The sequence below is a fragment of the Monodon monoceros genome, unplaced genomic scaffold (genome assembly GCF_005190385.1).
Source record: "Monodon monoceros isolate NGI ecotype Baffin Bay Population unplaced genomic scaffold, NGI_Narwhal_1 Super_Scaffold_17, whole genome shotgun sequence".
NCBI lineage: Eukaryota > Metazoa > Chordata > Mammalia > Artiodactyla > Monodontidae > Monodon > Monodon monoceros.
In genome coordinates, this window is record NW_021703773.1 from 6150985 (window position 1) to 6295163 (window position 144179).

Below are 144179 nucleotides of genomic sequence, written 5' to 3' on the forward strand. Positions count from 1 at the left end.
ACTATATACCAAATAGCAGGTTACAAATGCGCTCAGAAAATGCTGACCCGACGCGGTTCTAGGGCCTCCCGTGCAGGATTGGCACGTGATTTGCGGCGCTGCGGGAGTTCTGTCGCTGACCTCATTAGCGGCGCGTTTCCTGGCTTGTTAGCATCATATTTGTGTAATTTACAGCACCTTCGTTTTTATGGAATGTGTTTCTCGTAGAGTGTAATGGCAGCAATATATTTAACCGATCGTCTTGAGGAATGCTTTTGCTGGAGGCGGCCTGCAGATATAAAGGGGCATTTTCTTCTCTCCTGCGTGGGCCTTTTCTTAAATTTTCTTTTTGTATCGCTTGGCTGCCACGTGTATGTGTGTGTGTGTGTGTGTGTGTGTGTGTTTTCCTGTGCGTGCATATGTACGCACGTATAAATATAGGTGTGCAAACGCCTGGAAGACATTAAAGGGGGCCCGCAGGTGTGATTCTTTCTTGAAGGATTAACTTGGCTCCCTGGCTGTCTTCAAGGTCGCCGGACTGAGTAGACATTGAAGGGAGGCTTAGACGCCCTGCTATGAGAAGACGAATCTGCAAAATGGAATAGAGGGCCCAGGCAGATTAGCTACTGGGGAACGATTGTTTTCATTTTTTAAATTTATTTATTTTTTGGCTGTGCCACATGGCATGTGGGATCTTAGTTCCCCGACCAGGGCTCGAACCCACATGCCCCCTGCACTGGAAGCGCAGAGTCTTAACCACTTGGACCGACAGGGGAGTCCCCAGGGAATGATTTTTTTTTAGGATGGTATAAAGATGCTAACCTAGGGTGAGTTTTCAAGTCTTCATGACCTCCTGGAGGCTTTTGTATAAAACAACAGGATGGAAAAATGCAAAGTATATGTCATTCAGGGGCAGGTCCTCTCCCAAACGAATTCTTACCTTAGGAAAAATTAAAGCATGTGGGCAGAGATGTGTACCTTCTTTTCCTCCCTGACCTGTGTCAGAAGAGAGAAATGGCTGGGACCAAATGTTTGAACACCAAATGTGTCAACTTGGAGGTCGCTCAGGGGAGCCTGGGACCAGGAGCCAGGAGAAGTTACCCCAGTGTCTAACCCCGCTGCTAACCATGACCTCAGGCAAATTGCTTTCCCAACTTAGGTCACAGCCTCCTCTACAAATCAAAGAGATTGGACTGGATCGTCTCTCTCTAGAGTTCGATGTTTCTAGGTTCCCCATCACTTGTCTAGTCTGTTCCTAAAGGCAGATAAAGCCAAGGCTGGGGTTCTCATCAACCAAATCATCCCAACTATGTTCTTGAGGGTTACCTGCAGTGACCCAGAAAAGGGAAACACAGCTCGCCAGGAACTGTCAATGTGTCCCACTTACATCTTCTGACAGGGGGCAGACAGGGTGAATAGACTAACAATTCAGAAACCAAGGACATGGTAGGGAGAGTTTGAGAGCTTTAGTAAAAACTGGCGCCAGAGGGTGTCGAGCTGCATATTTCCTTCCCATAATCACTTCTTGGCCTCAAAGAGAAACTGACCTCAGGGGCAAGATAAATAGGTAGGCCCTGGACTTTGTCAACCCATGATAGAACCATAAGAAATGAAGTCTATTAATATGACCTGAGGCCCAGGGACAAAGTTTATCCAACTGGTCAGTCAGGTTAGGGTCCTTGGTATTTCCTCCCTCACTCCATTGGCTGTACCTCTTCTCACTGACTTGTGAGGATTTGGGTTCTTGATTTTGCTTAATAGATATGTCCCTAAAATACTGGAGTGGCTAGAGTCTGCAGTAATAATAACTCAAAATGTTAAAGGTATTTAGAGGCAACATTTCCATGTAAGTTTCTATTCAAAATTTGAATACACCAGACTTACCGGCTATTTGCAGGTACCTAGAGGTGAATCTTTTGGTAAAGAAAAATAATTCTTTTGTAAAATCTGATTTGAACTTAACTGAATCCTGAAACAGTCATTGAACACCCGTTAAGGACCGAGGATTCAAACAAACATTGTATAACCATCCTGCCTTCAAGGGGCTTTTATTCTAACTTTCTAATAGGGATTTGCCTATCTTTTGTATATGCATACTAATACATATAAAATGTAGACACTTTCAACATCCAGCATCCATTAATTAGGGTGGCTTCAAAACTCTGAAAAATTTAGATCATTATTATAAATGTTTCTTCAAAAACTCTTATTAGTCGCATTTGACGGATTTGGTGACCGGCTTGTCTGATGTGATGATAAAAAGGGATTGTGAACCTGGACTCAGATTAGTGGAACACCTGTGTGGTCACATCAAATCTTTCCCTTCTGTTAAAATAGAAGCCACATTTTTGTCCTTTTCTCTGCCTTCAGTTCTGCCATGTTCTCCAGCTCATCCCATCATTTCTCACTTTCTTGTGATGTAGAACCATGACTTACATTCATGCTTTCCTTTACCTTCAGCATTTACGCATGTCCAAATCTCTTCCATCTTAAAAAATGCTGCTTCTGCCATCATCTCTAGATTGGCTACCTCATTCTTTCTCTTTCTAGCCACAACTTTCTGAACGTCCATGGTATGTATAGTCATCACTTCCGTTGCCTTTCAGTCCAGTTGGGTATGGTTTCTGCTCTCCTCCATGCCCTTGAAGCTCCTTCCCAAGGTCACCATTGAGCTCCAAGACACTCAGTCAAACAAATGCTTACCTTGAGTGCTTCCCCCCACCCACCCCAGCATTGCCCACACTCCCTCTGGAACATCACAATCTCCTGGGGGCTGCTCACCTTTCTGGTTGCTTTATCACCTTGGGTTTTGGTACCTGACCCTCCTGTTGGGGTCCTTAGAGTTTTGACCAAGTCTCTGCTTTCTCACCCTGTTTTCTCTCTTTGCCACAGCTTCAATAGACTTTTATATTCTGAGGACTCTCCAGCTCTTCTGAGACTCTATGCAACTTTCTACCAGACAGCTCCACTCGGCTACACGGCTGTAACAAACAGAATACACGGTCCAGTGGCTCAAGTAAGATCGAAATTTATTTCTCTTTCACATCATAGTCCAGAGTTTGCGGCCATTCCAGGGAGGGCAGGGGGTTCCATGATGTTGACTTAGTTGTCTTTCTATCCTGGGACTTCACCGTAGAGGGTAACTGTCCTCTTCCACAGGGTGACAATGTCTCCAAAGCACTGTGACCCAGCAGGCAGGAAGGAGAAAGAGGAAGCAGAGGGCAACCAAATTCCTTTTCAGAAAGTGAGACAGTGGTTGTACACGGCACTGACACACCCAACCCACGTGGCCATGCCTCGTTGCAAGCTAAGCTAAGGAATGTGGTTCTCCATCCACCCACCATAGAATGATAAGAAATGAAGCAAATCAATTCACGTGACCTGAGACACAAGGACCAAGTTTATCCAAGTGACTGGTCAGATCAAGCTTCTTTGCACCTTCACCTCCCTCACCCCCAACCACCCGAGTGACTATTGGGAGGACAGTTAGCAACGTCTGCCACAGGGACCTCAAAGCTAACATCTCCAGAAGTCACCTTGTCACCTTCCCCTCACACCTGCTCCTCCTGCAATTTCCTCTCTCGGAAAGTATCATGGTCCAACCCAGTTGCTCCAACCAGAAACCAGGAATCATTCTTGAGTTCCCTCTTTTCTTGTTGCCACACATCTAATCTTTAACTCTAGTCCTTTCTGTCTCTTAAATATTTTAGATCCAGACACTTCTGTTTATCCCATTGCCACCAGCTTAGTGCAACATACCATGATCTCTTTCTTGGACCATTGTGATAGGCTCTTAACTGGTCTTCAGATCTATTTCCCATTCCATGTCAACATTACATATGAAAATGGAAATGTGATAATATTACTCCCGCTGAAAATCCTTCAGTAGCTTTTCATGAACCCTAATTTGTAATGTGCTGTGAGAGATCAAGCATGATGGACCTCTGCCAGTGTCACCAGGCTGATCTCATGCTTCTCTGGTCTTGGTTCTCTCCAGTTCTGATATAGGGATTTATTTCAGCTCCTGAAATCAGCTATGCTATCCCTTGATTCTGGTCTTTCTAACGTACTACTCTCTTTGTTGGAGCACTCCTCCTGCTTCCTTCCATGCTTGGAGCTCAGTTTGGGGATGATTTCCTCAGTGGGGCCTTCCTCCTTTCTGCTCGGGCCCTCTCCTTGTTCTGGGGTCCTATGGCACCTTGTAATTCTTCTTTCCTAACACTAACCAAACCAATAATTAAATGGCTAGTGTCTGGGTTTGTGATTATGTTGTAAGCTCCAAGAAGGCTGGGCTACCTTTATTGGATGAGTAAAACTAATGAAAGTATTCGTCAAAAACATGCTATCTTCAAATATTTCCTTCACCCACTACTCCTCTATGCAAAGCCTTTGTGTGAGGCTGTCCTGCGCATTGCCTATTGCAATAATGGCAACAGCAGCTTCTGCCTATGAAAATTATTAGCAATGTAAAGTGAAGGAAACAAATTGCAATAAATATAAATGATACCAAATATTTAATTATAATAGTATTAGCTTACATTTAGATACTATTTTATAATTTTGATCCTTTTGTTTATGTAACTTCATTTGAACCTTGCAAGATCCTGTTAGAGATGTCAGGTAAATTGTCCCCTCTTTACAGGTGTGCAAATTGAGATTCTGTGAAGTTAAATGATTTAACTAGGGTCTTCCATTTAGAAAATAAAGGGGGCAGAGCTTGAGTCCAGATCCCTGACTGCAGAGCCGGGGGCCCTGTCTGCTGTATCAGGCTGTGATGGAGATCATGAAACATAAATATGCATATCTCTAATTTCTTTGTCTGCATAAGCAGGCATTTGGAAATTGTTTGTTGAACAGATAGATGCATGAGTAGATATACCAGTAGGTCTGGCAATGTGGCTAAGATTTAACACCAACATATAGGTCAAACATTATGGGGTAATAAATAGGAACAGTAGAACATGTTATGCTGTACAGGAGAAAAGTGGAGTCTGACTGAGAGACTAGATAATTGCTTTTAAGTGAATTCAACGATCACTTTGAATAACTATGTGGGTGTGGGAGGTCTGTATGTACTCCTCACGAATCTTAAACCAACTAATGACAGGCTTGAAAAAGGAAATTTTATTGTAGCTCAGAATTTGATTGAAGTGCAAGATATAAAATGTATGAATAATACCCAGCTTGACTCTCTCCTCGGTACAATAGGGACAGAGGGCTGTTGGCTCTGTCATTGGCTTGAGGGAGCTTTAAATATTCCTCTGTCCAGGTTCCATTCTCTCCCCCACCCCTCTGAGCCATCTAAATGTATTCTTGGATTGATAAATCATAATGGAAAAGAATATAAAAAAAGAATTGTATATGTATGTATAATTGAGTCACTTTGCTGTACGCCAGGGACTCACACAACATTGTAAATCAACTATACTTCAATTTAAAAAAATGTATTCTTGGGGGCTTCCCTGGTGGCGCAGTGGTTGAGAGTCTGCCTGCTGATGCAGGGGACATGGGTTCGTGCCCAGGAGGATCCCACATGCCACGGAGCGGCTGGGCCCGTGAGCCATGGCCGCTGAGCCTACGCGTCCGGAGCCTGTGCTCCGCAACGGGAGAGGCCACAACAGTGAGAGGCCCGCGTACCGCAAAAAAAAAAAAAAAAAAAAGTATTCTTGGACCAAGTGGGTACCAGGTAGCTATTTACAGAACCTGTGCTCTAGGAGAACGGCTGATGTGTCTTTCTCTGGCATTTTGGGATGGACAGCAGCTCCATTAGGGGGAGGCGCTTTTCCCAAGGGAAGACCTTAACTCTTGGCTAGTAAGAACTATCTTCAAGACCTATAATTCTGATGATTCCATAAGGGGAAGCATTTGCCTGATCTGAGGGTCTTGTATTATCTTTTGATTAGTTTTAGGGTTATCTCTAGGTATGTAAAACACCTAGGATAGTTCTTGGACATAATAGGTACTCAATAATTGGTGGTTGTTGTAGAGATAAAGCAGCCAACTGCAAAGAAAGTAAAGAGACATGATGTTAAAACCCAGTGATGACACTTATTAGGTGGCAAAATAACTTTCTGATGGTGAGCAAGTTATTGAAACTTTCTGAGCTTAAGTTTCTCCTCTGTAAAAAGAATAGTAGCTACTATGAGCCAGGTATTTCTTATCATTATGACAACTTTGAATGCTCAGTTTATGGGTAAATTAACTGAGGCTCGTAGACATTAGGCAATTTGCACTGGGATGTGGTCATTTAGCCTGTGTCAAAGTGAACATTCAGACCCAGGCCTGTCTAACACCTGATTATTTTTCCACTTCGTAACACTGCTCATGTAAAATAGACATGCCAAAACCAGGAATCCTTGTAAAATTAGAGCCAGTGCATGGCATAAATTTGATACTCAAAATAGTGTCTATTATTATTAATTACACCTCAGGTGATCAGAATAACCCTATAATATGTTCACATTAATCAGAGTTGGAAGAGCTCTGACGTGTACTAACCATTAAGAGCCCTGGTTGAAATTCCCTGTTTGGCAGATGGTGGATGCCCAATAAGTGCTTGTTGACATATTAAAGATCCAGTAATGTCTGCATTTATAGTTGAATTCTGTTCCTTCCTCATCCCCACCACAAACACTCCTGTTTCACCTTTGAAAGTTTGGGGAAGTTCTGTGAAATGCAGTAGGACAAGGAACTATGAGGGTAGCTTTATTGAAACAGCTGGCTTTTTTCTCCTCTCAAAATACATTGGGAGAGTTCTACCTCTGGTATGGCCAAGTAGGCTTCTATCAGACTAACCTTCTACAAACAGACAATAGCCATAAACCCTGGACGAAAAACAAAACAAAACAAAATGACAACAACAACAAAACCAGCCTCCTGAAGGTACAATTGACACTTGGAAGGAGGGAATGGTATGGGATAAGCCTCCCACTTATTATGGCCGTTGGTTGTAGTCAGCGTCACGTGGGGCAACTAAAGCACCTACAGAAAACCTGAAGTCTTTATGGCCTAAAGAACTAGATGACAGAGTTTTGGGCAACCACAGCTGCTAAATATAAACTCCACTCAGAACTCTGGGTCAAGCATGCATGGGGTAGAATCCAAGCAGCTCAGCTAAAAATAGCAGAACTGAACTGAGATTTGAGCTGCCACCCAAGAGAGAGAATTGGCCATTTGAGTCCAACCAATTTTATTGCCTTAATTGTTATTATAACAGCAACAATAATAGCAATTTACCACTCTTCAGTAGAACGTAACAAAATTCAGAGTACCCACAGCAAGACATTCACAATATCCAGGATATAATCTGAAACTACTCAGCACAGAAAGAGCTATAAAAATGTGGCCGATTTTCAAGAGAAAAATGCCATCAATGAAGACAGACATCTACTTGACCCAAATGTTGGAATTAGTAGATAAGGATTTTAAAGTAGTTACTATAACTATACTCATTACCTGAGAGAAAATATGCTTGAAATAAAAGAAAAAATATTAAATATCAGTGGAAAAATTTAGAAAAAAAATTTAGAAAATTAAAAAAAAATAAAAAATTTAAAAATAAAAAAATATAGAAGTAAAAAGTAAAATATCTGAAGTCAAATTCACAGAATAGACTTAAAAACAGAATGAAGATAGAGAGAGAGTCAGTGAATTTGAAGACAGATCAATATAAATTATTCAATCTTAAGAACAGAGAGGAAAAAACAAACCAAAAGAGTGGAACTTCAGGTACCTGTGTTTTTTTCTGTTTGTGGTACGCGGGCCTCTCACTGTTGTGGCCTCTCCCGTTGCGGAGCACAGGCTCCAGATGCGCAGGCTCAGCAGCCATGGCTCACGGGCCCAGCCGCTCCGCGGCATGTGGGATCCTCCCGGACGGGGGCACGAACCCGTGTCCCCTGCATTGACAGGAGGACTCTCAGCCACTGCGCCACCAGGGAAGCCCTCTAACTTATTTTTGATTAGAGTTTCAAAAGAGAAGAGAGAACAGTGCAGAAGAAATATCTGAAGCAATAATGAGCAAATATATTCCAAATTCAATGAAAGACACATTGATACATTCAAGAATCTCAGCAAACCCCAAACAGGATAAATACGAAGAAAACCATGCCTTGGCCCATCATAGTCAAATTATGAAAAACCAAAGGATTAAGAGAAAATCTTGAAAGCAGATAGAGAAAGAGGACTCATTATATACAGGGAGACAGTGACTTGGTGAAGGCAAGAAAATAATGGAAGGTCATCTTTAGAGTGGTTCAAAAACCCAACAAAATCCTGTCCACCCAAATTTATATTCAGTGGCAATACCTTCCAAGAATGAAAGCAAAACAAAGGCATTTTTAGCTAAATGAGAATTAGGTGAGTTCGTCACCTGCCGACCCACACTATACCAAATGCTTAAGGAAGTTCTTTAGATTGAAAGGAAATAATACCAGATGGAAAAGTGAATCTTCAGGAAGGAATGAAGGGCATAAAATGGTAAATAGCTGTCCAGCTAGGGCCAAGGAGTTGCATCTGGAGTGCATCTCTGATTGGTTCTCATCCATTCGATGTGTGCAGAAGCCCTACAATGTGCTTCCAGAGCTGGCCCATAAGAAAACCTCCCATGGATAAACCTTCATGTTTTTTCCCTTTCGGACCTGACGCAGAAGAGTACAGGGAGTTAGAAGCCGTGTATTGAAGGTGGTGGAGCCACAAGATGGAAGGATGCTGGGCCCCTCAATCACTGCTTGGAGGAGCAGGACCCCACACAATAGGGAGGCCATTCTAGACCTAGTCTAAGTGTTGGGGCTATCATACATTTTGGGGTTTATTTTTACAGCATTACCTTAATTCATTTAGAAAGCTCAAGTTACACAAAGCGTCTCATCTATGTTACCTGTCATATGGTAGTGTTAAATAAATAAATGTGCCCTCCTGCTTGACAAAAATATTTTTATCAGGTTGGATGAGACGAGTCAACATCATTCTTGCTGATGCTGTATTTTTGTCACCTATTCATGTGACTCTCCTTTTCTAAAGAAACCAAGCTGTTAGTAATATTAACCTCCCCCTCTGTAGTCACTGAGGAATAAGGAAGTTCTAAGCAGTAATGGGAAAGCATCTGGCTAAGGGCAGTGCAGAAATATTAGATGATAACTGGATAGGTAGGTGAAACTAAATTAAACTCAAAGCCAAATCTTCCTTTAAAGCAGCAAATGTTCTTGGGCCGTGATCAGACAAAGTGCCCAGCATGTTTGTGGAGCTGCTCTTTTCCCTGAGAAGTCTTCCAGGTAAGTGTCCTCATCACTGTCTATGAGAGAGGTCTGTCAGTCGTTTGACAAGGAAGGATGGTCTTTGGCCTTTGGCCGTGATGTCAGTGCAGGCTTAGAACTGGGGGTGGAGGACCACATGGCACAGTCTCAAAACCCAAACCCAGCAATCCCTTTGGTGTGGGGACTCGGGCCAGGAAGAAACAGCGGCCTCTGCAGCCCATCCAGGCCGAGGCTCAAGTGTGGTGTGTGGATGGGATGTTTCCACACTCACCGCTGTCTTTCTGGATGCTGGCGTGACCCTGGCCAGCCCCCCATTGACCCTCTCTGCCCTGGACATACCAGAGTAGGTTCTACGGTCCCTGGAACTAGGCCTGCTCCTACCCCAGCATACAAGGTGCTCAGGGCCAGGCCTTTGAGAACTTGGAATCCAACTTGGCAGAAGCCAGATGACGGCCAGGCTCTGAGTGGATCCTGGAGCGGGCGCAGGTTGCGAAGAGGAACAGAGAAGTGGAGATCTCTCTGGTACACGAAGACCCAGGTGCTAGGCATGAGAGATAGAAGGGGAAGGAGGAATGGACCGCTGAGGATGGTGCAGGGGACGAATCTATCTGGGGTGAAGGGTGGGAATGAGGAACATGGGGCCCGTGATGGCCAAAGCGCGGGGAGCCAGTCCGGAGGGCCTGGCAGAGAAGTTCCACATCAGACAAGGGATGGAGATGCCTCCCACGCCCGGCCCGGGAAGAGCACCTCTGAGCTTCTTTCCCAGCTGGACCAACTCCCACCTCGCAAGGGACGCTGGGGGTGGATCCCTGCTGAGTGGTCCCTGGCTCCAGCCCCCCTTCCTGGAGCCTGGTCCAGCAGGTCAACACCTCCCAAGGATGGCCAGTGTAGCCTGGCCTTCTAGTCAGCTCGGCACACTTTCCTCCAGCTTCACTCAGCTCATCTTCCCCTTCAGTTCAGCTCAGCCGGTCTCACAGTCCCTCCTCTGCTTACAGGCCAGCATAGACCATCTCCCCAGGCAGGAAGGAGGTTAGGGTTCAGGGGCAGAGAGCCCCTGTTTCCCAGCAGAGCACTGCCTCTCCTGCTTCCAGTCCTCGGAATAGAGCCTGTCCAGCCTCCCCCATCTCTCCCATTATTGGACCAGCCCATCACACACCCGGTAACCGTCTCCCGTTCCAATGGTCCCATTAGTTCAGTCCTGACCAAGAGAACTCAGAGCTTCATCCATGCCTCCTTGTTCCAGCTCACTTCTGCTCCACCACCTTGCTTTTGTTACCCAAAGCCTTTCTCTCTCTCTCTCTCTATTTCCCCTTACAAATGGCTTTGCAGCAGCCCTGGGAGTGCACGGCAGCACCGATAACGTCTCCACGTTCCTTGTTAGCTGCACTGTGAGCAGGAAAGCGACTCGGCTTGACAACGTAATTTACATCGCTGTATAAGACTGTCTGTGGAAGCCAAGCTAATTTGTGCCAGATTAGGCTCTTTGTCTCAGCCACTGTCCAGCCGCACAATCTATCAGAGGGCTGTTTTCAAATATCGCTCTTCAAGCGTGCCCTTGAGAGGCAGAAATTGATTGGGATCTTAGAGAGCAAAATTACAGCAATAACTTAAAAGAAACAATAATTACTGAATCATACCAGTGTCAGCACTCTGCAAAACACGAAATAGCCATCAAACCCCAATCCAATATATTCCGAAGCGAATTTATTGAATGGAAAAAGCAGTTGAGTGAGGGGTTCTCGGCGCCCCCTCCCCTTCCCCTGTACATATGGTTATCTCAAAACCGCAAGTGAACGAGTCGATAACTCTTGTCATTGACTGCTCCATTTTCTCCGAGTCAGGGGCGATCCATTAGCTGCCTCCGCTGCACCCTCTCCCTCGCCTCCTCTCTCCTTTTCCATCGCCTCTATTCATTTGCTGGTCTCTGCTCTCCAAGCAAACAAACATGTATAACTAATCATTTGTTAAAATGCAGAGGGCCCCTCATAAATCTCCACAGCCGAAATACTTTAATGGGTAATTAATTGATCCTGTTGCAGAGGAGTAATAAGATAATAAATTAGACGATATTTCACTCAGTCGTGTCAGGCTCCTAGCTAATGGCACTGTAGGGCTCAGCAGAAGGATAATATATGAGCCAGAAATTAACTGCTAAGAGCTTTCTGCAGAGAAATCGGCTGACAAGTGAGTCATGCCGGACGGGGGTGGTGGCGAGCTCGGTGAAAGTGAACCTGGGCTTGGGGGGCGGGGAAAGGGGCGGGGTTATGTTCCAGACCCAAGAGAGCCTGACGTGTAGTGCTGTGAGCGTGCCCACTGACCTATGACCCTTTCTTGGCACTCCTGGTGGGCTCCTAGGAAGTTGTCAACTCATGTACTTGTGAGCTCTTAAATAGTTTTCGCCCATGACTCACTGGACTCGTGGAGTTTTCATGGGTTTTGCCCACTCTTGACCAGTATGGCCACAGAACACCCATAGCCACCGGCTCCATCATCTGCTGCGTAAGCAAGCGTGCAGGTACAGAACGAACCTTTGTGGGAAAGAGACCCACGCTCTGTCACAAGCAAGGGTTTCACAAAAATTAGGAAGGAAAAAGAGTAGTGAGAGAAGGTGTGCATTCCATGTTTTAATGGGTAGGAAATACTTCTTCCAGGGTGCGATGGAGAACAGCTCTTGGTTTTATTAAGGAAGTCAGGGAGGGTGATGACAATTAATAGCTAAGATAAGAACTTAGACTTGGAAGGTTGGGTGGGCCTTTGCTGGAGGACATGGGAAGTCAGTTTCCCCATATAGGAAGGGCATGGAGTAGGAGTGGGTGGTTGGAGGGGAACTCAGTATATAGTGAAGCACTGGGGCTATAAGGTCATTTGAACTACTCGCCTGCTCTTTACTAGCTGTGTGACCTTGTCTAGGTTACTTCACTACTCTGAGCTTTGGTTTGCTCACCAGTAAAACAGTGGTAGGATGAATAAGTGAAGTATGCACGAGAAGCTTCTAGTTCTGTATCTCAACCCCAGGAGGTGCTGCCTTAATGTTGGTTATGATATGGTGGGCAGCGGGGAAGGTTACTATTGACAAGTGAAGCAGATGGCAGCCAAGGAAATGAGAGGAGTTGGCAGTGGGAGACGGTGGGCTGCTCCTCTGAGTCCAGAATAAGGACCATATTACCCCCACCCTAAGGAGGGCCCAAACTGGTGTGTGCTCACTTTCTGCCAGACCACTCCTGATTGCTATGGGAAATGTGGGTGGGTCCATGTGGGTGAGTCATGGTGAATATGGCAGTGTGGGTTGAAGGCATAACAGAGCTTGATTATTTAAATGAGAAAATGCAGGCAAAACACACAGCCAGTGCTGGTCATCGTGATCAGTGGTGGTGTTATTGAGTCCAAGCTTGTACTGCTCACTGCACGACAGGACAATAAATGGAGAGATGAGTCGTTAGGGCAAGGAATAGTGGCTTTATTTCAGAAAGCAAGCTGACCAAGAAGATGGTGGACTAGTGTCCCAAAGAACCATCCTACTTGAGTTAGAATTCAGGCTTCTTTTATGCAAAAAGGGAAGGAGGTGTGGTTGTCTGTTGCAGACTTCTTGGTGTCAGAATCCTTTGTTCTTGCAGCTGTCCCAGTAGGTTGGGTCACTGAAGTTCCTGTAAACCTCCAACAAGACAAATGTTATTCTCCGTTCTGCAACTTTTTATCTCTCTATGAATGGAAAAGTGTTATATCTTTAAAGGTCAGAGCCTTGAGAATGGGCTATCTTGTATATTTCAGGTTATTAGCAACATTCTTGTAGCATAAAGCAATAGAACACACAGGTTAAAGTAAAAGAAACAGATCCAGTATGGAGTCAGATTTGTTCTTCCCTATTACAGCTGTGGTATTTGTATCCCTTGCCTGGGTCTCCCTGCACTGCATCTTCCTGGATGGTGACCAGCATGGGGAAGTGCTCAGAAGACAAGGCCTTGCATGGTCCCTGATGGGCTCAGGGCAGCTGGAACCACCTTGGGCAGCCCCAGTGCTGTTCACCTTTGGAGGGAGGCATTGGGCCTCTCCCAGGACCTAGAGCTTGGAGGGACACAGGCAGAACAGGTTCAGCTGGAAACTGCACTCTGTGTAAAAGCAGGCGTTTCCCCAAGTAGAAATGGCAGACTAAGTCAGCTCACATGGCGAGAGTCCATTAACTGACATTTATTTTAAAAATAAACATGTGCTCATTCATCCTCTGTTCCTTTATGTGGAATGGCTTCCTGGCTTCGGGCAGCCTGTGCTCCACCCAGTTCCCTACCAAGGCCTAGTTCTTTGTACCTTTGACCTCAAGAGCTGGAAGAGAAGTTGATGTCACCTGGTCCACCCTCTGTTCCAGATTACTCATGCTCGGTCTGGGATTGCACGGGCCCAGGGAATGGCTGAACTTATTTCTGGGCTCAGTGGGACAGCATTTTAGATCCTTGGTGACCTTTATATGACCCTTAAGCCTTCTCTTTTTTTCAGGCCAAACTTGCCCAGTTCTGTGGACCATTATGTGTGTGCCATTTCCCCTTGTTTTTATTGAGAAGTAGAGCAAGTAAAAAAAGAAGTACCCTGCACATACATTCAGCTTGATTAATAATTATCAAGCGAACACCCACAGATGGCTGAAACTTGGGTTACTGTCCCTGGTGCTACCACCTTAATCAGAACTCGCTCTCCCTCTGGAGTAACTACCCTGACTTCTGTGAAAACCATCTCCTCCCTTTTCGTCATAGAATTATAATTTATTCATTTATTGATTCCCAAACCCTAGGGTTTAGTTTTGCCAACTTGAAATCTTGACATGGAGGAAATCAGACTGTATGTACTCTTTTTCGCCTTCATTATGTTGATGAGTCTCACCCATGTGAATCTTGTTGCCATAGCTTGTTCATTTTTCTTGATATGTAGGCTGTATACATTTTATTTCTATCTATGGATATAATTTTATTGATCTACAATCATTTACTGATGATGCCAGTATATGGATATACTGTAATTTACTTGTTTGTTCTGTCAAGGACAGACTTTTGAGTTGTTTCTGGTTTGGGGCCATGACAAACAGGGCAGCAATGGGCATTTATCTCAGGACAGACGAGTATGTGTGTCACTGACCTAGAAGTGAAATGCTGCATCACAGGGTGGGCACATCTCCAACATTACCCAACTCGTGTCCACAATGATCGTCTTAGGTCACAACACAATCAAGAGGTGCGCTTGTTCCTGTGGGGGACTCAAAGGTGAGTTGCAGGCATCCCTCTTCCAGAAATTCTTTCTGCCCAGCTCAGCCACTTTGGGGTCGGCCCCACATAGAACTGTCCTTGCCCTAGAACACACCCTCCTGGGACCACCTGGATCTGACGACCATTGGGTGGGGACCAAAGGTGTGGCCAGGCTGATGGGCTCCACAGCCCTGTGTTAGAGGCTGGTCCCTCATAAACTCCTGCCACACCAGGCTCCAGCTCAGAGCAGCTTCCGGAGCACCCCGTCTGTGAGTGTGCCTACAGCTCTTCCTCCTTGCCAGCATTTCCTATCGGCAGACTTAAAATTTTGCCAATCTGGTCGCTTAAGGATCTTTCGTTGTGCTTGTGGCGTGCGTTTCCTCTGTTAAAATTTCAGAAATCAGATTTATTGAGGTGTAATCTACACCCAATAAAGTTCCTCCCTGTGAAGTGTACAGTTGGATGACTGTTGACAACTGTATACCGTCATGTATTCACAATCAAGACGTAGAGCGTTTCCACCGCTCCAAAGGCCCCTCTGTGGTCAGTTCTTCACCCCATCACCCACCCCATCGCTCATCTATTTCTGTCATTATAGGTTTGCCTTTTCCAGATATTCAGTACATGGAATCTTCCGGAAAAGACTCTTTTTGTGTCTGGCTTCTTCTACTTAGCAGAATGCTTTTGAGATGCGTCGTGCTGTTGGATGTATCAGTAGTTTGTTCCTTTTTACTACTGCATAGTATTCTGTTGTATGAATATATCCCAATTGATCCATTCTCCTGTTGAAGGGCATTTGGAATGTGTCTGGTTTTGGGCGATTACAAATAAAGCTCTTGAGATGTATTAGTACAAGTCTTTTTGTGGATGTAGGCTTTTATTTCTCTTGGACAAATATGTAGGAGTGGCACTGCCGGGTCATAGGGTAGGTGTAATTTTGACTTTAGAAGAAACCACCGAGGAGTTTTGCAAAGTGGTTTTTCCATTATACACTTTACATACCAGGGGTCTGTGAGAGTTCCGGTTGCTTCCCACCCTCGCCAACACTTGGTATATTCTGTCCTTGTAATCTGAGCTATTCTAGTGTGTGTGATGATATTGTATTTTAATTTATATTTCCATGGCGGCCAATGGTGTTGAGCATCTTTTAACATGCTTATTGGTCATTTCTATGTTGACTTTGGTAAAGCTTCTGTTTAAATCTTTTACCCATTACAAAATTTAGTTGTTTTCTTACAATGGAGTTGTTAAGTGTTGTTTGTATATTCCAGACAGATTCTTAACAGATATGTGTTTTGCAAATACTTTCTCCCAGTCCATGGCTAATATTTTATTTTCTTAAGAGTATCTTTTGGAGAGAAGCTTTTCATTTTGATGAAGTCCAATTAATCAATTTTTTAATAGTTTGAGCTTTCTGTACCCTATCTAAAATATTTTTTTGCCTACCCGAAATCACAAAGATTTTTCTTATGTTTTCTTCTCAAGGTTTTATAGTTTTATCTTCTCATTGTGCATTAGTTTGTATTTTGCTGATTTCTAGTGAGAATAAGCACTTTTTCATAAGTTTGTTTGCCATATGACTTTCCTATTTTGTGAATAACCTTTTGCCTATTTTTCTATAAAGTCGTCTTTATCTTATTGATCTGTAGGAATTTTTATATATTCTGAAGAGTGTCTTTTGTTAGGTTTATTCATTATTTATATCTCCCGCCACTCTGTGACCTGCCTTTTCAGTATCTTTATGGTGTCATTTGATGAATAGGAGTCCTTAATATTAAGGGATTTGAATTTATATTTTATTTCCTTTATGATTAGTGCTTTATGGCTCCCACTTAAGAAATTCTTTTCTACTCTGAGGTCACATTTTATTCTATATCAGAAGTTCTGAACTTTCTCAGTTCATGGTTCATTTTAATGTCTCAGTTATTTTTTCATGGTATGCTTAAGTCAAAAGAATACCCAACACTTCCGTTTATTAGGCTGGGCTGGGCTCAAAATCCAAACTGTTTCACCCAGAGCAGGCAAGAGTTGAAATCTTGGCTCATTCTTTCAGCCTGACAGCTATTGTTTCCCATTGGTTTTCTTAGAATTGCTCCCATACATGTGCCATTTGAGGGTTGGTCAAGGACTTGGGTGGAATTATATGTAGATTTGGAGGATCTCCTTATACCTTACTTTTTCTTTTTTAAGATTTCTCCTCTTACTATTCAGCTCCTCTGAAAGTCCATTTCCTGACTCCTGAAGCCAGTAAGTCAGAAGCTTTCTGTTTGACATCTAGATGTCTCATGCGTTGTGGAAATAGAGTATCCCTGGGCAAAAACAGACCCAAGGGAGTTCCCTTCCTTCAAGATTTGACTCTTTTGGGGCTTCCCTGGTGGCGCAGTGGTTAAGAATCCACCTGCCAATGCAGGGGACACGGTTTTGAGCCCTGGTCTGGGAAGATCCCACATGCCGCAGGACAACTAAGCCCGTGTGCCACAACTACTGAGCCTGTGCTCTAGAGCTCGCGAGCCACAATTACTGAAGCCTGCGTGCCACAACTACTGAAGCCTGTGCACCTAGAGCCTGTGCTGCGCAAGAAGAGAAGCCACTGCAATGAGAAGCCCGCACACCACAACAAAGAGTAGCCACCACTCGCCGCAAATAGAGAAAAACCCACACACAGCAACGAAGACCCAACGCAGCCAAAAATACATGAAGTAAAATAAATTTATTAAAAAAAAAGATTTGACTCTTTTAAGCAGACTCACAGATTTAGAGAAAAAACTAGTGGTTACCAGTGGAGGCGGGGAGGGGCAAGATTGGAGTGGGGGAGTGGGAGGTACAAACTATTGGGTATAAGATAGGCTCAACGATGTACTGTACAACATGCGGAATAGAGCTAATATTTTGTAATAACTGTAAATGGAAAGTAACTTAAAAAAATCATATATATATACAAGAAATTTGACTATCAGCTTCTAATTGTTTTGGGTTGCCCTCTAGTACCCTCAAGTAGTTGGTTTAAAAAATATTGTATAAATACTATCTGTGAGAGTGTTAGTCCAATACAAATGGCTGCCTAATCTCAGAGTGGTTTTTACGATAGATTTTTGTATGTTTATCATGTAGAGAGGGATTAAAATTTTTTTAAATTAATTCTAAGAATTCACCTGTAGATTCTTCTAGATTTTTTATGTACACAATTATTAGCTGCATATAGTGACACTACAGTTTCTTCTTTTCCATTCAACATCCCTTTTATTTCCATGTTTTGCCTTACTGTATTGGCTGGCACCTCTAGTACAATGTTGAAAAAAAATGGTTATGGAAGAGTCCTTTATTTGGTTCATATCTCAAAGGGAAAGTTTTCAAAGTCCAACCCTTAAGTACTATATTATATTATTTATATTTCTAAATAGATAAACTCTTTAAATAAATTACTTCTATTCCTTATGAATGGACATTAAATTTTATCAAGTACTTTTTTCTCTGTCTATTGAGATGTTTGAATGCTGTTTTCTTTAATATGTTAATGTGTTGAATTACACTAATTGGTTTTCTAACATTTAATCAACTTTGCGTCCTTGGAATAAATCCAGTTTGGTAAGATTTATTATCCTTTTTAATATATTGCTTGATTCATTATACCTTTGTTTAGAATGTTTGTATTCTAAACAAAATTTGTTTAGCATTTTGTTTAGAATGTTTGCATCTATGTGCATGAATGCAATAGAAGGATAATTTTTCTTGTGTGCTGTCTTGCTGAGTTTGATATAAAGGTTATGCTAGCTTCATATAATGAGTTAGGAAGAGGTTGTGTATGATTGGAATTATTTTTTCCTTGACTAATTGGTTAAACCTGCTGATGAGACCTTCTGGGTTTTTACGCTACTTTGTAGAAAGATTTTTGATTTCTGCTTAAATTTATTTAATCGTCAGAACCTACAGGTTTTCTATTTTTCTTGCATCCATTTTAGTAAGCTTTATTTGTACTGGTTATTAAGCTGCTGCCTTTTCTTTCCAAGACACCCTTGTAGTTTCTGCTCTGTGATGCCAGTGCTAGGACTTGATTCTGCAAACGACCTTCCCCCTTTGTCATCTGGGTTCCTGTTAAGTTCTGCAGTAGGGAATTCTGGAAGGAGATTGAGATACAGGAGGATAGAAGGGACCTCCACTTTCTTATTTACTTCTGTACTACAAGCAGAGCTCAGAAAGAGCATCTTACCTTGAAGGCAGCCTCACTTTGACCCTGCAGAGGTACCACCAGCAGCTGAGCAAGGTCAGCAGCCAACCTCTCCTGAGGTCTAAGTCCCAGATGTCTGAGTTCCTCTTACGAATGCAGGAGGAACCAGCAGCATCCAAGTACGCCCTCTGCTCAGTAGCATGAGCCCCAGCTTCTTGCGGGTCCTACTTTAAGCTTCTAGTTCTGAAAACCTCAGCCTCTTTCCTCTTCTCCAGCCTTAGCTGTGTTAGCTGCTTCTTTCAGTTATTATCAATGTTTTCTTTTTTCCTTTATCGCCCTCCAGTACTTGCACGATCAATTAATTTCTTTCTGTTGATATATATACTGTAGGCTATTTTCCTGACTGGACACTGGCTGGTATGATATTTGGTAATGGAAGTGGTCACAGGACGCTTAAAAATGTCTGGGCCTGGTTTGTTTTTTTCCTAGCCTTGAACACAATGCTGAAGTCCTTGCCAATGGCAAATGGGTTACTACTCATCCATAGCATGCAGTGGTAATATGATAAAATTGTCACCTATGGCTGGTTGTGATGAAGCACTTACTGCACAAGTGCCTTGGGGATTAAGTAGCTACTAGGCTTGATTAATATGGTGATAATGGTAACTACAAGAACTCGGATGTGGAATAGCTGCTTCCAAGAGCACTGGAGAACTCACACATAGCTCAAATGTTCAGAAAACCATCATGCTTTTACAAACACCCTAGAAGAATCTCTTACTGTGTACAGGGTGAATCTTGATGAAAATTAGACTTGGAATTTAGTGTGTGGGCTGTAGAATTATAATGTAAGATGAAGTCGTGGATCCACCAAGTTTCTACCTGGGTTGACTTGTTTGAAACTGAGATTTGAATTTCCAAGTCTCTTTAAGCCTCCCTTGTTACAGGAAGCAGCCTGCTCTTCTAGGGCCAACAAGATCAGCTTTCTCTTTATTTCTAAGACTGGGTCATAACCTCACCTAGAGTGGGTGCCTTGCAAAAGCTGCTTATTCTTCTCAAGTCTCCCAGCCCCCATCTCTGTTGTCTCTGTCTGACCTGAAAAAAAATAATTCGTACTCCAAAATAAATGCAAGGTGTTGCTAATTTACATCAGCATAAATCTGGGTGGAACATGTATGAGATGGACAAGGAGAATGGAATATAAAACTGGATCAAATCAAATTCATTATATAGGTGCACTTACCAGAGATGATGGATCTAATGTTAGAAGTGGCTCTGAAAATCAGTTTACTTGATTGGTGGCTGAAATTTTGAATGGCCTATATTCAGAGATGTTGAAGCATCATGTGGAAGATTGACTCTAAATATTTGATGAGATAGGAATATGGGAATGGATTTATCAGATGTGAACTGCAGACCCTTCCTCCCCACTCCCACTCTGTCCCGCAAGAGACCCTAGACGTTGCCTTTATTTCTTCCCTTTATTAAGGAGAGAAGTTGGGAAACGTATTAGTGGTTTGAGCACCAACATATCTGAAAAGTATTATGATGGCTTCTTCTATACACATGAGGAGATGCAGCTACTAGATGTGCTGTCTGGTTTCCATGGAGATCCTGGAAAACGAGTGGCCAAGGAGTAGCTTTTAACTGCTAGAGACAAGGTAGACACAACTACTGTAAAGGGCAGGAGGGACAAAGGGGTAAACAGAATGACCTTCTGGGCTCTTTGGCCGTGTCTAATTGATCACTGTCTTCTTAGGAATGAAGTAGATGGGAAGCCTACTAAAATACTACTTTCTCAATGTAAAAAAAACGCTCTAGATCTGATGTCCAGGAACTTAATTTGACTGGACACAGTGGACAGTCTTAGTGTCTTACCTAGTGTTGAGGCCTAAGCCAGATCACAGAGCCTGAGCCCCTTGGTTGATGGGGAGGCTGGCCCCCTTGAAGATGTGCAACCTGGCTGCACACATACTCAGCTATGTGCAACCCTGCTGCAACCACGTTCTGTAAATATTCCTCCAAGCCTTCCCCAAAGGGGCCTTTGGCCACTTACTAAGCTTACTGTGCACTGCAGGGAAAGAAAGTCTTCAGACATTTCAGGGACTTACTAGAAACTGAATTGACTCTGAATTCACACTAGTAACTGGGTCCCCAAATGCTACTGTGATCCATTTGTCAAAGTGGGAACTCCTGCTGATCAGGTGATAAAGGAAGTTTTGGCATAAATCCATCTTACAGAGGGCTCAGAGGGCCCATGGACCCTCTGTAGTTTTCCTCTCTGTTCCTGAATATATACATGGAAGAGACATACTCAGGAATTTGGCTGAAATCCCGCATTGGCTCCCCGACCCTTGGAATGAGGGTTATTGTTTGCTGACTCTTTCCCAGTGGTTTAGTCTTGTCTCCCCAAATGAATTGTAACCTCTGAATATAGTAAATCTCACTTGGTTGGCTCTGTACCCCCAAATACTTGGGAGAGTGCTCTAGTATCAGGTACTCAATATGAACGCATTGATGGTAGTTTTGTGAAATCCAGTCAACATCTTGAAGTATTTAGGAGGTATATGGTTAACTTGTGGGGTGGACAGAAGAGAATATTCTAGAAAGAGGGGGAAATATTAGCTTTAGGAAAGGAAGGTAAGAGTTTTTGTTCTGATATTTGCTCTTCTAGGGTCTGAGTCAGGTTCAAAAAAACCATTTGTAGACACCTGCTCTCATACGAGACATGCTGTTTGTGTTTACAGTTTAAAATCTCATTTAATCTTTATGACATCACTGTGAAGTGGATTTTATTATCTCCCGTTTTTAGAGTTGAGGAAACTGAGGCGCAGGAAGGTTAAGTAGCTGGTTCTGGGTCACTCCGGAAGTGGCAGGACAGGGGTCCAAACCCAGGTTTTCTGACTCGAAATATTAGGTGTTTTCCATTGTAAACCAGTTGTTTCTTTGGAGGCAATTTTGTCTTATTTTTCTTACACTACAGAATATCACCTTTCTTGGGAAAAGTAAATACTTCTTGTCTCCTCAGCAATAGTAATTTCAACACCTACCTGGACCTGGGGGGATGGGAAGGAGGAAGAAGCAACTACTGTTACTTTACACCCTGGGCCAAGTATTGACCTGAGACCATTCCCTTTATACTGTAAAGCCCACAAAGATAAGTAAGGAATGTTTAAGCAGGACTTATGAAAGGACTGAGTATAATAAAAGGGAGATAAATGTAGAAATGGATGGGAAATTTGGTAATCTGCCTTGCAAGAAGTGGTTTGCCATTTGTTGCTTCAGGCTTTGCTCTTAGAATTTTTCCTTCATGCTTTTTGGCCTTTCTTCATGAGATGCTGGCAGCCCGCTCTCATCACCTGGGAAGTTCATTCAAAAACGTACCGCCCTGCCCCCACCCTGCCATAGGCCACCTCCAAGATGCAAAGCCAAGAAAACAATCAGGGACTTTTGGGTTCAGAAGGGCCTATGGAAGCCCAGAAGACCTGTGTCCCAGCTGCTGTTTCCTGACTGAAGTCTTCCCTATTCCTGGATGATCTCTTGGGGGTGTGACCTTGAAGGCCCCATTCAGAAAAGCTATCTCAATATGACATGAGAAGTCCCACAACTCATGTGAAATCTACATGCACTCTGCAAAGGATGCAGCTTTTTTTTTTTTGGTACTTTGCCGCACTCTTCGTCCTGGTATTGTGTAAGGGGAACTCTGTCATTTCTTAGGATCAAGAGCATTGAAACGGCATAGTTTGACCAGATTCTTCTAGAGCATAAACTATTTCCTAAGACAGCTTGGGAGCTGTATTGACTTTTCAGGCGCATTAGCAATCCATTTCTGGCTTTGAAGCTTTAATATAATAGATTCAAAGTTAGGCTACTCTTTGACTTTATAGCACATCAGTGGAACTCAGTGATGACCTTCCTTCAATGCCCCCTGCAGCCGCAAGGAACAGGCAAGGGAATGGGAAAAAGAAAAATATGGAAAATGGACTGTGAGAAAGATGAAGGGAAAAAAAGAGAGAAATAATAGGAATAAATAAATGACTAGCACTTAGTATAGCACAGGGATGTGTTCTTATTCTGGTTCTTACTCTGACAAGCTCAGTAAAGACAGAATTACAAGGGATGTGAAAAGCACTGCAATAGGAAAAACAGAAAGTGAGGGGTGGGGCAGTGGCTGGTGGGTAAGGAAGATTTTTCTCGAAGTTTCATGTCAGTTGGGTCTCAAAGAACGGGAGAGTCATGTAAAAAGGGCAGAAGAGCCTCCAGGCAGGTGCAAAGGTGTAAAAGTGCAAAGGCATGAGATCCTCATTTAATCTGGGATCCACATGTGGGTGACCTCCCATGTCCATGTCCATGTATGGTAGCATCCTGCACTTCGGCAGAGACCATTGGTGGCCCACCCAAGCATCTATTTTCCACTTACTCCTTAATAAGGGGTTCTCATGTTGAACCAGACACATTTTTGTCTCTCCTGCAGTGATGTGTGGGCTTGTGACTAAGTGTTAGTCAGTGGGATGTAAGCAGAGGTATTTGTGAGACTTCTGAGAAGGCATCTTGAAAAGAGCTGACTCACTTGGAGGGTCCCCTTTTTGTTCTTCTGCCTTTCCTCCTTCTGGCCTGTAACACAGATGTGATGGCTAGAACCCCAAAGCCATCTGAGACCCTGGGTTGGCCTTGAGGATGGAAGTCATTAGCTAGGATAGTGAAGCAGAAAGATTGAAACTTCTGTTTTGCTGAACATGGTATGCATTGAGCCAGAGCTGAATTTCTTGGGATAACAGGGCTTTAAAAGGCTGTTTGAGACAGAGAAACAGAAAGCCCTTAGAAAACAGTTTGGGACCATCCACTGTTACTCCAGAATTCCCCTAGGAGGTCTCATGAAGTGGCTAACAGAATAAAATACTCAAGAAAACCAGATCTTTCCCTGGGAGTATGGAGTAGGTAGAGAAGATTGTACAGTGAAGAAAAAGAAGTTAAGGAAACTAAGCCAAAAAGCAAGTTCCTATAAAACACAGAGCTGAGATTTGAACACAGGTTTGACTCCAAAACCCATGCTTTCCATAGAAGATACTGGAGGAAGCCCACATTGCTTTGGAGGATGGGTGAGAACTAGGATATCACAGTCACATCAGTGTCTCAAGTCTTCCTAAATGGCATCAGAGGGACCTGGCTAAATTTCAGAAACTGATTAATCTCTGGGAATTGCAAGCTCATTGCATGGGTCTATCCTGCATGGCTTTTGTTTGTGTGTTTTAGTGGTAGGATTTCACACTGGTCGTGTTCAAATAGCTCTTCCCTCAACCTCCCAATGAAGTTCTTTGGCCTTGATAGATTGACCCCTAAGTAATCTGGTGGAATCACAGAAGTCCTAAGAGTTTGCCTCGAAGCTTCCAAAAGCAGTAAAAGAGTGTCTTGTTAGAACTGTTAGGAACTGATGTGTGGGCATGTGCTCATACGTGTGAGTGTGTATCAGTGTGTGATATCTATATGAGAGAGAAAGGAGCAAAGGGATTTAAAGGTCTACTATGAAAATGGGAAGCCCTGGTCTGTAGTTTACTTCTTTAGGGGCAGGATTTGCTGGCTGCCACCCCAGCTTGCTAATGTCAGGTCCCACCAGCCCTGTGACTTCTCTGCCTTGGAGGAGAGCCTTGCCAGCACTCTGTCCTCATTATCTTCCTGGTTCAAGGAAAAGACCAAGGAATCAGATCTGGAAGGCTATCCAAGAGCTACTGGCAACTCACTTTGCATTCATTCTTTCATTATTCCTGCTTCCATTCTCAGGGTGCTAGTGTTTAAATGTCCCCTTCTCAGGGAAACTTTCTTTGTCCGCCCTGAGATTTCCACCCTGACCTCCTGACACTGCTAACACCCTTCTGTCTATATTCTTCTCTGTAGCATGTGTCAACGTTTGGCATAAGCATATGGGACGTACTTACTTTATTGTCAAGATTCCCTTAACTCAAATGTTCCTACAGCTGAGGAAAATGCCTGTCACATAGTAGGCACTCAATAAACATTTGTGGAATGAATAAATGGATGAATGAATGAACATCCCAATAGATAGTTCTCAGATATCTATTGGCAGAGGTATTGGTTAATTGCTATTTTATCAGGAACCTCTTTATGAGGTTTCAGAAGAGAAAAGAACTTGTGAATTCTACAAGAACATCAATGAGCATGTTGGAGAGTGAGAAGAGCCTGGAATCAGTGTCAAGAGACTTAGGTTTGTGTTCTGATCATGTAGAGAACTAGTTGAGGACCTTGAGTGCCTAATTTAATTCAGTGTTCCCTTGGCATTCACAGATTTATTGTTCATGGGCAATCTTGAAGGTCGATGGTGTGTGGTCATTTGAAATTTTTGTTGAAGGATGAACCTAAGTTTTCCTGAGTCTTGGACACACATTTCTGAATGAGGGCTGTTAGGCTAAAAGCTAACAGGAACCAAATAGAACAGGTTTAAATATAAAAGTGGTTTAAGGAGAAAAGGGGTGTGTGACAGGTTACAACTGGATCTCAGGAAGACTAGTGAACCAAGGACAGAAAAGTTTTCCAGGTTCTCAAACAAAATCTGTTCCATGAGAATTAAGAATTGATCCCATGCTATCCTTTCTTCAGTGCAGGTTGACTGAGTGCATTTTATGAGTTCAGTGCTCCCCAAGAGGTAGTGAGTTATAAAAGGAAACATCAGACTCTGTCTTTGCTCTCAAGGAGTTCTCTGGCTAGTTAAGAGACAAGACTTCCCCTCACACTGAACACCAAGAACATGTGGCAGACGGAGTTCATTGGTTCTGGAACTATTTCACATGACTGAGAGATCCCTGTGTCCTGGGATAAACTCAAGAAGGCTTCATATAGGGGAAAATTCTTTATTTCTTTTTTTCTTCCAGGAAGTGTAGAGTTTACATCATAGATAGAAGGAAAGATGAGGAGGACAGAATGAACAAAGTCTTGGAGACATAAATTATCTGGTAGTGGCAGTAAAGAATAGAAGGAGGGCAATGAGGAATTCTCACTAGAGGAAAATTCCCACTTTGGGCAGGAGTGAGAGAGAGGTTGTAGCCAGCTGAGGAAGGGCTTAAAAATGCCAGGCTGATCAGTTTACTCTTAATGGAGCAATACAGAGCCACTGTAGATCCTTTAAAATTTTTTTAAACTTTTAATGAAGTATTTCATTTATATAAACACACACACATGGTATAAAGGTGCTATATTATATAAGGTATAAAGAATGACACAAAATCTGTGTACCCTTTATTCCACTTAAGAATTAGAACACAACCAATACCCTTGATCCCTTCTGTGTTCTCTTTCCCTGTAGTTACCTTTGGTATTCCCCAAGAGTGATCATTATTTGGAATTTTGTATTAATTATTCTCCTTGCCTTTGGGTTTAATTTTATTGCATATATATTAAGCTTCATCTGATTTTTAACTTATCTAAACTTCTACTTTGTCATTTTGTGCTATTAATCTCGCTTTTTCTATGTTCCTCCCCCACTGCCTCTTTATTCCTTGCCTTCTTTTGGATTGTTTGTTCTTAACTTTGTTTTCCCTCTGCTAGTTTTGGAAATTACTCACTCTATATTCATTTAAAGGTTAGCCTTTAAATTTTATTTTGTGCACTTAACAATCAAAAATATATTAGCATCTTAACCCCACTTCCCTCAAGAATGAGAATCTTGGAATGTTTTATCTCTCATCAACCCCACCCTCTCCAGAATTGCCCACATATTTTAGTTCTTGTCTTTAAGCACAAAAAATGATTACTTTTATTTTATTTGTATAGCTTTATATACATGCTATCATTTTCATTACTCACAATTCCTTTTTGCATTGCAGGCTTTCCCCCTAGGATTATTTTACTTCTTAAAGTAAGTCCTTTAGTGAGGATATCTTGGCAGTAAAAATACTTCTTCTTCTTCTTTTTTTTTTTATCTGAAAGCAACTTGAGATACAAATTTTCTGGATACTCTGTCCCAGGTTAACAGTTATTTTCTCCCGGCATAGTGAAGATATTATTCCATTATATGCTGACCTCCATCGTCACAAGTGAGGAGTCTGCTGCTGGTCTAATTCTTTCTTTCTCTCTCTTTCTTTCTTCTTTCTTTATGTATGTATTTCCATTTTTGGCGATTAGTCTTTTCTTTTGGATATTTAAAAAGATGTTTTCATTGTCTTTGCTGTTCTGCAGTTTCACTACAAGATGTATAGGCATGCATTTTATTTTATTTATACAGCTTTGTAAAGTTGTACTTCCATTAGGTATAGATTTATATCTTTCACAAATTCTGGAAAATTCGTAGTCATTATCTCTTTGAATATTGTCTCTCTTCCATTTTCTGTTTCTATAACGTTAATTACACATGCTCTGTGCCTTCTAATTTCATCCTTCATGTTTCTTGACCTCTCTTTCATTCATATTTTCCATCTCCTATCTCTCTATGCTAGGTTCTGCATAATTCATCAGCTCTCTTTCATTTCATTAATTTATTCTTCAGAGGTGCCTAATATGATGTTAAAACTTTCCTTTGAGCTTTTAGTTTCAGTGATTGCATTTTTAATTTTAATGAAAAAATTCTCCTTGTTAGTTTTGATTCTACTCTTTCACTTTGTTCATTTTCCCAATTGTCTCTCTTTTCTTCAAAAATTGCATCATTAGTTATATTACATTTACTCCCTGATAACTCAGTAATCAAACTCGTTGGGGGGCATACATTCGTTATCTGTCATTTCTGCTGATGCTGCCTTATGGCAGCTCGTTTCTCCTTGTGTTTGATAACTTTTGACTTGAGCTCTTGTTTACTTGGACGTAATCTGTGGGGTCCAGATTGAGGAATTTTATTGCAGACTGTGTGTATTTGCTTCTGTTTGGATTGAGGGCACTACCAAACTAGGATCACTTTAGCCCAGTTTCTCAGCTTGAGGTCCCCTTACACGTGGGTAGTATGAATTCAACTCCTGACTTCCAGTGACAGCAGATCTAGGTTATGAATTCTAAAGGAAGAGTCATTTTTATATATGAAATATATATAAAGCCGCCACAGAGGTAGATTTCCTTTGCTAAGAAAGCTGTATTTTTCTTTAGTTTTCCCTTTAAATGAGGATGTAGCTTTACACGGAGTTTAGCTGCTCAACCTTGCAGGAGGCCAAGGCCTGGCCTCCCATTTCCCATCCACATCAAGGCCACATGAGTCTCTAAAACTCTAGGTTTTGGCATTTGCCCTCAGGACATCACTTACCCCTCTCCTCTCAGCTTATTCTGTGTTTGTTTCTGTAAGTAATGTATGTGGTCCTTGGAGACTTCCCTGTCTTGAAAACACATAAATACATTTAAAAGTGTGTTTGCCGTAATTTGTCCAGTACCTAAGCGTTAGGGTCAGAAGATGTTTTTAGAAAGCTTAGTCTGCCGTGTTGCCAGAAGCAAAAGTGCCATCGTAGACTCTTATGAAGGGAATTTAAAAAAAAGTCCTGGACTAGAAGTCGGAAGACATCTTAGTTTAGTTTCCTGAATTCAGACCCTAGGAAGCAATGAGGGAGTGGGGAAAATGTGCCAGCAATGGGAGAAAACCCAACGAAGAGACATGAATCAATGGGTTACTGCTGTGGGCAACTGGCTTGCAATCCTGCCGAGACCCTCTGTGCATCCACGCAGAATGCACCTCGGAATTATCTTCCTAAGGGATGAGAAAGTATAATAGTTATTCACAATTCACATCCCCCATCGGTGAGGGTTGCTCTTGAGGGTGTTAAATGCCCAGCATTTCTGTCCTTTGCAAACAGCTAAGCAAGCTCCCAGGGCACTAGAGAAAGCACTCAGGCAGCGAAGCAGAGAGATGTGGGCTCAGGTGGGAAGCTATCAGTGCTCCTGGAAACTGTCCCCTGAGGTTGCAGGTCAACTCAGAAGAGGGGTAAGGAAATATGGGACAGGTCATCAACAGTGTCTGCTACGGAAGACTAGAATTCAAGGACCTAATTTCTGGACCTAATTACATGTCTTCTGCAAAACACTGCAAAAATGACAAGAACTATGGTGTTTAAGGAAGATTAATACAAGAACAATACAGAACAGGGGTTGGCAAACTGCAGCCTGTGAGCCAAATCCAGTCTGCCACCTGTCTTGTAAATAAAGTTTTATTAGAACACAGCCATGCCCATCATTTGTATTTGTCTGTGACTGATTTTGTACAACAGCATAGTTGAGTAATTGCATCAGAGACTCTATGGCCCACCAAGCCTAAAATATTTGCTATTTTGCCCTTTACAGAAGAGATTTGTTGACCCCTGACTTAGAAGGATTAACTAGGGAGGACTCCATAGTTGGGGGAGGCAATCTGGGAACTACCGTAGATTTCCAAACCTGAGATGTGAAGAGTCTTGACTAATGTCTATACCTAGTACCTAATCTACACTTACATTTTGAATGGAGAGCTCTCTGAATTTGGAGAACTACAGTGAAGGAATTTTACAAACGACTGCAGAGTCTTGAGTCTGGGAGACCCTGAGTGTGGTGGGATCATCATTAAACATGAGGAAGCTAAGACATTTTTGATAAGGTCAGGGAGACAGTGAGGGGAGGGGATGGCAATGAGTTTGTTTCAGTGAGAAATCTCAAGGGCAATTGAAATGTTTAGTTTCTGAGTCAAAATATAGCACTGAGGTGAAAGTTGGAACTGAGAAGTAATGACTGGGTTGCTCTTGGAACTATGGACAGTTCACTAGAGAGCTGGGGGGTAACACAGGTCAACCTGTGTCAGGGATTCTACCCTCAAACCCTATTGCTTCCCACTGTCTGTTTTTGGGGGGATCCAGATATGGTGAGTCTCCAGAGAGGAAGCTGTTCAGTTTTAGCTACTTCATGGTGTAATAGCAACAAGATCTGGGACTCTCACATAAACTTGTTTTTTCCCAAGCTTCTGGGGCTTGAGAACTCTCCATACCACACAAGAATAGACAGGCAAAGGGAGGTACCCCCGATGCTGCCTTTGGTGTCTGAGGCCCATCCTAACCCAGCCTGCTCCTCCTGTTCTTTAGGAGATGCTGTAGTGATGGATCACTTCCGGGCCAAGGTACCTGGCAGAAAGGCCCAAAGGATGTAGAAAATGTGGCCAGCTCTCAGAGTTTCTGGTCCGTCTTTATCAGTCACCGTCGAGAAGGTGGGTTCACTTTCTGACCCAGGGCTTTGAAAAATCAGGGCATCTTATTAGCATGACTAGTAAGTGGTGGGGTGTGGAAGGGACTTGAGAATGTGCCAACATTTCAAAATTTACAAATAGTTGTAAAGTGTAATTAAACAAAACAGTAGGCTTTGGGGGCTTTGCCTGATGTTTTTTAGATAGGAGATATTTTATAAAGAAAGGACAGTAGACTATGGGAGAAGACCTGGATTTGAGTCCCAACTTTGTAATCTGCAACCTTAAGAAAGTGACTGTATCTGTTTGTTGCCAGTCTCCTTCTCTGTTAGGTTGTCAATGAAAAGTAAGATGACACAAGTGAGAGGGCTTTGAAAATATAAAGTACCGTTCAAATTGTTGAAAGGATGGCGAGTTGGAGTAATCATTAATTGCTCTTCGAGCTTAGAACTGTGTGAGGCATTGGTCTGTTTCTTTCCATCTACATCCTCGTCCAATTATTTATTGGACATAAATAATTTTCATATAATGCAGACATGAATAAATGCTAAGCAGAGGTGAACGCAGACGGAGTGGTGGTCGGCGCTGATGGTGGAAATCTAGACTTCAGATCTAGGGGCTGCAGGGGGAGGCCCAGGCTCCTCCTGGGGTGAGCGCCGGAAAGGGACCATCCCATCCAAGCATCCCTCTCTGCTTGCCCTTGGCTTCTCCTCACTCGCCCCTCCCCTTCCCACGGAAGTGGCCTGGGACGAAACATCAGCCTAGGCAACACCAGAAGAGCTTTGCAGACGAGATTAAAAGCAAATCAAAGAAGAAAAATTGTGGCTCGGTTTATGTCTTCCTAATTAAAACCCCGCCAGTCTCCCTTCTTTTTCTTTCTAGCTAATGTTACACTAACGAGCTGAGTTTAGTGGCATTTATGTAGATAAAAGTCCCAATGATTGATCTCAATGGCTTGTTAAAATTAGTTTCAGTCCACCATATTGATTTAATTCCATTGCTTGAAAGTGCTAATTAATAATGATAATAAAAGTGTCCTGGCCCATTACTATCAGTGAGCAGCCTGTGCGGGAGGTAGAGTGGGAGGGGAAGAGCTGCTGTTTTTAGTGTCACTCACTCTGTTGAAGGGTGGCCTTTGAAAGCTGGCAGAGGGGACAGGAGGCTGGGGATGGGGGCAGAAGGGGGTGTTTCTGCCTCTTTCTGGTAGATTCATCCTGGTGGTGCTAGAGGATGCTCAGAGGGGTGAGAGGTTGGTGGATGCATGTGTCCTGGGGGAGCCATGCATCCAGCATTTTCTCTAAGGCTCTTGGTTCCCTCTAGAGCTGGGGGGTGGGCGTGGGGTCATGGTTAGCTGCTTGCCTTGTGGTTCCTGAAGGAGGTCAAGGGTTTAAACTTTAGACTGTTCCAGAGGGTGATGAAGCTGGAGGGGACAGGGTCAGGGGTTTGCCATTTAGATAATGATGAGCAGCTTCCGGGAATCTGAGCTCTGAACCTCAGCCACCCGGACCCCATGCTGCAGGGGGGCCACGACGGGAGGGAGGGATTCGGGGCAAAGAGGTCATTGGATGGCGAGTCTGATGGATGGGGAGGGAAGGAGGAACTCAGAGCGCAAAGAGGGAAAGGGTCCAGGGAAGTTGAGTTAAGAAGGGAGAGTTAGAGGTCTCTCCTAAATTAATGAATTAATTTGGCTTTAAAGAAGTCTCCTTGCCTTTGATAAAGCCCTATGGCCCTGGGAAGGATTCTGCTGGCCCCTCTGGGGAGTAAGGTGTAGGGCTGAGGGAAGGGGGGGGTGCCGGCAAAGAAAACAGTGGCTGGAGGGATGAACAGCAGTTCCAGGACAGCAGCCAGGGCTTCCCAGGGCTGGTGGGAAGAACTGGGAGATGGAGGAAGGGCTCCTGCATGTGGCCAGCCTTCCCCACAACCCAAACCTTCTCAGTTCACTGCAGACCGCCTACCACCTCAACCTCTCTGCCCTCTGCCCCCAACAAAGACTGCATCATGTAGAAGTCCAAGTTCCATGAATTGTATGCGGTTTGCATGTGGGAGCGGTTGGAGACCTGTAACTCTTCCTCTGCTGAACTCTATGACCATGAATGGTTCATGGTCCGCACGTTGAGAGCCAAGAAGGGAGTGAAAAGAGCTTTTAGGTCCCTGGGGATGTGGTGGAGAAAGTAGAACGAGAGAGATACAGGTTGAGGATTTGCAGCCTCCAGAAGTGAGGGGTCAGGGACCCACGGAAACAGGCCATAGAGCCCACACGAGGGCCCAGCAACCAGAAGACCAAGAGAGGACTTTAACTAAGTCAGGTTTTGGATCAGCCAGTAGCTGCGCCTTCTCTGGGCTGGACTACTGGGCAGGAATAAATCTGTTTAAAGCAGAAGCCTGTAAGAGATGCAGCTGTGGGCACTGGCACTTCTGAGCATCATTGTCTTGGATGTGATATCCAAAGATCCATCTGACATATGTTTGTTCCTGGAGATGCTTTTTATCAAAAAACTTCATGAAGCACGCTCCCCACTCCCAGAAAGATGAATTGAAAACTCACACTAGAGTGCAAACTCTCTTTGATTTGGTCTATGGTTAAGTCAATTATAGGCAATGATTACACGGTGCAGTTCTGATATTAATTACAATCCATCCTCATTAAGGAATTAACCAAACCGTGTGTGGCTGGGGATGCAGAGGAGGGGGTAGTTTTTATTATGATTTACCCTCTAGTTTTCTTTTTCCAGGTTACCCTATTTTTTTTCTCCTCCTGTGCTTTGTGCTGTACTTGTCCCCCGGTGGTTTGGGTTGCGCTACCATGTGTCTTATATTAAGGTCCTTATCACTAAGCAGAGAAGGTCCTCTGTGTCTGTTTATGCAATTCCTACAGGTTCACTTAAGAATCTTTCTCAACGATACCCCTTAGGAAGGGTGCTTCCTCCAATAGGATCGGCCAAATGCCAACTACTGGCTTTACTTTATATGGGATTTCTATTTGAACGATCCTACTTTCTGTTTCTCACTGCCTATTCCTTGCTTTCTGCTCCCGTATTCAGCAGAGTGCCCTGCACTGTGATAGGGTGAAGGGGTTTGAGCTCGACTCGTTTTGGGGGAAGAGTAAGTTCCAGATTGCATCCAAGCTTAGAATAGATTGCCTTTGGAGAAAATATGGGGATCCATATGCTTCTTTGTAACACTGTCAGGCACCCTCCCTGTTTCATCTCAGGGTGATTACTGTTAACTATTTCATACGCATGTTTGGATGGGGTAACAATGCAGTTGGCTGAAATGGGGATCCTGGTAGGGATCTTCAAAGTAATCCATCCATTTCTCTGTTTTTAGGTAGAAGGCATTGTTTATGTTTTCTAGGGTCTGGAAATCCCATGGAATGTTGGAGAACGTAATCGTAATGCATTCTGTCATCCTTTGGTACCTTCTATGGTTCCTTTCCACTTTGCTGTTTCATTTTTTTCCCTTTTCCTCTTATGTTTTTCACTTTTGCCGTCTTCTTCTGCAATCCTAGCTTACTCATTCTAGCTGAGGCTACGTGAGAACGGTCAGGGTTTCCATATGGAGGACCACGGGAGGAAGAGCAAGCAGTAGGGCCAGAGGGGGCTTTCATCAGGAGGATGAAATGCACGCTGCGGTGGGGAAAGTGTTTTCTTGTAGAGGCTTTAGGAATGGCAGCCCCACTTGTCCCTCTTGGCATGGCTTGGGCAGCAGCTGGGGACGAAGCGATTTCTAGCTGTAATTTTGGAATAGACAGTCATGGGTTGTCCAGTGAGATGGATGGAGCACACAGCAAGGTGTTGCATCTCAGCGTTCAGTTTGGAAGTCTGCTGGCCTCCAGCCTGGAAGTTAAGACTCTCTGATCATACTCAGTTGAGGACATGGTGGACAGTGTCAGGTCCTGGGGGTGGAGGGCTGGGAGGGTACCAGGGAATTCCCATGGGGTTCAGGGACCATTCTATCCTCAGTGGATAAATGCATGTTCATGGCGCAGAGGCCAGTGGGAGGGTGGGAGGGCAGAGGGAGTTTCTGCAACAGCCAGAGAGAGAGAGAGGGAATGATTTAAAAATCTCATCCAATTTGGTTCATGAACGTGAAAATTGAATTTGTCATCAGATCCATGGAGTAAATCCTGGGTGGAAAACTGGAAGCAGAGAAGGACGTCAGGAACTTGATTAGTATGGAAGTGGAGGAGACGTAAGGAGCCGGGGATGGGTACGGCTTTAGGAAAGATAGTCCAAGACCCTGTGTCCAGAGCCCAAAGGGTGGGGTTTGGGGGATGGCTGCACAGTGAGGTCAGCATGAGTTGATGGCTTAGGGGTAAGTATCAACGGGCTAGGGTCCCTGACAGTTGAAGCCTATGGGCCTCTGAAGTGAATCAGGCTGGAGTCCCAGTGTAGGATGAGCGTAGACGTCACTGCAGCTCAGGCGCTGTGAGCACAGGGCTCAGGAGGTTGCTGGGTATGGTTGGATGTACAGAAGCATCCAGACACGGCTGAGGAGTCACTGCGGGGAGAGAAGAGAGCAACTCAGGGCGCCAGCAACTGCAGCTGGGTAGGGGTGTCTGGAGCCGCCCTCCTGACTCAAGAGCCCATGGTGTCCATCTCTTCCCAACTCCAAGTCCAGTGACATTATGTCAGGAGGTCGTTCACTTGAAATCAACCCTGGTGAGAGTATTTACACCGCAGAAAGCGGCAAAGGCTACCAATCAGGGCTTTTTCCCCCCTGGAGAGCTGATTGTTAAACATTTACCTACTGGGAGGAGAACCTCTTTGATGCCTCCTTAGTGTCAGGGGGCAGGGGTGTTCGGGTGGGCTTTATTCTGTGCAGGTAGTTCAGAAATGGCACAACCAGAGGCATGTCTGAATCTGTTTGAGGAGAGAGAGGGGCTGGCATGAGATCTGACAGCTTCAAAGGCTGTCACCAGAGGTGGTGCTAATGAAGGCTGATGAAAGTAACCGTCGGCAGCCCCACTTTTAGCATCTTGGCCAGCCGCCTTGCTCTGGGTGTGGGGTGTGGGCACTGTCACACGCTGCTGGGTAGTGAAAATGGATACAGGCTTGTTGAAAAACAAATTGGCACCTTGCACTGTGAACTTGAAACATGAATATCCTTTGACCCAGTAATTCTCCTCCTGGGAATCTGTCCTAAGAAATGAATCCTAAACACATTTCCATTGTTTTGGAAAACTTACACTGCAAAAAGATGTTAGTTGCAGCTTTATTTAGATTAGCAAAAAGTTGAAATTAACCTAAATGTCTAACTGTAGCGGAATGGTTAAGGAATCTAAGGCATATCTTCTTAATAGATTATTATGCAGTGATTTAAAAGGATGTGAAGAAAGTTTAAGAAAGATATGGAAATGCTTATGATAAGCAGAATACAAAGTTGTCGAGTAGCATTTTTTGCAAAGTGTCTCTTTTGGAATATGACTCCAGTGTCAAATGTATTTGGGAAATGCTTGGTATCCTGTGCCCCTCTCAGGACTGCGTGCACGTCAATGCCGAGGGTTCTGGGAAGTTCTATGGTTTAACCTTTTGCTTTTTGAACTTATTTCACCCCAGAGTCCTTTATCCAACCAACATCTATTACCAGCCTCAAGCATTAAGGCTCAGCAGAACAGAGTTTTGGGAAGTAGTGACACACTGAACAGTTATAATTACATTAAAGTGTCCATCAGAATACAGGGAAGAAAAAAAATGACAAAATGCAAGTAGGGACCTGGGTAGCAATGACTGTGAAAGATTAAAAAAAAATTTCTTTTTGGTGTTTCTTTGCCAGAAATCCTTTAACATGCATATATTTTATTAAAGAACTGTATAAAAGCCTCTCTTCAAGGAAGTTTCTGTATTTCTGCAGTTGATGACATGTAAGATTCGGAATTTGTGCTTTCTGCGTAGTGGATAAAATGTCCGTATAATCCAGTGGGATATTTGATAAGTAAAGAACCTGATGGCTGCAATTTGTTATAGCACAATGACAATCATAGTGTGAATGTGGATCTGGGATCAGTCTAGTTCTTCACCACTAAAAAGAAACAGTCTTAAAAAAGTGAGCAAATACCTCCCTAATAGTTAAAGGTGTGCCAGCCACGATTAGAACCTTTTCCACATATTAACTTATTTAATCCTCACAGCAACTCCACAAGGTAGGTACTACGCTTGTCCCCATTTTACAGATAAGTAAACAGAGCCATAAAGAGGTTAGGTGACCTGCCCATGGTTCCAAGCCCTCTGTCTCCAGAAACCAGATTCTTCATCAATACCCAGAGCTGCCTGGTGCTGAGGGACCAGTGATGACACTGGTCATCAACAGACAGGATTTCACGGCTGCTGATTTAACTTAGACACAAAACCACTCCTGCTATGAGAGGGACGGGGGCCCTTTCCCCTTGGGTTGGTAAGCTGGGACCACGTAGGCCCTTCACTTCCTCTGGTCATATCCACAACTATGTGAAGATACAGACAAGAGGAATAAAGGGAGGATGAGTCTCCAGTTCTGGTCCCCAAGGGCCAGGAGCTACCCTGGCTCATGTAACCCTTCCTATGGCCTCTGGGAAGGATCCTGCATCTTCTTTCTCATCCATCTTCCACCCCACTGACTTTCGTTTAAGATTTTTCTTTTAAAAGGTGTTAGGACATGATTGCGTGTCTCTCTGTGCTGATATTTTTGGATTTTTACTTCTTTGCTGAGTGCGGGTTTTCTCTAGCTGCGGCGAGCGGGGGCTACTCTTCGTTGCGGTGCGCGGGCTTCTCATTGCGGTGGCTTCTCTTGTTGCGGAGCACAGGCTCTAGGCGCGCGGGCTTCAGTAGTTGTGGCACGTGGGCTCAGTAGTTATGGCATGTGGGCTCAGTAGTTGTGGCATGTGGGCTCAGTAGTTGTTGCTTGCGGGCTCTAGAGCACAGGCTCAGTAGTTGTGGCGCACGGGCTTAGTTGCACCGTGGCATGTGGGATCTTCCCGGACCAGGGCTCGAACCCGTGTCGCCTGAATTGGCAGGCAGATTCTTAACTACTGCACCACCAGGGAAGCCCAAAATATTCCAAAAATATTTTGGAATCCACCATAGGTGGGTTGCGATGCCCATATCGACTAAGTTTAGAGGGCTGTTTCAAATGGTCGAGACACCCAGAGGCAGAGGGATGGCCTGAAGGACCATTCAGGGTCACTTCCATTCTCTGTGTTCCAGGGCATTTTGGATAGCAGGTCTCAGGGAGATCTGGCTGACGAGACTCACCATCTAGCATCCAGTGCTCTCCTGGATGGGAGAGACAGAGGTGAGGAAACAGGAGAAGAGAAACCTGTTCTACACGGGTTCTAAAGCCAGTCGTTCCAAGGCGACATATTTGGGGTTAGCGTGTCCTTACCGCAGTGAGTCAAACAAGTTCCTTGCCCTTTTCTCCACCGAGGACACAGCTGGGCACCGTTCTCTGAGAGTAAGAGCCTCTCATTGGCTTGAAGCCCATTGTTAAATCAACTCAGCTCCACTCATCCCCTTCCTTCTAGACTTTTCTGCTGTGGATGAAATAATTCTGGGGCTTGAAGTCTTTTCACAGGTCTTGCTTTCTAGCCCTTTCTACCACTTTTCCTTCCACATTTCTCTTTAGCTGGTCAGCTCCAAACAAGATGTGATGCCCAGCTGGGGCTGGGTCCAGAGTCTCTTTAGATGCTTCCTTGCTGGACCAATGTTGTTTTACCCATATCTTCTCATCTTACTTTCATACTTACTGTTTTCAATAGATACATAACATGGCGGGCATAGTCCCAGCACACAGCAAAGCATTAGACCTTTTCTGCAATTCACATCTACCTTGTTGTTCACTCTGCATGGGCTGGTCTATTCCTATGAGATTTTATTCTTTCATCCTTTATTCCATTTTTTAAATTCTTCCCCACTTATTTAAGGGTATCATTCCCCCACCCCTTCTCATAGGTTTAAAACTTTACACTGACTACTCCTGAACTTCATTTGATCTGTTTTGCACCAAGTACCCAGTTTATCAAATCAAACTTTATGTGAATTTAAAATTTGTCCCCTGTCCCCTATTTATAGCTCCTGGGCCATTGATGAGTTTGATAAAGACCATTCATAGAAAAGACTTACCGAGAACAAGACTTCTCTGCGAGCAATACGATATCCAAATTGTTGGATTGACAAGAAGAATGGGGCCCATATCAGGTGATCCAGTGTCCTTAAAGAACAGTGTTTCAAAGCTCCACTCCCCCCAACCCCCTGAGAAAAGAAAGCATGTTGAGAATTAAGGGCCACCATTTCCTGGCGTGGCGTCTGTGTGTGGCAACACTCTTGGTTTTGTCACCGCTTGGAGGGTCTGGCCTGGGTGCTGATTTTTATTGTCACTGTGATTTTTCAAAAAAATAATACGGGTGAGGAAAGAGTCTAAAGAGCAATGGTTGTTGCTTTGGTGACTGGAATAAAAGACAATGTTTTGATAAGTTCTTCATCTCTCAGGGACTTGCAATATATGTAACAGAGCTACCCTGGGCAATTCCACAGGGACTCTGGGATGATCAAATAAGACTAAAATTAGGGCTTCCCTGGTGGCGCAGTGGTTGAGAGTCCGCCTGCCGATGCAGGGGACACGGGTTCGTGCCCCGGTCCGGGAAGGTCCCACATGCTGTGGAGCGGCTGGGCCCTTGAGCCATGGCCGCCGAGCCTGCGCGTCCGGAGCCTGTGCTCCGCGACAGGAGAGGCCACAACAGTGAGAGGCCCGTGTACTGCAAAAAAAAAAAAAAAAAAAAAAGACTAAAATTACTAAAATAAGACTAAAATTAATACTAATCATGGTTAACAAAAGCCATTAGTCACGAGCGCTTGCCCTGTGCCAGGTACTGTGCGTTATGTTTTGAATGCTCTGTGGCAGACCTAGAGTGATTATTTCTGGTAAATCTTGTGAGTTTCCATGGATTCCATCCGCTGTTCTCTCTCTTTTTTTCTCTTACCAAGTCCCTTGGTTCTCTTTTAGGCATTTCTCCCTTCCAGTTCTTTCTGTCCCATCCGAGCAGAGCCCCTCCCCGCTGCTCACCATAGCCATGGTTCTCTGGCCTCCTTGGCCTCAGACCCTCCCTCGTCTGACCCTCCTGCAGGTGCCCCCAGACTGACCATCTGAAGATGCCACTTCCTTTAAACCAACCTCCTCTTCCCATTGAAAACTGATTCTGCGTCTCCCATGACCTGGTCTGGTGTTCAGGAGTCTCCATGTTCTGACTCCGAATGACCTTTCCAGCCTGTCTCTTCCTGCTTCTCCACGGCGACCCTCTGTCGTGGCGAGTTTGATTCCCTTACTGTCCCGGACGATGCTCTGTGCAGTCCTCCCTCCAGGACTGCGCCCACTGCCCTCCACCTGCTTCTGCTCCATGACCGCTACAAGTCCTGCCCCACGTTCCAAGGCCAGCCCAGGCTCTTGTTCCTACACTACGTCTTCCCTGAACACCTTTGCTGTCTCTCACCCCTTTGCACCATTAGTGATGTTCACATTGGCAGGTGCTCCATTTGCCATCTTTGATACTGTTGTTTTGTGCTGTTATTTATTTCCTCTCCTTTTTAAAACATTTGGGCATCTATGTTCCTCCCTCAACAAGGTTGTAAATTCTTTGATGGCAGGGGTCAGTTTGTGTGTGTGCATGCGTGTGCACGAGCGCGCGCGCGCGTGTGTGTGTATGCATTATTTCTCATAGTACCTAGTCCATAATAGATATGCAATGACTCTATGATTAATGACGGGATGACAACGTATAAATGTATTGCCTTGCTCCCAAGGTATTAGCTTCCTTCTCAGATTTATAAAAATATGAATCTTCCTTATAGAGTGGGCGAGGGAGACTGAGGCACATGGGGAGGAGAGAGGGAGGAAGATGGCCTTGCACAGAATCTTGAATGGAAACTTGCATGAAACCCAGGACTTTGGTGCTCAGTCTGCAATTTTCTGGGGTTTCACTTAAAGAATTCAGCCCAGGATCCCCAGATCTTTGGGAGAAATAACCAATAGCAGAGTAGCTGGAGCGTGCTGCCAAGAAATTGAGTGGTCCTCATTACAGTTAGGAGCAATAATAACAATTAGGATAATAATGATGATGGCGATGGCCACGATGCTGATGTGATGCTCATGGTTACGATGACAATCGAATAATTAGCAGCCTCGACTGAGCCTGTCTCCCAGGTGGCAAATCCTCCACGGGGTCAGTAGGAATCTGTTTCCTTTTACTGTTGGGGGGAGTTATCCTGCTATCCCACTGGCCGTATCGCCATGACCCCAGGCTCCCTAAGCCACGGGACAGGTCAGGAAGGCCGACCAACAGCCTCCTGGCTGGCAGAAGGGAGGGAAGTCCTTTCCAGTCCCTTTAGTCTTGACTGAAAACACAGTGAGGGTCCCTGAGTTCTCCTATAAACGGTAATGATAACACAATTATCATGCAAAACAAAAATTAAGTTTAATGGTGCAAAGCCAGGGTGTACTGGAGAGGTAATTCATATTAATTATGTTTGGATTAAAAGCTTATTTCTTTTGTTAGCATCCGTAAGTAGAAACTTAGCTGTTAGAAAAAAAGGCTGCCTATAATTACGGCCTCTTCTGGAGGAGCAGTGTTGGACTTAATGGAGCATCCCTGCTCTCTTCAAGCTCCTGAAGAATGGTAATATTTCATATTTTATGAAACACAGAAGAAATAAATTACAGGTTTAATGATAAGAACTACTTGGGCTCATAATGAAATCTGATTGGCCAGTTAATCCACAGAGACCCTCAGATGTGAACCGTCCAAAAGGGGTAAAGATGATGAAAAATGAAATTAAATAGAAAAACCTTCACCCACAGCCTCTTTTGTGGAAGCTGGGGAAGCAAAGAGCAGGCGAGAAGCCCTGGGGCCTGGGGTAGAGGAGAAACATCACTTTCCTTGGGTTTGGGGAGAGCGGAAGGAGTGAAGGAATTTCCTTCCTGCCGCCCCCCCCCCCCCCCCCCCCCCCCCCCCACCAATCCCCCCCCCCCCCCCCCCCCCCCCCCGGTTTCCCATGGAAATAAAGCCGGGACACTTCCTGTGGGAAGAAAGGGACAGGACCAGAGGAAGGAAAGTGATTTCCCCTGGTGAGAAAGCTCCTGGGACCCCCAGCGGGGCCTTGCCCTAAACAAGAAAGACAAAGACAGATGAAGGCTAATTGGAGTTGGCTGAACTAATAACAGTTTTTGACACCCAGGAAATATTTTGCTCGGGTAGTAAGGTCAAGGTCTCTGTTTCTCAGTTCAGGGGTCTAAGTTCTGGGCTTGAGGCACGTTCCCATGAGGGACTTGACACAAATTCTTCCTGCAGGGCCAGCTTGGCCTCTGCCTGCCCCTCCTTGCTCTGCAACATCTTGGGAAATAAGCCCACCTCCATGGCTTTGAGCTTGGTGAAAGATTTAATTGTATTTTGAGAGGCAGCAGTGATGACCTTGGACAGAATAGTTCCCCATCTCAGGTTCTTCATCTGCAAATGGCTATCGTAGGAAGCTCCAACGAGGATAGTATGTGTGAGAATTAAATATGCACAGGGCTGGAGACCCGTTAGATGCTCAGAAAATGAGAGTCACGTCCATTGCTACTCCTACTGTTGCAAGTATGAGAAAAGCTTCTTGTCCTGGGCAAGGCCTGCCAATCAGCCCATGCCCACAAGCCCGTGGGGAAATCAAAGAAATCGTTTCATAAGAATTTAAATGATCTTGCAAGGTCTCTGAATCCTCAGGTCATTGACAGTGCCATCTCCCTGCCAAGGCACGGCCTCCCTAGATTCCATACACGTAGGAAGTCCATGAAAGACTCGTTTTTGATGTCAGGAAGATGGAACAATGTGGACACTGGAGCTAAAGGAGGCTTCTTGCACATCACGTCACCTGCTGTCCTCATCAACAAGCTCCCTACTGGTGTTCATGGTAGCTGCTTCCTCTGGGGTGAAAAAGACACGGGTATGGCATGACGGTGACAGCGTGGGGAGGGAAGGGCACTCATGGTGCTAATTCCCCTGGATCTTTGCCATCTGGTCCTAATGCCTTTGTGGAGGGAGATGGAAAAGTAAATTCCTGGAGCCCCATATTATCAGACAAGGCAGATCTCAGCTCAGGACATGGCACCATGCACCATGACGTAGTGCTATGCTCCAGGAATCTCTGAAAGGCCCCAGAGGGTCCTGTGGATTTCTGGGGAATGTTTGCAGGGCCCTGTGTCTCAGGCCCTCTGTGGTTCTGCTCTTGTCCTGAGTCTCCTTGGAATGATCTTCGTCTCTCTGCCTCGGTGGTCTCACCACAGACCCTCTTAATGGTCCGAGCTGGAGGCATCTTGGGTATCACCTGGTCCTGCCCCCTCGCTGCACAAATGGGGAAGCAGATAAAACCCACAGACAATGCCCAGCGCAGGGCCTGCCATAGGCTGGTACTCAATAAATGATAGTTTTCTCTTTTATTTGAGTAACTTGCCCAACATCCCATAATGGCCAGGCTTTTTATTATCTTTTAAGACTTTCTTTAGGGCAGTTTTAGGTTCACAGCAAAATCGAGAGGAAGGTACAAAGATTTCCCATTGACCCTCTGCCCCCGCACATGCACAGCTTCCCCATCATCAACATCCCCCACCCGAGTGGTACACGTGTTAGAACTGGTAATCTACATTGACATGTTATTATCACCCGAAGTCCATAGTTGACACTACAGTTCACTCTTGGTGCTGTGCATTCTATTTCTTTGATTTCTTTGATTTCCCCATGGGTTTGGACAAATGTATAATGACGTGTATCCATCATTATAGTATCACACAGAGTAGTTTCTCTGCCCTAAAAATCCTCTGTACTCTGTATGTTCGTCCTTCCCTGCCCCAACCCCTGGCAACCACTGATCATTTTACTGTCTCCTAGTTTTTTTCTCTCCCAGAATGTCATATAGTTGGAATCATACGGTGTGTTGCCTTTTCAGATTTTCTCTCACTTAGTAATATGCATCTAAGCCTCCTCCGTGTATTTTCATGGCTTGATAGCTCATTTCTTTTTAGTGCTGAGTAATATTCCATTGTCTGGATGCACCAGAGTTTACTGATCATTCACATACCAAAGGACATCTTGGTCGCTTCCAGGTTTTGACATTTATGAATAAAGCTACTGTAAACATCCCGGTTTTTTTGTGGACATAACTTTTCAACTCCTTTGGGTAAATACCAAAGAGCATGATTCCTGGATTGTATGGTCAGAGTATGTTTAGTTTTGTTAGAAACTACCAAACTCTCTTCCAAAATGGCTGTCCCATTCTGTATTCCCACCAGCAGTGAACAGGAGTTCCTGTTGCTTCACATCCTCACCATCATTTGGTGGTGTCAGTGTTCTGGATTAGGGCCATTCTCATAGGGGTGTAGTGTGTCTCATTGTGGTAGCTCCCAGTGTTTGAGCACCTAATGTGCCAAACAACCTGCTGGTACTTTTATGTACACTGTCACATTTAATTCTCATCAAAACCCTTAAAGTAGGTATCGTTTTTGATTTTACTGAAGTGGAAAGGAAGGCTCAAAGAAATTAACTCATCTGAGCAGATAACTTGGGGTCTCCTGACTCCCGGTTTGGAATTCTGTCTACTCTACTACATAGCTTCAGGGTCGGGGACAACTGTTTTCTCTTATTTTTCGGTATAAATAATTTACCAAAAGTCCTCTGATGGCTTCTCTAAGTGGACATTTGATTGTGCTGCCTTTGACTTTCCCCCTTGTTCATTAAGCTACAGTTACACTAACCATAGTCTCTCCTAGTTCTTCCACATCCAGGGTAACACACCTTGCTCTTCCACCCCAGGGCTTTTGCACTGCATCCTCTCTGCCTGGCACACTCTTCCCTCCAGGTCCCCACATGGCCCCCTCCCTCAGTAAAGAAGCACCCAGCACCTCTCCAGTTACCTCCTGTCCAATGCTCTGCTTTACTCACTTCACATTACTTACCTCTATCTGAAATTTCCTTTGACGTTTAAGAATATAAACTCCAGGAAGGCAAGGAGTGTGTTTTGTTAACTGCCACGTCCATAGCGTTGAGATGAGGGCCCGGCATGGAGTAGAGACTCAATACGTCTTTGCAGAAGGAATAAACGAAGCCCAGTTCTGTCTCCATGGCCACTGCCAGTTGGGCTTCCCTGTCCTCCTCTTGAATTAGTTCCTCTTCTTGCAGCTGCACAGCCCCCTGTGTGTGTAGGAGCTCACATCTTTGCACAGAGGGAAGTAACAAACAGAATAACAGCACGTATTGCCACTCTGCCCTCCCTGCTTGCATGCCCAGTGGCTGGGGATGCCGTCTTCGGCAGCAGTAAGAAGTGATGATCTGGGAGCCTGGGACAAATGCCCTGCTTTTTCGTTAAGGTCCGGGTGTTGGGAGGCTGCACTCTGGCTGAGGAGGGAAGAGGCAGGGCTGGCGGGCGCACACCCTACACTCTCCTCCAGCCCTCGCTCTCTCCTGCTGCTGCCCAGGCAGCCCATCTTGCTGTGATGTCACACAGCACACCTGAGGGTGGAGGTGCAGGGCCGGGACATAAGGGTGAGTGAGGACAAGGTCTTCCTTGAAGAAGTGACCTTCATCTCCAGACTTCCTATGGGTCCTCAGACCACTGGATCAAGCTGTCACATTTCCACACATGGAGACTTTCTGGTGCTGGTGGAGAAGGAGGGAGGGAAGCCTAGGAGCTTTGGCAGCTCTCAGTCCCCAGAGGATAACATCAGCCACATAGTCAAGGGCAGTATCGAGTTTCGGGCTGGAGACAGACTCTGGGAGCCTGGCAGCCTGGGTTTGAATCCCAGCTCTGCGTCTTGCCAACCATGTGACCTTGGGCAAATCACTTGAGCTTTCTGTGCTGGTTTCCCCATTGGTAAAAATGGCCTAAGTATAGAACTTACCTCGGGGTTTTTGGTAGGAATTAAATAAATTAATATTTCTAATGTGCCTAGGACAGTGACTGGCATGTGGTAAGTGCTATCTAGCTATTTGTTTGTTAGCAAATAAGTAAACAAGTAAAAATTATCACCATTAGACCTCCCACAGGGATGCTATTATGCAGTTTATACAACACTCTCCCATATAGGATGCCATTTGATCCTGTCCCTGTAATAGTGGGGAGTTTATTCTTTTCTTTCTTTTTATTCTCTGTCAAATGAGGAAACGGATGGGAAGTGGATTTGTTTGTATTGAATGCCTAAGTTTGATAGGCCCCTTACATATTTCTTTAGTCTTTATAACAGCTGTGTAAAGTAACCATTATTATCCCCATTTTATAGATTTGAAAATTGAGGCTCCACTTCTGAGTTCCATTCTAATAAAAGCAGGATCTGAGAAGGAAGGAAATCTGATATTCCCCCTCACCTCAGTCTGGCAGCTCCTCCCCTTGGGGTGTGTTGTGGGTGCACTGTCCATACTTATTTGTGTCCGTGGCAGAGCTGTCAATTTTGTTCACTTAACCTATCAAAAAAACTCAAGCAGTTAAATTCTTTTCCAACTACCAAGCTCTTGGAGAATGAGATGCACAAACAGAAGAAAGGAAACTCTCTTTAAGCACATTTATGATTTGCCTTTCTCAAAACAATGGGGCTCTTGCTGGCGCAGCAATGCCTAGGCTGGCTTAATAAAGAGACTCATGCCTGGACCACAATGGGCAATTCCTTGACCACGACATCGTAGGGAAAGGCAAAAGAAGAGATGGCTTCAGTGGGTGAGGGAAGGTAAGACTGCAGAGGGGAGCTACCTCTCTGGCTACATGTGAGAAACCTCTGCCATAGATGACCAACACTCATTGAAAAATTACCAAACACTTGAGGAGAGCCATCAAAATGAGAGAGAGATGATAACATAAGTTCTTACCTGAAAGGAAACGTAAATAATAGAGCCATCAGTACAGACCTTTAAAACAATTATATTTGATATCCTTAAGGAGACAAAAGAGGATGTTATATCAATGAAACAAGAACAGGAAATTATGAAACATTTTTTTAAACAAAAGACCATGATGAGAGCTTAGGAATGAACAAATGATTGCTGTTGAGCAGAATGGATATAGATAAATATTTATTAAGGGATCACCAGGTGCTGGTTGCTGGGGTACAAAGATGAATGAAAGCAGACATGTCTATGGACTCATTAAGAAGAGAGATTTAAAACTGAATATGATCTTACCAGAGCCTGTGATGGATGGGGATGGGGTTTTACTTAATCAGGGAGATAAGAAAAAGCTTCCCCAAGGAAGCAACAACTGAGCTGAGATCTCAAGGATCAGTGGGATCTAAACAGGCAAAAAGAGAGGGTGAGAGTTCCCAGTGAAGGGAGCAGCCTTGCAGATGCACCAACAGAAGAGAATGAAGGCAGGCCAGGTGGGTGGGCCTGAGAGAGAGCAGGAGCCTTGGAGGAGCCACCGTTGGGGTCAGGCAGAGGGGGTAGCAGATCATGCCAACAAGGAGCCATGTTAAGTTTGGACTTGAAGCAAACTTTAGTCAGGAAGGTAGGAAAAAATATCTTATGGTTAAAAGGGCTTGAAAACTCTTCTCCTATAGCCCAGTGTTCAGAATATTTTTGCTCAGAGAGAAAATGCAGCTTTCAGGTTTGAGAAGGAGAGTTGTGCTATCTAAGTTCACAGTCAGCATTTGGCTGAGCACAGGAGGAAGTGAAACCACCCACAGAAATCAAGTGGCAGTAACATTGAGAGACGGGGCAACTGGGGATGGCAGATGGGAATTAGACTACACTGAGGCTGGAGAGTCAAGTAGGTCATGTGTACGCTGGGGTCACACAGAGCCGGGCAGTGGGGAGAGGAAAGGAAAGCAACCTCAGAAAGAAGCAGATACAGTATGAGAAGGAGGGAGGGGGCGATCAAGGGAGACAGATAGAGACAAAGAGAGACAGACAGAGAGGGAAAGATGATAGATAGATAGATAGATAGATAGATAGATAGATAGATAGGGAGAGAGAGAGAGAGAGAGAGAGAAACACTTAGTTCATGATGTCTTTCTCATACTCTGTTCCTGTGAAGCTTGCCCAGCTCCTTGAGTTTGCATGTACTTCCTTTTAAGGTTCTGCATGTATTCTTACCACTAACCTCTATTTAATCTCCTGAGAAAAGAAAGAAAAATAAAGCTATTTCCTACTTAAAGTGAATAAGTCAAATCTGAGATTTATAATAGTGGTCGTCAAAGAAGGAGCTTGACAGTCTCCCCCGACAGCAAGTGTAGGTGCAGAAGAAAATACTACCTGGATGATACCCATCCCCTTAGGTGGTTAAGGGTAATCTTTAGGGAAAGAGAGGAACTGAAATCTGATAATCCCACAACCTTTATAGTCAGTTGCATATCAATATGTCAGCTATTTTGCATAGTGTTCGGTTTTTACTACAAAGTATAAGTTCAGTCATTGTTAACAGGCTTTTAACATCTTCTTTATGAAGACACTAGAAGAACTTTTTGAAGTGTTGCTATAGATAAGCATTTCTACATATCTACATAGAAATGAAATAACAATGAGGCTTGCAAAGTAGGAAGTCCTTGCTAAGATGCAAGTGATATAAGAATTGGTCACTATCTCAGGATTGGCTGGTTAGAATATGGGAGATGTGCTCTTGTTGAGCCCTTTACTATCCCTAAGGAAAGGCTAGCTCTGGGAGGAGCAGGCTCTCCCTGCTTTTTAAGATGTCAAAACATCATGAAATACAGAAAATGAAAACCGTGATTAATGTAGTTATGTAGAGATATTTCAGAAGGGTGTACCCAGATTGACTCCTAAAGCCAATATTTTGGAGACCAAGGTGGCAAAACCAGGTGAGCAGTTCCTCATAAAGAATTCTGTCTTTATTGTATCAATCAGGGTCTTGTCAGGAAAACAGAAACCAACCTAGGTATTTCAAAAGAGGATATTTAATACAGGGCATAGATTACAAAGATCTTAGAAAATCAAAGAGGAAAAAAGGAGAGCTGAAGGTAAGTCAGAGATTAGATTTCCAGAACCTAAGATCATAGGGGGTGAATCACAGCTTCAGAAGCTGGAATATTGGGAGAAACAGTATCAGAGGAAGGAAGGAAAGAAAGGGGAGTGGGGTGTGGGGGAGAGGGGGGAGAGAGAGAGAGAGAGAGAGAGAGACAGTAAATGGGAAACAAAGACATTTCCTCTCTCTTCATATCTTGATTTTCCTGTCAGTTTGGCAAAACCTAACAGGAAGCCCACAGCCAAAGGAACCTGGGAAATGTAGTTTGCAGACTTCCAGCTCCATTATCCTAGAGGGCAGTCGTGGGACTGAGAGATAATAAGCCAAAAAACTTCCACACTTAAAGCTCAATTTTGTTTGGGTTCAGTTTTGTAAAGAGCTTCACGATTACTAATTATTATTATGAGGCTCTTATTCTAGTCTCAATGGATCTTTCAAATAATCACTTCAACCCATGCTTTCCTCTAAATTAATCAGTAGTTTGACTAATCGGTGTGATTATTTAAGGTCAAGGTACTCTAAAGGAGGACACGTACAAATAAGTTTTGAATTACTCCAATGAAAGGAAAACGCATGTGTACAAAGAAGTTTTTAGGAGTAAACCTGTAGGTTTACTTTTACTGTAGGAAAAGAAAAAACACCTGAAATCAATGTAAATGTTTAATAATACGTGATGAGCTAAGAGAATTTTAGTATATTATTTTGAGTACTATGTAACTATTACAAATAATAAATGTTGGCATTATGGAACAAAATCTATTCTTTCAACCAATATATATTGAGCGCCTAGTGGGTGCTGGGCACCGTAATTAATAATCGGCATAAAAAGACAGATGGGGCTTTGTTCCTTGTTCTTATGGTGCCTATAATCCCATGGAAGAGATGGCCTTATAAACATGAAACAGTGTTTACAAATTACATAAGAAATTAGAATGGCAAATTTTTATAAATCCAGATTTTCTATAATGAACTTGTATTATATGTATAATAAAAGTAGTAAATTCTTGTAATACAGTTTTTCTGGTTTTTTTTTTTTATGGTACGCAGGCCTCTCACTGTTGTGGCCTCTCCCGTTGTGGAGCACAGGCTCCAGACGGGCAGGCTCAGCGGCCATGGCTCACGGGCCCAGCCGCTCCGCGGCATGTGGGATCTTCCCAGACCGGGGCATGAACCCGTGTCCCCTGCATCGGCAGGCGGACTCTCAACCACTGTGCCACCAGGGAAGCCCTGTAATACAGTTTTTTACACTATGTAAAAATATATATATAATTATTGGAAGAGAACACAAACCAGTGAAAATCGTTGTGTTAGGGTAATCCCACTGTGATGGTTAGTCTTATACGTTTACTTGGTCAGGTTCTCACATCTGGTGATTTCATCAAACACTAATGGTGGGACTGCTGTGGAAGTATTTTGTAGATGTGATGCACATCTAATATTATTTGAATTTATGTAAAGGAGATGATCTTTGATAATGTGGGCGGGCCTCATCCAATCAGTTGAAGGCCTTAGGAGCAAAAACTGAGGTTTCCCAGAGAAGTTTTGCTTCAAAATTGTGGCATTGACCCCTGCCTGACTTTCCAGCCTGCTGGCTGGCCTTATAGATTTCAGACTTGCCAGCCTCCACAATTTTGTGAACCAATTCCTTAAAATATACTTCTTTATTTCATATATATTATTATTATTTATATTATTTAATATAGATTCATATATGATATATTATTATATATGTTATATTTTTACATATTATATATTATTTCATATATATATCTATGAGAAATGCACACACACACAAGTATCTCCCATTGGCTCTGTTTTTTGGAGTACCTGGACTGATTCACCTACTAAACTTTTTTCTTTTAAACAGTCCTTAATTTAATGTTGGTTTTATCATGCATCATTTCTTTATAGTCTCTCCCGTCCTTACTGTAACTAGACTCCTCTTTGGGTATCTTTTCTCAGCCCTCCAAGAACTTCTACCTACAGTTGGTCTACAGATTCCCAAAGGCTGTACAGGCTCTAACGGAGGTGAAGGCTGGACTGTATTAGCTTGCGTGGTGTCTTTTTTCCCTTCCAACTGGCTGCCGGTCAGTGGGTCAATGCCGATGGCTGCTCTCAGTCTCAAGGCCAGAGCAGCTCCATGAACTCCTCTGTCGGCCCTTCCTTAGATCCCAGAGAGCTGTGCTCCCAGCAAGGAATGGGTGTCTGTTAAGGACAGTCCTTTAGTCTGGCTAAGATTAGTACAGATGTCCCGGGAGCACTGGTGAGTGTGCTGCCTTTGGCGTTCATTCATCTCCATCCTGCCTAAATGGGGATTGAAGAGTGACATCTAACTGTTCAGCTCTCCAGCGCAAAGCATAGTCTGTATTTCTTGAGAGGTACAGACACTGTTGAAAGGATACAGGCTCCGTGGACAAAACATTAGATTCCAGTTTTAACTCAACTACTTTCTGGCTGTGTGACTATATCCAGGTTACTTAACCTCTCTGTGACTCAGCTGTAAAGTGGGGATGCTAATTCAACCAAACCTGCAGGGTTGTGGTGAAGATATCAAATAGAATGTGAATTTTCTAGTGCATAGCAAGGGTCCCACAAATGGTAATTGCTATTTCTATATGCCTGAACTTGAGGGTAGACTTTGGGAAAAGTTTTTGACGCATGTCAACCACCTAATAAGTAGAGACCCTGGTCCATCCCCACCTTCCAGATCTGACTGAGGATAAAGAAGCCACTGTCAAAGCACACTGAACCCTCAAAAGAAACATGGATTTTATTGTCATTTAATGCTAACATGTTAGCAAAGATAATAGATTAATCAAGTCTAAAATAAGTAGGGAAAAATTTACCATCACCCAGAAATTTTGTTTTGCAAAATTTCCTCTTTGGCCAGAAGGTATGCAGACAGTAAATAAATAGCCTTCCCGCACCCCCCTCTACTTGGCATCTTATTTATAATTAACTTGGGGAGGTGGGCAGGTGTCTACTTGCACTATAACAACCATATTTTTCAAGGCCAAGGACTCAACTCCAGTTAGCTTTCACATACCTGCATGTGGATTATCCACCTGATGAAGCATCTTCTGGGAAATTTTTAATCCAAAACAGGCTCTCTCCTAGCACCCCCTCTCTCTGCTCTCCTTCCCTCAGCCCTCACCCAGCTGATGTGTGCTTAGGAAATGCAAACTAATTTTAAAATTCGCTGGAGCAAAACACCATTAGAATGGTTAAGTCTGCTGCCAAAAATAAAATCAGCTAATGCATTTCATATATTTAGATTTCCAAAATTAAGTTGAAATGATGCTTTAGTTCGTCCAAAGTTTGGGCTTTATACACATCACCCCATATCTCTGCTAATTGACCCTACTTTTTTTCTGGCAGCGATAAATTTGATTTTCTTGTAACCTTTTCCATACCCCAGGGTGATGTTTTTACTCTCTCATCCTGCCGAAGCGAGGTCACGAGCCCTGTTGAAGACGGTGGAGAAGAAACTCCTCTGTGTTGGGGAGAAGAAGACAACAAACAGAGCAGCTCTGTCTCAACCAAGGCTCCTCCATTCTTTAGTCCCTCTACCAAGCCTGGCCAGACAGTGAGGGGCCCAGCTGGGGAAAGGGGACCCAGTAAAACCAGGGGCGGGCACCAAAAGAGATACAATCAAGGCTCCAAAGATGTGCTGCTGCCTTCAAAGAGCTCAGAGTCTCTTTGGAGAGACAAGATTAGCCTGGCAGTATAACACACATCATAGAATAAAATTAATTGCCAAATGGGTGGCATAGACTCTAAGGAGAAACTGCAGGGAGCGATCATCTGTGAGGACGGGATTTGTCTTCATGATGGAGGAAGCACCTGAGTTAGGAGCCGGCTAGATTGTGGGAAGCGGGGGAGGGGGGGGCGGTTCTGGTGAAAGAGTCAACTGGAACAAATGTGTAGAAATGAGCAGGTGTAGACAAGAGAAGTCAGCCTGTCTGAAAGAGGAGCACTGCAGAAGGGAGTTGTCGAAAATACAGGTGTGCTAAGACTCTTGGTTGCAAGCAACAGAAAACAATCTGATCTACTTTAAGAAAAAAGGGGAATTTATTTTAGGACTACAAGGGAGTCTCCTGGGACCCGAGACAAGAAAAGTCCAGCTCACCACAATATGAACTTGGACATATTAATATAGTTTATGGTGTATTTTTATCTTTATAATTTTACTTCTCCATCTTTCCTAACTTATTTTTATATTTCTTTAAATCTCGAGAAAGAGACCCATTTGGATAACACATTTTGTACCATTATATTTTCCTTCTTTCTCCTTCTGCTGACTAACTGGTATTTCCTACTCTTTTACTATATTAGGAAAATACCGCAAGCATCTTATCTTGTAGTCAACACAAGACTTCCTTTACATGGTATTGAAATTCAGCCTTTGTTTGAACAATTGAGAGCTCATTGCTTTGTAAGGCATCCCATTTCATTGTGAGCTGAGCTTGTTAGCAAGTTGACTCTAAAATTATAATGATTTAATTGTAGGATCCCCACTTGTTTATACTTTACATCAAAAGAGAGCTTTGAGTTTGTCACTCTTCTGCTCAATCTCCACAAATGGTGCCCAATCACCTTATAAATTTAGAAAAAAAAAGAAAAGAAAGGAAGGGAATTTGTTTTAAGGATATGAGGGAGTCTCATGGGACCGAAGGACTCACAGGTGCAAAGAAAATCATACCAGGACCCAGGAGGGGTACTGTGCCTCTGGTCTCCACTTCTCTGAATCTGTTTCTGCATTCTTGGGGCAGATAATCGCTGCCCTCAGCATCTTTTCTAATTCTCTTGCAGCCTACTGCCTGTTATTCTGCCTCAATTCCAAATTCCTGGGAGAGAGAGAACCCAAGTGGTCTAGGTCTGGTCCAATCAATTATGATGGGGTGGGAGGGTTCACATAGCACAAGAGAAAACAGGGCTGCTGGTGCCCCTCCTGGGGGTGGGGGTGTGTGTGGAGCAGCCCTAGAAAAGGAGGAAAGAATTGATCGGGTAAGTGAGTAAAATGGGCTAAGACAGGCCTCCTGCCATTCGATTCTTCCAGTCTTTGAGGAAAATCGCGTGAAAATACTTCAGTTGGCCGGGGTTCTAGGGGGTTACCTCACTTTCCGCGAATATTGAAAAATGCAGGTGTTTAAAGCAGAGGAATTGAGTTGTGATCACTCACTTCATAAAGGGGATTATTCACTTTGGGGGAGATGTACCAGGATTCCTTTCCACTTCAAATGACATTTTCCCCATCATGCCTCTAATTATGCTCATGTGCTCTGTAACGCGTTTGCTTCCCTTGATTTGGGGGCCTTCCCCCAGTGGGATCCAGGATCCCTCCCCTGGCACCCTCAGTGCTGGCAGGACCTGGGAGGAAGTGATGCTCATGGCGTTTGGCCAATGGCTGCCCACTGGCTAGAGCATGAACTTCCCTAGGGCAGGGATAGGCCCTCGGCTCCTTTGTAGCCGTCCAGTGTCTGACTCAGTGCTGGTCACCCGGCCATGCTGATGAACACTTACTGAGCTGCATGAATAAAGCCAATTTCCAGATATAAGCAATTCCTAGCCAAGGAGTAGCTGAAGGAAAATATAGCTTTATTGTAAGCAAGGGAAATAGGCATAAGTCCTTTCCTGCAAAAACATTATATATGGCACTGCTTCTTCTGGTTCTGCCAGCAGTCTCTTAGGGGCTGGATGACCCCAGCTCCTGTTTTGTCTCAGGACATACTTGGACTGGATCCACCTCACATAGGGCCCTGAAACCTTATTTACGTCCCCTTGCCAAAGGGGAGCCTTGTGCCAGTCAGACCCAGGTGCCACCACCTCCCTTTGGGAAGGACAGGAAGCTGCCTCTGGTCACCAGAGAGAAAAACCTCACCCCTTTCATGGAGGCCTTGAGGATGCTGGCTAGCAAGGAGGAGGACCGTCCACCGTCCACCTCCGGCCCCCATACTCAGAGCCTGAGGTGAAAGTCTGTCCAGGGGACGGCCCACCCTGGCGAACTCCCTGCCTTGGATGTGAAGATGGCGACAAATGAGACAAAATGAAAAATATAATGATGCATATTATATTAGTCATCCTCCCTTTTTCTGACACCATAAATCTTCTCTTTAAACTCCTGGTGGTGATTGCGTCATCTCCCTCTCTCCTCGAAACAGCACAGATTAAGATAAAGTGATGGTGCTGTGTCAAAGAGAGCTTTACTGCCACACTTGGGATACGAAGAGAGAGGTTAATTTATCATCACTGGGGAGAGCTGACAGGAGAGAGATATACTACCGAAAGGGGGTTTAGCACAGGCCCAAGAAACTTCACACTATTCTTACCATCTGTCACATGCTCTAATAAAGCAGGGCAAAATATGAAGAAAGGAAAAATGAACTATCAAACACTGATGTAATGCAGCCCATAAATCTAATTTAATTACTTTGCATGGAGACAGGTCCTCGAGTCTGTGTGAATATACTGGATTTTCTTGGCAACTTAACAACTAAGTGTTTTAATAACATCACACTATAATTTATTCTGCTTGAAACACAAAACCCCTTTTGTGAGAGTTTCAATTTTGAGAACTGCTAATTTTTTCGGCTAATGTCAAAACTGGCATAAATTCACATGTGAACTTGAAGCCTGACTGTGAAAAAGGCTTAGGTTACTGCCTGCCTTTTTATTGTTGGCACTTTTCCCCTCTTCTGCATGCATTAGAAATAATTGGGCTTTGTTGATGACTTAGGTGAGGAGAGTTGTCTTGCAATTAGATTTTAATATAATGACAAATGGCGTGTGAGAGGGAAAGCTTTGTAAAATATAAAGAGGTAAGAAAATGCAATGGGAAAAATTAAATTCCTCATTTTCCAGAGCAACAGCCAAACCCAAAGGGCAGTATTCTTGGAACCAGGCTGTCCCTGGGACCATGAGAATTTCACTCCGGAGGATGTAAGATCTCAGGGCTAAAAGGATGCTGGGAATGCAGGTCTGCCCTAGAGGGAGCCACTGGGAGCAGAAAATAAATCAAAAATAAAATTAATATTCATCGGGTGTCTTCCCGAATTTGGATGCAGTTACAGAAATTATTGTTAATAATGAAAGCCATATATCAAAGGTTATAAAATTCATCTGTGCTAGGACACTATTTTTTTAGGCTTTGTTCTGAACCATTAAAGATGACATATTGCATTTGTGTGCCTCTGTGTATAATAAGATACATTTAAGTATGATTCTAACCTAAACTGACAATTTTGGCATTGAACCTGAGTCCTTAAATGGGGGCTGTGACACTACCATCCAGAGGAGGTTAGGCTGAACTCATCTGTTCTCTCATGACCTCGCTGGTAGGGCAGGATGGATGGGTAATTAATTTGTTAGATCATAAGTGCTTCATGTTGGGAAAATAAAACTCTCAGTCTCTTGACAAATTCAATTGAAATATAATTTGGGGGAAAAAAAGGTAAAAAAGAAACCAAAACAACCTATTCCCCTCTACTCCTCCCCAAACCCCAAACTCTCACATGAAAAGAAACCCAAAATGTCGAGATACATAATCTGGTGGAGTTCGTTTCTTTACGCCTTTAGCAACACTTAATAAATCCTTACTACATGGAAATCTCTGGAGGACACAGTTTGGAGGCATTTGTAGTCTAGCAGCACAGATACATTAGACAGAAGAAAAACCTGTATTTACTACATTCTAAGAAACTTTAACCTTTATCTGTGGGTCCATGGCGAGGGCAGATATAGAGCTGGTCGTGGTATGGACTTTGGATAAAACAGAAGTGATTCATCTGGAAAATTCTAACAAGTATCAAAGCCATCAGGAAATGGGCCACATATGCGTATTGTTGAATATTTATTGAGTGTCACTGGTGTTTTGCTATATGTTAAATATCTAGATGGATTCAAGGGCCTTGAAGCCAGGAAACCGAGGTGCAAAGGTTTTCACAGAAGTGCTTTCAAATAAATTTCCCCTCATGCTTTTTTTTTTCTGAAGTTCACATTCCCCTGTTCAGACTTGGAAAACGCTCAATTTTTGTGGTTTCTTGTTCTGTGGAATTTGTGTGGGAGAAAAATGTACAACCTTGAACTCTGAATGAAGCTCAGTGTGAAGAGAGGTGGTTTTCAGCTGTGCTGTTTCAAACGCTCTCATTGGTATTTTTAAGGACTTCCCACATATTCGGTTACTGACCTGGGGCCTGGAAGAGTGAACATTAAAAATTAAAAAAAAAAAAAAATCAAACTACCAGCACTTTTACTTATGAAATGACTTGGTTATAGGCCAACTATCCAACAGCCTTAAAATTAGTGTGCAAATTGAGAGTTTGAAGGGTTTCTTTTTTGGCATTTTGATTTCCTCATCTGAAAAATGGGGCTATTAATACCTACCTCTTGGGGTGATTGTGAGGTTTAAATGCGCCTACGCAGGTGAAGAATCCGGCTTGCTAAAATGATGGCTGCAATTATTATTTTATTATTATTATTTTGATTTTACTCTCCCTCCTTCTCTTCCTCTGGCATTTCTAATCAGCCCCCTCTCCCCTCCCCACCCCGTTAAAGTACTTTTTTTTGCAGACCTGCTGGAATCCACTTCATTCAGCCTCCCCCTTCTGGCCCAGCTGCAGACTGCAGCTACGTCACTTAAAAAAAATACCTTCAAAATAGGGAATGTTAAAAAAAAAACATCAGGTGAACCCAGGGTGTTTTCTGGAAATGAACCTTATGAAGGATGCACTGGGCAGAAACGAAAAGAAGCCCAAGCTCTGTGTGTGTTCCGCAGCAAAACAAGAAACTGCAAAGGAGTCCAGGTTCTCAGAAGTCCAGGAAAGCGTTTCCAGTCAAGGCGCGTGGGGATGGGGAATACCCCAGCAGATAAAAGGCCAGCAAAATTTATAGCGCTGCCTCCTTTAATCGGTAACTGTTAGCCTAAGTGCCCTGACACAAGGTGAACTTGACCTTTCCTATAAAACCGTCGAACGTGAACTCTCCGTGCCGCTCCGAGGCTCTTCATATTCTTCTTTCAACAGGTACCTTGCTTTAACCTTGCTGGGCAGACTGGCTCGGCCCTCAAGAAGCACTGAGTGGACGAAAGGACACGGACACAGACTCCCTAAACCACAATATGGTGTACAAACCACGAGATGATCAGAATCTGAGCAAAGTTCTGCAGGAAGGGAGCACACACTTACAGAGGAACCGGGGAAGGTTTCTAAGGCTATCTTTGGAGCTGGGGATAGAAAGATGAGCAGTATTTGTCCCAGGTACAGCAGTGGGAGGAACGGCGTTTCTGGCAGAGGGCACAGCATAAGCGGAGACTAGGCAGTGACTAGTCGGTAACTGATCGTGATGGCTTAGAGGCCCCCGTGGTCTGTGCTTTGCTGTCATGTAAGCTCACAGGCAGGGAGGAGGTGAGTAAAAGGGCCAGTAACTCTCTAGCTGTCCGGTTGCCTAGACCTTCTTCTTCAAGTCCAAGGGTCCAAGGAACAGAGAGATTGAGAAGATCTGTTGGGTTCTGCCCATCTGCACAAGCACTGGTTCCAGAAGGTCTTGTGAATGTCATCTGACCTCCAGAAAGGGACCCTGGGGATTGCTGGCCAAGCTTGGCAGTGTCCCTTTGGACAAGGAGGTGTTGGTTTTGATGTACCTGGAGGGCCTGAAAATCCCCACTCCTGGACGACGCATTTCTGCGAACCAGAGCAAAGCACTTTGTTGAAGCATCATCACCTAGGTAACCCCGGGGAGAGGTCATGGTCACCACGGCCATTTACTGAACACTCCTCCTGGACCCACCACTGTTCTAAGTGCTCCACTAAATCCTCATAACACACCAAGAGAGTAGGCTTATTATCGCTTAACCATTTTACTAAGGAAGAAACTGGCTCAGACAGGTGGGGTGCCTTGCCCAAACTCACACAGCCAAGAAGGACCAGAGCACCATTCTGACCAGCCCAGAGCCTGTACTCTCAACCAACTTCCTATATCCACCCAAGAGAGTGAAACGACCAGGACACACTTACTATGCTAGATGCTTCCTTTAGGTACATCATCACATGGTGTAATGAGCATGACAGTTCTGCGAGACAGGCATCATTTTGCAGATGTGGAAACTGAGGCTCCGAAAGACTAAGTAACTGATCGTCAAATAGCCGGTAACTGATGAAAGTGGCATTTCAGCTGAGATGTGCCGGAACCTGAAAGCTGAGGTCCTTTCCACTCTTGCATGCTGAATTTCCAAGAAAGGATCTCGGTAGCTGCTTCATCTTTTCCTGCCATTCAAGGAGGTAGGCATTTCACTGAACGACTGCTCCCCTCGCGAATGACCATCCAGGAAAATCCTCTCTACTCCCTCTCTGGACTGCAAGGCTGATCTGTACGTCTAAGATGGTACATCCTGGACGCTGGTGATCTTTGTCCCCCCCGCCCAAATTTTTCCAAATAGGGTGAAGGCAAACTCCACGCAGTTTCTGTGGGTGGGAAGTGAGTCATATATACAGGGGAACCTTATTTTAGTAGAACTCAAGAGCCAAAGTAAAGTAGAGCTGTTCACCTTTAGAGAAGGAATATCCGTAAGCTACTGGTAAGTAGACAGCTCCTATAGTGTGTTTAGACAGAGGATCAGCAAACATTTTCTGCAAGTGGCCAGATAGCAGATATTTCAGTCTTTGCCGAACTTATACATCTTGCACATAATGTCATGTGTCTCTGTCACAACTATTCCATCGTGCACGGTAGTGCAAAAGCAGCCATGGATAATACGTACATGAAATCGCATGGCAATGTTCCAATAAACCCTTATTTATGGATGCTTGTATGTGAATTTCACGTAATTTTCATGGTCACAATATACTCTTCTTTGATATTGATATTTTCCAACCGCTAAAAAATGTGAGAACTAGCTCACGGGCCAGAACAAAAACTCACGGTGGACTGGGTTTGACCCACGGGGTGTTGTTGCATGGTTTCGTTTACAAAATTGTATTCTGTACTTGTTAGAAAATTGAGTGTGTAAATCAAAACACAAGCGACATCTCTCATAAACCACTTAAACACTCATCTACATTTTTGGAAAATCAATGCCTCATTAATTGAGTGCAAATTGAATACATTTGCACCCTGGAGCCCACAGAAGGAAAAAATCATACCCTGCTGAAGAGAAGTTGACACTTTCCCCACAAGACAGACTGAAGAGGGATTTACGGCGATGTCCGGCATGACGCTGACCGCTGGGCCTCCAGGTTTTGTTTCTAGGGGAACATTCTGTCTGGAGTGTTCATGACTCTAGATAAAATGTTGCCTGGCCAATCTTTAGACTGATTTGCAATATCCCCCTTCGTATCAAAGGCTTTGTCTTCTCATTAAGGACTTCACACTCATTTTCAAGGTTTTCCTCCACCTTTTTCAATCAAGATTGGAAGGATGCCGGGACTTCTCTGGCAGTCCGGTGGTTAAGACTCTGCGCTCCCAATGCAGGGCGCATGGGTTCGATCCCTGGTAGGGGAACTAAGATCCTGCAGGCCACACCAGGCGGCCAAAAAAAAAAAAGGTTGGAAAGATACCATTTCTGAAAGTCATTCACTAGCTTTCGGGAGAGCTGCAGCAGCTCTTGGGACCCTGTCAAAGAAGAAACTCCAACAGCTGAAGGACCCTGGTCTTCAGATAGCTCAAAGAAAGAGCAAAAGTTGGAACGTGGGAGAACTGTCCCTCTGAAGTCCTCTCCAGCAACGCTTTCTCCCCTCCATTCTTTGGCATGCCCTGATGGCCGGCATTTTCTCTAGAATTCAGTGAACTGGAGCCCACATTCCATAGCAGTAGTTTTGCTGTCTCAGCATCGACCCCCGCAACTCCTCTCGCCCCTCTTTTGCCACCAATTTCTTGTTAACTTAAAAGAAGGTAGAGGGGGCTTCGCTGGTGGCGCAGTGGTTGAGAGTCCGCCTGACGATGCAGGGTCATGGGTTCGTGCCCCGGTCCGGGAGGATCCCACGTGCCGTGGAGCGGCTGGGCCTGTGAGCCATGGCCGCTGAGCCTACGCGTCCGGAGCCTGTGCTCCGCAACGGGAGAGGCCGCAACGGTGAGAGGCCCGCATACCGCAAAAAAAAAAAAAAAAGAAGGGAGAGGACAAGCCTTCTTGGTCTCTGCTGTCCCTGGTAAAGACTTGCCCTTGTCCCGCTGATATGTTTAAGTGTTGAGGGAGAGACTTGGGCCCAGATGTGCCCCTCGAAGCACTGATCCTGGAGGACAAGGCTGGCACGGGGGAATGGGGGGCTGGCCATGGTGCCCTGGGATTCCTCCCACCCACCTCTTACCTGAGTGCCTCCTACCCAAAGAGAAGACCCGCATCTCACTGGCCACAGGTGGAAGGGGTGACACGGGGGCCTGCTCTCTCGGGCATCTGTCCTGCTACAGGAAACCCAATCTATGCCTTTCACGTGGATGGCAGCGCGGATTCATTTCTGCAAATCCCTCTCCTCTTCCCTCTGAGGGAGGGCTGGCCGGGGGAGTGATCTCAGGTCAGAATTTGATTTTGGAACGGGAGCCTCTCTTTCTTCTGGGCCCCCCGGCTCTCTCTGCCCTGAGGTGGACAGTGCTGGGGGACAGGCATGTGGGGTCTGATGCACCAGGACCGAATGATGAAAGATTCGAGCCCCTGGGACAGACTCAGGGGTGTGGCTGACTCCCCCTGGTTTTGGAAGCCAAGCACGTTGATGGGGGTGTGGTGGGGATACATGAAGCTCTAGATCCTGGTTACACGTGGGTTGGGTGAGATAGTTGGAGCAGAAAATAAGGGAGGAAAGATCGCCTTTTGTCACATCCCCTGCCCCAGTTGCCCCTGCCTCTCACTGCCCAGGCCCTGCATGTTGCCTCTGTGTCTTCTCACTGCTCGACTCTGCCAAGGAGCGGGGCTCTTTCAGGCCCTCCCATTTGTAGGAAAGTGAACTCCACCTTTGGGGTATGTTTTGAGAGGTGTCAGGATGCTCCTGTATCAGTCAGTCAATACCCCCGAAACACTGCATAACAACTACCCGAAACTCAGTGACATAAAGTAAACACTCACTGGTTCTCATGACTCTGCAGGTCAGCTGGAGTTGACTGGGACTGGGTGGATCTAAGCTGGGCTTTCGTGGGCCTGCTTGGTTGTGATCCATGCGTCTCTCATCTTCCTCACGGGACCAGTGGAGTAGCCTGGACACCTTCCTCATATGGCAATGCCCAAAGTGCAAGGGCACAGGTGGAAATACTCAAGGTTCATTGGCCAGAACAAATTATGTGGCCAAACCCAAAGTCAAGAGGCTGGGAAACAGAACCTGCCCCAATGGGGGGCGGGGCAGGGCACTGCATCCTTATATCACAAAGACCACCCACACGGTGGTGGATGCAGGATCAGGGCCCCCAGTATAATTGATCATATTCCCCTCTCGAAATATCTTCCCCCAAGTACCTGTGGCATGGCTTAAAACCCCTGCTATTCAAATTACTGCTTCGCATTAAATTATTGTCTGCATGAGGCCCTAGTGAGGGGTAGAACATTTATGCCTAATGCCTTAACTTTTCAGCAGCCTTAGGCAATTAGTCAGCAGACACGGGGGTTCTGAGGGAGTGGGGATCAGGACAGAGACATTCTGCAGGGCAGTTGGACCACACGAGGCCGGGTGGCTGGAGTCACCCTGCCCTGAACATTCCAGTCCTTTGCACCTGCCCACTCTTATTCTCATTCCCCTTGTTAGGAGAGAGCTACAGAAATTCTTCATCTTCCAGAGAAACACAGATCATTTCAGGTGACTAGAAAATCCCTAGGTTGGAAACATTCAGAAAACAGGAGAAAACTCTGTATGAAACACATCCTCGGCTTTTCCATGATGTCAGAATGTTTGTCTCTTTTTGTTTTCTGTTTGGGCACATGGAACACGTGAGGACGGGTGGGCGGCTGCGTGAGAGTGTGGAGGTCTGTGTTTGTATGCGTGTGCTTGTGTTCATGTTTTTGCCAATATGCCCGTCTCAGTGACGCTCAGAAATATGTCTTAGGCTGGGAATGGAAAGAGGTTTTCATTATTAGACAATATTATCACCAAATAGTATTTTTCTTTTTAAATGTGAGTTAAGAGGATCGGACTCCTTCTGAACACAGTTAAAAAGAGGACTGTGTGTGTGTGTGTGTGTGTGTGTGTGTGTGCTGTGTATTGTGTGCTGTGTGCCGTGTATTGGGGGTAGGGTGTAAATAGAGAGATGTCTTCACCCCACAACCTCTTGGGTTCTATTTCTGCTACTACCAAAATGAATTTGATAAATTAACTTAGAAATTATACAGTTGTAGAAAAACTGCCCGTCTTAATTACATATGATTTCTAGTAGGTTCTCTCTAGCTACATATCCATCCATATGTAATTTTTAGTCTATTTAGTACCTTGTACTGCCGACCTTTTTCTTTTTAACAGATGGGGGATGGGGAGGGAGGAGGGGCTGATGTTCTTTTGCTGGCTCTAAGGCAACGCATCCTCCTGTATTTAAATTCCGTTGTAGTTCATAGCTGGGTAGATTGGTTCCTGGTGAACACACCACGCTCAATGCTATCCCCTAAAAAACCTCAGAGCGTGTATGCATGAAGGAGATTGTAGATTAGGTTACCGGGAAAGGAAGTGTACAAATGTACCTTTGCAAGAAGATGAACTGATGACAGCAGCCAGTTGCTGACGAAGGCCGTTTGTGTAAGAGCAGGGCCCTAGCGCCCGGGGCCCATCTGTCTCTGCTGTCACTCTCTCCCTGGCTGCCTGTGCGGAAGGCAAGCAGCCCGGGGCTCCCTGTGTCTGTCTCCTGCCTCTATCTCCTCCTTCCTCCGTGGGAATCCTGTCCCACTGGGCCCCAGAGGCATGAGCTCCAGTGGAGGGAAATTAGGAAGGAGTGGACAAGGTTGTTAAGGGTCCCCTTTCCAAATCCCTTTTGCTGTAACCCATCTTGGCCGCTGCTAACCTTTGGCCAACATAGCGACCAAAAGCCGCTCCCAGGAAGTCAGTGTCTTGCCCCCGCCTCCAGGAGCCTGGGATGTTAAGACCCACTCACAATTTGGGCCTTTGCAGGTTCCAGTTCCCAGATCTCGACACAGTGTTAAAGATGTGCAAGGTACTCGTAAATATATAGCAACAGGGGTTGGCAGCTAAGAAGCAATTCTTTGCCCCTTCTGAATCCTCTCCTCTGGGTGCTACTCAGTCCTTTGGTTTTTCTCCTTCTTAAATCTCTCTCTCTCTCTCTCCCCACACACACCAAAGTCTCATTCCACACCCCCCATCTCATCTCCCTCCCATTGAAAGCAACAATAACCAACCACTCCAAACCCTCTCCAAGGTAAAGCACGCGAGTCCACCACTTACGCCACGTTCCATGCAATTATAAATTCTGTTAGATGGACAAATTACAATATAATTGTGCCCGTGCTGAGTGTGGAATTTGCCTTTACTTTCTCAGCTAGGAAGTGGAAACACTGGAAAATATGTGGGTACTTTACAGACATGAGGTGAAGTCCTATGGCTTTCACGGTTCTCTCTGAGGTGGATGTAACCTTTCCAAGGATCAGGGTTACCGGCTAAATAGTGAATTTATTTTTACAGGAGAGTCACTGTCCTTATTCACTCCTCTAAGTTCAGTTGCTTATGAAGAGGCCCCCCTGTTATGCTGTGTGTGTTCAGGGGAGGATCTTCTCAAGGCTGATCTTTGTCTGTTGTTTCTAGTTTTACTGGGTCCCCATCTCTGCAGTAAAGCATCATGGCATGAAAGGGCTCCAGGGCCGTTTGGGAAACTGTTGCTGAGTGAACACTTCAATTAGCTCAGTGGTCAGGAGGTCTGGGGCGGGACCAAGCTGACTGGGGGAGCAGGGCGTGAATGGGTCCACGTTGCTTGCACTTCAGAAAGTCCCTACCTTCTGAGAACACTGTCTTCCCGCAAAAGCCCTATACTGGAGGCAACAACCTTTCTTTCTTTCTTTCTTTTCTTTAAATGTTTATTTTATATTGGAGTATAGTTGATTTACAATGTTGTGTTAGTTTCAGGTGTACAGCAAAGTGATTTAGTTATACGTATACATGTATCTATTCTTTTTCAGATTCTTTCCCCATATAGGTTATTACAGAGCACTGAGCAGAGCTCCCCGTGCTATACAGCAGGTCCTTGTTGATTATCTGTTTTATATATAATAGTGTGCACCTGTTAATCCCCACCTCCTAATTTATCCCTCCCTCCACATTTCCCCTTTGGTAACCATAAGTTCGTTTTCTAAGTCTGTGAGTCTGTTTCTGTTTTGTAAATAAGTTCATTTGTATCATTTTTTTTAGATTCCACATATAAGTGATATCATATGGTATTTGTCTTTCTCTGTCTGACTTACTTCACTTAGTATGATAATCACTAGGTCCATCCATGTTGCTGCAAATGGCATTATTTCATTCTTTTTTATGGCTGAGTAATATTCCATTGCATACATGTACCACATCTTCTTTATCCATTCCTCTGTCGATGCACAATTAGGTTGCTTCCATGTCCTGGCTAACGTAAATAGTGCTGCAATGAACATCGGGGTGTTCAATGACCTTTCTTCAGCTTTGCAGATGGACAGACTGAGGCCTGGTTGTTGGGATGCAGGGGGGTCAGAAGGCCCTGTGCTCAGCCCTGTAGACAATGGAACCAGAAGTTCCGTTTCCAGCCTGTGCTCCGTCGCCAGACTCAGCAACCTGGGATCTGCACTCCTGCGGGTGGAAGCGTCACAGGGGCTATGTTTGCTGTCATCTTGGTCCACATATATATGTCTTTTATTTGAATGTGGGGCCTGCAAATCAACAACGGCTTCTCTTCCACAGCCCGTGCAAGACTTCTTAGTTGTGGAACAGTACCCCAGAAAGCACACGCGAGCATCAGAACTTGCGTGCATGCGCAACACACACACACACACACACACACACACACACACACACGCACAAGTTTTCATATTAGTTTCCTGAGTTCATGGATAAAGTCCAGAGCTGCCAAAGCTCTCACTACTTTGCCATGTCACACTAATAGCTTCCAGATCCCATCACATATTAAATTCATGCGGCTTCAGCGAAGCCATCTATTTAATGCAATTCGCTAAATGCCTGCGCAGCCCCGCTGACAGTGACATATTAGTTTTGCTGCCTTTTGCAATCTGATATCTCTGAATTTGCCACCGTACTAAAGATTTGATTAATGTGGTTCCATTTGGATGCAGTAATTGGCTGCGACTGTTGTAGAAAATAATCAGGCTTTCATTCCTTACAAGTGCACGGACATGCTAATGAGAGAGTGGGTTAATTAAGCCTGCGGCAGAAAGCGACAGTTACTGATGACTGTTATGACAAACCACCGACTCGGCATTTGGGAGCAGGACAGCAAATTTGCACTTTATGAAATTACAGGAAAACTAGGACATAAGGAATAAATAGTTACATCTGTTTGGTGAAAGGGTGGGGAGAAGAAAGAGGGGCTCAAGGGGAAGAGAAAAGAACAAGCGAAAGATGTTCTCCCCGAGAACAGGGCCCTGGTCACAGGATTCAGGAACCGGTGGCAGAGACCTCCTGTGCTTCGGCGGGTGCTGTGGATTGTCCTTGAGTGACAAGGGGCTGGCGGTACGTGACACACCCCGTCCAGCACTTGTGTTAGGGACTTTCTGCAAAAGGACCAGCCGGTAGCTCAGTTGACTAGAAACAGAAAGAGATTCAGGGAAAGAGAGGGAGAGGTGAAGGGAAGAAGCAGAGCACACATGCTCAGAGCCCTCTCACCTGGGGATCGGGGGTCCCGGGAAGGTCACATGACTGTTCCCCCTTTCCTGAGAAGCTGTTCTGTACACATCCAGGGTGAATCAAATGACTGGTCTACTTAGTTAGTCTTTCAACTCGCTTTCTCTTCCCAGATGGATTCCTGCTTCTGGGTTTGACTCTCAGAGCCAAACCCCAGCTCCCTTCTTTGCACTGGGCGGGGTGTACTTCAGCTCTGCTAGCTCCCCTTGGTTCTCCGCTGTCCCTTTCTTTGTCTCTCTAAGCCATTTAGGTCTCAAGGGACTGAGCTTCCTGATCACCTTCTGCGGTTCTGCAGGGTCCTTGGACTTACAAATACTTCATCTCTCCCTAGCCAGCTTGGGGGCCCCAGAATTTCTCTATCAACTTCTTTATTTCAGTCTGCATTCATCTTTTTTTCCCCCAACCAATGATATTTATTGAGTACCTAATAGATATAAATCACTGCGCTGGGCATGAGGAGGAAACAAACATGAATCTAACTTGGGCCCTGCCTTTGGGGAGTTTCTAGACTGTAGGAGAGAAAAGCCACGTATCCAAATCGCAAACTGTGATGAGTGTGATTAGAACAGAATACATGATGAACCTGTGGGAATTCAGAAGGAAGGAGATCACTTCTGTCCAGGCACACGGGACGCTTCATAGAAAAGGAGGCTGTGAACCCAGGCAGTGTCGGAAAGGGCATGGCAGGCAGGGAAACCAGCAAGAGCAAAGTGACTGTGATCCAGTGATGTGGTGTGTTTGGGGAGATGGAGCTGGACAGTCATGTGGGGACAAATGGCAAAGAGTCTCAGTGTCCCAAAACAGTTCAGATGTATTCTGCAAGTGATGGGGCATTATCGGATATTTTTTGAGTCCAGAATGTCATAATCAGAGCTGTGCTTAAGAGAGATGCTTTTGAAAGCAGAGGTGTGGTGTAAGGCACCTGGTGGAGAGGCGTGGGGATAAACAGGAAAGCAGAGGTCAGGGAGAAGGCCATCCTGGCCTTCAGAGAGTCTGAATGGGAGTGCACTGGAGCGGGGGCTGTGACCATGAACCCAAGTGGATCTCCTCAGTGTGGCAGGGCCACACTCTTAGGGCAACTGCCCTTTTGGGCTTCTTTTGAGCTCAGAGCTGGGGGAAGAGGATTCCGGGGGGAAACTTCTGAGCAGGGCCAACTAATGACTACAGCTGAACTTTCCTCTGATGGCGAGCATCCTCCGATCCACGAGAAGGAGAATTTAAGTCGAAGACACAGCGACTCGTACCTGCTCCTGTGTTTAAGAAATGGGGCGGCAGAAGGCTCACTAAGTTGTTGAAACCCGTCCAATCCACAAAAATCCAGTTTATGGATGGCAGTTCCAGGAACTCCACTGTGGCACCCTGGGAGGTCATCTATTCATTGGTCCGCTATTCTTTTGGCGGTCAGGTCATCAACTCTCCCACCTCCCCATCACCACCCTCCCCAATCCCACCAAAACAAACAGACAAACAAACAATTTATATACATGAACTACATTGTCCCACACAGGTAGCTGCAAGGAAATTCTGTTTATTGAAGGCCTACTATGGCCAGCACCTTACATACTTTATTTCTTATAATTCTTATTTTACGGACGAGGGTACTAGAACTCAGACATGTAAAATACAAGCCTAAGTCTGCATAACTTGTAATGGGGCGGGCAGGGCCAGGTGTAAAAGCTGGTTCTGTCTGATGCAAAACTGTGATCTTTCTCTTGACTATGGAGAATTCTTTTTATTACGTGGAAACTTAGTAAACCGTAAATTTCTTGAGTAAGACCAGCTTAGACTCAGGTGGAGCGTATTTTATTCTCAGGCCCTGGCATGAGCCTGCCCTCGCCCTGCCCACCTCTCATACCCTTCAGCACAAGTATATGCTGTCCAAAGAGGTGCTTGGAAGCTTAAACCCATGATTCTGCAATGCACCACGTTCTAGGTGCTTGACGTTGGCGTGTTGAAGGGGCTCCACTGCTCAAGCCACGTGCTCTTCAGAAAGAGTTTTCCCAGAGGTCTTTGCTCTTGGCTGGAAGGAGATTGGAAAGTACAGACCCAAAGAGGTAGACTTTGGCCTACATGGTCGACATGTCTCTGACGAAGCTTATTGTGGTCATGTTTCCTGTGACTGAGCCACCCTTCTGGGAAAGAGCCCCAGAAAAAGGGGGAAAAGTACCAGCAAATCAGTCTCCAAGGAGAGCAGGTGCCTAAGGATTGGAGAAGGGTCCCTCTCCAGTCACTGGGAAGCATCATCCCTCATTTACCAGATTAGCTGAAGCCTCCCAGACCTGCCAGTCTCCATCTGGGGGAGATTCTGCAGCCTGGGCACCGGGGCCTACCTGGGTACCAGTGATTTAGACTAGAGGATTTCATGGTCTGAAAATGGCTTAAGAATGTGGTTGGAATCACCCAGAGCACATTTTCAACACTTAAATTACTATCTTCATATTTTTTAGTATTTGCAAGTTACCTTCATACCATTTTTCTCCTGTTTCTCTCAGTGCTTCCCCCACACCTCAGTTTTCCCCCTTGCTCTTTGGAAAGGCTCCAGGCTTCAGCATTTCCCTGAGGCCTGGAGCCACTCCCTCTGTTCTACTGTTTTATCCTGTTTATTTATTCTGAGTTGAATCGTGTTCCCCTGAAAATTTGTGTCTGCCTGGAACCTCAGAATATGACTTTTTGGAAAACAGAGTCTTTGCAGGTGTGATTAGTTAGGATGAGGTCATACTGGCTTTGGGTGGCCCCTAAATCCAATGACTGGTGTCCTTAGAAGAAGAAGAGAGGACACAGAGACACACAGGGGAGGTGGCCATGTGAGGACAGAGGCAGAGATGGGGTGATGCGGCCACAAGCCAAGGTGTGCTGGGAGCCACCAGGAGTCGGAAAAGACAAGGAAGGATGTTTCCCTAGAGCCTTCAGAGGGAGCACTGATGCATGGACACCTTGATTTCAGGCTTCTGGCTTCGAGAGCTGGGAGAGAATACATTTCTGCTGTTTCAAGCCACCCAGTTTGTGGTCTTTGCTACTGCAGCCCTAGGAAGCTGACACACCCTCTCAGGTGAGGCTGTGACACCTCTTCCGAGTGGAAGCTCGGGCTTCACAGAGGAAACCCAGGCAGGTCTCTGTTATCTCCCTGCCCTGAGGCAGGAGCTTAGGGATTTTTTGGCTTTAAGATCCATCCATTTCCAGCCAGTGGCTCATTTCTTGCTTCATTCTGTTCAGTTCCGCAGTCCAAGTTTACTCCCTTCCACAAGGCTGCAGATCTGATATCCTGGAGATAGCCCACTGGGAGCAGAACTGAACACATTCTAAGTTCCCAGCCTCTGCATGACCTAGATGATCATTTATTCTCAGACAAAAACCATCCCTCCACAAATGTTTGAACCTGACTCGGATTTCAGACCCCACTTCCCGTGTGTTGGGAACGGGTGGAGATGGGGAGATAGGTTGTGTTTTCGACCAATTCCACCTCTTCCTCCTGCCCTCTGAACACCAGTGGGAGATGCTCCAGAAAGTTCTGCATCATCCTCCAAAGGCAAGGGGACCCCGACTCCTCTTTGCACCATCACACCTGCCTCTTTCACCAGGCATTCCCTCCTCCCGCCCTGTCCCCCTTGTTTAATTGTGATGGCCTCGCTCCTGGGGGCTGTCAGAGGGTCTCTGCTCATTTCATACCTGACAGGACCTCTCCCAGAAACCCCTGAGGGAGACACCGTTAAAGTGTTTTATGCTGGGGGAGAGGTGGGTTTCTGTGCAATAAAACCCAAAGCCATTGAACAAGCCAGCTCCCGGGTAATTACTGGGACGGAGGAGATAGCTTCCATATGCCGGGTGGGCGCTCGCAGGCCAAACCTGCATCTGTTCCCTTTGTTCTGTCGGAGAACAGAGCCAGGAGGGGGTCTGACCTCCCGATAAACCCTCCACCAGAGCCCTCTGCCGAGCTTCAGGGAGAAGAGGGGGCTGGGGGAGGTCAGAGGGTAGCAACATCTGGCAGAAGGAGGGGTCGGGGTGGGGGAGTGGGGTGAAGGGACAGGGGAAAGGGATGGGGGCTGGGGCTACCCCTCCATAATCAATAAAGCCAGCTACCAGAGGACATCAGAGAACCATTCATTAACGAGCTCGTTAAGTGATCGATAGGCTTAATTTTCCTGTCAAATGTGGACTTCCCTTGTAAACATGTCAATCGGGGAAAGTTCAAGCTTGTCACTTGGATTTATGGCTGGAATAACATGTAGGTGGAAAAGAGAGGGCAGGTCCCTAGTGACCCACCAGCGCTATGAAATGGTCAGGCCAGTGTATCCAGGTGCCTCCAAGGCCCTCGGCTTTTCTTCCTACAGCTGAGATAACAATCACAGCCTCGGTTCTCACTCTGTCATCCTCCCAGGAATGAAGAAATGGTGATCTCGCTGCTGCCGTTCCCACCTCCGCAAGCGCTGTCCCCGGGGTTATTCACTGATTCACCTGGTTATCCCGAGGGACATCCCAGTGTTGGACAGACTCTCCCAAGCTGTGCTCTTAGAAAACAAATCCTCTTTTCCTCTCTGGTTCTCCTGGAAGATCAAGACTAAAGGAAAATAGTACTGAAAGCCCCAGTCGTGTGACACAAACAAGCCATCAGCTCCTCAGTGATCTGGAAAATTGCTGGTGACACTCGGGGGACAGGTTGGAGGGGAGGTGGGCACAGGGGGAGTGGCCCACTCAGAGCAAGTGGAGGGCCGGTGGAGGACCGCCTGCAGCCCGCAGCCTAATGGGTGGTCCTGTGGGGAGCCTCCAGTTAATGCGCCATGTTACATCAGCCAAGCACGGCCACGCTCCCCAGATGTAGAAGAAATACAGACACGAGACAAGTGAGCCTTTTGGATAATTGAAAATACAGTTCAAAATCCACTAGTATCCATTAGGGCTATGACCGCGAAGTACTAGATACGGCAGAGAGGCTTTTCAGGACCTGGCTGTGGGCTGCTTTCACCAGCACGGTGATGGAATTTGGACCTGGAGATGTTCTGTCCTCCTTAGGATTAAAATATACTTGGTCTTGTATGGTGGACTTTCCTCTCTGGCCTGGCTGTGGACCACCCGAGGGCAGGGGCCTCTGTCTCTCATGCCTGGGTATCTCCTACAACATCTGGGAGAGGGTCTGAGTGCAGAGCCACTGCTGCACCAGCCACAGATGGGCCCAGGAGCGCACACCTTCGAGGCTCCATCTCATCAGCCCTCAGAGCCTCTGCTCTGGGGCACCAGGAACTTCATCCCTGGGGCCCTCAGTGCAGGGAGAGCTAGGGTGGAGGAGAGCCTGAGGGGGCAATTATCTCTAGGTGGAAACTCTGTGACAGGCTTGCTCCAGTAGCCCTTATCAAACTGGTGTGTGTGTGTGTGTGTGTGTGTGTGCTCAGCCTGGTTCTTACAAAGGACAGGCCCTCTCTAGGCCTTCCTGGCCTTTCATTTCATAATATATCATTATTGGTCTGGAAATGTCTAAGCCTGGAAACATATACCAGACTGCAGCTTTCTGTGGTGACACCAAACTTGTGAGGCTCTCAATCCTCGGGCAAGGAGTCAGGAGGAAGGCCTGTCTACTCTTTGATGTTCTCCTAATTCTTCTTTTCCCAGAGCTGAACATTTGGTTTAGGTGTATAGGCTTGCTTGCATTTGAATATCCTCGAAGTGGTACATCAACAATAATGATAATAATAACGGCAAAGCTATACCTTTTTTGAGCACTTACCTTATAATACCAAGCTCTCTGATCAGGCCTCTGATTCTGTGACAAAACCACAGTTTCGCCGAAGGCCACACCGGTGGTTGCAGATGGAGACCGGGCGGTCTGTGGCCTCCAAAGACCAGGTTTGTTGATAACTCTGCTGCATTAGTACCTCAGAGAGTCCACGGCCATCTTAATTTTATGAAATTGCAACATGTTTGCTCTATTGGTCAGAAATCTGTATGTTTGTTTTTGTGGCAGGATCTCTGAGCACCTAGAGGCAGGGATTTTCTGCCTCTAATGTTCTCTTGAATTGAGCCTCTCGAAAGGCCCCAGGACCAAGTTTGGACACCAACAAAAGCCCTGTTGGAAAGAGGTGTGAGGGGGGCTGGGAGGTCTGTCAGTCATGGAGCCACCTCTTGGCAGGGACCTGACCCTCATTTTCCTTTAATGCGGTCAAGGCCGTTGAACCCAGGCCCAGACAACTTCCCTCCAAATCCTATTGCATTCCAGCCTGTGATTATTAATTATTATTATTAAAACAATCTTTCTTACTTATTGAGCACCTACTAAGTGCCAGAGACAGCCCAAGCTACTTTACAAATGCTCTGATTATCACAATAACTCTACCCCGGAGGGAGTCTTGTTACCTCTGTTTATAGATAAAGAAACCGAGGCTTAGAGAGTGGAAGGACCTTCCCCAGGGCCAGGAGGGAGAAGTCTGCTCACCTCTAGAGCCTTGGTCTCAGGCAGGCAGCTTCCCAAATTCTCTCCCCTCTCCCAATCCGCTCATCCAGAACTCCTCTGCACAATCCACTTTCAAAAGTGGCAAGGAGCCTGGAGCACAGCCTGCACGGCTACTTTCCGCCTGGTGTCCTCTTGTTTTCTGACCTGGTGTCTGGTGAGCATAGACAACGGATTCTCTGCACTGTGCTGGGACGGGAAGGACTGAAGTCTGTGCTTTGCCTGTGTGTAGCATCTGCGGCAAGCTCTTCCCAGGAAATGGAGGGATTCCTTCTATTCCAAGTGGTCAAGCCCAGAGGAAGCAGACATGCCTCATGAACGCGTTCCTTCAGCCTGTAAGAAGCAGTGAAAACTTCAGAGGCTTCCAGCCTCCTCAGCCTCTACCCATGGCTCAGGTCTGCACCTCCCTGGAGCTGTGGTCCTGCCCTGGGGGCCTGCTGATACCTGGATGCGACACTTTGTTTTGGGTAGCAGCTTCCTCTCTCCCGGGACTGTTGGAGAAAGAAGCAAGAAGATGTGCCCTGTATTTTGGAAAACATATCTTTCAGCCCTGCTCGGCCCAAATGTCCTTGAACCCAGGCGTTTTCATGGTAAAGAAGACTGATCAATGGCCCCATTTCCAAGAGACAGGGAGGTTCTTTAACTTGCAGGAAGCGAAAACCCTGTCTGGGCTGGAAAGTCCTGAGCTCCGGGAGCTGGCACTAGCTCCTGGGAACCAGCAAGTGAGATGAATTGGGAGCCTAGAGCAAAATATTTGGCTTCATGCAATTTAGTTTCTTTCTACTACTTGCTTAAAATTCTGTGGAACAATTAAATCTTAAAAGTGTCTCATGAGTACCTTGGGCTCTCTTTTCCTTCGGTTTTATTGATTGTATCTGATATCACTCACAAGAACAAGAATTTTTTTTTTTAAACATTTAATGAGACCGTTTGGTTGGAATCCAGAAAGAGAAAGTCTGCAAAGTGGGAAAGCATCTAAACCACGGCAGCTGGCTCAGCTCAGCAAGTAGAAAAGCTCACATCATCCTTGGGTTGTCTTTGATCAGGGTCTTGATGGGGACCAGTGAGGAAATAGCTCTGAATGAAGGCTGGTTGTTCCTGCCCGTGAGTATGTAGTGTATCCTTGGGGATAAGGCAGAAAATAAACACTCCAGGCAAAAAAAAAAAAAAAAAAAAAAGACTTAAGGATCCTTTAAGGAGACAGATGAGCGAAAACAAACGAATACAAGGATCTTCTCCTCTCTCCACCCAAGCAGCCTACTGAGGGCTGATTTACAGGTAACATTGTACTTCTAACTTTCTGTACCAGGTAATCAAACTGAGTGACTTAATGCCACATAACTCAGGTGTGAAGCAGTCACTGAAGGTAGAAAACCATCATAAGCAAGTATTTATTTCATTTTTTCTGATCCCCTCTTGGCAAGTGGTTTACTCATTCTCTTTCCAAAGGCTTCTAGACATCTGAGCTGAGGAGGACCTGAGTGAATTAACAGCCTCAGGACGGCTGATGAAGCCAGGATGTGCTGCCTGAGCCTCTTTTTAAAAATCCAAGTGAAAAGGTGTTTGAGAATAATAAAATCTAAGAGCTGCCTCTTGTCTATCCTGGAAGATGGGCTACCTGCCCACAGCATGGAGGTGTCACCAGAAGCTTCGAACGCAAGGCCCCTGCCAAGATGGGGATGACGATTTCTCAGCAAAAGGGGAAATGGAGGGACAAGGAGGAAGTGGAGAAGGAATATGATTGCACTGGGCTTTGATGGCCTTGTGCTTTCAAGCCCCACGAAAGAGGGATTTGAGCTGCAGCTCAACACAGAGCAGCGATCTCTGTTGGTAGCGGGGGTGGTGGTGGGGGGCAGGGGGGCGTGGCACAGCTGCCTTTTATAGGTTTGGAATGAAAAATGTTTTTAATTAAGGAGTGGAATTGGGGCTTTTAGTCTCGCTACACGCTATGTACCTGTCAAATCGGCTGGATGGGAATTGTGTTCTGACCTTTCACCCCCCACCTACTTTAACCAAAGGACTCGGGGAGAGTGTAGAGGAGTCACGAGCATCTGAGAAGATCTGAGGCTGCTTGCGGGGTGACACATGCAGAACACACCCCGATGCAGGGAGCACCCCCCCATCCCATCGTGAGTGACTCACAGCGTAAATCCAGCTGCCTGGCTCGGGAAGGAAAAGTGGGTCTGCGTCACCACTGGCTGTGGACAAGAAGGAGAGCCGTGAAGGCTAGGGGACCCAACAAAACTAGAGAAACAAACAAGAAAAATAAGGACAATAAAAATTTAGAAATTAAAAAGTGAAACAAAACTAGAAAGATAATGCTCTGTGGCAGTATTCTCACTTGATAAAAGCCATCTCCAAAGTACCCCCCCAACCCCAAGAAAAAAAAACCTTGTAAACGGAAGGGGAATCATTCTGTGGAGGTGACAGTGCTCGTGGGAGATGCCCACAGACAGCAAGCTTTGGTAACATCTGTGTGAAATTTCAGGAACCAGCAAAGGAAAGAAGTTACAGGAGGAAGCCACCGTTCTCTCCTGGTGATAAACTCGATGGTCTGAGCTCAGCTTCTGGAATTTTTCCCAATTTTTCTTTTTTTTTTGAAAGCCTCTCAGTTATAAGGTGCTTCCATATGAGATGTGAGTCCTTCCCTAAATATTGGAAAGAGCCTCCTGGGAGTTAAGTCATGAGAGGTACGCGGGCCTTTCACTGTGGCGGCCTCTCCCGTTGTGGAGCACAGGCTCCGGACGCGCAGGCTCAGCAGCCACGGCTCACGGGCCCAGCCGCTCTGCGGCATGTGGGATCTTCCCAGACCGGGGCATGAACCCATGTCCCCTGCATCGGCAGGCGGACTCTCAACCACTGTGCCACCAGGGAAGCCCCATCTATGTACTTTATATATAGTAGTTTGTATCTGCTAATCTAAAACTCCCTCTCCTCCTTCCCCTTTGGTAACCACAAGTTTGTTTTCTATGTCTATGAGTCTGTTTTGTTTTATAAATAATTTCATGTGTATTATTTTTTTAGATTTCACATATAAGTGATGTCATATAATATTTGTCTTTCTCTGTCTGGCTAACTTCACTTAGTATGATAATCTCCAGGTCCATCCGTGTTGCTGCAAATTTCATTGTCTTTTATGGTTGAGTAGTATTTCATTTATATATATATATATATATCACACTGGAGACCTACTTTTTTTTTTTTTTTTTTTTTTTGGGCCTCTCTCCCTCGTGGCCTCTCCCGCTGCGGAGCACAGGCTCCAGACGCGCAGGCTCAGCGGCCATGGCTCACGGGCCCAGCTGCTCCGCGGCATGTGAGATCTTCCCAGACCGGGGCATGAACCCGCGTCCCCTGCATCGGCAGGCGGATTCCTAACCACTGCGCCACCAGGGAAGCCCATGGAGACCTATTCTTAATATTCTGCCACAGTTGAAGGCAAGGACGGTGTGATCGATCAGCTACACCCCCTCATATAAATTATTTGTTATATCATATCATTGATACATACACATAGATACTACATTGTTCACCATGCAGAAAGTTACTGAACAAGTTAAATTATACTGGTTTCGTTTTCTTCGTTAGACTTACTGTTTCTCTTACGATTATGTACTGAAATTTGTTGAACGATTTTTATCACATTTAGTATCAGGCATTGCGTTACAGCTGACAGAGATAACTGCTCACATTTATTGAGCCCTCACTATGTGCCAGGCATTCTTTTAAGCACTTTACATATATTAACTTATTTACTTGATACAGCAAACCTATATGCAGCTCAAACATGATCTGTAATTGATGCTATCATCTTGCTTGGCTGCAAATAAAAATTTCATAATATCCTATAAGCATATGGTTAGCAATACAGTTGGGAATATGGGTAGAGAGGTTGGGCTATTGTGATTAAGTGAGAGTATTTATCTAATTCACACCAGCACAAATTCAGTTTGATGGCTTAAGAAAAAAATGTTGACATTTGGATTCATAAACATTATAACTTGGGAGAAGAGGGGTCCAAGGTCATTGCTGTGGTGTCGGTCTTGGGAAGAGTCTCAGCAAGAGAGCAGGAAAGGGAAGAAAGTCCCACGCTTTGTTGTCAGCATGTTCTACATGTCTGATAGGAGGGAGCTTTAAGGACCCCATTGGTTCATCAGGCTGCGATGATGATCGTGGGTCTCTGAGTCTAAAGCATGAGAGGAGCTGTGACTTGCTGGGATTCTCTTCACTGCACTCCTGGAGAGATGCTTACTTTGCCCCTTGCCTGTTAGTTATTGGTGATAATTCTTGCTATTAAGTCAAAACATGGAGGTTGAAGGATTTATAGACTCAGGAAGGCTATGATGCCTCACTCTCTCTTCTTACAATTTGACACACAACGGGACCTTAATTCGCCTTTGTTGAGGGAATCAGCAGATTTCTCTCCAGCCTACACAGGCACCGTGATAGCAATTTGTGATCTTATTATGTTAGGTTCACACCCTATTAGTATTTATTTTAGTTAATATAATGCAATTAGAGTGTAATCATATCAGCAGCTTTCGGATCATGTCAAAAAAATAAAAGTTATTGAAATACCAGTGCTAATGTAAAGTGATGGAAAATAGCTAATGCGTGGAAATATTTGGATTGAGTTAGGCATGAGGAGAAAGCTGGGCAGTGGGAGGCGTGGGGGAATCAGATCTTTGGCTTCTGAGATCCCTGTTGACATGCTCAGGGCTCAGGGCTGCCTCTTGCCTCTGCGTTCTTTCCCGGTTGGGGATGTGATCCTTTTACTCTTTATTCAGACAAAGTTCTCTTTGGGTGCATCCAAGAAGGTGGTCCTGAGGTTGATCATGGGAAGACAGAGATGGAGATCGAATTCCAACTTTTCTCTAAGTGGCTGTGTGACGCAGGCAAGCCTTCTACCTTCTCTGGGCCCTTAGTCCTCACCTGTAAGACAAGGAGGGTGTCCTAGATAATAATAAGGTCCTCTGACTCTGTTATTATATTTAATGATACTATCACTTCTCTGAGCCTAAGCTGAGCTATGAGGCACATTAAACTGATGCTATTTTTTTTTTTTTTTTTGGCTGGAGCAAAGCCCCAAGTGGCCCAGTGGCCACAGAAGACCAGCACTTCAGCACTGTGCAAACTGTTAGGTACCATTCAGTGCGTGCAGCCCTATCCTACCAGACCTTCTAGGACCTGGGTGGTGGAGTGTGGACAACTATTTCCTTCAGAGGGTGTTAAAGCTTTATAATGCCTGGCTTGGTCATAGTTTCTCATTCTGCAGCCCTTTCCTCAGCGCCTTGGCCGATCCTGATTTCCCCACCTGTTAAGGGGGTAGGTGGGGAATTTGGGCAGGTAGAAGATTCTGGAAAAGAAGCCAAGTGAAGAAGAAAAAGTAGTCTAAGAGCCAGATACCAATTTCCAATTTTGTTTTGGCAGCTCTGATTCTGGCTTCCCCACAGAAGGGTGCAGTGCCATCTGTGGGCTCTTTTCCAACCTTTGGACTCTTTTTTGGCTCTGACCATGACCACAAGAAGCTCATTGTTCGGTGCTTGTTAGCTATGGCACCAGTGATGCAGCTCTGAGGAAATAATTATCACTTATTTCTGAGAAGAAGCCTCCAGCTGGATCCGCGCTTGTAGTGGCACATGCATCTCGCAAAGAATTGTTATTTAAGCAATAATCCTGAGAAGCTGGTCGTTACCCGCGTTAAACGACTCAGCCCATTGCCAAGGATGGTTAACGCTCTAATAAACTGGTCATTAAATGCAGTAGCAATGAATTTTGAGGGGATTATTGCTATTATAAACCTTAATCAATAGTTTATAACAGCAATAATGTGGTCCTTTCTCTTAATGGTAAGTAGGGCGGCTTGCGCCATCACCTTGAAAATGTTTCTGTGGTGGCTGGTGAGTCAGAGGGGAGGCCTTCTCAGTGCCACTCACTCTTCAGGGTCACACCAGGGATGGCAAAGGACACCTTGGGGGCTCTTGACTGCCCTGGTCTGTTCTCTGGGGACCAGGTGTGGAGCAAGAAGAAAGGGATTCACTTCCAGCCCCCATGGTCCTCCCCCATTACAGACACAGTGAGGCGCTGGGCATGGGAATGCTTGGATGTGCCCGGGCGTGAGACTCAGGACGAGGACAGATTCAAGATGAGTCTCCTCGTGGATGGGTGGTGATTAGGAAGGAGAAATGACCACCTACTTAGGGGCGTGGAGTCTGCTAACTTGTGATGTGCCTCCAGATAAAAATCACATCACTTTCATGAGCCTCTGAAAGATGGAGCTTGGAATCAATCATGTCCCAAGTCCCTCTCTGGTATAACACTCTGTGGTTCTTTTCATAATATTGGCATCTTATATTAGTTTACCATTATAGAGTAATAAGAATAATAAGTTATGTAATCCTTGGTACTGTTCTTAGTCGTTTGCATTTATGAACTCATTGAATCCTTACAACAACCCTGCTTCTATTATCAAGGACTCTGAGGCCGAAGAGATTAAGAAACTTGTCTGAGTGCAGAGCTAACCCCAGGTGGAGCTGGGATTTCAACACAGACAGTCAGAGTCTGTGTTCCTCCTTCTTACACTCTACCTTCTCTCTAGAAGTCCCCCTTCATTATTTAATTCAATCCTCACATCCTTTGAGGTAGGCTGGTTGGAGCTGCCATATTGGTTTTACGGATGAGTCAGCCAAGGCTTCTGCTTCTGGCTGTGTATGTGCCAGAGAGCTGTGCTGCGAGCTTCCAGACCAGCAACTTCTCTCTCCAATGATGTGGGCTGGGCACAGCCTGGTGCCAGACTCCTCTTCACTGGGATCTCTTCCAGCAAAAGGAAGGGAAAAGTTCATCCCCTCCCACATTGCCGGAAGCATGCCCCGGGGGACGGGAGGTCTGATTATTTTATCCAGCCTGACGTTGCTTAGAATGCATGGGAAAATGGACCTGCAGTAGACTTTGGGAGAAAGGGTATTTGGGTATTTAAAATTTTTTTCTTTATTATAGAAAATTGAAAGCATGTATTGAAGGAGAGTTTAATGAACCCGCATGTAACCATCGCCAGCTTGAGCCGTTATCAACACATGGTCTATCTTGTTTCATCCAACCAGCCTCTCACCCCTTCTCACTCTGGAGTATTTTGGAGTAAACCACAGATATCATAGCATTTCATCGGTTATCACTTGGGCATGAATCTCGAAACGTTATCTTTTTTTTTTTTTTTTTTTTTTTTTTGCGGTACGCAGGCCTCTCACTGTTGTGGCCTCTCCCGCTGCGGAGCACAGGCTCCGGACACGCAGGCTCAGCGGCCATGGCTCACGGGCCCAGCCGCTCCGTGGCATGTGGGATCTTCCCGGACAGGGGCACGAACCCATGTCCCCTGCATCGGCAGACGGACTCTCAACCACTGCGCCACCAGGGGAGCCTTAAAAGTTAAGGATTCTTTACAACAATAATCACAATACTGCGGTTGGACCTTGAAAATGAACAATAATTCCTTACTATCATCAACGGTGCAGTCAGATTTCAGATTTCCCAGATTGTCTCATAAATGTCCTGGGGTTTTCTTTTTGCTCCAGCTACTCACATGCTCTGTGACCTGAGACAAATCCCTTCCCTGTTTTGTTTCCATTTACTCATCTGTAGAATGGGATATACAATCCACTCCCCTTCTCTTCAATCACTGGTCACTGCGTGGTTGAGACGAGGCTTTCGCTGGAAGGCCTTTCAATGGCAGCATCTCTTAATAAGCTGCATTGTCATGCCTGGGTCTCCTCTGCAGACCCAGGGAGGAACACTCAAGAGGCTGCCCCCCTAGTGCGCCCTTTTGAGTTTGACCTTCTTTTCTTCTGGCACACGCCAGAGAGCAGACTTATAGGGATGGAGGGGAGGGAGAGCAATCCTTCATGCCAGCACTGCCTCCCTGCCAGGTGGCCTGTCTACAGAGGAAGCAGGAGCGTCTTAGTGACCTTTCTCCAGGAGAGGAAAACGGAAGATGCTGGCTGCATTTAGACCATCAGTGAAGTGATGCTGCCCCTCCAAAGCCAGCCTTGGGGCAATCAGGCCACACTGAATGAAAAAGCCCCATTCTCCTCTTATCCTTGGTCCTCTGGGTTATAACCCCAGTTCTGCCACTGCCCCACTGCGACTCTACTTCCTCCTGTGCAAAGTGGGAGGGCTGGGCGGGAGATGCCCTGGAAGAGTGTAGAGAAACACCTGCAGGCTTTTTCAATCTTTATACTTTCTTCTGGAATTTATACACAGCTGAGAGGGAAACCTCTTCCCTGGACTTTCTCCCCCCACCTCCCTCCCTCTCTACCCACCTTGAGAATTTTAGGACTAAAGGGTGGCCTGTGTCACTTGGTGTGCTAACATCCTATGAAGCCAAGGTTTTGCCCAATTTACCAAGGCGTTTCCTGTCCTGCAGAGCTAAGAGGGCCGTGTCTGCTGGACGGTGACTCCTGGGGCAGGAGGTTGCCCTAAATGACCTTTGATGGAGCTCCTTCTTCTAGGTTTTGCCTGGGATGTCAGGTTCTTTTCTGTAAGATGTGTTTACCCACAGCGACTGGTGCCTTGGGGATGTTGAACAGGGATAATTCATAAACACAAGAGATAGATCAGGACATTGAAATGGGGACGACTTAACAGCAGGAAGACTCACCTAATATCTGCTCGCCTTTTGCTCTTCTGGGCTCTGAGTCGGGCTGTGGACCAGGACAACTGGCCCAGTTTTCTCACCATTCTCCCACCCACGGTGCAGCTCGGTCTCCACCCGGAGTCTCCTCACCCACCTGGGCCTTACAGCGGATGTTCTGCTCGGTGATTCAGCCTCGGCACCCAGCCGCCAATGGGTGGGGGCCTCTAGAGGGTCTGCAGGTTCAAAAAGTCTCTTTTCTCCCCAGGTGGGAAACTTCATAGTATTTATTCAAGGTGCACTTCTAGAACCGCTACCCTGGGCTGACTGTCCTTCTTCAGCCCCTGGGCCACATCTGGTGGGGTCCGTTTTGCCAGGCTGCCCCTCCAGGCCTTCCCCAGGGTCCCCAGCCTCCTGTTGCTCCTTTGTCCCCAGCCTTTGTAGAGAGGAGCTGAGGCCAGCGGCAGAGGGTGGAGGGCATAAAAAAAGACTGATCTGGAATAAACGGAAAAGTTTACTCTGTGCGGCAGCGAAATAAAAAAGCTCATTCAGAAAGTTAATGATTTATTTTATAGTTTCATTATCAGGGTCGCATTACTCAATAACATTTCAAACATGTCATTTGTACAAACTACGGTAATTAAAATTTATAACATACTCCATCAGCAGCATATGAATCTTTTAGCCGGCACTCTGCTGTCATATAAACAGTGTAATTTCAGCTGCAATCCACCCTTTATTGGCTCTCATTTGTGATTTAACAGCCATCAATGACTGTGCTATAAAGAATAAATTAACCATCCGTAAACCTGACGATGACAGGGACAGTCAAATAGACTTCAACGCCTTCCGCCCAGCTCTGGGAGCCGACAGAGAACAGGTGAAGGCCAGGTACACACCAGACCCTCTGCACAAAGGACCTTCCTGCCTCCTGCTGCCTGCTCTCACCAGGATGCCTCCTGGTTGGCCCCGAGGTCCCTCTGGTGTAGGGGCATTTTCCGTTGATCTAATAGCTGGGCGGGGGAACCACTGGCATATGGGAGTTGGGGCCAGAGACGTAAGGCTGCAGAGAGCAGGATTTGTCCCCACTCCAGTGCCTTGTGTCAGAAACACTGTCAGTCCAAACTTCTTCTGCAATGAGGAAACGGGGCAAGGGCCTTGCCGCCAGCTGTCCTGGCCCTCAGGGCAGAGACAGAATGAGAGCCTAGTCTGAAGGTGACGGCGCCTAGGGCAGGTCTGCCTGGCTCGCAGGGAGTGACAGTCCGGATGGATTAGGAACATTCCGCCTCTGAGGGTCACGCTCCTCGGCGCCCCCTTGGCGGGGGTGACGGTCGGGGCGCTCTGGCTGGGCCCCATGACTGACACTGCACACAGCTCATAAATGAAGTGGATTGGATTTGTTACTGAGACGTCTCCAAGGAGCCTGGGTCATGCAGGCCAATAAAATTGGCCTCATAAATTCATCCTGACATGCAGGATTACTCCAGCCTGCTGAGGTCACCTTCCTGCCCTGATTTATCACCCGCCTATGGGTTAATAATACTGTTTACTGAGTGCTCCCTTCTCGTTTCGCCACTTGCCCTCCCTTTCTCGGAGCAGATACTGATCAGAGCATCTCTTTGGAAGGGTGTGATGGGGGGAGAGAGGAGTGGAAGGAGTACGTGGGTGGGGCGTTGTTTCATTCTGGGCTGTTTTAAAGCAATATATATATATATATATATTTTTTTTTCTCTCTCTCTCTGAGACGTTACCTCCAACGCTTCCCATCCAGGGCCCTATTTGGAGTTTTACCTGAAAAAAGGTGGTTTGGGAAAGAGTGGATCCCCTCCCGCTGCCATATGTGTGCTTGGGACATTAAATAAGAAGTGACTTTTCTGTCCTTCCCCTGGCCGAGTCATAGGCGACTCACCCCCATGAAGGGTGTGCCAATGACCAGTCTCTGCTTCGAAACATTATGGGATTTAGTGTTGATATGGAGAAGCTGGTGGAGAGCAGATGCCTGTCCTTTCTCTTCTCATGACCAGAAGATGTCGGTGGTAAGAGCATGGAAAATCCTCCCACGGATTTTCAAGTCCCTCCCACACCTGAAGTTCTCTGACCCCACTTCTTCCCATTGACAAGCTTCCACGTGTTACCCTCGGGGCTTGCTTGCTACAGTTTGAATGATCCAAACGAAACCAAAGCAAAACCACAGAAAAATTAGGTGGGTGGCTCTTTAAATGTTTCCCTTCCGTACAACAAGTCGTCTGGGCAGTGCCCGAGTCCCCTCCTCCTTCTTGTAGCAATGTGCTTGAGACCAAGCGCTTGGCCGTGACACCATAAATAAATGAAATCGGGGGCCCTCAAGCATGTGACTGCAGGGTCTCAAGGCTGACTTGAATCAGGAGGCCTGGGCGAACTCAGGGGCAGAGCTCCGGGTGGGACATCACATCTCTAAATAAATTAGCAAACAATTATGGAGCAATTTCTCTGTGAGTTTCAAACCTCAAGGATTTAGACAGTGTCTGCCCTCAAGGTACCTATAGTCTACTGAGGAATCACGATGAACGACTATTCAGATGATTTGGGGGTGTCAATAGAGGTACTGTGAGGAAGAGGCAGACTTCTTTTTATTGTGCTTTGCAGATACTGCATTGTTTACAAATTGCAGGTTTGTGGCAACCCTGTGTCGAGCAAGTCTATTGGCACCATTTTTCCATCGGCATTGGCTCACTTCGTGTCTCTGTGTCACATTTTGGTAATTTTTGCAATATCTCAAACTTTTTTATTATTATCATATTTGTCATGAGGATCTGTGATCAATGATCTTTGATGTTGTTACTACGCCTTGCCAAAGGCTCAGAAGATGGGTAGCAATTTTTAGCAATAAAATAGTTTTAAATTAAGGTCTGTACCTTGTTTTCTTAGGCATAACCCTATTGCACACTTAATAGACTACAGTAGACTGTGAACACTTCTATATGCACTGGGAAACCAAAAAATGGCTGTGACTTGGTTTACTGCAATATTAGCTTTATTGCCGGGGGGCGGGGTGTCTGGAACCGAACCCACAGTATCAGTACGTAGAGTGAAATTGTCTATATATGTGTGCATAGTGAAATAGGGGAGGGAGAGAATGATTCCAACTGGGGCAAATCCTGGATGTGGTTTGGGGCTGGGCATTTACTTATTCAATCATCAAACACTTCTGAAATCCTGCTTCTAACCAGGCACTGGGTCTCACTGTTTGAAAACTTTTCTAGGCTGCTGCTTTGGGGCTGATGGCCACCTAAGTCCTAACCCTTCTCCATGCAAGTGACCTTCTCTGCTCCCTCTCCAGTCTCCTCCCCTGGCCACGGCTCTTGCCCAGCCCTGCTGATGTGCCCCGAGATAGCGTTCAGAAGAAAAAAAACGCTTTCAGAGAGCCTGAGCCAGCTTCCACTGTGTGAGGGCCGAGGAGGGATGGGTTGGGCATCCACGCAGCGCAGAGGGGGTCCTGCCAGAACCAACCCTGGTGAGGCTGCAACCTTTCTGGCCACCGCTCCACAGCTGGCTTCTTTGCTTCCCAGGATCCCTGGTTGCCCGGTGGTTGCAGAGCTTTGAGCAGTTGGCTTTGGACACTCCGCCAGCCCCAGAAGAGGGAGGAAGGGGAAGAAATGGGGAGACTGGGGCTTTGCCATATGGAGAGTGAGCCAGACAGGAGTGGTTGTGGTGACCCAGAGGACACAAATTCCATAGATTGGCTTCTAGTCGTGATCAACCCTCCCTCCCTCCCTCGGCCAAGGAGGGAAGAGGACTAACCGATTCCCAGGTGATGCCACAGGTGCTGTCACACCTGCCACCTCATTTCCTGTCACGGCACCCTGACAGGTGGACATTTTTAGCTCTCTCTCTTTTTCTTTATCTCTTTTTCTTTTTAACCAGTGGGGAGATCCACTTAGAGAAGCTAAGCTATGGGGTCAAGGTCACACACCTAGTAAGTGATCTGGACCAAAGCCCATGCTTTTCAAAACCATAGCGGGGGCTCCTCAGGCTCCCTGAGGAAGCTGACAGGGCGACATGAAGAGGCTTGGGCAGTGCAGAGCCGGCCAGTGGCAGGACTGCTCTTCAGTCTGGCTCTCCTCCTACTTCATTCTGCTGCTTCCCACTTGCCCTGTAGGAAGTCCATTAAATAGAGGTACTTGTCTTCCGCAGAGCATTCACTCACTCTGGAGAATTAAAAAGCTTTGGGAATTCGGGGATTTGTGGAGAAGAGCAAATACTATCTCTCTGGAGATATAGATACATATACATATTCGGATGGGAAGAAAAGCTGGCTGGAGTCCCTGGGATCGGGCGGCCTGAATCCAGGGTCATTTCCAGGCATGATGGTAGGGTAGCTGGAAGTACTTCAGTGCCTCGTCTGTGAGGGCCACTGCTGGCTGTGAATTTTCACGGCCCGGCCTCGGACGCCTGTGATGTCACCAGCCAAGGTCCCCCCTCCTGTGTTTGCCTGAGGCCTCACACGGTTCTCTCGTACCTACTGGCCCATTGCACCCCTGCAATGGCTGGGTACAAAGGGCCTTCTGTTAAAACAAAACAAAATGAGAAAATCAAAACCCTCACCACCAAGGTGCAGGGAAATGGTGCGTTTGGGCCTCGCATCAGGGCAGGCTTCCTGGTTTAGGACAGATGTCCTCCACAGGTGGGCAGGTGGTCAGCATTCACTGTCCCACTGTGCCCGGTGCTGTGCTAGACGTGGTGGGCAGGCAGAGGGAGATGGCAAGGGGGCAGGTGAGCCACATGTCATGGGCAGCAGGCTTGTCCCGAAGGTACTTACACATCTGCCCTCTCTGGCATGTGCTCCTTGAGCTGGTAAAAACCTTCCTAGGGTGACGGTCCAGAGTCACCCACTGAGAAGAGCAGGGGTCGCACACACAGGGTTCCAGACCTAATTCTGCCATTCACTACCACCTGTGTGACCTTGAGTCAGTCCCTCCAACTTTTTCCCCTGCTTGGTTTTTCCATTTGTCAATTGAGGGATGGCGTGTGATGAAGGAGACAGGGATCTGAAAATAAAGCGTTATTATGAGACAGAAGGAGGGCGTTGTTTCAGAGATGGGGACCCCCATCACTCCTGGTCTGACTTTGAGACAACCTTCAAGCTACACGTCGCGCATTTGTGTCATGGGCTGAACTGTATCCCTCTCAAATTCACATGTTGAATCCTAACCCCCAGTGTCTCAGAATGTGACTGTATTTGGAGACGGACTCTTTCAAGAGGAAATTAAGCTAGAACGAGGCTGTTAGGTTGGACCCTGATCCAATGTGAGTGGTGTCCTTATAAGAAAGAGATTACGGCACAGACACACACAGAGGGAAGACCCTGTGAAGACACAGACCATTTACAAGCCCAGGGGAGAGACAGCCTGAGGACATCTTGATCTTGGACGTCCAGCCTCCAGAACTGTTGTTTAAGCCACCCAGACGGTGGTACTTTGTTATGGCAGCTCAAGCAAAGTAATATACACAGCAAGATGATTTAATATTCTTAATATTCTTACTAGAGACACCTTTGAGAATTTCAGAGCCACCATTGAAAGAACTGAGAGTGACCAAAGGGATGGGTCAACAGGGTGTGGTCACAGTATAGGCCCAGGGGTGCAGGTAGTTTGGGGACTAGATTGGGAATGATTGCGTGGGTTTTGCCTATGGTTTCTGAGTACCGTGGGAGGAGGAATTCCCATTTATCTCTTTTATCTAATCCTCCTATTAACTCTGTGAAGTTGGCGTGACAATTTCCAATTTACTGTTGGGGAAGCCAAAGCCCGGAGGCTTAAGTGACGTGAACCCAGCCCTACTCCAATTTGAGCAGAGCCAGGACTTCGGGAAGTTGAATTGCTTAAATGCTTTGCTTGGGTCCGGCCCAGCAAACATAACTCAAGTCCTGCGCCCAGCTACAAAGGTGACCTGTTAGAGGAGCCATTTGAAAGAAATAAAGAAGGTGAGGCACCAGGAAGAATTTCAAAGCCTTCGCCCAAACAGGACAAATGGCTGCAGGCCTGAGGTTCGTACAGACAGCCGGCCACATCTCAGAATGCCACTCCTGCCACAAGCCAATGCCTCGCTGGCTCTGAAATTTATGCTGGAATTTAGACAGAGAACACGAATCATCGTAATCTCAGGATGAAAGATCACTGTCTCTGCAAATGCATTACCTACTTAGAAAACGACATGTTAAAAAATACGGATAATATATGGGCACGGAGAGAGCGATTTCCATACCTGGGCTCCTCCGGCTAAAATACGCGCACCTGCACCAGAGGTGGAAGATGACAAAGGAAGTCACTGAGGCCCCAGAGCATCTTCTGTGTCGGCTGTGGCTCTGACACTCCAAACAAAAGACTGTGCAAGCTCATCGAGCAGCCCCTTCCCCCCTCTTCCCGACATGGGGTGCCTTGGATGCAGGAGACCTGAGTGCGGGCACTGGACCCCGTACTTTTTCACCCCAGAATCAGATACCCTTGGGGCTGACAGAATGAGGGAAGATGGAGAGGAGGCGTTAGACCAAGTGAGTACCATGGGAAGAGGAATTCTCATTTATTTCTTTTATTTAAGTAGGAATTAGAGCAACTTCCCATGATCTCCTTCCCCATCATTCTCCTGGATTTCTGATCCCTCCCTACATGATCCATTAGCAGCCCTCTGTGGGCCTCTCTTGCGTGGAGAGGAGATACAAAGACAGAAATAGACTCACAGACTTAGAGAACGAACTTATGGTTTATGGTTACCAGAGGGGGAAAGTGGGCAGGGGAGAGTGGGGTGGGAGGGATAGATTGGGAGTCTGGGACTGACAGGTACACACTGCTATATTTATAAAGGATAACCAACAAGGACCTGCTGTATAGCCCAGGGAACTCTGCTCAACACTCTGTAACAACCCAAATGGAAAAAGAATTTGAAAGAGAATAGATACATGTTTATGTATAACTGAATCACTTTGCTGTACACCTGAAACGAACACAAACACAGTTAATCAACTAGACTCCAATATAAAATAAAAATTTAAAAAATTAAAAAAAAGATACAAAGACAGATCTTAGCTTGTGGGGAGCACAGACCTCTGACGTAGCTGTCAGGCTTCCTGCTCTCTCCCCACCTCTCTCTGTCTTCAACGGCTCCAAGACAGAACAAGGTGAGGGAGAGTGTGGGCTTGGAGGCAGAAAGACCAGTTTTCTGTGACTACTTCCAGCTTCATGACCAACTGGCAGTATGACCCTGGCCATATTCCTGTCCTCTCTAAGCCCCAGCCTGTTGCAGGCACTGCCCGCCTCCCTCTCTTTGCCCCAAGCTGCCTCGTGTCATGGCTCAAGGCTACGTCTTGGTCTTCTCGATTGCCGCTAGCTCTGTGGCTACAGTGTGATCTAAGTGACCAGGCCACTTTCCTCCGTGCTCCGCTCAGGAGAGAAGCCATTCTCAGTCTAATGGGCCTGTAGAACAGGTGCATCCCTCTTGCTGTAACGATTATGGGATAAACAAAGTGAAAGAACCCAAACCCAAGTACATTGCCCTAAAGGGGGAAATAATATTTCAAAGTGGCCAGAATGTTTACCAACCCAAGGAAAGGGAAACAGCACCGCAGCACTGAGACTCAGGCTCTCCCTCTGTGGCAAGAGAGTGAACCTCTGCTGGCCAGGTCACCATTCAAAGGGCCGGTTCTTGTCCTCCAGAGGGGTGCCTGGAGGAAAACGAATTCAAAGATAACTTATGTGCCAGTTTTTTCTTCTTTCTTGATGGAAATGGAAAAGAGCCTGAGCATTGCTGTCTGTGGAGGGTCCAGCTTGGAAGCATCTGTGTTTATACAAAGGAGGGATGGATGTCAGGAGATGGCCCTACAGGGTCCCTAACAGGCCTGGTTGGAGGACCTCACGGAACAGGCCTACAGTGGGTGAGGGACTGGAAGGCATGGCTTCTTCATCAGCGTTGGGTGAAAGATCTGGGCTTTTCAAGCACAGTGCTGGAAAGGAGCAATGCTCCCTCATGAAGTTGTGCAACAGGTGCAGGGCTTCTGCCTCCCCCCGCCACCCCCGCCACCCCCGCTTGCTGGAGCCCCTTCCTTATTCACCATCATTCTCCAAAATGGTTTTTGGCTCCATAAAACCAAAGGCATTTGGAGCATAAAACCAAATGCCTTTTGTGTGTTGGCCTTCTTGGCATGAGTTAATAAGGTACAGAATTAACGAGTACGGCCTCTGCACTCCTGGTTCCACTATAAATTGGTGCTTGGGTGGGAGGGTTGTTGTTACCAACCTTCTGGGTTATTTTTTTGTCTTTCAGGTCTGGTCCCTTTTCTTTTTAAAACAATTTTTATTTATTTTTAAAATTGAAGTATAGTTGGTTTACAATGAATCACTTTGCTGTATCATTACAATGATACAGCAAAGTGATTCAGTTATACCTACATATGTGTATATATTCTTTTTTGGATTCTTTTCCATTATAGGTTATTACAAGATATTGAATATAGTTCCCTGTGCTATACAGTATGTCCTTGTTGTTTATCTATTTTATATATAGTATTATGTCTTTTAATCCCAAATTCCCAATTTATCCCTAGCCCCTCTTTCCCCTTTGGAAATCATAAGCTTGTTTTCTATGTCTTTGAGTCTGTTTCTGTTTAGTAAACAAATTCATTTGTATCATATTTTTATTATTTATTTATTTATTATTATTATTTTTTAAATTTTTATTTTTTTTGCGGTACACGGGCCTCTCACTGTTGTGGCCTCTCCCGTTGCGGAGCACAGGCTCTGGACGCGCAGGCTCAGCGGCCATGGCTCACGGGCCCAGCCGCTCCGCGGCATGTGGGATCTTCCCACATGGGGCATGAACCCGTGTTCCCTTCATCGGCAGGCGGACTCTCAACCACTGCGCCACCAGGGAAGCCCTTTAGCCTTTTTTGTTTTTTTTTTGCGTGTATCATGTTTTTAGATTCCACATGTAAGTGATGTCCTATGATATTTGTCTTTCTCTATCTGACTTAGTTCACTTAGTATGATGATCTCTAGGTCTATCCATAGATCTAGTCCCTTTTCATCTTACTTTTTCCTCCCATGGAATGGAAATTTCTTTAGACAAGCATGTGGATGCTCAATTCCTTCCTTGGGTCTGGTACTGCTTATAGGAAACAGGGAAGAGAGAAGGAAGCAAGAAGACGTGTGAATAAAGTTTCCTATAAGCCTGCTTACAGGAAACAGGGTGAGAGAAGGGTGGAGGGGGAAGGGAAGTGTCAAGTGGCATGACCAGGACTGCCCCTTGAGCAACACTGAGATAACACACAAGGAAATGGAGCATTTATTCATTCAGATAAATAATATTTATTGAGGGCCTACTATGTACATGCAAATGTGGCATCTATTTTTCATCTAAAAATATTTATGGAGGGCCTATTATGCATCAGGTGTAATAGACAGACTATAAGCAAAAAATAGATGAATCTTTGCCTTTGCCATTTGGAGTTAGCAATGTCCTTCCCCCATGTTAGCCCCAGGTAACCACTGATCTGTTACTAAACACGAGTTTGGCTTATTCTAGAATTCATGCAAATGGAACCATGCAGCATGTACTCTTTTGTGAATGGCTTTTTTCACTTACCAAATGTTTTTTAGTTTCATCCACACTATTGCAAGTACCAGAAGTTCATTCTTTTTATTGCTAGAATTTCATCGTGTGGATATGCCACAGATTGAGTAAACTATTCATCTGTTGATAAACGTTTGCTATTCATGTACAAGTCTTTGTGTGGACACATGTTTTTATTTATCTTGGATAAATACCTAGGACTGAACTTTCTAGATAGTTTAGTAAATGTAAACTTAACAAGAAACTGCCAGAGTGGCTGCATCATTTTCCACCCCACTAGCAATATATGGGATTTCCAGCTGCTTCATATCCTTGCTAATACTACATATTGTCAACCTTCTGAATTTTAGCCCTTCTACTTGGTGTGTGTGGTGGTATAGGCATATAGTTTTTAATGGTACAGTTACTTTTTAATTTTATTTATTTATTTATTTATTTACTTTTGGCTGTGTTGGGTCTTCGTTTCTGTGCGAGGGTTTTCTCTAGTTGTGGCAAGCGGGGGCCACTTTTCATCGCGGTGTGCGGGCCTCTCACTATCTCGGCCTTCCGTTGCGGAGCACAGGCTCCAGACGCACAGGCTTAGTAGTCGTGGCTCATGGGCCTAGTTGCTCCATGGCATGTGGGATCTTCCCAGACCAGGGCTTGAACCCGTGTCCCCTGCATTAGCAGGCAAATTCTCAACCACTGCGCCACCAGGGAAGCCCTGTCGTGGTATATTTTAATGGTTTTAATTTGTATTGCTCTGAAGACTAATAATGTTAAGTCTTTTATGAAGTGTCTGTTCAATCATTCAGTCAATTATTTCATTGATGCTTTTGTCTTTTTTATTATTGTGTTGTAGTAGTTTTCTATATATTCTCCATGTCATGTGTATCTAAGGTTTTCTGCCAATCTGTGGCTAGTCATCATTTTTTATTTTTAAATAGTGTTCACCTAAGAACAGAAATTTGTAATTTTTTTTTTTTTTTTTTGGTACGTGGGCCTCTCACTGTTGCGGCCTCTCCCGTTGTGGAGCGCAGGCTCCGGACGCGCAGGCTCAGCGGCCATGGCTCACGGGCCCAGCCGCTCCACGGCACGTGGGATCCTCCCGGACTGGGGCACGAACCCGTGACCCCTGCATCAGCAGGCAGACTCCCAACCACTGTGCCACCAGGGAAGCCCAGAAATTTGTAATTTTGATGAAACCTAATTGATTAAGTTTTTTTTTTGAAAAGTTTTGTAGTTTCAGCTTTTACATTTAAGTTTATGACCCATGTTGATGTTTGTGAATGGTGTGAGGTAAGGGTTAAGGTTCATTAAAATAAATATGGATGTTTAGTTTTCCAGCACTACTGTTGAAAAAACTATCCTCTCTCCATTCAATTATATTTCTATCTGTGTGAAAAACGAATGGACTATATATGGGCAGGTCTATTTCTATATTCTCTATTCTGTACCATTGATCTATACATATATCATTATTATAGACCACACTATTTAGATTAGTGTAGCTTTATAATGAGTCTTAAACTCAGGTAGTGTAAATCTTCCAAATATATTCTTTTTCGAAAAATTGTTTTGGTTATTCCTTTGAATAACCTTTAGGCCCTTTGAATTTTCATACACTTTAAAATGTTTGCCAGGGATCTCAGTCCTATGCTACCTACTTTCAAACATCTGAAATTAGTTTTAAATGCAACATTTCCAGTTTTCTAATTGTTTATGGCAGGCAGGCAAGTCCAGCTCCAGTTAATTCAACATGGGTGGAAGCAGAAGTCAAGTGTTCAGAGTTCTGAGACTACATAGCAGAATCTAAGCCTGTGAAGGAGGCTGAAAAAAAAATACCCATTGATAGTTTAATTAATATGTGTCTTGGTGTGTTTTTCCTAGGGTTTATCCTGTATGGGACTCTGTGCTTCCTGGACTTGGGTGACGATTTCCTTTCCCATGTTAGGGAAGTTTTCAACTATAATCTCTTCAAATATTTTCTCAGACCCTTTCTTTTTCTCTTCTTCTTCTGGGACCCCTATAGTTTGAATGTTGGTTCATTTAGTGTTGTCCCAGAGGTCTCTGAGATTGTCTTCAATTCTTTTCATTCTTTTTTCTTTATTCTGCTCCTCGGTAGTTATTTCCACCATTTTGTCTTCCAGCTCACTTATTCATTCTTCTAACTCAGTTATTCAGTTATTGATTCCTTCTAGTGTATTTTTCATTTCAGTTATTGTGTTGTTCATCTCTGTTTGTTTGGTCTTTAGTTCTTCTAGATCTTTTTAAAACATTTCCTGTATTTTCTCAATCCATGCCTCCATTCTATTTCTGAGATTCTGGATCTTCTTTACTATCATTACTCTGAATTCTTTTCCAGGTAGATTGCCTATTTCCTCTTCATTTATTTGGTCTTGTAGGTTTTTACCTTGCTCCTTCACAAAATACTAGCAAACAGAATCCAACAGCACATTAAAAGGATCATACACTATGATCAAGTGGGATTTATCCCAGGGATGCAAGGATTCTTCAATATTCACAAATCAATCGATGTGATACACCACATTAACAAATTAAGGAATAAAAACCATATGATTGTCTCAATAGATGCAGAAAAAGCTTTTGACAAAATTCAACACCCATTTATGATAAAAACTCTCCAGGAAATGGGCATAGAGGGAACCTACCTCAACGTAATAAAGGCCATATATGACAAACCCACAGCAAGCATCATACTCAATGGTGAAAAACTGAAAGCATTTCCACTAAGATCAGGAACAAGACAAGGATGTCCACTTTCACCACTCTTATTCTACATAGTTTTGGAAGTCCTAGCCACAGCAGTCAGAGAAGAAAAAGAAAAAAAAGGAATACAAATTGGAAAAGAAGAAGTAAAACTGTCACTGTTTGTCGATGACATGATACTATACAAAAAAATCCTAAAGGTGCCACCAGAAAACTATTAGAACTAATCAATGAATTTGGTAAGGTTTCAGGATACAAAATTAATGCACAGAACTCTCTGGCATTCCTATTCACCAACAATGAAAAATCAGAAAGAGAAATTAAGGAAACACTCCCATTTACCATTGCAACAAAAAGAATAAAATACCTAGGAATAAACCTGCCTAAGGAGACGAAAGACTTGTACTCAGAAAACTATAAAACACTGATGAAACAAATCAAAGATGACATAAACAGATGGAGAAATATACCATGTTCTTGGATTGGAAGAATCAATATTGTGAAAATGACTATACTACCCAAAGCAATCTACAGATTCAATGCAATCCCCATCAAACTACCTATGGCATTCTTCACAGAGTTAGAACAAAAAATTTTACAATTCATATGGAAAAACAAAAGACCCCAAATAGCCAACTCAATCTTGAGAAAGAAAAACAGAGTTGGAGGAATCAGGCTCCCTGACTTCAAACTATACCACAAAGTTACAGTAATCAAGACAGTATGGTACTGGCACAAAAACAGAAATATAGATCAATGGTACAGGAGAGAATGCCCAGAGATAAACCCATGCACATATGGGCACCTAATTTATGACAAAGGAGGCAAGAACATACAATGGAGAAAAGACAGCCTCTTCAATAAGTGGTGCTTGGAAAGCTGGACAGCTACATGTAAAAGAATGAAATTAGAACACTCTCTAACACCATACACAAAAATAAACTCCAAATGGATTAAAGACTTAAATGTAAGACCAAACACTTAGAGGAAAAATCTCTTAGAGGAAAACATAGGAAAAACACTCTTTGACATAAACCACAGCAAGATCTTTTTTGACCCACCTCCTAGAGTAATGAAATAAAAACAAAAATAAACAAGTGGGACTTAATAAACTTAAATCTTTTGCACAGCAAAGGAAACCATAAATGAGCCAAAAAGACAACTCTCAGAATGGGAGAAAATATTTTCAAATGAAATAACAGACAGATTAATCTCCAAAATATACCACCAGCTCATGGAGCTCAATATCAAAAAAACAAACAATCAAGTTAAAAAATGGGCAGAAGACATAAACAGACATTTCACCAAGGAAGACATACAGATGGCCAAGAGGCACATGAAAAGATGCTCAATGTCACTAATTATTAGAGAAATGCAAGTCAAAGCTACAATGAGTTATCACCTCATGCTGGTCAGAATGGCCATTATCAAAAAATTTAGAAACAATAAGTGCTGGAAAGGGTGTGGTGGAAAGGGAACCCTCCTGCACTGTTGGTGGGAATGTAAATTGATACAGCCACTATGGAAAGCAGTATGGAGGTTCCTTAATAAACTAAAAATAGAACCACCATATGACCCAGCACTCCCACTGCTGGGCATATACCCTGAGAAGACCATAATTTAAAAAGAGTTGCATACCCCAATATTCACTACAACGCTATTTACAATAGCCAGAACATGGAACCAACCTAAATGTCCATCAACAGATGAATGGATAAAAAAGATGTGGCACATATATACAATGGAATATTACTCAGTCATAAAAAAATGAAATTGAGTTATTTGGAGTGAGGTAGATGGAACTAGAGTCTGTCATACAGAGTGAAGTAAGTCAGAAAGAGAAAAACAAATACCATATGCTAACGCATATATATGGAATCTAAAAAAAAGGTACTGATAAACCTAGTTGCAGGGCAGGAATAAAGAAGTAGACATAGAGAATGGACTTGAGGACATGGGGTGGGGCGCCAAAGCTGGGGCGAAGTGAGAGTTGCATCAACATATACACACTACCGAATGTAAAATAGTTGGCTGGTGGGAAGGGAGATCAGCTCGGTGCTTTGCGATGACCTAGAGGGGTGGGATAGGGAGAGTGGGAGGGAGGCTCAAGAGGGAGGGGATACAGGGACATGTGTATGCATATGGCTGATTCTCTTTGTTGTGCAACAGAAATTAACACAGTATTGTGAAGCAATTATACTTCAATAAAGATCCATTAAAAAAATACCCACTGAATTTAGTAACCTGGAAACCATTGGTGGCTTTATAGAGATATGTTTGCTAGGAGCAGATTGGAAACTAGATTGCAGTGGACTGAGGGATAGGTGGTAGGTGAGTTTATTGGTTCCAGCAGTACTAGGTTTTGCAACAAATAAAAATCAAAGTTTCAGTGCCTTCACTGAACAGGAGTTAATGTATTGCTCTTGTAACAGTTGTGTTTCTGGATGTTCCTGGTCATTGGGTAGCTTTCTCTCATGATATGATGCAGGGAACCAGCCTCCTTCCTTTTTATGGTTGCATCATCCCTAGTGAAACCTCATCATTGCAGTTGTCTGCATCTAACTGGTCAAGCAGAAAGCAGCCTGGAGAAAGCTACTTCTTAAAGCCTTTGCCTAGAAGTTACCCGCAACTTCAGCTCCTATTTCACTGGTAGAACTAATAGCATGGCCATACCTAGATGAAAGGGAGGCTGGAGATATAGTCTCTGTCTGGGCAGTCACTAACTCTCTACAACTGGAAGAGGGGAATGACATTTTGGGGGCAACAAGCCACCTCTGCCACAGTAGAGATAATGCTTTTGAGAAACTTGAATGTCAGGAGATTGGTTTAAAGCTGGATAGAAGTGAGGGGTTGAGGGCATTTCTCCTTTTAATCTGAAAGATTGGTGCATGTTTTCAAGCCATTGGGAATGACCCAATTCAAGAGAGAGGTTAAATATACAAGAAAGGAAGGGATCAGGAAAATGAATATGAAAAAAATTCAAGGTGGGAGAGTATGATATGCAAAGCCCAAGTACAAGGATTGGCCTCAGGGAAAACAGGTAGCTAGTCTGTTTTATTGGAAGGGAAGGAGGATAGCATCGGGGCATAAATAGGTTTTATGCTTTAGTAATAGGAACAGAGGGAGTTCCTCTCTGCTGGTGTCTATTTTTTTTTTCTAGAAAACAGGATGTACATTAAGGGGGAGGTGTGGGGTGTGAGAAGTTTGAGGAGAGTGAAGATTTAAAATTATTGTTGGGACTTCCCTGGCGGTCCAGTGGCTAAGACTCCACGCTTGCAATGCAGGGGGCCAGGGTTTGATCCCTGGTCGGGGAACTAGATCCCACATGCTGCAACTAAAGATTCTGCATGCCGCAACTAAGGATCCCGCATGCCGTAACTAACAGAAGATCCTGCACGTGGCAACAAAGATCCTGCGTGCCGCAAGTAAGAGCCAGCACAGCCAAATAAATAAATAAATAAAAAAAAAATAAAATCACTGTTGCCCTGCTCGATACTTACTATACAGTAGGTACTCTATCAATGTTTTTTGACTGTTGATATGTGCATTGCCTTTCGCAACGTTTTGGGGGCAGCATCTGGGGATTGCTATGAATAGCCAAGGGCTCTTTCCTTCTGCGTCTGAGCAGGCATCAAAATCTCGCTGTGAATCCAGGTGCCATTGGCTGGAATTCATTCTGTAAGGCCAGCCCGTCTTCTGCCACACCTGGAGGGGCTTGGCCACTGGGATTCCTAACGAATCGTGTTTCTATAAATTGTTCCTCCGACCTGGAGCCCATGGAACCATTTCCGCCTGCTGCCCACAGCTGCAGAAGCCCAGGTGCACGATGGCTGTGGGAGGCGGTGGGTTGTGAAGAGTGTGAGGTCCATGCATTGACGCCTCAGGCTTCCCCTCTCCTCTCCTTCTGCTGCCTCCAGAGTACAGAAGACCGGACCTCAGAGTCAACAGGCATCTGCTTCCTGCAGCAAGTATTTAGGATTAGGTCATGACCCTGAAATGAACGAAATAAAAGGTGGGCACTCTGCCAGAAAATGATGCATTTACAAAAGCCGGCACGCTGGAGACGTCTCCATCCCCGCCCGTGGATCCCTCCCTGCTCCACTCCCTGTGCCCTGTCACCCACTCCTCACATCCGCTCACCTTTCTCCCCCATTCTTTTTCCCCACTCCTCCCCTCCACGCCCCGCATTGCATTTCTCTTCAGTTCCCCTCTCCCCGGGCCCCCAGGAGGGGTGTGAGCCAGAGACCCTGCAGCCCCGGTGCTCTAGCAGCCTTCCTGGTGCTGCTGTTCCCTGTTATTTTCATTTGCCTGTAATTCGAGGGGACAGGTGGGATGTGCTTCAAAACACTGTAATCATATTTTAAATGGAAATGAAATGTGTGAATTAAATGTAAATTACAGTAGAATGGAAGGACAGTCACTATTAGTTAAAGTCTGACACCTATTTTTGCAGACCTTTCCCAAACGCCACAACTCGTTTCCCCAATGTGTGATGAGAAGTTGTAATTACGTGACAGCTGCTTCTGCAATGGGGTTGATGCTAGTTACTGGGTCGTTTGTGTAAGGGGGCCAGGATCAGGGGCTGTGTAGGTATTTCAAGTAGCTATGGACTGCAGTTGGTACTATAAAATTACCCAGAAGAAATGATATTTTTATAGGAGGGCCGTGAAAAGAAATCTTTTTTTTTCCCCCTTGGAGAGGTGAGGCCGTAATATAAAGGGACACTTTTATATAGTCAATTTATTTACGTATTCTCCATTTGCTTTTATATTGGAAAAGTATGTGCAGTGCCAATGGGTTGCAATTTTGCCCTCAGTCTCAGGCTGCTTCCCTCCCACCTAGTCCCAGGCGCCTGATGGTTCCCAGGGGAGCCCGTGGTACCTCCTGCATAATCGTTCGTGAACATTTTTCAAGACAGTACCAGCTCTTTGCTTTAATTCCTTGGATGAGGAAGGCAATATTTTTTTTAATCTATCCAATGCCATGACAAAACAGCAAAAAAGATTTAAAAGAAAATCACTGAATTCCCATCAGTCAGGTCTCCTGGTTTGTTTCCTGTGGACAAAATGACCGGTTGATGGAGTTAATTTAAAAATTTTCTGTGTTGCGTTGCAGAACTTTCCGGGATAAGGACAAATCTGGATAAAATAGATAAGCGTAGAAGCATGGAAAGATCACTATGTTCAGTCAAAAGGGATCTACTTATGTGCCTGTTGTTGATTCTCCTCCTGTTTGCTTCAACGAAACGCCTCTCTCTCCACCCGAGCAGTCAGCAGGTGATGTATGTTGACTAATCGTGTGTGTCAGTGAATTTTATAAATCTTGCATTTTTTACGAGCCAACAGAGATGCAAGCTCAGTCAATATTTAGTTCTTGGGGACACTTGTAATTAAGGTGTAACGTCTATCCTGCGATGAACGCAGGTTCTATCCTGAAGATTCCTTGGAATCTGGCCAGCGTCCCCCTTGCGCTTGGCCTCGGAACAGCTCTTCAGCAGCAGTTCTCTGCTAGGCCACGGCCAGCAGCTTCAGAACAGCTGGGAATCACACGCCACATCACTGCCTGAGCTCACGTTCTAAATGCATCTCTGGCCATGTCACTTGATGCCCTGGTGAGAAGCTTCAGGGACCTCAGTGAGAGAGTCAGGGGTCCCTGCTGTCGATCTATGCGACAGCTTACACCTCCCCATACCTCAGACAGTTTCTCTCTGCTCAGGCTAATTCTTCTTTGAATGTCTGTTTCCACCTTCTCTGCCCAGTAATCCCCCTGACCCTCAAAATCTCTCAGACTACTCGCGGAAGGCCAAGCCTTCCCACAGCCCCTGCAGGCCAAACCAAGTACTTCGTTGTTGTGTCCCAGGCATGCTGCACTCACTACACTGAATCACCCCTAACTTTTTACACGCGCACCTCTGGATGGGCACAGAAATGCCCAGCACATCTCCTGCACAGCTCGACAGGGAACCAGAAGAAGCCTTTTCGCTGGTGGCTCTTTCTCTTTGGAAAGTTGAGGTGCTAAAATAAATAAACATAAATATAGGCCAATTTTTGAATTTCCTAACAGTTTTCCTCTCTTGCTGATATCATCCATCTTCATTTTTAAATAAAACAGAAAACTGCTGTATATCACAAAATGTAAACCACATCGAGTGTCTTCCTTTTGATTGCATTATATCTACCATTACCTTGTTTATGTTCATGTGGAAATAAAATTAGTCAGCAGCTTGTGTTCTAAATGCAAATCTGATCATGGTGCTGGCTCCCCTGCCTCCAGGCTTGGTGATAGAAAGGTTGGTTTGGATGGGCAGAAAGGGCAAAAGGAAAACTTCCATGACTTTAATGGGATAGTGATCTTGTGAGTTATAATAAATATGTGGGAATTCCCTGGTGGTCCAATGGTTAGGACTTGGTGCTTTTACTTCTGGGGCCTGGGTTCGATCCCTGGTTGGGGAACTAAGATCCCACAAGCCGTGTGGTGCAGCCAGAAAAAAAAAAGAAGAAAAAGAAAAGAAAGAAAATAAAACTATCAACTTTTAAAAAAATAAGTAGGGCTTCCCTGGTGGTGCAGTGGTTAAGAATCCGCCTGCCAATGCAGGGGATACGGGTTCGAGCCCTGGTCCGGGAAGATCCCACATGCTGCGGAGCAACTAAGCCCGTGCGCCGCAACCACTGAGCCTGCGCTCTAGAGCCTGCAAGCCACAGCTACTGAGCCCACATGCCACAACTACTGAAGCCCGCGCACCTAAAGCCTGTGCTCCACAACAAGAGAAGCCACGGCAATGAGAAGCCCGTGCACCACGACAAAGAGTAGCCCCGGCTCACCACAACTAGAGAAAGCCCACGTGCAGCAACGAAGACCCAATGCAGCCAAAAATAAAAAAATAAATTTATTTAAAAAAAATATTTGGTCTTTCTGGCACAGAGCTCCTAAAACCTTGAGAAATTTTCTTTTGTTATGTTAATGAGATGACTTTTGGAAAACACCTAGGGATTGGGGCCGGTTGTCAGGGGAACCAATCATGTAATTGGAGGGTTGGAACTTTCACCCCCCTCTCCCCACCTCTGGGGAGGGAAGAGGGGCTGGAAATTGAGTTCAGTCACCAATGGCCAGTGATTTAATGAATCATGCCTATGAAATGAAGCCTCTATAAAAAGTCAAAAGGGTGGATTTGGAGAGCGTCTGGGTTGGTGATCATGCGGAGATTTGGGAGAGTGGTGGCCCCCAGAGAGAGCATGGAAGCTCTGTGCCCTTTCCTCATACCTTGCCCTCTGCATCTCTTCCATCACGCTGTTCCTGAATTATATCCTCTTCTAACAAACTGGTGATCTAATAAGTAAACTGTTTCTCTGAGTTCTGTGAGCCACTCTAGCAAATTAATCAAATCCAAGGAGAGGGTTGTTGGAATCTCCAATTTATTGCCAGTCAGTCAGAAGCACAGGTGACAACCTGGACTTGTAATTGGAGTCTGGAGTGGATGTGTGTAGGGGAAACAGCCTTATGGGAATGAGCCCTTACCCAGTGGGATCTATCTCAGATGTCAGAATCGAGCTGAATTATAGGACACCCAGCTGGTGTCTCAGAATTGTTTGGTGGTGCGGGGGAAACCCCCATACTCTGTAACTGGCCATGAGCATCATTACATGGTTCAAAGGAAGGAAAGGGTAAATGTTTCTGGAGACTCCTCAAACCCTTTTATTTCTATTCTATGAAACAGAGAAGGCATTAGTATCCCCAGTGGATAAATGAGGAGACAGGCAGAGGGCTGACACAAATGAGAGAAACCGAGGTAATTAGAAAGTCTGTGGCGTGTTCGGAGCAAGTTACCCAGCAGCCCTGGGGCTCGTGGAGTGTCTGTAAGTTGTGACATGACCAACAGCGATCAAAGAAGCAAAGTTGTTTGGGTCAAACAGATTTGGTGAGTATCCCCCGAGAACCATTATTCGTACCCAACTTAGTATTAGGAAGCCTGGATGTTTCTGCAGAAGACGGTAATGCTGGTGGAGATTTCCGTGGGGTGCAGGTGTGAGGTGTGTAGGGGTTCTGACCGCACCCCCGCCATAGTGTCCCTGTCAACCTCCACATCACACAGCAGCAAGCGAGTTGCCAAATGTCCTTCTGACCTGAACTAGAAGTCAGGACCCCCAGAAAACTCAGCCACCAGATCAACTCTTTCTATTAATATGACTAGACAGCCGCTGCAAGCCTGGGATTTATTCTGGTAAATCCCGGTCCCGGGAGGGCCCCGCTCAATTTGTGCAGAAACTCTACCAACAGCGGAGGGTTGATTTAGTGTCAGAAAAGTGTGTTTGAAACAAGTGCGTTTTCCTTGACGAGTCTTTTAACATCAGGAGAGAAATACAGCTGATTGCAATTGATTTGTATACGTGGCTCTTTGTGTGAAGTGTCACAGTGAGTTTTATAGGAAGATGGAAACAAAGGAGGAGAAGGGAGAAAATAGCTTCTGGAAGATGCAGGACAGAGGGCACAAGAAATCGCATCATACAGAACACGGTTGTCTCTCCAGGTTGACACACTTGGATCCCAGCTCACTTGCGGTGTGACCCTGCCATCTCGAAGCCTCGGTTGCCACATCCGAGAAAGGGGGATAAGGACAGTATCTCCCTCACAGGCTGTGGGCAAGGTTAAATCAGTTTGTGCAACTGAAGGGCTGGTCACAATGCCTGCCAGATTGTTGGTGCTCAATAAGGGATAACGAAAAGCAAAAGCACATGAGTTGTGAATTCATGAATTCAAGGCCCAGAAAGGTCTTTCCGGAAGTTAGCTGTCAATCTCTTCCACTCCTCTGGGACTGAATCTTTCAAAATTGTGAAAATGGGGCTCCAGGCTTTCTGTCCTCCAACCCTCAGCCCCAGTTGCTTTTGTTTTCCTCCTGTTCATCTCCCTCCCTAAAATCTACTTCCAGGGAGGAGCCTTCTAAGAGCCCATCGTACTAGAACACAGCACTGCCAATCAGCATTTAGCATGTGTCCCACACGGGAGCGCCTTAGAGCTCTTTATAGTTTTAAAAACACTTACACCCACATTGCTTCATTTAATCATCTCAACAGCTCCACGCGTCATATAAGGCAGGCGTTATCTATTCCTACAGTGAAACAAAATATAGGCATAGAAGAGTTAAGTAATTGTTCAAAATTCATATCTTTGTTTCACAAATATAGTTTGAGGTATACGTAAATGATCCCGTAAAAATCACACAATTAATAAAGTAAGGATCTGGGACTTGATTTTGTGTTTTCTGACTCCAAGTTTTGGTGTATTTTCAAAGAAAAGACTAATTGGGGAATTTCAGCCTAAGTCAACAAATCGAGGAGCGGGAGTACGTTGGGAATGAGGGGCTGGTCCAGTGCCTCTGCTTTAACATTTCTACAGGAGCCAAGTTGTCTACGGGGAAGGTCCATCTTTGCCCAAGACATATACCACCAATAGCAAAAGTTTCAACTTTCTCTTGGTACTAAGCTTTCTGAGTGTGTCTGTATATATATTCCTTCGTTGTCTCTTCCACTTGGATGCCTGTATTAGTGATCTACTGCTGCATAACAAGTAACCCCAAACCATAACAACTTAAAACGTATTTATCATCTCTCAGTTTCTGTGGGTCAGGAAGCCCAGCATCACCGAGCTGGGCCCTCTGCTTTTTGGTCTCTCACAAGGCTGTGCTCAAAGGTCGGCTGGGACTGCAGGCATCTTAAAGCTCAGCTGGGGGTGCATCTACTCCCAAGCTCACCAAGTGGCTGTTGGCAGGGCTCAGCTCCTTGGGGTGAGTGAGACAACTCACAGCCTTCGTGTGGCTAGTCTGTGAAGTAAAATACCATCATGTTTGCTGTGTCCCATTCATTGGAAGCAGGTCACTAGGTCCAGTCCACACTCAAGGGGAAGAGAGCTTGCAAGGATGTGCATCCCAGGAGGTGGGGATCATTGGTAGGGAAGCCTTCAGCACCAGATCCAACCCCTACAACTCCATTTGCTCCTTTCTATTTTGAAGTTGGTAGTATCTCTTAAAACTTTGTGGTAGCCGTTGTGAGAGTGTTATGCTGAGTCAAACCCTTAGCCAACTGACTCTATAATGGAACGAATAGAATTAAACGGAAGCAATTCATCACCGATGCCTAAAGATTGGTTGGAGTGAATGAGATTAAGCCCACTTCAGCGTTGGGCAAGTCCTCGATTCTTTTTTCTTTTCTTTACTCAAGTGGTTTGCATGATGTACCAAAAAGTACAGGAGACACTCTTCCAAAACAATGCTAGGGAATCTCTTGTCCCCGTGCTACTGCCCCCTGCAAAGGTAGGTCAGGTCAGAATTCAGGGGCACGGATGCTGCTGGCCGCTCTGCAGGGCCCAGGTGGTGGTCACGGTGGACAGAGAAGTTGCCTGCTGGTCCGCCTGGTCCTGCAGATATGCCTGTGGGGGCAGCTATGGGCCACCTTGAAACAGTAGCCTACTGTTCCCCAGGAATATCGGGTTCCACATGCACAGAACCATGCCATCGTTCTGGTGAGTTTGGCTTATTTTCATTCATTGAGTCGCTTCTCCCAGCTGCTTGTTTTATGAGGAGTTAGTTTCATTAGTGCTACCAAGCCCACATGCTTGGCTTCGTGGACACCAGCCTTGGGTTGACATTGACTCTTTCCCCAAGGTACTGGGCACTGCAGTGAACACACATGGCCCTGGCATTGGAGGTTGAGTCACGGCATGGATAGTCCAGCAGGGGACCAGGAAGTTCAGTAACCCTTTATCTGGGTCACAGTCACTCCCTTACTTAAAAGCCATGGATGGCTCCCTGTTTGTCACAGGAAATGCCAAGCTTGTCTGCAGGGACACAAGCCCTTCACTGGGTAGCCCCCTCTGCCTCCCCAGGGACCTCTCCGGCGGCCTGTCTCAACCTCCCGTCCACAGACAGCGAGACACCTACACCACGTTCAGTTTCTTTGTCCATGCTTTTCCCTCCCTTTGGAATGAATGCCCTCCTGCCCTGAGATCCTCTGCCCCTCTCTGCCTAGCAGTCCCCTACCCGCCTTCCAAGGCCCAGCTCAAATGCAGCTGTCCTTTGTAAATTTCCCAGGACTTTTGCTTTGGGTTAGAACTCGTGGGTCTATAGCAGCCGCCCTCAGCCCCCCACCCACATGCCCTTGTCATTTACCATGTTGGACACACCAGCCTGACTTCCATCTTCCAGCACCCCCAACTCTCTTTGGAGGCGTTCTCTGTCTGCCACCTCTGCCCACGTTCAGTGCGGGCTGAAAATATCTGGGGTTATGTCCCCAGAGCAACCTCTGCCAATAACTGATGGGGTCGGTAGATAAACACACCAGCTCCCTCACCCCTTGGGCAGGACGCTTCTGTGGCTTGTATTTGATAGGCACTCCTGGGGTTCTCTACTTACCCACAGTACTAACTGGTTGATAACATACCTCTCATTTTCCCACCCCCCATAAGTGTTTTCCCTGTTCAGTCCCCCCAAATCATGTACTTGTATTTGAATCTTTGCTCAGGGTCTGCTTTTGGGGGGACACCACTAAGACAGACCCCCTGATCTGGGTCTGTTCTCTCTACACATTTATTACAGCCCCCGTTACAGTGTATTTGTGTGTTGCCATGGTGTCCCTTCTCCTCTGTGACCTCCCCGAGGACCGAAACTGTGCCTTGTCCCTGACTGCACCCCCCCCCCATGCCTAGCACAGTGCCTGGTACACATCGGGGGCTTATATTTTTGTTGAGTTGCTTCTTTTATACTCGTTTTCCTACTTTAAAATTTTTCTGTTTTCGTGGAGCTGGTAGAGCTTAGATTTTCTTGCATCCAAGAATGAAGTGCCCTGCCAGACCATCCCGACCTCACTGCCCACTGTGGGCTCTGCCCCTCTCATGGCCCTTTGTGGCAAGAAGTTTGCCCAGAGTCTTACATGGCCAGGTGACAAGAGCATCTCTGTGATGTCCACCCTGGACGAGACTGTGAGCCTGCATTTTGCATTGTGTGTGGTTGCATTGGTCCCCATCTGGTACAGACAGCATCTGATCTCATCTCCTTTATCCTGACTCTTGTTACAAATGAGTAATTGAGAGAAGAGTGAATGAGCTATTGGAAATAAAATCCCACCCTGCAGAGGACTGAAGTCCCAGGGAAAGAAGTAGGACATATCTGCAGCGCCACTGTGGGGATACATCAGATGTCTGCCGAGCTATTCCCACACATGCTCACTGGTCAAATTTGGGAATTGGACCAGAATTTCTCCCCCCACCTGAGAGCAGAGTGTTAAGCAAGGAAGGGTCAGGGACTGACTCACTGGGAGGCTGGGTGAGGTTCTCAGCTGAGAGCCTTTACCGTGACATTACCCTGTGATGAGCTCGTTCGGTATTTGTCTATTATGACTTCACTTTATTTTCAGGGTGAGATAGGAAAAGAGACCAGGAAGTGGCTCACCAGGCCGGGTGTCATACTCCTTTGTGTCAAGTGCACCTTTACCAAGGGAAACCCTGACCACAGTGCAAGGTGTGTTCTGGGGCAGTTTGCTGAGCTTCTCAATCAAGAGACCATTGTCCGAGGTTGGCAAGTAGGCTGGGCGCCTTGTCCACTAGAGCATCCCCCTCTGGTCCAGCCTGATTTGGTCGGAGTCCCACTTGTCTGTGGGCTGGGAATGTTTCTGATATGGCAGCAACGTGACAACCAGACTCCTTTCTTTCCCTCCCCTTGGTCCCAGTGAGGTCAACTTCTGTGGGCTTTTCACTTGGGAGAAGTTCCACTGGGTCATCCACTGAAAGGAGATCTTTGATCCAGAGGAGGGTTTTTCTAACAGCAGGTCCTTAATGAATTGTTAGGGCCTCAGGTACAGCGTGGGGACATTGCGGATATGAGGTTGCCCATAGTCTTTTCTGGAGGACTGTGCTTTGTTCTCAGATATGTCTTTTATACTCTGTTTATGAGAATTAAGATAGCTCCCTTTATGGACGGAAATAATGGAAGGTTTTTGTTTAATAGCCTTATTTGGCCAAATACGAAGTTAGCAACCCAGTCATTTCTAATACCCCCTGTAAAAATATGCTTTTAATAGGTCTGTAATATACAAAGACAGGGAACTGGTTCCTAGGACCAGGTTAAGTACCTGAGGGGTCATCATCTAAGCCTGATTTTTGACTTTCTGTGGAGAAGTGCACGTTGCCACACATGCCTGACTTTCCTTATCTGCAAGATGGGGGCAGAGATGAGGCCATCCAGCTCTACATAGACCAACTGAGAAAAGGGATTAAAAAAGAAAATCCCATGGGAATTTGTGTGGGAGGCTGAAAAATGGCCTCCGAAAGGCATCCACTTTCTAATCCCTGAACCTGTGACAGTGACCTTACTTGGACAAAAAGGAGGGGGCTTTGCAGATGTGATTAAGTTAATGATCTTGAGATGGGGAGACTGTCCTGCATTATCCAGGTGGGTTCTGAGTGAAATCACGTGCATTCTTATACGTGGGGGGGCAGAATGAGGTTTTACACACAGAGCGGGAGATGTGGGAACAGAGTAGAGGTAGAGATACTGGCCTTGAAGATTAGAGTGATGTGGTCACAAGTCAAGGAATGGCAGGGCCACCAGAAGCTGGAAAAGGCAAAGCATGGATTCTCCTGAGAACCTCTGGAGGCAGCACGGCCCTACTGTCATCTGGATTTCAGCCTGGCGATACCCATTTTGGACTTCTGAGCTCCAGAATTATGAGAGAATAAATTTATGTTTTAAGCTACCATATTTGTGGTGATTTATTACAGCCACCAGAGGAAATGAATCGAGGAATCCAAATTGTAAGTTCCTTTAGGTTACAGACAAATCCTATATTTCTCTCATCTTCCCGACAGTGTCTCGTTCTTACCTTGGATGTACTGTAGCTGCCCGTATCCGTAGATGGAGCTGTCCTGGCATCTTTCTGCTATTTAATGGCAAACCCTCTGAGTCTTCTCTTTTTTAGGGCCTGTAGATGTTCTCTGTTAAGCAGTGTCACTGGGTACTCCTACCTATGGCTCTTTTCTCAACTTCATCTCTGGAAGCATTAGACTGTCTTCTTGACATAACACAGAGAGAGATGTTCTTTCCAAGACACTGTTTTGGACTTGAAGGAAGCATATTTTGAAGCAAACAGTGGGCTGAGAAATGGGAGTCCAGGCCACGTCCCTCTTCTAAACAGTGCCGTGACAGCATACATTTTCTCGGCTCAGGTCCCTTCGGAGTAAGCATTTGTTTCCTGGTTTGCTTCACAACCTGATAAGTGGCTGTTATGGGTTGAATCGTTTGTCTGCAAATCCACGTGTTGAGGTCCTAATCCCCAGTACCTCAGAACGCAACCTTATTTGGAAAGAGGGTCTTTGAAGTTGTAATTAGTTAAGATGAGTTCACTGGGGTGGGCACTAACCCCAGATGACTGTGTCCTTCTGTAAAGGGGAAATCTGGATGAAGACACACACCCACACCCACACACACACACTTCCGCATATGGAGAAAGTCCTATGAACATGAAGGCAGAGATGGGAGAGATCTGTCTACAATTCCAGGAGGACCAGAGAGTGCCAGCAAACCACTGGAAACTAGGGGAGGGGTACAGGACAAACCTTCCCTCGCAGCCCTCAGAAGGAATCAACCCTGCCGGCACCTTGACCTTGGACTCTGGCCTCCAGAATGGGGACCCAATAAATTTTGCTGTTTAAGCCAGCTTGTGGGACTTTGTTACAGCAGCCTGAGCAAATGAATACAGTAACAGTAACCTGTGCATTATGTGTCTTGTCTAAATCTTGTAGTGAGCAGCTAAATGGGGGGAGGGGCGGTGTGGAGAGAGAGAGAGAGAGCAAGCAACTGCACAAGGCGGGAGTCGCTTTAGAAGTGGGGTCTTGGGCTTCCCTGGTGGCGCAGTCGTTGGAGGTCAGCCTGCTGATGCAGGGGACACGGGTTCGTGCCCCGGTCCGGGAGGATCCCACATGCCGCAGAGTGGCTGGGCCCATGAGCCATGGCCGCTGAGCCTGCGTGTCCGGAGCCTGTGCTCCGCAACGGGAGAGGCCACAACAGTGAGAGGCCCACGTACCGCAAAAAAAAAAAAAGAAGTGGGGCCTTGATGTCTGAGCAGGAATCCTTTTACACCCAGCAATTTGTCTGGTGCCCGTGATAAGAGGACGGGTGAAGTCTCCAAGCCCCCCTTCCTGTCCTAATCCCTCCCCAGGGATCCAACCTCTCCCTCTACATGGGGTCAGCGAAAGAAAGTAGAGTTTCAATCGTGCCTTTCAAGTTGCCCTAAGCCCCTCCTTAGCCTCCCGCTCCCCCCTGTTTCCAAGTGCCCAGCTTTGTCAGAAGACAGGGCACCATCTGGTTAGTCCTTGTTTACTGCACACCCTGCCACTTTGAGCTTATTAATCATATTTACCCAAGTATCTTAATTACTCCCTGTCTAGCAACTTGCATTGCACTCAGCTGCTGACCCCTTTTTTTTTATTCCTTTCTATCATTAATCATAGGAGCAGCGTGGGTACAGGAATTCCTGCAGCTTGGATTTCGCTGGCACGGTTACCACTCCCAGAGAGGGGCGGCTGGAGGTCACGGCTGGTTCCTGACAAACTTCCTAATTAATCTGCTGAAGATCAGAGAAGGGCTAACAGGGGCTGAAGACTGTGCGCAGGGCACCCCCCCCCCGCCCTTTCCCTGCGTGCGTGTGTGTGCGTGTGCGCACACGTGTGGTGCAGAGCTTGGCAAGAGAGGAATGGCCTCAGCCAGCCATTCAGCACAATAGCACTCCTGCTGCTGCCACCTACCTTCCCTGTTTTGGGAGAAGGAATTTTCTCCTCTTGCTTGGAAGTTTAAAAGACTCACCCACCCTCTTCTTCTCCCGGATGCAACGGTGAACAAAATACCTTCCAGCCAACATGCTTGTGGAAACAGAATCTCGATATTTGGGTTCGTGCAGGCAGGAGTTGTCACGTAGGTGGATTCAAGTGCTTCCCTGTGGACCCACAGATCCTTGGCATCTCAGGCACTAATGATGCTCCAAGCTGCAGGATGCTACAAGACGGCCAGGTGTGGTACAGGGTCTGCAGAAACACCCTGCTCAACCTCGTTTCTTGGCCGACAACTTTGCAGACGGACCTTGCACAGGAAGAATGCAAAGCAGAGGACAACTGAGCAGGAGAAGGACATCATTTCTGGTCCATCTCCCCCATGCCCCTCCCGGGCTCCCACTCCCCGATGCTCTGGGACCTCCTGGGTCTGCCTCCTGCTACGTGTGCCCCTTCCTTTTTCTCTGGCGGAAGGCAGGGATCAAGAACAAGGGCTGTGCCTGCTTTCTTCCTGCCGACGTGTCTCAGGCCGAGACACTCAATTAAGGAGCATAATTTGTTGGTCCAGGCGCTCCTCGCGTTTCGGCACCGAGTGGCATCACTTTCTTTATGACCTCGTAAAGTCACAGCCGAGAGGCCGATTTGGAAAACAAACTGCCTCAGGTTGACAGATAATTAGATACGGGGGACATATTATACGCCTTTGCATATAAATGTGCTCCGAGGCGGGTTGGTTCTTCCGAAGTTGAGGTTAAAGGCGCGCCAGGTACTCTTGACACATCAGGATATATATTTTCATACAGTCTCGGGTGCTGTGCTGGTTTTATAGCCCTTTCATCCCAGTGCTGACGGATGGGGGGTGAGCACAAGTCAACCTGGAAGAAAGGCACAGCTCTCTTACCTGTGAACCTCCTGGAGTTTTGTCTTCCATCCCCCCAGACCCCCCACCTCTCCTCGTTTCTGGAGAAGGGGCTGCTCTTTGGGCTTGGATTCTGCAACACATGACAAATGGCCGGAGTAGGAAGGGCCAGGATCCATTTTTCTTCCCCCATTATTTTGCATTCTAATAGGCTCGATTAATGACAGCTATAACATAGGGGCCTTTCAAGACTGCGACAGATCCTGGTGGAATTCCATCTGGGGGCAAGGAGAGAGATGGAAGTAGATATTGTCCAGAAGGTTCTGTGGACTGTGGGTGTTGTTGGTAGGCAGCTGCAGCTGCCCGGGATGGCGGCCTGGCTGTGTCACGAATGCTGGCCTCGTGGAAACTCCCTCCTTTCCCTGCGATCTACCCTGGGGGAGCAGAGACTGAGTACTGAGAAAACCAGACTGGAGGATGAGTCTTCATTTCCCCCTTTGGCTTCAGAAGGCTCAGGGCTGGGAGTTCCAGCTAAATCCATCCCCACGAAAATGTAAAGAGCTTAGTTTAGTGCCCTTGGGAGTAATTTCTATGTAAAAGTGGCATTAGAGCTGGTGCCTAAAAGAACGGCTTAGCGGGTAGTCATCTTCCGTTCGGGTGAGTCGCTTAATCTCTTTGAGTCTGTTTTTTTTTTCATCTTAAAATAGGAATAAAAAGCAGCACTCACCTTATCACTCTGAGAAGATTAATGTAGATAAAACAGGTAGCCCGAGCGCTTCATATATAGTATTTCCTACATGTTAACTATTTTTAGTAATGGTGATTAGCAGAGCTAATCATAATAAAACTGATCATAGAAGATTCAAGAAGGGAACACCTCTACCCAGAGGGAGGGGCTGGTCTTCTGGGGCCGCCTCACTGCAGTGTGGTGGAGGTGGCTGCCAAGTGGTGGGCTGGAAAGAGCCTGAGTCATGGGAGGTCTGGCCCTGATTAGCAGTGTTATCTCGGGCATTTCACTCCCTCCCTCCCAGTCTCAGTTTCCTCATCCGTAAAGTGAGGGGCCCTCTCCGTCTGGGTGGCCTGGGCCCGCGGTCTGACCCATGACCCCCACGGGCCTCTCCTCTCCTCTGCCAGGCCTCTGGGCCACCCTGCTGTCAACTTTGCTTCCGGACCAAGCCTGTGTTATTTTCCAGACCAAACTGGAGGGCTGAGGGGGCCTATTAAGAAGACTTTGGGGAGATGGTTGAACAAGTCTCAGCTTGGAATTAACCTTCTGCCTTAAATCTTGCCATCGTCCTATTAGAAAAGGAGAGAGAGAGAGAGAAACAGAGAGAGAAAGAACAAGGAAGGGAAGGATAATAAACCCCATAGGCTAACCCTAAACCCTGTTGCTGGAGATGATGTAAATAGAGTGGCTGTCACTTTGATGAATTAAATCCTCCATTAATTAGGATACATTGATTTAAGGGTTGTCCAAGCAGAGCGTCCTTCTCCCTTTCCTGGCAAATCACAGCAGAGGGAGGGCGCAGGAGAGGGCACGCTTTCTCTGTTTCTTACCTGACTGCTGCTTTCACTTCCGGGCCTCAGGAACCATCCCAGGACCTGGTGGGTCACCCCAGTTTTCTCCACGTGCCTTTCTTTTTTCAGCGGGATCTAGGCAGTGCGCTACACAGCCGCTCTCTGGAGGAAGGACTACATTTGAACCCTACCACCTGCTGGAGTGTTGTCCCACAAAGTGGTCCGTTGACTTGAAAGGGGAAGGGAGAAAGTTCGAGGTTGGATGGAAGGATGCGTGTGTTGATCTCTGGGCCTGAGAGGCAGTAATTCCGGAGAGACCACGTCAGCAATGGCTGAGAATCAGCTTGGCAGCTACTCCCGGCTCTAGGTTGACCTGATGTCAGATGGACTCTTCCTGTTGCTCTGCGAGGTCATTAAAATCCCAGGAGGAGAACAAGTGAGGGCTCCTGTCTTGCTGTGTGGACAGCCCTCCCTCTGGAGCTGCAGGCTTCTGCAGCCGTGGTGGAGCTGACTGGTTGAAAGACATCCTTGTCCATCCCTCCCTGGACCTTGGGCCAAGTCACTTTTGGTCCCAGGGCTCTGAGGCTCCAGCTGCCTGCTCTGGATTCCATTTCCAAGAAGATGAAGATATATTGTTCACAAGGACCTGGAAAGGCTGAGTCTGGATTGAGTATTCCCTGAGTAACAGTAGTTCAGCGTTTTATAATACTCACTTAACAAGTGAAAATGATTCAGAGAGGCAAGACACGATAAAGCCATGATGTGTTTTCTCATCACCACTGCAACCTCAGTGTGTGTTGCTGATTGTGTGCAAGGATCCTGGTGCTTCTTGTGAAGTTAAATAAGAAGTGAGCTTGTTAGCCAAGTTAGGACTGGGAAGCGGGATGTGACCCCTTATGGAAAACCCCCTAACCCTGACCTAGGGAACCTTGAACAAAGTGACTCTTCTTCACTTTACCCCTTCACTCCCAAGGGTCCCATTGCTCAGGCAAAAGGAATGTTTCCACTGTCAGAGAGGGTTGCCTTATAAACAGATGGAATGGGGGCTGTAAGAGGTCTCTTACGCTGAGTCTTTCGTCTCCAGGCTCCAGCTAAAAATCCCAGCATGACTAAGAGAGGGAAGCTCTCAAAGACACCTCCTCCCTTTAAAAAACAATTTTTTAAATTGAAGTATAGTTGATTTACAATGTTGTGCTAATTTCTGCTGTACAGCAAAGTGACTCATTTATATACACATATACATTCTTTTTCATATTCTTTTCCATTATGGTTTATTACAGGATATTGAATATATTTCCCTGGATATTAGGACCTTGTTGTTTATCCATTCTATATACAATAGTTTGCATCTGCTAATCCCAAACTCGGAATCCTCCTCACCCCCTCCCCACCTCCCCCTTGGCAACCACAAGTCTGTTCTCTATGTCTGTGAGTTGTTTCTGTTTCGTAAATAAGTTCATTTAAGTCATATTTTAGATTCCACACATAAGTGATATCATACAGTATTTGTCTTTCTCTGTCTGACTTACTTCACTCAGTATGATCATCTCTAGGCCCATCCATGTTGCTGCAAATAGCATCATTCTTTTTCATGGCTGAGTAATACTCCATTGTATATATGTACCACATCTTCTTTATCCATTCATCTGTCAATAGGCAGTTAGGTTGTTTCCATGTCTTGGCTATTGTAAATAGTGCTGCTATGAACATGGGGCAGACATCTCCTCCCTTGATTCACCAAAGTCCCGTATGCAAATATATGCACACATCCCAGTACCAACAGGGAAAGCATCCTTCTGGAGTTGCCCCAGGGTCAAGTGTGGCAAGAGTTTCCTCAGTCTGGGGAAGAAGGATCAACTCATAAACATGGGCTGTGCCCTGAGTGTGTTCAGAATTGCAGACCCCCAACTCTGACCCTGCTGAGGGGCTTGGCTGCATCTCTGCCCTGCCCCTCAGATGTCATGTTGCCCTCGCTGCCAAGGCAGAATCCCTGCCTGGCTCATCCGGTCCCAGCCCAGAACCCCTCTGTCCCTACTCCTGTCCTCTGTAAGTGGATCTAGTGTAGCCATTGTGCTGAGGTTCCCACCCCTGGAGAAATTGTCCTCTTTCTTCTCCCTTTGTTTCCTTGCCAAGGGGATCTGCAGGGTAGAGGTGACATTTTTCTTAGCAGATTGGGTGAGCCGGAGGGATGAAGTGGAGAGAGGGAGGAGAGGGGATGGGATGGGAGGAGGGAGCAAGAAAAAAAAATAGGAAAAAGATAACAGGAAATGAAGCTGAGGAGTACGAGGCAGATTCGCAAGGGACGGAGGCAGGGAGAGAGAAGAGGAAGATTGGGAGAAAACACACAAAGAAGAAATCCCCAAAGAGGACGTGAGCATGTGGGCAGGAGGTAGAGAAGAAACAGGAGACAGGAGTGGAGGGAAAGGAGATGGGAAACTGGGAGAAGGAAGAGAAGAGAGAAGCATCAGGAAGGGGCCAGGAAAAGAAAGGGAGAAGGAGGGGAGAGGCTGGGGATGGAGGGAGGGGAGAGGCTGGGGATGGAGGGAGGGGAGAGAGCAGGCGCTGGGTGGGGGGAGAGAGGGGAGACAGAAAGTGCTGTGCTGGGTGGATTATTGTGTGTTTGTCATCTGGAATGGTATAAGCTGTAGGTACAACATCTCCTGCCCATGATTTATGGTCCCTGTCAGGCAGGGAGCGCGCTTTGTCTGCTGTAGCGTGGAGGATGAATGCATTGCTGTCACCCCGGCCTGGCCAGCCTTTCTCTCTCGCTACTCCAAACGCTCGCTCCCCATTTCACGCCAGTGAACATAAACAATCTTTTGTAAACCTGACAGTCACACTTGCTTCTTTGGAAACATAAAGCAGAAATGTATGACTCGGCTTTCATTACCCAATTTCCTACGCTATATAAAAACACTCAGGAAAGACATGTAAGTGGTCACAAAACCTGGGAAATTGGAAGTGTCCTGGAGGGGAAAAAAATAGCTGCAGGTGGAGGGGGGGAGTCTGGCTGGGAAGGAGCTGGTGAGGAGAGTGATGGTGTGTCTCACCCTTCACATCCTTCCCAGAAAACACTGTCTGATAAACTGGGCCATCCAGACACATAATTATATTAAATTTCTGAATAATCGACATTTCCTGCCTGAAGTGTTGCTTCCCACCGCCACTCCCCCTCCCCCAGTCCTTTGAACCCAGAGTGCAGTAATGAACCAGTCTTGAGATCAAATCTGGCTGATAATGTTGCTTTGTTTTTTTTCTCCTCTTTCTGCTTTACGTTTTTCTTCCCTACTAGCCATTCGGCAAATTCCGCCAAGTCAGAAGTGTAACTTATTTTGAGAGAGCTATTAGGGGGCTGATTGTGGTGATTTCGCAGCTGGAGCATCTCAGCTGGGAAGGGAAATCCATCCCTGACACGCGGAGCCTTACCAGGGCCACAGCAGCTAAAGGGCGCCAGTCAGGCTGGAGGGCTTTGGGGGAGGGGGGAGGCTCCAAGATACACTGAGGTTGAGATCTGGTCTGGAAGCCACCGATGGCCACCTTCCCAGGCCTCTCTGCATAGACAGAACACTCCTCTTCCTGCCTTCAGTCATGTCCAGTTGTAGCCTTGCAGCCAGAAGAAGGGAGGGAGGCTCAGAGGTGCTCTGGTTACTTCCATTGTGCTGGGGTTTTGACCTGGAAGGTCTGGGCCAACAGTTACTGGTGAGGTCACTTCAGCATCACTGCAGGCCCATGAGGTTCCCGACTTTGTGGATCTGGGAGTTGAGAGCTATTTGTTAATTCTTGTAATCACTTTCCCCTCCAGATTCTTTAAGGTCAAAATCTTTGAGAGGCGTTTAGTGAGTTGCTTTAGTTTGGGTGTTTGCTTTTGAATAGAAAAGGGCCTTTGCAGCATCCGCTGGAGAGCTGACCTTGAACTGCGTTGCAGCCGGACAACTGCAATGCCAATCCAGACTTGTTCATTGCCCCAGAGACCTGGGGAAGTCACTCTGCTTCCTCAAATCTCAGCTTTTCCAGAAAGAGAGACATCCTGTCTACACACCAAACACACACACAGACATACACACACACGTATACAAACATATACACAAATATTAGAACACAGGTTCAAGGATTGGAAAACTACAAATTCCAAAGAGTTTTTGAATACCTACTACACGTCCAGCACTATGCTAGGTTCTATAAAGTGCGTGCCCTCAAAATACTTTTTGTTTAATTGGAAAGTTTCCAATATACTGATACCTACAGGGAAGCACCCCCTTTCGACATGCGTGTTGCATGCCTTTCTCTACTCTCTCTCCAACCCTATCCGTGCCCAAGTTTGATTCATTCTTCTTTCAAGGTCATACTTTCCTTAGACTCCTCCACACAAGAACCTCTTGCCCTCTCTAACCCATGGGGAGTGGTCTGTTCCCCCTGAATGTCCAGAAATTATTGTGTGTTCCTCTTTGGTGGTAATTCATCATACACTGTCTTGTCCCAGTTGTCACATTGCTTTCAAGTCTTCACGTGTAATATCTTGAGGGGTTGAGATTTTAATCATGTCTCATCGCTCTGAGTATCCCCCTAGCAGTCAATGTGGGGATTTGCTATATAACACACCCAAACTTTTGGAAAATATACATGTCGAGACTTTTTCAGATTCTGCAATGTATAAAGGCATGTCTGTGCTAGATTTCTGACTGTTTTCCTAACAACATGTCTATAAGGAGTTGTCTTTCATTTAAGAATACGTTACAATTTAAACATCTTTTGAACTCATTCAATGGTCATTTATTCTTTGCAAGGAAACATAGTTTTGTTATTTCAAAAGAATTAGAGTGTGCATGGTGAGTGTTAAGATTAAGAACACAGCATGGAGATTTTTTTTTTTTTTTTTTTTTTGCATTACGCGGGCCTCTCACTCTTGTGGCCTCTCCCGTTGCGGAGCACAGGCTCCGGACGCGCAGGCTCAGCGGCCATGGCTCACGGGCCCAGCTGCTCCGCGGCATGTGGGATCTTCCCGGACCGGGACACAAACCCGTGTCCCCTGCATCGGCAGGCGGACTCCCAACCACTGCGCCACCAGGGAAGCCCCAGCATGGAGATTTGGGTGCTGGGGGCAGTGGTTTGGTTTACACACTGGCTGAATCGCTCCCTCCTGCTACTAACCTCTCAACATTGTGATTCTCATTTGTACCTCAATAAATTGTTTTTTCTGTTTATGGGACTTTGGGTTAATCCACAAATCGAGAAATACCACTAAGGGAAAATCTACCAAGCATCTGTATAGTTGGTGCCAAAATCTGTTGATTATTTGGAAACTAAGTGCATCTTAATGTCCCATGAACACTTGCTCACTCCTTTCTCCCACCCAGGGGTCCTCAGGCTTTCTTACCTGTCATTGAAGGAGGCAGCACGGTGTCGTGAAAACACTCAGGCTTTGACTCCAGACCTGGTTTCAATCCTGGTTCCACCACTTCACTAGCTATGTTGTCTAAGGCAAATAACTTCTCCGAAGCTCGGTTTCCTCACCCGTAACATGGGCAAGGTAATAACTCACCCAGTGGAGCTGCTGTGAGGATTAAATCTACAATGACTACCACATAGTAGGTAATTAATAAGCATTAATTCCTTTTCTCTCTCCATCATCCACTAAAAATATATCCCCTTCATTTCGTGGCCTTCAAAGTACAGAGCTTCCAAAAACCTCACTGCTGTCAGTGTTTAGAGAGGAAGTACACAGGCAGCTGGCTGAGCACTCCCAACCACGATATATAGACTCCGATGCAGACTCGGAATTCTTCAGGCCTCCAGAGGAGCCCTTCCTCTGTTATTGTTATGCATTTGCATTGGACAAACAAAGTGAGCACAATGAGATGAATTTAATACCTGCCAGGTGGCAGAACAAATGTCGTTGATCTTGGTGATAATATACAAAAAGCAAGGAAGTAGATCTAGTTTGGTCCTACAGCGATTTATAATCCTTTTGCCTCACTAGGTAATTTTCACTAAGAAAGACGTTCTTTTGCCCGCTGGGGGTGTGGGAGGAGGCTCAGGCACATACTTATACAAGCCGCCCAAGCCATGTGATCAGGGGCGAGTCTCAGAGCCGGGGCTTCTCACATGCCCAGGAATCAGAGGAGTCAAAAGCAAAGCGGTCACAACACACCAATAGTACAAAACTAAACAGCATTATAAGCTACTCCCCCCTCAGGAAATACTAACAACAACAACGACAAAAAGACTGCATGAGGTTAAAATAATTACAAGTAGGAACTTTTTTAAAAAGAATCGTTAAATTTAGAACCACCTTTCACATTATTCATTCACTGAACCAATGATTTATTGGACTTATAAAATATGCTGTGTACTGGAAACTTTGATTTCAGGTTTGTCTCTAGCTGCACATATTAAAGGGTAAAAAAAAAAGAATTAAAAAAAAAAAGCAGAGAGAGGAGGTGGGAACACAGTTGGACTTCACATTAGGAACATCCAATATATGGAAATCATAGGTCCCCTCTCACCTCTAAACCACCCCCCATAGAAATAAAATAAAGGGATATTAATTATTTATAGAGCAGAAGAAGAACTTCCTCCCTTTAATGATTGTTAGAAGTAGTCCTCTTCCTGAGTGGGTATACAGAATAATTTACACTCAACTGAATAGGTGTTTCCCTCTTATGGGAGAATCTAGGGAGACAGAAAGATGACATCAGAGCGTGATGTTTTAAGGCTTTACGATGATGGGTCTCATTCTCAACTACCAAAAATAGAGGGCGTTTGTTTCGAGGAAATTTTAGGTGGTAATAACACCAGCCTGTTTTAACAGCTTGGTGGCCTGGGTCCTCTTTAACATCTGTCCGGGGGATTGGAAAAGAGATTTGTGTAGATATCTCAGCCACACTTGTGATTTCCTGAAGTTGACGGGGCTTTGGAAGAGTCCCTTGTGGGTTCAATGCTTGGGATAATAAGGCCCAGGTCAACAACTCCAGGAGGGTCAAGCTTCTTTTTTCTCATGAGAACAGAAGTGGAAGCTACTGGTTGGTGTCAACAAACCACCACAATGTTTGGTCTTTGGTTCTAATCTTATTTAGAATGTTGTGGGATCTCATCTTCTATGTTAATTATCTACTCCTGGGTAAGACATCACCCCAAAGCTTAGTGGTTAACATCTCACGGTCTCTGCGGAACAGGAATTTAGAAATAGGTTATGTGGGTGGTTTTGGCTCAGGATTTCTCCTGAGGCTGCAGTCAAGATATCAGCTGAAGATACAGTCATGTGATGGCTTGACCGGGGCTGGAGGAGTCCTTCCTGAGCTGACTCAGGTGTTCACCTGGCCTCAGGTCCTCTCTGGCTGTTGGCAGGAGGCCTCAATAGTTTGCCACATGGACCCCTCCACAGGTGTGCTTGAACTTCCTTACCACATGGTGCTGGCTTCCCTAAGAACAAATGACCCAAGATAGCAATGAAGGAGCCACAGTACCTTTTATAACACAGTCCTGGGAGTCACACGCCATCGATTCTGGCACATTCTAGTTGTTAAAAGTGAGTTGCTATGTCCAGCCCACTCTCAAGGGGAGGAAAATTAAGATTGACTTCTTGAAGGGACCTGTACAAAGAATTTGTAGATATATTCAAAAAACCCAAAAAACCCTGTATCTTCCTCCCTCTATTCCTATGTGTTCATTCAAAAATCATAGTCTTGGGCTTCCCTGGTGGTGCAGTGGTTGAGGGTCCGCCTGCCGATGCAGGGGACACGGGTTCGTGCCCCGGTCCGGGAAGATCCCATGTGCCACGGAGAGGCTGGGCCCGTGAGCCATGGCCGCTGAGCCTGCGTGTCTGGAGCCTGTCCTCTGCAACGGGAGAGGCCACGACAGTGAGAGGCCCGCGTACCGCAAAAAAAAAAAAAAAAAAAAAAAAAAAAATCATAGTGTTGAACCTTTATTTTCATTCCTGGACGTTTCCATTTTCACACTATAAAATTACCAAAATGCGATATTGAAATGGAATGAGACTCTAAAATACAGGTGAATACTTCTGCAGGTATTTATTAAGTATGTAAAACCAAACAATATAAAAGCTTTGTTTTGAATATTTTCCCTTTGTGATTCTTTTTCATGGGTTTCACTGGGTCAGGCTCCTCCCCTATCTTATAGATTTTCTTTATAGACTTTCTTCATTGTCCCAGGGGCTTTCACATTGTGTCCAAATTTATGGTCATTTATTTGGGAAACAGTTAAGAAATTTGCCTGCTAGCTCAATGAGTTTGTTCGGTGGAAGTTTTTAAACAGGAAATAATGGGGAGGTAGGTATGGTTTCCGCAATTGAAACCATGTACAAGCCCCAATGTTCTTGTCTTTTGAAGTAAAAGCATGGCTCAAAAATTAATGATTGGGAAATGTTAAGATGTAGAAATAAAGAAGAGCTGTTGGGCTGGGGAACTGGTAACAAGTTAAACTGTAAATCCGCCACATCGAGGAGTCACTGAACTCCCAGTTCCCTGAAAGATACAGCTAAAGGCCTGACACATATTCCTAAGTTGTTTTTACAGGAAGCCAACCCACCAGATGAAAACTGCTGCTCGAAAGCACACAGACCCTAGACTGCTTGAAACCAGAAGGTTGAACGAAGCTTGAAACTTCACCTCGATGCCAACCCATCCCAGAACTGTCCACGAGCTGATCACACCCTGCTCCTTGAACACTGTAAGACACCTCACTACCCGCTCCGGGGATGCGGCGGGAACGACACCGTCTTGAGGGCACTAGCCTGCTGTGACCTCCTTCGCCTGGCAAAGCAAAAAAAGTTTCTCTTTTTTTTTTTTGGCCTGGCCACGCAGCATGTGGGATCGTTGTTCCCTGACCAGGGATCAAACCCTTGCCTCCTGCAGTGGTAGTGTGGACTCCTATCTACTGGACTGCCAGGGAAGTCCCCAAAGTTACTTTTTTCTACATCACCCAAAACTCTGTCTCCGAATTTCTACTTGGCACAGATGAACAGAGTCTTGGTTTTGGTAACCCAGTAAAACCTCCTCTTTCTTTGCTTCAGGGAGCCCTGCTCTAAATGCAGTGCAGACTGGGTCAGCTGTGATGCTGCCTAACTTGACTTTGGCCAACAGACCAGTGCTTCCATGAGCATCCACACTGGGATTGGTCATTTCCTGGATGGCTATGGATGGTTTGGGCCCTTTAGCTCAGGAGGTTTCACATTAAAACTGGAGACCATTAGCAGGCCAAAGAGTACACGAGGCTAGTCTAGTCCAAAGCTTTCCCAAGTCCCCAGTTATGTTCACTCAACCAATCATCCATTCATTCATCCCATGTTTATTCATCCCCTACAGTGTGTGAGGCATTACACCAAAGCAAGATGTGGCAATGAGTTTCCAAACAGGTGGGGGGAAATATTGGGATGAGGAAGGTAGGGATGGATCGCCGTTTCTCCTGGCTAAGAGCCAGCCACTGGACTGATGTTCGGGGGGCACCAGAGGGCTGTGACTAGTAAAACAAAGGGACCCAGGACGCTTTCTAAGACCTTGGCACAGAAACCCAGATGTAGGAACTGGGGTTCAGGGTGGGTCCAGCTGCCCAAGATAAGGGAGACATCCAATGATCAGACCTGAGGTCAAATTAGCACCAAGGGAGACTCAAAGCTCAGTCCTTGAACTTCTTTAATCTCAGGGATCTCGGGTGGGACAGAGCCTGAAGTGGGGCGGGGCTTCCAGGGAGCATCAGGTCTCCTGAGTGTGGGGAGGAAGAGCTGCAGAGAAAGGAGCCCAGTGAACCCAGCACATCCCAGTGGCTCCCACATGCTGGGGATTTACCTGGATGTTTGGCACAGTAGAGAGGAGAAGGGAGGAAAGAGGTGTGACGAGCTGGGCAAAGCCCGTTGGGTCAGGCAAGGATCCTGGCACATCCCAGATGCCTGCCCTACCAGGTCCTGTTGCTCAGCCACTGAAGGACAGAGGGAAATCCTCTCTCCTGATGCAGAGGCCGAGGGAGAGGCTTCAGGGGAAGCAGGTGCCTGTCTGGGCAGCTCAGGTCACAGGCACATAGCTTCTTTTTTTTTTTTAACATCTTTATTGGAGTATAATTGCTTTACAATGGTGTGTTAGTTTCTGCTTTATAACAAAGTGAATCAGCTCTACATATACATATATCCCCATATCTCCTCCCTCTTGTGTCTCCCTCCCACCCTCCCCATCCCACTCCTCTAGGTGGTCACAAAGCACCCTGATCTCCCTGTGCTATGCAGCTGCTTCCCACTAGCTATCTATTTTGCATTTGGTAGTGTATATATGTCCATGCCACTCTCTCACTTCGTCCCAGCTTCCCCTTCCCCCTCCCCGTGTCCTCAAGTCCATTCTCTACGTCTGCGTCTTTATTCCTGTCCTGCCCCTAGGTTCTTGGGAACCATTTTTTTTTTTTTTTTTTAGATTCCATATATATGTGTTAGCATATGGTATTTGTTTTTTTCTTTCTGACTTACTTCACTCTGTATGACGGACTCTAGGTCCATCCACCTCACTACAAATAACTCAACTTTGTTTCTTTCTATGGCTGAGTAATATTCCATCTTATATATCAGGCACATAGCTTCTTTAAGGCTCAGGAAACTTCCCCTCCTCCCCTCTCCCTGGGCAGAAGCTGGCTCCTTCTCTCCTTCTCCTCAAGGGGTTCATTTCAATGTTAATGAGACTAAGAAGGTGGGTGACGTTGTTTTCTTCTAACAATTCCATTTCACCCTTCCTAGTCTCTGAGCATATCTCTCTGATTTAGATGCACTGTGTTTAATTAAAACTGTTTTTTCTTACTCCTTTTCTCTCTCCACTTCATGGGAATCATTTCCTCCTCCTCCTACTGGGACACACTCTTTTCCTTTGGGTCTACGCCCCACCCCAGCTCTACCTGCCTTGGGGGGACCTTGGGGGCAGGCCAGGTGGAGTTCTTTCTATGAATTGCCATCTGGGGTGGAGGAAAAGTTTGCATTGGGAACCTTACATGGTAGCACTAGATGGTGAATTAGGTACACATATGCCTCACTTTGGGTTAAACCAGAGAACCCAGTTAGGAACAATCTGGATTGTCTGAAAACTAATTTGAGAGAAGAGGAGGGTTTTCCAATGGATGGGAGAATCTGGGACAGGAACTTGGGGGCAGTTCTTTTTTTTTTTTTTTTTTTAAGGAAGCACTCTTTCCATCAGATAGGGATTCCAAGCAGGTTTCCTTCAAACAGCGAGCTCCTCTAGTGCATTTAAAATAGATGTAATCAACAGAATGAAGAATATAAAATCTCACGGGTGCAGAGCCCAATCATGGCTACCACTGAGAGGCCAGGTACGGTGAAAGCACTTGAAAACTTCCAACGACATTTTTACTGAAGCTTCATATTATTTTACCTATTTTGCATATGAAGAAATTATGACTCAGAGAGGTTAAGTTTCTTGTCCAAGTTCATACAGCTTGTAAACAGAAATGAAATTTGGATCTAGATTTGTCCAACCCCGAATCCTACATTTCCCCACCATATCTAGAAAGGACCTCAAAAGTCATCTAGTTCTGAGCAACTCAGCCTGTTCTGATAGTGGATGAAAAAATGTCGCCTGCCATACACATCAGTAAACAAAAGCTGTTGTAGCCATCAAGCCACTGCAGCCGCCCCAAAGGTGAGCTTGAGGGAACTCAGGCTGGAGACAAACTGGCTGCCCAGCCCTCAGCCCCTGCAGCTGCCCCAACGGTGCGCCCTGAAGGGACTCAGGATGGGAAAGAAAAGGATGCTGGCCCTAGATAGTTAAGGTGCATATCAGAGGAATGATTTCAACAAGCCCAGACTCTTGCATCTTCCCATACATAGAAAAGTGCTGAATTCATTAACTTGAGATGTCTGGTTTCCCTTAATGAACAGTAATCTTTTGATGTTCTGACTACCTGAGAGTTATGTTTTATTTGGTGGACAAATCTCAGGACTTAAGCCTGGGACACAGCATCTCAGACAATTCTGAGAAACTGTTCCAAAGAGGAAGGGGTGGGGGGAGCCAGGATACATAGGAGTTTTTGCAACAAAACCAGGTGGTCGGAACATCAAAAGATGACTGTTAATAAAAGAATCAGATATCTCAAGTTAAGGAATTTAGAGATCTTCTATGTATGGGAAGATGCAAGAGTCTGGGCTCCCTGAAATCATTCCTTTGCTATGCACCTCAGCTCTCTGAGGCCAGCATCCTGTGTTTTCTCATCCTGAGTCTCCTTAGGGCTCACAGTTGGGGATGGCTGCAGCAGCTGACTGCTAGATGGCAGGCATTCTTTGTCTCCACCCTGAATTCCCTCAGGGCTCACAGTCCGGGCAGCTGTAATGTGGTGGCTTGATGGCTGCAATCCTTTGTTTACTGATACGGCAGGCAACATTTTAGTTCTCAACCCTCACATCTGCTGTATAAACTGAGGCACACATGGCATCCAGTACTTTGTATACACGGGGTGCTCAGATGGGAAAGAACCAGTATTCCTTGTTCAGTGCCATCAGTGATTACTCACCCTCCAGCTCAGGATGGTCCAATAAAAATAGGATGTAATTCACTTATATGATTTTAAATGTTTTAGTGGCCACACTATAAAAAGTAAAAACAAAGGGGGAAAATTAATTTGAATAATATATTTTATTTAATCCCATATATCTAAAATGCAAGCCATATAAAAAGAGCAATATAGGGCTTCCCTGGTGGCGCAGTGGTTGAGAGTCCGCCTGCCGATACAGGGGACAGGGGTTTGTGCCCCGGTCCGGGAAGATCCCACATGCCGCGGAGCGGCTGGGCCCGTGAGCCATGGCCGCTGAGCCTGCGCGTCCGGAGCCTGTGCTCCGCAACGGGAGAGGCCACAGCAGTGAGAGGCCCGTGTACAGCAGGAAAAAAAAAAAAAAGCAATATAAAAAGTCATAAGACATTTTACTTTCTTATTTTACTTTGTATTTAGTAGTCAGAATCCACTGTGTATTTTTCACTTATCATAGGTCTCCATTTGGATGAGTCACATTGCAAGGGTCATGGTCACGTGTGGCTAGTGGCTGCTGTATCAGAGAGCCCAGCCCTAGTTCATGAGCTCTTCTGAAAGCCCCATAGTTGATCCAGTTACAGGCTCTTTCCCCTGGGGTGGAGCTTTCTGGTTTGGGAAGAGTTGGGGAGCAGACAGGTGTGTCCGTTTCAGCTCTCTGTGTATTCCCTGTAGAAAGCTTCTCAGGACTGATAGCATCACCTTCTCCAACAAAGATGAGCTGCCAGGGGTGGGGAGAGGATTTGGGTCCATGTCCAGTTGTGGCCCTGAGTGCAGCGTGTGATTCGAAGGGGACTGCAAATGATGGCTCATGAAGATGCATCCTGTTTCTTTTGTGTTTCTCTGCTTAGACAAAGATGGACTACGTTTCTGTGATCAGCAAGGGCAAGCTCGGCCCTTGCTGAGTGAAGCAGAACTTTGTCATCAATGTCCCTAATTCCCCACTGAGCTCACTGCCATCCTGCAACCTCAAGGGGCCCATACGCCAGTCCAGTGGAAGGCTCCCCTCCGCCATGCTGTCACCCGAGGACGCTGAGATTTCTTCATTATGGGTGTTGGGGGTGGGTAGAAACACAGAACGTGGGCAGCAGCCTCCTCTGCTATCACATCTACTCTTATGTTGAGTTCTTGGAGGTTCGAGGCTTTTGGGGAAACAGACCTTTGCCTGGTGGAGGAGAATGGGGGTCATGTGTGTGGAATTGACGGTAGCCAGGGAGGGAACAGACTGAAAAGGTGTCATGGCTCTTGTGGAGGTGACAAGCATCTACTGACTCTCTGGCGTTTTGTTTCCCTCGCCTTGGGCACTAGACCACTTCATGACCACCTGGAAGGGAAGTGCAGCCCGGACTCTGAGACCAGCCCCATCCTTGGCAGGGATGAAATAGGAGACTCAGGGCCAGCAATCCTCACATCCAGCTGTTGGGTTTGCTTGCGCACAATTAGAGGGGTGCAGCTTGTTTCGTTTGGTACCCTCATTTCCTCTGGTTCAGGATCCTTCCTTCATAACTCCTGGTTCTTTGAAGGACTCCTCTCTTGTCCCTTGGACATATGGTGCCCTAAACTTGTAGCAAGCTCTGCTTCCGACAGGAAGCTGAATTCTGGTCATTGACAAAGGTAAGAGATTCAGCCAAATTAAAAGACATGGCAGCTGTGTTTTCCAAGGACTAGTGCCTTTTAGGCAGCACTAGATGGTCTGTGTTTTACATCGAGAGATGGGGGAAAAGGTAACTCCCTCTGCTAGATTGTTAGGCCGTCTTGCGGAAGATGGCAACAGAAAATCGACTCCTTACTTCAGCTTTCGTGTCTCCTGGTTCCTTCCATCCTTGTGCTACCCCAGTAGGAAGGGGTTTAACCAGCTCCCGGATGGCACGTGCTGGTCAGGGCACAAGTTAAGCCAGCGTGCTTATCAGAATGATAGAAATCAGGACCCGGTCGTGCCCAACATCATGAGTTCCTCACGTGGTCATGGAATCAGCTTTGGAACAGTGTTCCTTGCAACAGGGTACTGTGGCCTGGATGCCACCAGCTTCCTCTTTACCTCGTGACTCACCTCGCTGCCCACCACGCCTGCCATACACTCTTTGCATTGGCCACGCCAGCCTCCTTAATGCACCAGGCATGAGCCCCGCTCCGAGCTTTGGAAGCCCAGCTGCTGCTTTTCTCTGGAAGCTTCATCACGCCCACATTGACAAGCTCCCTTCCTCACATCCTTCAAGTCTTTCTTCAGATGTCACCTTCCCAGTGAGGCTCTCCTGACCACACTCAGCCCCCCTCTTCCAAGTCTACAATTATCCATCCTCTCCCAGGTCTTAGTTTTTTACACGGTACTCATTATTACGTGTCATTAGCACATCCTTAATTTGCTTGTTGCCAGTCCTTTCCACTAGGATGTAAGTTCGAATAAAGGGTAAAGTTCAGTGTGTTTATTACTGTGTAGAGCACAGAGCAGCCCATGGCACGTGGAAAATGAAAAAGAAATGTCGATTGAGTGACTGAGGTGAACGAAGCCTCTGGTCCACACCCCACGATCCATGGCATCCTGGGAAAGTTCTGGCTTCTGCGCAAATATCTTCAGGAGCTGTGAAGTCAGCACCATCGATGACTGGCTGGTCCCAACTGTTATCAAGGTCTCTGTGTGGAGGTAAGGCATGGGGGGAAGAGCGCCAGGCTCTCTCCTTCCAAGAAGAAAAGCCTGGACACCTGGGGACAAGCCTGGGAAAAAGCTTCAGGCTGTGAATCCCAGAGTCCGCCCGAGTCCCGCCATGCAGTTCCCATGGGATGCCGGAGAATTCATTCCATCTCTCTGGCCTCAGCTTTCTCTTCTGAAAGAACAAGGTTGTGTAGACGTGTTAGAAAGAGCATCTCATGACCAGAACAAAAGGTGATAGAATCTGTCAGAAGTAAAACAATAATGTTGTTTTGCCTAAATATAGAATCTTAACAGTATCTCACCTGGTGTGTGTGTGTGTGTGTGTGTGTGTGTGTGTGTAAAAGCACAGAAGTGTGTAAACATGCCATCTCAAACTTGACTGAAAGCTCCAAATGGGAGTGATACAGGCAGGAGCTGCATCACTTGTTTCTTTCCTAGGACTCCACAGAACCTGTGCAGAGAACTGGACCAGCTCAAAATGTTGATGACTGACTTAACGAAATCACAAGAATAACTGTGCATTTATGTAAAGCCTTTCTCCAAGGATCTCTCTGCACTCGAGAGTGGATTTATTTATCCTTGGAGCACCTCTGTGAGGCACTTACAGGACAGGGGTGACCAGACTCATGGAATAAATAATGTCAAGAAGAGCATGAAGCTAAACTAGCCGATAAGTCTGAGCCCCAGGAGGAGATGGGATGGGCCCAAGGTCACCCGGTGAATTGAGACTTGGACACGTGTTTCTGCCCCAATGAGGTGACTCACTTTCCCCAACACTTGTGCTCCCAGGGCCCGACTTCATGTCCCCCAGGCTGGCACGGGCCTTCCACATGCACGTCCCAAGGCATATTCCATGGGATATCAGAGGCCTTCTTACTAACCCCTGCCCTAGAAAGTTTTGGAAATATTGGGTTTCACAGCGTGAAGCAGGTTTCCTTCCTGCAGGACTTTGTAGACACTTTAACAATCCACTTTGTATTGTTACTTTCCAAGAGGCATGCCCAGTATGTGCAGTTTCTCAAAGTTAATTGTCTTTGGAAACTTCCTTCCCCGGGGTCTCAGTGGATTGGTGAAATGCTTGATTTATTAATATCTGGCACCAGAACTTCCTTGTGGAAGGAGATATCTAAGTTTAGGAAAAATCTTGGCAAGCCAGCTTTGGATGTGGGTGACTTTGGAAGCATAACTGTCATTGGAGGCCGAGACATCGAGAGGAAAGATGAAGGAGACAGTGGGGAGAGTGGACTGTTTTTGTTCCCGAAAGGTAGGAGGAAAGAGAAGAGGAGAAGAGAAGGGCAAAAAGAGAGAAGCCAGGAAGAGGAGAAGGCTTGGCTGCGTGGAGTGAAGCTTCAGTGACGCTCCAGAATGGTAGGAGAACCAAGGACATTTATAAGGATGCTCACTGTTTCATGTGAAGTTGCTGGAGCTGTAGTATAAACCCCTCCTCCATTCTCTCCCTCTCGCATCTACTGGGAAGTCTAGTAGGACCATATGTGCTTTGTAGAGCGGGGTGTGTGTGTGTGTAGGGATTGAGAAAGAGCTTCATTCCATCCCTGAAATTTTGTGGACAGGGAATAGGTAGCGTTAACAGAAGCACCCAGAGGCAGAGATGACCCTGAGAGGTAAGCCTTTGTGCGTTCACATAACCCTTCGGGAGGTTCGGGCACTTTGGACTTGAGTTAAACCCTCTAAGTTCTCAATTGCACCCCAAGCTGCAACGGGACATTCTATAGGTTAGCTGATTTCTAACGCTGCCCTCTGACATGTCATCCTAGGGTCCCAATTACTGTCTCCTCTTGCACCATAGAAACCCAGGCATCTGGAGCCCCAGAGAACAGGTCTTCTGATAGTAATCCTAGTTTTCTTTACAAGTCTGTTCTCCAGATTAAACAGACTTCATTCCTTCTTCATGACTAGTTACCAGACTTGTCACCCTCCTGGTCACCCTGGTCTGGACAAGGGTGAAACACCCTCCAGGGTTTCAACGTGCCTCTTGGGATTCAACACACTCCAGCCAGGGTGGTCTCTCTGTCACCAAATCCAGGAGAGTCTTTACTTTCTGTGATCCAAAATTTCATCCAGCATTGTTTTTGTTTGGCAGTCACACTGTGTTCTTGGCTCCATGAAACTTATGGTCAGCTAAAATCCTCGTCAGGTAAGAAAATGGGTTTACCCATTTTGGTTACAGCTGTTCTGATGGGAGGGTATTACTGCCACTTGGGTGAGAACAGCTGCCTCTCCTGTCATGTTACATAATGACTACAGTTTATATCATGCTGTCATAGGGGAGGATACACGTGCGCAGAGGCTGTGTACAGGTTTAAGGAGTGCCTGGGTGTAATGAAGTGGTAATTAACAGTGTGAGTCACAAATAACTTTTTTCTTTTCTCCCTGGGCTCCCCAGCTTGTGTGCCAGAAGCTGCTGATGCGCTCGTGATAGACGTTATGTAAACACACAGGTAGACCGAGAAAGCCTGGCAGACGGTGACTGTAGAGTGGAGACAGGGACCCCATCAAACACCCTTAACAGTAATGACAGCCATTGTGTATACACACAACTCACCTTAAACAGCTTTTATAAAAGTGCTTCTGGGGTAGGAAGTAGGGATGGGGAAGGGAGAGAATGAAGAAGAAATAGAAGGACGTGGAGGTCTTCAAGTATATTAGCCGAGTTTCTGTCTCGTCTGAGCTGTGTAAGTACCTCCTGATGGCAGTGGCTCTGCGGGGGTGGGGTGGAACGCCCTAAAGCTCCCATTGACCCATCTGCCCTTATCCTGTGGCCTTGCAGGACCATGAAATTCATGTAGGGGAGGGGAGAAGAGAAAATGCATCCTCTTCCACTGCTCACTAGCTGTGTGACCTTGAGCAAGCCAAACTTTCTGAGCCTCAGTTTTTCCATCTATAAAATGGGTTTTCCGAAGTGAACGTAGGGGACTATGGGAAGGCAGAACCAGTGTCCTGACGCCCCAGGGGAGCTATAACTCAGTAACTGGGAGGAGTGATCTCCCCTCTTGGTCAGGGTTTGGAGAGAGAGACCAGTCACTCACTCGTCTGGCATGTGGGAGTCTCTCGGGTCAGGTCTGTGGGGTGGGGCCGTGGGCTTGCGGAGACAGAGATCCTGCCTGCAGCGGAGATGGGACCGCATGCCGATAACAATGCAGGATAGAAATGAGAAGCCCTCTAAGAAGCAAAGAAGATGTGAGAAGGGAACCTACCCTGAGGGAGAGGATGAGAAGGTGGAGAGTTCTGGAAGGGTCGGCACTTGTGTGATCCTGAAGAGTCAGTAGGAGGGGGACACAGAGGGGGGTTCAGGGGAACACCATTCCTGAAAAAGGGAGAAAGTCTCCCACTGCAACGCAGAGTGTCTTCACATCAACGATTGGATTCAGCCCTCGCTCCAATGATGATAGCAGCTAACATGGCAAAGCATTCTAGGTGCTCGGTACTGTTGGAACTTACTCAGCCAGGGCAGAGGAGCGGAGCTTGTCCTTTTGTACAATGCTGTCCCAGGGGTGGGAAATATAGGAGACAAGGTTGAAAGTCATTTCCAGGAGGTGAGCCTGGGAGCAGGGCATTGACATGATCTAAGTTATACCTTTAGGGGTTGAATCAGGTCACTGTGTCTGATATGAATGGGGAGACTCCTTCAAGGCTCTCTCCCTGCTTTCTATGGTACCCAGAATCATATTTCAGTCTGAAGTCATTCATTCAAAGGTACTGGGCATGGGAGATAAGGCTGAAGCTTGAACCCACACAAGGTACAGTTTTCTAGAAGAGTGAATGGATTAAAGTGATTTAGATAATCACTTATTCATTCAACAAATAATGTGTCAGGCACTGAACAAGGTCAGTCACTGTCCAACCCAGTCTCTAAACCTCCACTAAAGGGGAAGCCTTTCCTCTTACATCCTCTGATGATGGGCTCTCCCTTCTTTCCATCTAGTTCCTAGATTACTTCTGTTTTCTCAGATAGTTCACTATCTCACGATGGTGGAGACCCATCAATAGACTTGATTCAATGCAGTAAGTAGTGTTGGAGCTCTACAAGGGTGTTATGATGTGAGCAGAGAGGAGGTGCAATCAGAGAAGACTTCTTGGAGGAAGTGAAATCTGAGCACAGCCTCCAAAGGGAGTTTTGGAGACAAGAAGCAAAGGGCCGGGGGAACTACAGGCAATTGAAGTTGTTACAGCAGAACATGGGAGGTGGGGAGTAGGGAGAGGTGTGGCTGGATACTTGTAGATGGTGGTAGGTGGAGATCAGATCACAGAGGGACTATATGCCATGCGTAGAAGTTTGGACTCTAGCTGATAAATGATGAAGAGCCACTGATGCCTCTTAGGAAGAGGAATGACAAGGTCCAATTTGAACTTTCCGTGGATGATAATAGTAAATACATGTATTGCTCTGGGCTCTGTTTTAAGTGTTTTGCAAATAATCCTCATGATAACCGTACAGATGTAGGTGTTAATGTCATCCCCATTTGACAGTTGAGGAAACTGAGGCTTCGAGCTTAAATGACTTGCCCAGGTCCACACAGATAATAAGAGGACAGAGCTAGGCGGCCTGGCTCCAGAGTTTGTGCTTTTATCCAGTCTATTCTACTGCACTGTAGGAACAACGATGAGATGCTCCCGGCTGCAATTCTAGAGGTTGGGAGACCCTTCTGGAGGCTGTTGCAGAAGTTCTGGTGAGAGACACCGAAGTCTTTAACTAGCAGTGAGAGAAGGGAATACATTCCAGAAATGGCTTGCAGAAGTCCATCAGGTGTTGGTGACTGCCAAGTGGGAGGGAGAGGTCAATGTTGGGCTTGGGGGGTGGCAACCACTTCCTGTAAAGGCCCATATAGTAAATATTTCAGGCTTTGGGGGTCAGATGGTCTCTGTTGCAACTACTCAACCGCCTTTGCAATGTGCAAGCACCCTAGACAATCCATAAATGAATGAGCATGGCTGTGTCCCAATAAAACTTTATTAATGGACGTGTAAAACTAAGTTCCATCGAATTTCCATATGTTAAAAAATATGATTCTTCTTTTGATTTTTTTTTCCAATCCTTTGAAAATCCAAAAACCATTCTTAGCTCCAGGACCATATAAAAATTGGCAGTGGGCCAGATTTGGGTTGAGGCTGTAATTTGCCAACCTCTGGGCTTATTCCTGGGAGGGGGGAGGTGAGTGGTGGCCCAGAAGGGACCCAGGATGATTTGAGGACAAGGTAAACAGAGGGCGATGAAGGCCACACAGTTGTTCCCTGAGCCAGGGGTACATGCTGTGAAGGGGAGTCATTCAGGACCGGCACGCAATGCTCAAGCCCCTTAGACCTGAAATACTGCTCATAAAAGAACATTTGCAAGGACAGTGTTAACAAGCAGTGGATCTCGCTTCTTCCAGTTCCCCTTCCCACCCCAGGCCCAGTGGTAACGAAAACATGTTTACATAAACACAGAGGTCATGGTCACACAGCCGTCCTCATGCTAACGCATTTCCGAATACTAATAGTTTTCATTTAATGCAAGATCTGCATTGTAGGGCTTCCCTGGTGGCGCAGTGGTTGAGAGTCTGCCTGCCGATGCAGGGGACATGTGTTCGTGCCCTGGTCCGGGAAATTCCCACATGTCGCGGAGCGGCTGGGTCCGTGAGTCATGGCCGCTGAGCCTGCGCGTCCGGAGCCTGTGCTCCGCAACGGGAGAGGCCACAACAGTGAGAGGCCCACGTACCGCAAAAAAAAAAAAAAGATCTGCATTGTATGGGAGAGCTTAGGGTGACCCAAAATACCCCTCTAACTTTCACAACTTTATAAATAAAAAATCCTTCTGCAGGCTAAATTAGTCCAATGTTCTTTCTCCACGTTGGAGACAGGGGAAACACAAAGTTTGAAATTGTATCTGAACATGAACCTTAGGGCACCAATGGTGTGGCCACTGGTTAAATGCCACTCCCTGGGCCACCAGCCCCATCCCAACCCTGTGCTAGAGAACCCCTCATCAGGCACAGAGGCCACACTTTCACGGGTCTTCATCATGAGGGAACTCAGGCAAAGTTTGTGGCTGCCATTTTTACGCACAAACTACACACCAGGCACTTACGGGGGGTGTGACCACAGCCGCTGTAAGCACACAGTGGCAGATGTTTTGTCGCTGCTGATGCCATGTGGACAAAGGGGTCTTAGAGAAGGTCTAATTCAAGTGTTTTTAAACATTAAAATCTTTTATCAGTAGACTCTCCTGCACGTCATCACCTTTTACATGGGACCTCAACATACAACACATAAAAGAGTGGGGCAGGAATGCCCCTCTTGCACAGCAGGCCCCGAGGCATCCTAGGGTTTTGCAGCATGAATTTGGTCTTCGCTTTATAAAGTAGAAAGCTGAGGCCCAGAGAAGTTAGATGACTTCCCCGCAAAGCACAGAGCTCCGGCTAGAGACAGTTACTTTCCGTATCAGTAGCCACTTTCCTCTTCAAGGCCGTCTCACATTAGCATTTTCTGGAGATGGCCCCTGACTGAGCATAGACCCTCCCAGGCCAGCCAACAGCACTTCACCTCCAATAGGGGCAGTTGGTGAAAAGGAATTAACTTTGGAGGACACGACAGCAACTTGGGTTTGAGTCCCATTTGTCATGTACTAGCTACATGACCTCCAACAAGTAACTTACCACACTTAGCCCTGGGTTTCTCATGTGCAAAACAGGAATAACGCTCAGATGTGTTATGAGGATCTTGCGAGAGAAGTAAGTGAAAGCATTTTGTGAGAAGCTGTATTTAAGAATGTGATTATGGCTTTTCCAGGCAAAAAAAATCGAGTGCATTTCAATCCTTGCTCTGTGCCTGTGTCTCTAGCTCCAACCTTGTCTCCCATCCGCCATCCATCCAGGCAACAGGGAAGGAGAAAAGGACTTTTCTTTACCCTCTGGTTCCTGGGCAGCATTCAAGAGTTATGGGCTTTTGCTCCCCCAAGAAGAAAACATTATTCTCAGCCTTCAAGGGTGAGGATTCCTGCACATAACAGGACTGAATGATGCCTTTTCTCTCCCTCTCATACCAGAATTTAAGAGGACCCCGGAGCAGCCGGGTTTATTAGGACCCATAAGAACCGTACTATAACCAGGACACCCACAGCCATAAAACTGTACCTTGAATTTTGCAAAAAATCCTGAAATGGTGAACTTGGATGAGCTCTTGTCTCTGTCAGCAGAAAAAAATAAAATAAAATAAAGGGAGAAACGCAAACTCGAGCAGAAAAAGAGGCCCGAGAAGGAAAGCCAGGAAGAATGGGAGAGAACAACAGTAAGAGCGATGCTGTGAATGATGGTGAAAGTAAAAATCCCAACAAGAAAGCCGGTGGTGTGGCCAAACCTCCCCGGAAATGCCTGGGGACTCACCTGTGTGACAGGATGGGGCCTGGCCTCTGAGGGGAGCACAGGAGGGGCAATAAGAGAGGAAGACATGCACACGTATATGCGTTCACACACACAACACGTCTGCACACGGCGTACTCATACACGCACACACAGGCACACATGCACACAGATACACAGATGCGCACACACAGGCATACACATGTATGCGTGCACACACAGAGGCACACAGGTACACACGCGCACAAAGACACACACGCAAACATGTGCACACAGGTATATACATACGTGAATGCACGTGTGCACACACACAGATATACGCATGCAGACACATGCACACAGATACACACACACACAGTCACACAATGCACACAGGTGCACACATGCACACAAGGTACACACGCGTACATACAGATGTACACATGCACACACAGCCAAACAGAGGGGAGGAGAGGAGCTGAGTGGAGGGAAGTAAAACCCAGGTAAACAATAAGAAATGTCCTGGGGCCTCTGGGTGGCTACCCTGATGAAAGGGCCATTTGGAGCGAGGTCTGTTGTGACGGAGTGGAAGTCTCCTCCACTAGCCTTTGGTGGCTGATCCCACTCTCCCCTGAGTGCCCTGAGTTGCTTTAAGGCTGCACAAAGCCTTGGTAGAAAAGACAGCACAGATTAGCTGTAGCAATGGATTTAGGGCGGAGCCAGGAAGTGGAGCTTGAGGACCAGCACCTTCTCCTCGTGGGACAGGACATAGAACCTGTCTGTGAACAGCAGGAGGCAAGCACTCCCGCCTCCCCCCAGCACTGGCCCCTCCTCTGCGGTGCCTGCCTCAGCCCCAGATTCCCCTTCACTGCATGGCAAACCCTGTTACTTGCTGACACAAAACCCATTCCTCTCTCCTTCCTTGTAAACAGAGCCCCACACTATGTCCATTTTACCTCCCAGGCTCTTTGGGCTCTTTCAGACAATTTTGGCCAATGAGATAAATACCTAAATTTGCTGGGGGGTGGGTCTGGGAAAACTTTGGTTTTCCTGATAACAGAGATAACAAAGGCCAGCGTCATTCTTTCCACTCTGCTCTTTCTTTGAGCATAGTCTTGATGTCTGGAGCTGCAGTAGCCATCTTGTGACCATGAGTCACAGAGGGCAAAAGCCAACGCCCTAGAGATAATAAGCAGACATTCAGAAAACCAGTCTAGCACCTCCCACCTCTGGACTTCTGTTACTTGAGAAAAATAAACACTTCTTTGTTTAAGTCACTGTGAGTTGGGATATTTTTTTGTACTTGGAGCCAAACTCAATCATAACTGGTACATTCAGGTAGAAAGGACTTGACACTTTTTTGTTTTTTTAACTTCCAACCTTCCTGCTACCCTTTTGTCACTTGTGAGACCTACTTGCCAAAGTATTAAGTAACCTCAACATTCCTGATGGTGTGAAATGGAGTGTCTTGGGCTGGGCTGGGTGGAGAGAAAGAGAGAAGCACCCAGTGGGCTGACTCAGAGCCCTCCAGCTCTCTCCCCTGCCCACCTTGGTGCGAGGAGCCCTTTCCTCCTCCCCTGGTCCTGCTTCCCACCCCACCAGGATCTCAGCTTTCTCTGGTCTACTCTTCCAGCCTGCCTCTTTGACCCCATCTCAGATATAGAATGGGTTAAACTTTTATTGATTTATTTTTCTTTTTGGCAGTGTGTAGGGAGGAAGAAGAGGGACAATAAATTATACATCTCCCAAGACACAATCTGGAGTTAATTCTTAATTAGGACTGACAGATGCTTCCCCCATAATCCTCTTCCCAACATGTTCTGTTTGCTTTGTTTGGTGCTGGAAGATATATCGTGACACGCTAATGACCTTTCTAAGCTTGTCCTGGAAGTGTTATTGGCATTCTAATGATTTATTGCGTGTTCCAGTTGATTACAGGGCCATTTGTCAACATTTTATTTCTCTCTCCATAAACCTGTCTCCTGCGTCACAGACGTTCACCAACATGAAATTTAAACAAATACAGTAATATAGCCCTTATTCCACTTCTGCTTTCACTTGGAGCCTCTGGAGCAAACCCATTCTGGCCAAGAGAGGGCTTTTTATGACGGGTGCTGCTGTGGCTTTCACGGGACAGGTGTTGGGATTTTTTTTTTTTAAGCAGAGTCAGCCAGGCCAGTTTCCCAGTTACTTAGATGGATTTCGTCTCTGGGTTTTCAAGCAGTCATTTTGTGCTTGTTGGCGGGCAAGAAAATGCTTGGCTGGAAAAGGAAGTGCTGGCCAGTCCAAACCAGTCCATCTGGCGGATTTACCTCTTAATTCCTTACAACCACATTCATACCGTACAGGTGACAGGACTGAGCAACCCCAGGGGACATTCGGGGTGAATATGAATCATGCCATCATGGCACAAAGGTTTGAGTAGTTCCCAACTAGCTGGGTGACCTTGGGCCCATCCCATCTCCTCCTGGACCTCAGACTTATTGGCTAGCTTAATTTCATGCTGTTCTTGCCATTATTTATTCCATGAGTCTGGTCACCCTTGTCCTGTAAGTGCCTCACAGAGGTGCTCCAAGGATAAATAAGTCCATTATCTACAGAGTGCGGAGAGCTCCTTGGAGAAAGACTTTACATAAATGCACGGTTATTCTTGTGCTTCTGTTAAGTCAGTCATCAACCTTTTGAGCTGGTCCATCAGACACGGTGGGATCACGTGAAAAAAACAGAAGATGCTGCTCCCTTTCAGTTTTGATTGGAAAAGGTACAAATATTCACAGGGCTGCCTACACGCATGTGCACATTCACACACACACCCAACAGAGGGCACTTTTTAGAGTTAAACATTCAGTCTGAACAGTGTTAAGGCTTAGCTTTCCTCAGATTCCTGCATCTCTAGGAGACTTTTATCCTGGTCCATAGCACTGTGTCTCTTAAGTCACGTGGCAAAGCCAGGAAGCTATGGCTGTGCTCCTGTGTATTGTAGATGGCTCCATGTGTGTCCCTTGCAGGCATCTCTAAATCGCCAAGTTGATAGCTGAACTTGGAATTCGTTTGCATGTTTTAGTTCCCTGAGAGCTGCTTTCTCTTGAATTATATTCCTCACCGAATGGCATGAGCATCTGCCCCATGGCCCAGTTAGAAACGTGAGAAGCATCCTTGCCTGCATCCTTTCCCATATCTTCCTCCAGTCCTGTTGGATTTTGTGTCCTGGGCTCCAACCCCTCCCCACCATCACATCTGTTCTCAGACCATGACAATAGGCTTCTCACCAGTCAGGGGCAGTGACTGCAGCAACAGACACCCAATCTTGCTGTGTCACACAGTCACAATGTCTATTGGAAGGATATCTGGTGACACAGCATTGGTGGGAAGGTAGGAAATTAGGACAAGGAAATAGCCAGGAATTAAGAGATCTCCGGAGATCAGGCAATTCAATCTCCATTCAAGGTCACTGTTCCATTGTTCCATGTAAAAAACTACCCAAAGCTTAGTGGCTGAAATGACAACATTTATTTTGCTCACGAATCTGCAACTTGGGCATAGCTTGGAGGGACAGCTTGTCTCTAGTTCTACTTGGTGTCAGCTGGGACAGCTTGAAGGCTGGGGCCTGGGATCACCCGGAGGCTCCATCATGCACTTGTCTGCTGGCTGGAGCCTTAGCTGGACTGTTGGCCAGAACCCCTCCCCATGCCTCCTCTGGGTGGTCTGGGCTTCCTTGCAACATTGTGGCTGGGCTCCAAGGGCAAGCTTCTTGTGAGAGAATGAGGCAGATAGAAACCATTTCACTTCTGATAACACTGCCTCTGAAGTCTTGCAGCCTTACTTCCACTGCTTCTGTCCTGGAGAAAGAATAGACTTCTCCTCCTGGCTCTGGAAGAGCATGTGGGATCAGAAATATGGCCGTGGCCGTTTTGGGAAAATAAATATGCCACAGTCTGTGAGAAATCTGCTGTTTTGCTACCTTCTCAACACGCCAAGTTCCTAGAATGGAGTGTCGGATTGGCTGTGTGTGTCATAAGCCTTCTCCGGGCAACTCCCGAGTGGTGGTGAGATGGAAAATCTTGCCCCTTTGGTGACAGAAGAGGGAACTGTCTCCTTCCAAAACTACACAAAGTGACATCAGGGTGCTGGTAGGAAGGTGGTGAGGGGGATATGAGGGGAAGTACTGAATTTTTTTTTTTTTTTTTGGTGTGTGGGCCTCTCACTGTTGTGGCCTCTCCCGCTGCAGAGCACAGGCTCTGGACGCGCAGGCTCAGCGGCCATGGCTCACGGGCCCAGCCGCTCCGCGGCATGTGGGATCCTCCCGGACCGGGGCACGAACCCGTGTCCCCTGCGTCGGCAGGGGGACTCTAAACCACTGTGCCACCAGGGAAGCCCCAAGTACTGAATTTTTGACAGCCAAAAAATGACAAACATCTTTTACAGACTGACTGCAGACTTATCTTTCTACCTCCATCTAGGTTTTCATGACCTTGATGGAATTGTGATCTAAAATTGATTGTGGTCATGTGAGCCTCCTGCCTCAAATCCTCTGATGGGTCCCTGCAATTGCAGAATTGGCCCCAAACTCTTTTAGCCTGGCGTACTAGACCCTATGGACCTGGCTCTTGCCTCTCTGTCCAGGTGTCCTCTGTGTCCACAGCCACAGTCTTTGGTCCACCAAGCAGCTTTCTGGTTCTTTCTCATGTTTGCCAGACTCTCAATCTCCTCTGAGTTTCTGTGCTTGCAAACCTGTACATCCTTCTGCATCAATGGCCCTTCTTCATCCTTGGGTACCAAACTAGCTTTTATTCATGTATAGGGGTCTGTGTCAAGAGACACCACTGAGAAGCCTTCTCTGGAGTTACTCTCTGCGAGTCAGGCTGGGTTGTGGCCCCTTCTCTGTTCCCAGAGGACAGCCCTCCACAGCTCTACTGCAATTTTGGTCCCTTCTGTGTTCCCCTAGGATCCCACACAGCTCTCTTGTGGCTCTAACCTTTGCTATTCTGGTTAATTTCCTCTGTTAGAAAGTGGGACCCTTGAGGGCAGGGACTGTGTTATCTCTGAATCCCTCAGGGCCTAGGATGCTGCTGGCCAGGAAGGGATTGCCTGGTAAATGCCAACTGAATGGTGATGAGTGATACTGTCCCACGGTCCAGATTCTTTTCCTAGGATGACTGTCTAAGGCTGGGGGTTATGGTGGTGGTTCTTGTAGCTGAGTGTTGGAGAGCAGATGAGAACCGGCCCGGCCAGCGTGCCCTCTGGTAGTGCACGGTAGGGCTGGAGGGGAAAGGAGCTTGATCCACATGACTGGACCACATGAATGCTGATGTTGGGGGGTTTATAGGTCGGTCATAATTTGGGCCTGGTGGGGCAAGGAGGTATATATACGCACACAATGTAATCCTTGACCCAAATTCTTCTTTGGTTCAACATCATCCCAAGAGAAAGGAACACTTGAAAATCCCCAAGATGGGATTAGGCCTGGGGAGCACCAGCCTGTGAGAAGCCTGTGGGGAGACTCAGAGGGGAGAGATTAGCAGGGCTTTCCCTCTCTTTCTGATGACTAATTTCTCAGCCGCTGCTGGAGCCCTGGTGTGAAAGCACTGTCTCATCAAGGATGCCCGCAACACTCACACCACGGCCACCTGGATACCTTCCCCCAGCTCCGTGGGGGTGACAGTAGGCTCTGGGCAAGGGGCAAGCATGAACTCTAGCCCTTGGCTGAAGAGGACAGATGGGGTGAGGGAGAGGGCCATCCCTGAGAGATTCGGAGGCTGAGGAGCTCCCAACCCCAATGCGAGCTGCGGGTAACATATGGCTTAATTTCCTCTCAAATTAGACACTTGATAAAAAAAGTTATTATATCTGTCAAATTGCCAGGGAATTTTATGGGCCTGATAAGCTGAGAACCACTGCTTTACAAATGTTGATGGGATGCTTCAGTACCTGGAAAACAATTTTACGGCCGCCCAGGCTACTGACAAATTGCAAATACTGATTAAGCCATAAAGTTACAACAACATTAAAATATAATGAGAGGTTATTGCACGCAGGGAGGCTCTTAACCAGCAGCCACAGCTGCACTCAGCTGGCGAGTCAGGCTTACGCTTTCTCTGGCAGAGGGCGATGGTCCCTTTAGGGCCAGGTCTGAGCTCCCAGGGGACGCTGGGTGGTGTTTCCTCCAGGGCAGAGCAGAGAACAGGGAGAAGCGCCCCTCACTGTGGGCTGGGAGGCATTAGACATTGCTCTGAGTATCGTATTTTGGGGGAGCCCAGGACGTAAGAATTGGCAGAGAAGGAGTGCGCTGTGTCTGTCCCACACGCCAGGACATGTATGCGACACTCTTTCCAGAAGTGTGAATTCCCTCCTTGACTCTTTGTTCTTGATGCTGACAGAGTTTCTGTGCCCCATGTGTGGAATTCCCTGCTCCATGGATGGGACAAATCAAACGGTCCATGTGCAGCATTCACCAAAGGCAGGTGTCATGAGATGCCAAAGGACCTAGCTTCTACCTCTACAGAGCTGCCGTCTAGCAGGGAGATGGGACAGACGGCGGAGGAGATAAAGACACGGAGCAGAATGGACTAAGAATTGGTCAAGTCACACGGGAAGTGCTTCTGCAGGGGAAGAGAAGCTGGTGCTCTCACTGCTTCTTTTTGCCTCTCTATGCCTGGGTCAAGCTGAGATTTTCTTGAGCTCCATCTGTCATCCAAGGAAGCAACAATTCTCATCTGGATCACTGGCCTCCCTAAAAGAGAATGTCAATCGAAGCCCAGACCTCCTGAGTCCTGGAGTGGCTTTGCTGGCCTCTCTCAGTCCTGGAAGCCTTGCATGGCCCTAAAGGCCTGAATTTCCTTCTCCAGCCTTCCCTCCCGGATGGAGGCCACCTGTTTGGTTCCTTTCGCCATAGTGCCTAGGCTCTGGTCCTCAGCACAGAGGCTGGCAACTTCTCAGAATGGGTAGGTAGATTCTTCATTGAGGGTCTCCTGTACCAAGCACAGACCCAGGCTTTACATGCCCTGCCGTTCATCCGGGGAAGACACGGATGCGGATGTGCATCCCGTGGCATCCGGGCTGGGAGGTGGAATTAAACACTTTTAGGGAACTCGTGTAATAAGTCAGTAGATAAACATCAGGAATCAGAGAGGGGGGTCTGGAGTCAGGGGGATGGAGAATGAATCCTGACCCAGGACTTACAGCTGAGTGGTCCGGGGCAGGTTATGTAGCATCTTTGTGCTTTAGTTTCTCTTTTTTCTCGATCTATCAATATAGGTATCATATTATATTTATATTATATTTATTGCAGGCAGACCTCAGAGACACTTCGGGTTCAGTTCTAGACTACGGCAATAAAGCTAATATGGCAATAAACCAAGTCACATGAATATTTTTTAGTTTTTTAAGACATAATGCAATAGCATTATGTCTTAAAAAAACAATGCACATACCTTAATTAAAAATTACTTTGTTGCTAAAAAGTGCTACCCATCCTCTGAGCCTTCAGTGAGTCGTAGCGGTAACATCAAAGTTCACTGATCACAGACCGTCATGACACATATGATAATAATGTAAAAGTTTGAAATATTTTGAGAATTATTCAAATGTGACACAGAGACACAAAGGGAGCAAATGCTGCTTGAAAAATTGTACCAATAGGCTTGCTCGAGGCAGGGTTGCCACAAATCCACAACTTGTAAAAAACAGAATATCTGCAAAGCACAAAAACTCAGGTCTGCCTGTATTTGTATATTTATTATTTTGTATTTATGCTCATTTAAATTATCTACCCATAGAGTTGTCAGGAGGGTTAACTGAGCGAATAGATGCGGAGTCCTGAGAACCGGGCCAGGCCCAGAGTAACCCTCAGCTAATGTCGTTATTGCCATTTATTGAGCACCTGCTATTCATTAGACTCCTTACTTCACATGAATTATCTCTTCAATATTCACAATATTCCTAACAAGTGTCATATGATATCGCTTATATGTGGAATCTAAAAAAATGATACAAATGAACTTATGTATAAAACAGAAATAGGTCCACAGACATAGAAAAACTTATGGTTACCAAAGGGGAAGGGGGGGAAGGGGTAATTTAGAAGTTTGGGATTAACATATACACACTACTATATATATAAAATAGATAACCAACAAGGACCTACTGTACAGCACAGGGAACTCTACTCAATATCTTGTAATAACCTAAAAGGAAAAGGAATCTGAAAAAGAATATATATATATATATATATATATATATGCATAACTGAATCACTTTGCTGTACCCCTGAAACTAACATGACATTGTAAATCAACTATACTTCAAAACAAATGAACAAACAAAAATCAGTGATGAAATTTTAAAAAGGCAGTGTTATTTTAAGGATCCAAAAATTTCTGTTTTTTTAGATAAAAAGGAGGATTTGGTTTTTAAAAACTGAGCCATCAGGGCTTCCCTGGTGGCGCAGTGGTTGAGAGTCCGCCTGCCGATGCAGGGGACACGGGTTCGTGCCCCGGTCCGGGAGGATCCCACGTGCCGCGGAGCGGCTGGGCCCATGAGCCATGGCCGCTGAGCCTGCGCGTCCGGAGCCTGTGCTCCGCGGCGGGAGGGGCCACAGCAGTGAGAGGCCCGCGTACCCCCCCCCCCAAAAAAATTGAGCCATCAATGTGTGATGTACTATGGCACACTTTAATTTATAAATTGAATGGTTAATAATCTTATAAAATATTCGTAATATTCCTAATAAACATCAAAATATCATCAACTCTATTTTATAAACACAGAAACTGAGTGAGACTCAGGGAGGAAAATTTACTTGGTGGATGGCAGAGCTTGAATTCAGAACTGGGTGGCTCTGATTTCAAAGTCCTTGCTTGAGAGGTGAAGTAAGCCCTGGGGCAGACACCTGGGAGATGGGGAGAAGCCACACATACATCCTGCTCAGCATGACACTGTCCCTGTGACTAAAACTAGGGCTCTGTTGACTTTTGGTTCTAGAAGGTCAGCCTGGAAGATGGTCTGATCAAAGCCATCAGGTGTGCAGGTCATGAGAGATGGTCCACCTGCTCCAGTGTAGCAACATTTTACAATGAGCAATGGAAAGATATCAGGAGATGACAGGCCGTCCATCTTTTGGATTGTATTTGTAGGAGGAGATGGGCAGGTTTGAGGGACAATGAGAAGCTTGCAGGACAATGTCATCTATGGGCTGCTCTTTTAGGGTACAGCGTAGCGAGTATGCAACACGTAGAACAACAGTACTCAGAGACTCCTTATTCATTCATTCCCACTTATTCATAATTTATTCCTCTAAATTTGATGGTTCATAACTACCTAGGAAATGGCTTCACTATACTAGGCACTGGGGCTCGGTAGTTGGATGAGAAAGGGCGTGGGCACTCCAGACTATCATGATGTCCACACCTGCACAGTGTGTCAAACACAATAACAAAGGGAGATAGTGTGTAGGGACAGTAGAGAAATCATGCCCCCAAGTGAGCTTGGGAAGGCCCCAATCGGAGGCTGTGCTGAACTTCCTTGGCCAGAGAGAGTCAGGACATTCACATTCCAGTTTCTCTCCTCTTCTCTTAAGAATACCGCTCCTTGGGTCTAGGCTGTGAAAATATTAATGATGATAACAAACATCTGTGTAGCACTTTACCAAAGGGCACAATGGCCCCATCAGGCAGCTGTCATTGTTAGTCCCGTTTGATAAATTAAGAAATGTCACCGCCCGAGAGGCGATGCCATTGGCCCAGTGTTGTTGGTTTACCATTGGTTCCCAGTAGAATGTGGTTCCCACATGAGTGGGACTTTGCATCATTTGGGCTGCTATTCACTGGCAGATTGCCAGCACCTGGAAGGGTACCTGGTACATGGTGGTCACTGGACAAAGGTCTTGTTGGATGAGGGAATAAAACCCAGACTCTTCTCGATTCCAACACACACATGCTGTCTACCATGTCACCAGCTCCTTGGCCTAGAAATGAGCTTCTGTGGGAGAAAACATTACAAACAGTGATTACTTTCTTCTCTTATCCAGGTACAAAGTTTTAGTTGTTTGTACAAAGCACACTCAGCTGGGACCTATCCAGGGTATTCGGTGACCATAAGCACCCTGGGCAGGGGGGCAGGTGAGGGTGTGCTTGCGGAGGTGGGAGAGGGTTGGCATAGTGAGGTCTTTGCCTGGTGGCTGACCAAGTTGGGAGCAATCTTCTAGCCATTTCAGCTCATCAGATAGGGTCCCACTGTGGCCCAGCTGGAATGAGACATAAACAAAGTAACCTTCTGCATGCCAACAAGAGTGGAAATAAGATGTGTCAGCAAGACAAACCCTCTCATTGAGAGTCCTCCGCAGTACCGATTAGAAGCGCAGTCCAGAGTCTGCAGGTGGCAGGGGAGAGCCTGTGGTTAAGAAAAGGGGAATATTAACTGGCACACTGGGCCATAATGGAAAATGTCACCTTTTCCAATTCCTTTGAAATAGTCACCTGGGGTATGTTTTATGATACTGTTGCCCTGTTTTCAACAGGGTCACTTCTCCTCCCGGGGACCTTGGGAGAGGACGGAGTTGGGAATAATGGAGGAGAAGCCAGGACAGAGCATCAGTCTCCGTGCCTGCCATGTTCTAGATGCGGGCTATGCCTCTCTG